Here is a 144179-nt window from a genome sequence, read left to right as displayed (position 1 = left end):
CGGTGCTGCTGTGTGAAAATCTACGCTTTTGTGGCCTTACCGACGGGGCGCTGATGATTTATAATAAAATATTCATAGAATTTTTCACTGTTGCACAAATAGCTAGTAAATCTCTTTTCTCCCACACGTCCTAGAATGCTAACGGCTTAGTGAAAACATCCTTTCGAGCTGCAAGCATTACAAATGCCATACCAACAATCTCACTCCAACGCTTGTGTACGCTTTGTTAAAGGAAGAATGGCTCGACGATATGCATTACAATGTCCACAAGAAAGAAAACCCCACGTGAAACCAGCGGGTGCATTTGTTGTGCGATCTGGCAATTCCTTTTTTTAAAACCGCTCTCTCTCTCTCTCACACACTATTCACCGATTTAACATTAAGAATCGAAGGGGTGTGGAAAAGCCCGCGTAAGAAAAGATTTTCCTCGCACAATAAAGAGTGCAAAAAGCGTAAAGAAAGCTTCAGCGTTTTTAAAACCTTGCGACGAATTTTTATACCCGAACACATGTAACACAATCTTGCTTTCTTCTCCGCAAGGGATGGTATTATTGATTCGGTTGAGAGGAAAACACAAATAAATTTGCAGCTTGCAGCACGAAGAAGCAAGCAATGGTAATTTTAAATCCTTTTCACATGTGGTTGTGACAGGCAAAAGCATTGAGCAATCAAGTAAGGAATTATTCTGTTAAAGAGAAAAACGTTTCAAGCAATTTACCCATTACTAAGTGTTTCCATTTCGTAACCATTAAAGTAAATTATTATCACGGCCCATACGATCAATCAATGCTGTGCTGGTTGCGTACGTACACAAGATGGACGGAATTTCATCACCAGCATCAATTGAAAAGCAATCATAATGTTGTGATACGAAAGATTGACACGGTACGATGAATTAATCGAACCATCTGCGAGTATGGTCCTCGAGCATCACCTGACAACAAGCTAAGAGCATAATTTTGTTCGACGTATCGTTGTGCCGTTCGAAATTAGTTTTTCCACGTGAAACCGATGGTGAAGAAAAAGCTTCGAAGCTAAACGAATGTGATATACAGTTGCTTTTTTTTTCTTCTTAAACACATCTTAACTTGAAAATTATGGCACAATTTTGTACCTCATTAAACTCCGATATCGGTCGTAAATGTGTTTTCATGTCCCTTCATTATGAGGATATACGACGGGTACAGATTCGATTGTGGGAAAATTTTGATTGGAAAAGCTTGATCAGTGAAAGCTCTGCTTTATCGGTTGAGATTAGATTTTGCTCGGGTTTGTACATAGAAAATGCTGGATTTTTAGAGATGATTACAAATATAATTTGAAATGATAAAGATTTCTACAAGAATAATATACTTTTCTATTTGGTTTATTGCAAAAATAGAATTGTTAAATTTGTTTTATTTATTGATCGTATAAACATTTTAGGTAATCGAATTATTTGCATTATTCCGATTTTTTAAATAGCGTAGATTGTTATCGGCGAAGTAAGCGATCATGGATGGAAAAAACTTTCTTTATTATTTAGCGATTTTGGTTTGTTGATGCTTTGATTGCGATATCACGGTTGCGAGTCACTACTGATTAGTGGTATAAAGTCCGTGCAAAAGCAAATATAATTGTATGATTTTTTTTATTTGATCATATTTTTTATGAGCTCGGGAGATTTCTATATTTGATAATTTCCCAAGTGTGCTTGAAGGCTTGGCTCCATGGCATCTCATTCAATCGAATTCGAATCATTATCTATTTCATTCGAATGATTTCTTGGCCTCCAGCGTATAGGACAGGTCGATTTCAAAGCATGTGGTTGTGGCCTCGGAAACCACTACATAGATCATCTTCTAAGATCTTGTGTGGAGAGGCTGCTCGACCTTGTTGGACGCATGCGAAAGTTGCCGGACATTGTTATACGGGACAACCTGTTTTTGTATTCCTGTTGCCGGACATTTTCTTTGCTAACGAAGTATTCGTGTGATCCCCGTCCCTTCCCTTCATCAACTTCTACCGTATGTCTGTCTTTTCCGTGTTGTAGGACTTGGCTTATATGAGCGATGATGTATGCATGGATGAATGAAAAGAGTGTGAATGAGTACGGTTTTTGAAGTGTCCCGTACAACACAAACCTAACGCTGTTGTACCGATCAAAGCACGTCACAGACAAATTAGCATGAAGAGACAAGGTAGCCAAACTTAGGGCATTAAGCTACTATACATCAGATCAGGATAAGGACTCTCATTTTGGACAGAACTGCTCTGATGAATTGAGTGATGATCGACAACGAAGCTTCTGACGAACACCCAGGACCCATCCCAGGTAAAATAGTCAACTATAAAAGTCACTTAATTAAACTAGACCATGTGACAAACCTTAGTGAAGATTACAAAGCAACAGCTACATCCTTATCATTTCATCGAGTGATTTTAATACGTATATGACAGAATGAGTAAAACTTTGTAATGCAATGAGCTCATTTGGAATCTTGAGCAGGCTTATCTAACGCGAATAAAAAACTGATGCTGGAGATCCGAGAAATGAAGGTAAAAATTTTGGCTTCCATTTTCTATAACTCAATCTAGATCATATGTTGATGAGATAGACAGCATTGGTTTGAGGCTCTCCTATGTAGCCGGAGGATCAATCAGGTAGCACAAAATTTCTGATTGAAGCTTTGCTTTCACCTATGCAATATCTCCTTTGCTTTATTTTCGATCGAAAATCAGCGTTAACAAGATGATTGATGCTGAGATACGCGCAAGCGTGCTGGCTGCCAACCGGTCAAGCTTTATGCTGCGAGACTTATGACGATGTCTACGAACAACCAACATGGCGATCCTATCAAAGTGGAGCAAATGGAACGCTCCAGGCTCCAGTAGGCTAGTCATGTAATAAGAATGGCCCAGAACGACCAAGCCCGTAAAGACCCCTTTTTAGGCCATCCATAAGGAGTAAAGGAGGTGTAACAGGCGAATTTAATTTGCGTTGAAGTGGCATCCAGAGAGGCCTAGATGTCAGATTGCCATTAGACGGCGCTAAACCGCGAGTGATTTCGATTTCTTATATATCTGATTTTATTTAACGTTTTACAGATTTTAAATCGATCTTGTTTGGTAGCTTTAGAATTTACAATTTTATTTCAATCAATAGTTTTATAAATAATTGCTCCTTGCTGTAAATAATTCATAAATATTTTTTCCTTAACTGGTATTAGAAACATTGCATGTTTCTAACCAAAAAGTTAAAGCTACATCATCAACAACAGCAAAACACAACTAAAAGGATGTCTGATTAAATCTTTATGTATATCAAAACGTGAAACATTAAAAAAATATTTGCCATTCTTCAATGAGAACCCTAGGACAAGAACAAATAAACGACCAACCTGTTCTTTCATGGTGCTTGTTTCACATGCATTTTTCCATCCGTCCTGTTACAGCCGGTCCGGAAATGAAACACGTACCGATAAAATGAGAAAATCAACTCGTACTCCCAGGCACGCCTCGTGCACTCGTGGGTGTTGTAATATTAAAGATCTGTCAGGAGCCTTTTATGGAGCAGTGTTAGCGCAAGGAGCTGCCAAGCGCAAGAAAAGACAAACGCCCTACCCGAAGAGAGAAGGAAAGATTGGTGTGCAATAAATGAAGCACGCCAAAAGAAAAGGATCTCGGCCAGATATTGGGCTGTTGGTTAGACACTCTTGGCACCGTTGGCTACCCGTGTCGACCGGAGCCAACCGGATGCGAGGGAAAAGAAAGAGATCGAAAAATTCGAAGGACAACGGTGATGGCGATGAACGAAAGGGGGCGGCCGTGAAATAGGAAAGATATATATCCGTGATAACATCGTTAACGTTTTGTGCGCTTTCAGTGCGCCATTATGTGGCAAACACAAAGACAGGAAGAATGGCAACTCCGGCCAACATAATGGCTCCTTTCATTGGCTCCCTTGGCACGGTGGCCGGGTTCTTTGTGTCGTCAGGGTGGTCTGAAAAGAAAAGGCCACAAGCAAATTGACAGCACTGCGGATAAGAGCCTCTCGGTGTGGATGTGGTTTCATTTTTAGCTAATGTCTCAACCTTTCTTTTTTTTCTGCGCTCGGTGCGCTAGAAGGTGCAGAGCAAAGTGTTGGCGAAGAAATGTTCTTTTTTTTTTAGTTTTTTTTTTACCGCTAGGAGGTTTTTAGTATTCTGCCGTGGCTTGGTTGAATATCTTTCGGTTGGAGAAAAGCTTTCTTTTTTCAGCCCCAGTGTAGCCAACATACCGTTGTGAGGTTGAGGTGGTACATACTGGAATGCTCTGTTATCATCGTTCACCAAGCAGCAGGAGTCGGTTAGAGCTAGTGAAGTCGTGTAGGGTTTATCAAGAAATGAAAGGTTTGTAGAAGGAAAATAATGATTTTAAGACAACTTGAACACCACTTTGAAAATCTGTTTCTAAAAATATTTTGATAATGTTTTCTGCGAAATCTGTTATATAGAATGAAATCTACTTAAACGTTTAAAATATTAATCTATCAATTCTTTTTGGCTTAACCACCTTCTAAGGTCATGCCGGCTATCGGATTAGCTTACTAGACTTGCCAATACCACGTAGTTGGATAGTCAGTCCTCACTACGGAGGGAAGAACGACGCCGCTGTCGCCAAACCCCCTTCAATTATCAATTCAATTCAATATTCAATTCGCCCTTCAATTATCGATTCATCAATTATTTTATTCAAATATTACGTTTGATTGCATACCATAATACTATATTTTTTATTGAATTAGTGAAGAAACCTACAAGTGCTACAACAGCTGTTTATCTGTGAAATTATTTTTATAATATATTGTTTCAGATGGAGATTTTGCACTTCTAAATCATTCTTGTTCCCCTCCTAAGCGGAAATTGTTTTGGGGCCTTTGGGTTAGCGGAGTATTGACGGATCAAGGTGTTGGGAGGCCCATGGCGGAAGGGATATTGGAGCCCAACACCGTGCAGCAGCGGGGCTTTATTAAAATCAGAAGTGCTGACCCAAAGGAGGTTGGAATCCGTGAGGCCCCATGATCGGTGGCCCCCCTACTCGACGAGGCCTCCCTTCGTCGACGAGTCCCCCTGGTCTGCGAGGCATTCCTCCCCTTTCAAGGTGGGGGCCCCACGCGACCGCTCAGTCGGCTTATAGGAAGATCCGCCTCTGTGTTCTTTTTTTTTTTGTAAAATATTCCAAAATTTGTGTGACACGAAGTCGTTGTTATGTCGTTAACAATAACCAGTCATACAAACGATGTAATGCAAAGTTTGTCGAATAATAGAATTACGAGGCTTTGATGATAAGCTTGCAGTGTAAACAGTAATAACAAAATGATAAATTTCCAATGGTGCATAGAAGTCTAGTAATTCTTTGCAAAGGGAACCTCTACATCTCGAATTCTTAGTTAATTGAAATGTTCGAGAATGTATTTGATTGCTGCAGGTCACCTGTTGGAGGCTCTGTTTCACATTATTCTTCTTGGACTCAACGATTTTTCAAGAATTGACGATGTCATTGAGATTGAATTCGCATTTGAGTAACTTAGTAAACTGCAATACCGCCAGAAAGTGCGTAAAAGATCAGTTTTGAAAATTTCACTCCTTCCCTTTAGTTGCTGCAATTCTTCAACGTTTACAGCAAAATAAATGGGTTCTAATAAATGGGTTTTTAATAGTTACATTTTGTATAAACAATATGAAGTATCTGATAATTCGTTCAGGGTTTCTTTGCATTAACTAAAAGGTATATGTCACTAAACTGGCATTCAATTGTTAATTTGCAAAGCACGTATTTAACAGATTAAAAACAGATTATTGCAATTTAGTTTATTTTGTACTATGCTAAAAAAAAATATTTAAAGGAAATGCCCGTAGTAACGCATCGTAGCTCTTGCGATATGTATGATAAGATATGCAACACAGCTATGAAGTATATAAATGTGAAATGTGAAAATGAAACGATCTACTCCCATCAAACGCTGGCCCTCAAACTTCTTTGCTATGAGAATTTTCACAATTTAGGCTATAATCTGCTTCCAAGTATTTATCAATTCACGATGAGAATCATACACATAAAAATAGGGAGCATCTCTTTCTCACCTTTTACTCTTCACAAGGGCCTATATAGTTTTCCAGTTTTAGTATTTGGTGCGAAGGTACTTAGAAACACATTTAACTTATCATTGTTGATGCGTTTGGAGGGATAAACGTATTACTAAATATTAAACCATAGTACATAGGTGATGTAAGGGAGGTTTGTTGTTGTTCTAGAGATTAGACGAAAACAACCGCTGTCTTTAAGTATTTTATTCTCCAAGAAAATATTTGGCCGAATCCTTTCCTGATCGTTTAATTATAGGTTATGTGTTCATTATCGTTGAAGGAAAATAATCGCTTCATTATGTTATGAAACCCATAATCAGTCCAACGAGACGCGTTTGCCTAAATACCATCCTTAAGTGGCACTGACACATCGCTCCCGTGCGATACAACTGCACATCAGTATGTAGAATTTCGCCAAGTTTGCCTAGCAATCGGTGCAAATTTTGCCAAACAAATCAACCGTCCCGAAAGTGTGCGCACCAGCTTTTTTTTCCCCGGATGTATGCGGCTGGGTAAGATAAATTACCGCGTGCGAAAAGTTTAGACATTCCAGTGCAGACACGAAACCCGAACCCGTAGCGCTTCCGCCGGCGCGAAAAGTGTTTCCCGTTTTGCTATGAGAAGTTTTACGCGAAATATGCGGAGGAAACGATGCATTCCGTTCGAGTTCATGGTAAAACAGAGGCACTTGTGTGAAGCGTCTTTTTCCGCAAAGCACTCTCTGGTGAACCGCGAGTTCCGAGTTTTCCCGGAGCTGACGGCGGAAAAATCAGTTCCTGGATGCGTAAGGGAGCACTGATATCGCAAATAATATTTCATGCCACGACAAGCATCGCTAGAGAACACTTGGCGCTTGTTTTCGGGTTCGGTAAGTTTCTAAAAGTAATGTTTGGAATTATTTTAACCGAGAAGACGCTGTTCATTACACTCCAATGAAGGAAGAAAAATAGCAACAATCGGATGTGTATTTCGTGTCGCTTTGCTTCAGACAGAGTAAATTACTGAGCAGATAATTCGACGTAAAGCAAACTCCTTCTTGATACCTGATGCAGCCACAAGCTGTTTCGAAATATTTATCATGCATTTGAAAGCGGCAATACTACCGAGTTCCGGGACCGGTGTGTGTTTTTATGAGTTTCTTGTCTAGCGTCCCCAGAAGACGATAATCGAGGAACGGTTCCGCAAAATAAGAAGGAGCTACAAAAAAGGCAGGAACATAACCATTTTACACACAAGCACGAAAAACTACCAAACCCAGTGGGGGGGATATCAATGGGTTCTATTGATAAACTGATCGGGAACCATAAAGCTGTTATCGTACACCGAACAAAACAAATAGGAGCATAAAATGGGAAACATTGCGCCTTTGTGCGCACGTTTGCAAGACCATTGATAGGGGTTTGGTTTGCGAGCGAACGCATGTTTGCTGTGCTTATCAATGAGAAAACTGAATTGTGAGCCCTGGTGGAGTTTGGTGTTTGAGTGCGTGTGTGCTCGGCTTTGCCTTGCCTTTCTTTTACGAACACTGGTTCCGATCGTGCCGTTTGTGTTGCATCCGGAAACATGGCGATGAATCGATAAAATTCTAAATGACAATAATAATCCATTACGCTGCAGTTATTATGACGATCGGCGGTAGGGTTGCGTCACCTGACAGACTGTGTTTGGCAGTGTCACACTGCTGAGGGATGTGTTTTAGGGAGGGCCTTTTTATGGGTTAAAGTGATGCGGTACTTTTTTCCCTATGGTAATGGTTGCTAATATTGTTAAAACTATAGAGATAAAGAAGAATGTATGGAATTGTTATTGGTGTCTACCAGCGTTGGCACTTTATCAGTAAAACAAAGTATCAGATACAATGATCGGTTTGGAATTCCAATCTGTTGGAAGGTACACAATCCGTGATGTTGCAAGAAGACCAAAGAAGAATTAGACAAAAACGGAGGCTCCAACTGTCAACGCCAGGTTTTAATCTTAAAAATGACTAGAAAGTTAGCGGATGGTCATCAAAATTAAGGGTGGCGTAGTGGAGGATTTTTTTTTTGCGTTACTAATGGTTATTATCGAGGGTTGATTGGTCGAGTAGAATTTAGTTTTAATTATCGTGGACACCTTCGAGATCATAGCCAGATGGCTTTAGAAAATACACCAATGAATGAAATTTTACTGGACATGATGTCTCATAGTATTTGTTGGAGCGATTGTGGAGGAATTGGAGAGGATAGTGAAGAATATGACAGTAAAATAGGTTTCCAAACAAGAATCAACAATTCGAATGTGTAGTAAAGGGCACTCCGAAGACAAAATGTAACGCAGAGTTAAAGTTGCAATAAGAGAAGTTACTTACTTACTTATCAGGCGCTACAACCGCTTTGCGGTCTTGGCCTGCTGCAAAAATCCGCTAAAACTCTCGCGGACCAGCGCCGTCTTCTGCCATTTTATTATCCCGATGTTTCTGGCGGAGGTCTGCCACGCCTCCTTTGTCAATGGGGACGACCCAAAAGGATTTTAAGGGCTGGGTCGTCCGGTGTCATTCTACTGACGTGACCAGACCACCGGAGCCTGTACTGTAGTGAGTTCATCTTATAGCTCGTCATGAAATATCTGAAATATTGTTTAAGAAAAAAAAAACCCGAGGCCGAAAACCTGTGATCTAACGATCAACAGTTTTGATTCAGTAGGGTCTTCAACGCAGCCTGGCGTCTCACATCCTTCGGGACCAGGCGTCCTAGAGCATTTCTAATGAGCTGGCCGGACGCATTACGTTGGGTTTGCACAACGAGGAGCGAACTAGCTGTATCTCAACCACCGGTGGGTTAAGGAATGAGCGGCACAAAGTAGCAAGACAGCCCAATAGTGCCCTATCTCGGGAGGAATAGCGAGGGATGGCAGCCGCAGCAATAATGATCGGTCGTGGCGACGATCTATATTACGTCACGAGGAGGCTACCATAACTGCTGTAACATTTGGTAAAAATAGTCACCCGCGTTGAAGTTCGTTTTAAGGGCCAGACCCCGTCCCCCACAATGCCTCGCAGCTCTACGTGGGGGAGAGGTGGGCTGCGCTCATCGTGAGTTTTTGACGGTAGAAATCTGGTATACGGGTTTTGCCCGTAAAAAAGTAGAGTTCCCATCGTCCTTCCCGTTTAGGGTCTCAAAGGGGCTTAATACGCAACCGTGTAGATTATATGATTTCTTCAAAATAGAAAATTGTGCACAAAGCGAAAAAAAAGAAACAGTGTGAAGTGTCAGTTTCAGGACCATGTTTAAATTTCTGGAGAAAATGAATTGACTGTCCTTAAAAAATGACTTGTTTAAAAATCGAAGGTGCTACTATACGATAAACCTCGTACATGACGCATCGTAAATGGTGCTATGAGGAACCTCGTCTGCCTTCAAAATGGCTTATTCATCTGGACTCCGTAGTCTTCTCCTTCAATATCTGCTAGGCCATGCTGAGTCTAGAGCTAATTTTGCCTTTGACTTGCCAAACTTCTTCTTCTTGGTTTAACGACCTCTAAGGTCACGCCGGCCATCGAATGGCTTACTACACTTGGTACCACGTAGTTGGATAGATGTTTCTCACTACGGGGAGACGATCCGGATATGGTTTGAATCACGGTCCTGCCGTTTGAAGCCTGGCGCCGCTGTCGCCTAAACCTCCGGGCCGCCCGTGCCGAGACTTGCCAAACTAATTACTCCCATTAAAGGACAAGCCTCTGCTAATATTGGACAGTCATTAAATCGTGAAGCTGAATTTCGCAAAAGAAAATCTAACGACAGGGGCACTCGCATCGAACTTTTGTTGGGACGTGAAAACTGGACAACCCGGAAGTTTTCGACACATCGACTCTCTTAATAAATAAGGCTTGTAACATAAGCCACTATTTGACCGGCATAATGAAGCCAAGAAGAGAGAAAGAGAGTGAAGAGATAATAGTGTACAATGGCGCTTTTTTAACAGCGATAAGTACACACTTAGATAAACTAGTATCACCAAGCTAAAGCTCTATCCCTTCGACGAGTAAAAGTGTCCTTTATTGTGTGGCGGCTTGTGTTTTCATCTCAAACGGTTGTTCCTTGCGCACCACGAATATCATGTTTCGGCAAGAACCATTTCCGGGTTTTGTAGCAGGTCGTTGTCGTCGGCGTCACTGATACAATAAAAATGGTTGACCGGAAATAAGACGATTCTTATCGTCCTGGCTATACTTACGCGATAGCGTGGTAAAATGAATAAAAGATTGGGGCTGATCTCGGGCTTTCTTATTGCAAATTTGATTTAAATATAGATATTTTTATTATTAATCTTTTCTTCTAAATAAATAAAAATGCGTTTTGTTAACATAACGAACATCAAAACTCCAAAACAACCACTAGCTCATTGTAAACTGATGAAAATTTCAACTTTTTGCGGTTATCAAATTATTCTAATTTAATTTCGCGTTTTTCGATGCCGTTTGCTCCGCGCTCCAAATGAAGTTAATGAACTTGAGTTGGTACCAAGGCAAGCAACGCACGCTCTTCGAACAGATTGGAAAAATGTTTTTTTAACGGATAATTGCTTCCACAGCTGAGGGCGAAACTGAAGAAGCGTCCTCGTCGGGATGGAATTAGTTTGAATTCAGCTGCAAATGAGCCATGATTGAATGGCTCACTTTATGCTTTTCCACCGCGCAGTGCCAAGTGTTTTCCTTCGCGCGTGTGTTATCTTTTCGCCAAATTTTACCTTTAGAATGTGTGAAAAGTTTTGCAACAAGAAAAAAAAATATAATCGGTAAAATAATCCAACCATCTTTGCGATGCTTACAAAGCCAGCATTCCCGATTCTGGAAAATCTAAAACGAGCTCCCATATTTTTTTTCTTATCCTGTTGGCTCTTTTGACCCGCTCCGTTGAGCCATAATACGGCTCTTTTCCCCGAAAAAAGGCTTCACTTTTGTCGAACTTTTCCGTCCCGAGAATTCATCCCTCGATCCGACGGAAAAGAAAAGACGATCCCGGAAAATTGCTTCATTATCGCTGATACCGTTTTTATGGCTCAATCTTCCGCTTGCTCTTGGGTGTCTGTGTGTGTGCGCGATGTCGTTTGTCTTGTCACTGTGCTGTGAGTCCTTTTTTGGGTTCTGGGGTTTTTCTTCCTCCGAAACAAGACGAGCGATAGAATGAGATTTTTTTGTTGTTGGTACCAAATCTTAAACGTCCGCCGTCCGTCCGACACAGCGGTTGGAAAACTTAATTAGGTACAAAAGAAGCTTATTATGATTTAATGCTTGTTTGTTCGTTTTGTGTTCTTTTCAACTGAATGAATGGCGCTGTGTGAGACCAGCTTACGATGATGGATGGTGGGCGGTAGGAGTTAGGTGGTGGTGATGATGTTCGCCTCCAAAAGCATAATAAAGCGTTGAATACAATTATTGTGATTGAAGTCACAACAATCACATTTATAGAGCCATTTGACAGCATGGTTGGGCAGTAATTTTTCTAAAGCAAAACAAATGCGCACAAAGAAGGTACACTTTTGTTGACAAACTCAAACTCCATCTTTCGTCACATTAACTTCAAGCTCCTTTTTTCGTTCTGTTTCTTCGTCGCCATTTACAAATCCATGCTGCTACTAATCGCTTATCTCTCCTTCTTATGCTTTTTTTTTGTGCAAACATTAGACGAGAGACGATGCGATAAGAGCCTGCCCAACATGCACTTCACTTTCGATACACTTCATTTGTTTCACTTTCCGCGACGAAGTTTAAGGGCTCGAACTCCAACCGTTCCCCGTTCATTTACTGAGACACAACTTCATCATCATCAGCATCATGCCCATCCCCTGTGCTCATGGCCCGAATGAAGTGATTACCGTTTGATTGTTCCACCGCACTGGTGTTGCTTGCCGATCAAACAGCATCGCGTGGCCCATTGAATGTTTTCGCACCAGATTTGGGAAAAAAGGCACCCCGAATTGCGCCTGTATATCCCTGAACGAACGGAGGGGCTTTCCCTCGTACTCGTGCTGAAGGGTGGCCTGTTTTTTCCTTTAGGGGTGGGATTTTGTCGCACGCCTGCGGGCGGGCGGGTGTGTCTGTATGTGGTCGTGGTGTGAACAACAACAATTTGCTCGGTTGATTTCCATCGGTAAACGGTTGCGGTGTTGATGTCATAGGGTGGTATCGTGGCGAAGTTGTAAGGAAAACTCGGAAGGGATGGTGAGCTATCGCTGTGGAAAATCGTGAGCTTAGATAAACGTACCGCACCACCGGTGTCATAATTTCTTATTTATTTTTCACTTCAGAATCGTTCCCCTTTTCTGTTGGTGCCTTTTATCATTACCAGTTTATTATTTTAGTGTGTGTTAGTGCACTGTGTTTACGATCAAAAATGGTCAAAATTTAATAAAGTACATTTCTAGTACTTTTAGTAGAATAATGTAATAAAGTACATTTCTTACTTTTTTCAATTTTTTTTTATACACGGTAAAGTATGTTACTGTTTATTTTCTTTTAAATTTAAATAAAAAGTGAACGATTGATCGTAGACCCCTGTAACAAATATTCATAATTAAAAAAGTAATAAACCAATTGAAAGGACGCTGCGCTTCGAACCTTAAAACAGTAATGAAAACTCAGATCCGAATCGTAAACGAGTTTTAAAACTCTTTACGATTCGACACTCTCTACTCGAAACTCTCCAGCCACTCACTCAAAGTGAGTTTTATGATAACGACTCCTAAAGAGTTGAAAAAATTATTTGCGATTCGAATCCCAAATGAATTGCTAAAACTCTTTGAGATTCAAATCCTACTGCCGACTAGCAATTCACTCAGAGTAAGCTGCTATTATAACGATCTTCAAAAGAGTTGAAAAACTCTTTGCGATTGAAATCACAAACGAGTTGTTAACCGTCTTTGTGAAGAGTTTATTCAATTATACATGAATCATTTAAGAACTCTTACTATAACTTTTGTAGCATATCTGATATTTAGAGTCCACATATTATGGTACAATTTAGAATAGATTTTGGATCTGCTCCACTAGTTGGATCTACAATAAGGATCGCATTAAGATTTACAATACCCATAGCTTATGGTGAAAAGAGTGTAAAATCAGCAATAGAATTTTTTGTGTTCCAACGAACGGTCTAGGTTATAGAATTTTATTCCAGAATAAAGTTGAAAATAGTGTAGCACTTCTTGATGGTCTATTGCATCTAATTAGAGCTTGCCACCTTTTCTGACTTTCTTGGAAGAAGATAACCAAATACCAAATAGTATTGCAGAAAAGCAGGAGGGTTCTAATGTCAGCAGAAACTTACATGGAAGCCAAGGCCTTATTGTCTGATGGTTTGATCGTTGTAAAACTTGCATTCGAACCAGTTGTGTCGTCGATAGAAGACATTAACTCCTTTCCTCAGAAGCGATTGATTGAAGAATCTTTTATCCTTATCCTGAAAAAGTCTCCTAAGAAAGCCATATCCTTGGCTGTCACTTATTTTTAAAACAGCAAAATATCCTTTGCCATAAACCAAATGATTGGTTTAAATTAACCCGTAACAAAGTGCTGAAATTTTTGAGGAATGTTTCTTGAATGTAGGAGAGTATAGAAAAAAAAAGAAATGTTTCTAGTTTTGACCAGTTCAAACAAATGTAAATGCCCACTGTCTACATCACCCTATTCAAGTGTTTCAATTTGTTGCTTTCGTCCCCTTTTTGGCGATAAGTGGGCTTATGGCCTCGGAAGGGAAAAGTATGCTACCGCTCAGAGCACATTTGAGGAAATTAATTTTTACCATAACGGCTTGCCGTGATTAACTTTTGTTTTAAGTCGGCAAAAATTTCAAATTTCGATCCGCCCCAGGTTTACAAAGCTGTGTAGTCAAATTGCCAAGGCAAACAAACATTACTATCGAGTCGTCACCTTTCTCCACAAGATTTGCTCAAGGTGCAGATGATTGTTAGGCTACTGTTCGTACCACACACTACTGCCGTGGACGTGATTTGAATGCCGGGGGTCCAACTGCTACAGGAGATGTAAAACCTTTTCTCAAACCCAATCCTTGCACAACCCGGTCCCAGTGGTTCCAGTCGTTAGCTGAGTTGCGCTTCCGTTATCATTTGGCGACCGGAAGTGGGCCAAAAATGGGCTCTTTCTTTCCATAGCTTTTCTTTCACCGTGCCGTTCCATCGCCATCACATTAAGAGTCAATTCACGCATCAAACCAGCGCGTACACCTGTCCAAAAGGGGCATGCTGGTGTGGTGTGGGTGCATAACTCGCACGTACGCAAACGGATAACAATGAGTGTTAATAAAAGAAAACTCTCACCCTCATCCCCCTCCGTTCCCACGCGATCGACCGGGGGTTAGCTTTTGATTGATTTTTTATATTTAAATTTGCTTTGTTATTTACATGCCCAGGGTGCGATAGGTACAGCATCATCAGCCGTGTAAGGATGCTGATGATGATGGGGTTGTTTGTGACGAAATATTGCTGCGATACGATGCACGGTTTGTTTCGGATGAACGCGGTATCCTTTTTTTCCTCCTATGAGCCCATGTATCACAAAGAGAACTTGTGCGAAAGGTTTCGGAAGGGTTATGACTTCGTTGCCACCTTTTTGACAACACCGATCACGTACACGACTGTAACAAAGCAAATGATGGTCATCCGGTGAAAAGTCGTCGTTGCCTTTATGCGAGTGAATGGAAAAACTGTCGACCGACTATTGTACGCACAACAATGCACCGAGAGAGAGAGAGAGAGAGAGAGAGCAACAATTGATGAAACGAAGCGGAGCTTTGATTTGACATTTTCGTTGTTCGATGCCATTTTTGGAATTGTGATACGTTCCTTGGCTTTTTGTTTGCAAGTTATTTGATTTGATGAGGATATTCGTTGTCGAAAAAGTGACTAAAAGTGGATAAAGTTCAAAGGAACTCTTGCTTCTAACGCTGAACTAGGACTAGTTTTGTTAGATTTGGAGGATAAGCTAATGAAGTCCAAAACAGTCAGAATCGGACCATACACGGTACATCTTCAGATGAAAGGGAACAAACTTTACTGGCACACCTGCACCCTAGTCTATTGTTGAAAGGATCTGAGTTTACCACCGTACAAATAAAGAAAGATGGCTGCTTGGGAGAAAGATGGCGCGAGTCCTAAAGGTCATGGCATTGGTTTCGAACAAACATGATCTTCAAGACGGGAAATTGAATTGAATTGCCAGAATAATAACAGTCAATATCGTAGAATGGGCCTAAGTTAGAATAGCAATTCTAGTTCTCACTACGTGGTTGAATAGCATTGGAAGAACTTCTTCTGAACCTGTGTAGTAATAGGACACGGGTACTAAAAGAGATTTTTGGTGCAGAAGCGCATTCTTGATACTCCAAATAATTATCCTGATAAAGTAAGCTACAAGTTAGGGCATTTTGGTGACAGGACCGATCGTCGAGCAATAGAGTAAAGCTGTCAGAGAAACGTGTTGTGCAGAACGTACTTACCACTGATCAATGAACATTGTTCTGGGTTACTAGGAGGAGTTGTGATTATTAACATGAGCATAAGAAGTTGTTACAGTTAATTACATTAACTAAATTACCAGTTATTAGGGATATATTACCTGTCTAGCCATCACCGTGACTTCTAGCCGTACAAATCGAATTAGAGCGACCCACACTAAGCAGTGGATCAGAAGACAATCGATCTTTGGCCTCAAAAGTAAAAAGAGGACTTGCCATTTAGGACCTTAACTTTGAACATTTTTTTTTTAAATGGTAAATGAACATAAGAAGTCGATGCAGTTAATTCTTTGGGATACATTGCCTTATTTGCTTGTCTAGCCATCGCCGTGAATTTCTCTCATGGATTAAATATGAAGAGCGATTGTCTTCTGCTGAAGAGCGACCCAGACTAAGATGATTAAAAGAAGACAATTGCTCTTTTGCCTCAAAAATGATAATGAAGCTTAAATTTGGTCATTCTTTTAAAATGGTAATTCTTGAAAACGTAAAAAATATTTAAAGTCGATTTTGAAACGCCTGGTGGTGTGATGAAGCATTGAAGAAAGCATTCCACCGAACGAAGGTTTGGTAGAATAGCTCAATAGCTCGAGGAACTGCTGGATATGCAGGTAAGCAAAGAAATAGATGATCAGTTAAAAGAAAAAGAGTCCTAGAAAAAAAGAATTTGCGTGACCAAGTGAATATATTCTACCAACTTATCTCTAATACTCATCCTAGTATTGCCGAATCGAAGAGAGAGGATTAGTGTATTGCAATCCAAGATATTCCAGACATATTAGTTTCTCCACCTGATTCGTCAGAGTTGACTGTTAACGGCAGCAAGGACAATGGGTAATGTTCCACACGAGTAATATCTTTAACAAACGCAGATAGAGATGTATAGTTTTGATTTACTTAAAACTGTCTTTATTGGTAGTGTATAACACTAAACACTGACAAGAGAGCCTCTGCAATGGGTAAAGCCGACCGATGGTGACGCATTCCAGTGCCACCCATTGGCGTTACTTAAAACGTACAAAAATCGCGTGAGTTAACTAAACATACATAATAATAATAATAAGTAACAATTTTGATTAACCTTTGGACTGCCCGATGGATGTGTCCATTGTGTTGGGTCCGTCATCGTGCGGTATGACTTAAAATTCACTGGGCTAGTAGTAGTAGTGTAGTAGTGCTATAAATAAATTGAGCAACTTAATATGGGGAGTTTTCTTTTTTTGTTTTTGTTTGCTGAAGAAGATAATAAAGAAAACAACGAAACGGAACCATCCCACTTTTATTAAATGACAAACAAAACCTTTAAACCCGTCGCCATCGTAAATGAACCACGTGCGTGTCGTGTTGCATTCGGTGTGGTACGCTTTTGGCTCTTCTCGCGCTCTGCAGGAGAAGCAAAATGCGGTCAACTATGTGAGTATTTGCTTTCACTCGTTGATATGGTTTTGTTCGTCTACAACTCTGTCCTTATCACAATGTACACAATCCGTTATCGTTCCGCTTTTAAAAGTGTTTGTATGTGTGCCTGTGTGTCTATGTGTGTCTTACGTTAACGTAAAAGGGCCTGGGGGAGAGGCTTGGATTGAATAAGGGTTCAGCCCCATTTGCAGTTTGCTGTTCGCGTTAGTCATTTACCACTGTTCCTCCGGTTGCAATTGTTTCTTGCCTTTTCTCTGTTTGCTCTCGTAAAGGGTTGCTTTTTTTTTTTGTTTTGTTTGTGAGATGTTTGGACAGTGAGCTGTTGTTTCTTATTTACTCTAACGATACATATACAGATAAACAGCATTTTCCACATGCTTTTCTTTTTTGTGCTTTTTTCTTCCTGTCTTACATATTAACACCATGTCCGGAGCATGGAGCTATTACTTCATTTTTACATGTGCCTTTTTGGCGCCAATGAGATGGATGCAATTGCTTGCCGGACTGATTCGTCAGCCGGGTTCTGGTTTAATCTGGTTTGAAAAATAAACACTACCATCAAGAAAGTCTTACCAGACAGACAACGATTGATTGTGCGAGTGTACGCGGGTGGAAAGTGGATTAAACCGAGAAAGGATCCAGATTGTGCCGATTTATATTTAATAAATAACTTCTCCCTTGTCTCCTTCTCGTACTGCATTATCTGGCAGACTTTCCCACTTGGCACTCACACACATATCCTGTGATGAGGAAGGACTTATTGGACAACAAAAAAAATCTCTATTTTAGCACAGGCGTTGATATGACATAATGCGCCTTCCCGGGTTGCGATATGTATCTCCTTAGAGGGAATTTGAGAGAATTTGCTACCGTCAATTAGCTAAACATTAGGCTCGGCGCTGTAGCGCAGTGGCGTAGGTCAGATGATGTTGCTCGACTGGATGGGCGAGGGCGGTGTCATCGGGGACGGTGGCGACGTCTTTGGCGGTTTAATGTAAGACAGTGGGAGGGCGGCATGGGGAGGCACGGCATACGCGGACGGCACGACGGACGACAGCAGATGTGGTCCGTACAGGTTCCAGAACGCTTTCTGGTGCAGATCGTAGGCGAAGTGGTAGGACGGGAAGATGCCGGGCGGCAGCCCGACCGGTGTCGTCAGCTGCGTTGGGCTGAAGGATGTCCGGCCGACCGGGGACTGTGATTGCGGTGCCGGTTCCTTTACCGAGGGTGGACCGTTTCCGTTCGCATGGTTCGCTCCGTTCGGTGTGGGAGATTTGACCAACGGTTTCGGTTTCCTTCGCGGCCGGTACTTGTAGTCGGGATGCTCTTTCATGTGGAGGGCTCTGAAATGCACAAGAGCGGAAGGAAAAGAGAGTGTTGATGTTAACAAAAATTGATATTCAATTCGAAAAAAAAAATAGTAAAATGTTGCAGCTGAAGTAGTTCAAGATAACAATGATTTGATGCCATTAGCATGCGTTTTGTATTAGCGTTTTTTTCTTGAAAATTAACAGGAAAGTTATCGAGCAGACACGGCTCAAACAAATGTTGACATTGAATCAACACGTTGAGAACGGAACCTTAGGGTAGGGTTCGGGTCACACGCCTTCAGCCCCTGTGGCAGCCGGTGAAGGTAATTTCGTAATCGATAATTTTATATGTTTACCCACCCTGTGATACGGGTTCGAATCGATTCGGAGAATTCGATGAACCACTAGCGGTGGCAAAAGAGTGAGCACCATTGTGTTGTGCTGTTTTCCATACACACGCACACACACACATTTGCTCGTGATAAGAAAGAATGTTTAATACCGACGAACCGAATTCCAAGAAAGGGATATATCCGGCTTTTTTCTTAAAAATAAGAATCATATTCAAACATTGCCGAAAGAGGCACAAAATAACAATACGAGTTATGTCTTCGACTCGATCGGTTCATTAGCGCTTGTCCTCCATTTTCTTAGAAGATTTTTCTTCCTTTTTGTGTATTGTGGTTCTACCAACCCCAAGAAGTCTTGACCTGAGCCAAAAGTGATGATTTCCTTGAGTTAAGACATTTATAGCTGCATATTCAGTCCAACGTATTCGAGAGTGATCCAGTCAGGAATTGATAATGCTTCTTTCGTGTTAGCTGCTGTTACCAACAAGACCACTGGCCTAAACCCAATAATTGTTTACTAAAGGGCCTTAAATACCGTCTTATTGTTATGTATTTTTTTTAGTTTAAGTTTGGCTTATTTGTTCTATTTTTCAACTTGGATTTACGAATTATTTTGTGCATCTGAAAATTAAGAAATTGAATAGTCCGTTGGTTCGCAATATTATTATTTTAATATTGCAAACGAATTTATGTCTTTCAGTTTCTGCAACTAGAATGCATGTGCATGTAGAGTTTTAAAAATAAAAATCATCATTGCTTATGGGTTTAAAAGGTAGTTTTCTGCATTTAAAAAATTAACAAATGAACGCTGCTGTAGACAACCACTACAAACGTCCCTCGTTCAACGTAAGCCAAGTGCAGTTTAAATTGTAATTTGTCGTATTTTATGATGATTTTATTTATTTATTTATTTTAGTATGACTGCTCTATGCCGTATTGTCAAGATTTTATTTTAAATTTGCTACTTTGCTGCTTTTTTATTTTAAATAATAATGCTGCACAAGGTGCAAATCTATTTCCTTGTGCTTGTAAGATCTATGGCCTCTCAGCAGAAATTTTTTGAACCGAGTTTTCGTCATTAAAACTAAAAGGCAAATGTGGTCCAATGGCACAAGAGTGTCCATACCAAACTGAAATCCTGAGGATTAATTATTCCAAAAACTGCCTCTAAATGACAGGATCGTAGTGAGGACTGTCTATCAAACTATGTGTTTTTGGCAAGTCTGGCAAGCCATTCGATGCCCGGCGTGACTTAGAAGGAAGTTTAGCCAAAATGAAGAAGAAGGCGTATAAATTAAAGTTAAGAAAATAAGGATAACTGGTCAAAACCTCTCTGAACTGAAGGACAGTTGTGGTGAAGAAAAAAAATTGGATTGCACCATTGTCACCGGAAACCTTAAATAGAACCTCTTTTCATATCAATGGGTGCAAGCCGTTTTGCGTTTAGTACTTCAAAAAGCTTTAAAATTATGAGGGAACAGTAATGAATGTTGTCAAAAGCTCGAAACGTTCTTGAATCGATTGAATCAGAGCGTAGCTCTGAATATGCTCTAAATAACAAACGTTTGACAGGACACATAAAAACAAATGTCAAAATACAACCTCACTAACTAGGTCGTCCCCACAAGCAATACCTTCTAAATAAAAGTGTCAAACAAATTACTGCTACTGTCGCCGGGAGGTCAATTCGACTATCTTTCGGAAACGTGTGTGCAACCCGGATAATCCCAACAAAAATAATCAAAAATAAATGATTGCTACTCCCGCACACCGATTCAATTGTTCGCTTCGTTTTATGTCAAACACCCACCCACCCACACACGCACGGAGTTGACGTTAGAAGCGACCAAATTGCTGGTGAGGTTTTATGAACAAGCGGCTAAAAACGGTAGTCATCACCGAATCGCGCGGTGACTACACGAACAACTTCGCGGATAACAATGCGTAACAATTGCGCTATTAATTGCGCACGGAATAAAAAGGCTGTGTACAAATAGAATGAAATAATACACACCCACAAACGTCCTGTATGCGTGCGTGTAGTTTCCCTTCTGAAAGGCATATAAAGAGTTGGAAGGCGATTCGTCGTCGAATTAAAAAAAAAAAAGGAGAAAAAAATCCTTCCGCCTACAATTTTGCCCACCCACGAGGACGTACAGCCTCGTGGAGGTTGGTGCGAAGGGATGCTACAAAGTGCGACGGATTATGACACGGTTTTGGATACACGCATGCAACCCCTTACCACTCGCCCCGTGCTGTTCCACCCATCCGTCAATTGGGGGCGGGGGTAAATTAATTTGATCCTGTTTTTCATTATTTCATCGAGCGTACCATTTGTTCGCTCATTATGCTACTTTTGTTACGCTTCGCCAACGATTGTTTCCTCTTTTTTTTTTGGGAGGTTTGTTCCCTGTTGTTCAACTCTTGGTGGATGTGATTTTTGATTGCCGTTTCGTACCCGGTTAACCGGAATAAGCAGAAGATAGGTATGGAGTGTGGGTTTCGTTCCGTTTTACACTCTTATTGGCAGACAATTTGACGTATTACTGCTGTAGAGGATGGTAGTAATAATGTTTTCGTTGGTTGATGCTGAATGGGTGTGTAACGTGCTATGTAAGGCGCACTCAGATTTATGATTCACTGCCGAAGTAAAGCAGATTTCAATATGGAGATTTTAATCCGTAAAATTGAGTTGAAATCCCATCGGCGAATAAAATCGTGCGGAGTAAATGTTATCTCTGTGCTGTGAAATCCCTTTTGTGGAAAAGATTTTGAGTGCTGTTCGACACGCCATACTAAAGTTGCTGGATCGCTGACCGGTAGTGGAACTGACAGTGATGCCAGTCCTTACACTGTAGGACCGAGGTTCAAATCCCATCCGGGTCGTTTCTCGCTAGTAAAAATCGACTATTGAACTGCGTGGAATCAATCAGTCTTGCAAGTCATTGGCTTGCAAGACTGCATTGGTCTGTCATTGGTCTTGCAAGATGGCCGACATAACCAAGCCCTGGACTATAAAAAACCCTAATTTTCTATGTCAGGATTCAAATATATCAGGATCTGTATCAGTAATAAAAAAAACCCCAATTTTCTATATTCTAGGTTGTGGATGTTCTATTTTAACATATGTTTTTAGGGTGATGACCTTGATCGTCATACATAATTGCGATTTTTTTTGTTGCGGCTTTAAAACTGTTAGAAGTTAACTCAAAACACTAGAACTTTGTGACTGTTTAGTAGAATGGTGTGTGTTTGATGCACGCTTTTTAACGGCTTAGAAGGTACTCGATCATCTTGAAGAAAGATGTATAAAATTCTCGAAAAAGTTGGACTTTTGACGTCTTTTAAAACTCCAACTAACTAAGGTCAAAAGTGAGTTTCGACAGCAACATAGATGTTGAGGCACGTTATCGTTACATTAGTCTTCGTACACTCGCTTACACATCTGCAACATCGACTCTGTCCAAAAGTGTGGAGTTTCTTTGAGCCGCGCTCGAGAGCAAGGATCTCAGGAGGATTTTCGGTTCCATATGCGCTTAAGATGATGAATTCTATTCTTGTGATTTATCCCAGGTTGTAAACTCGTTTTAGGTGGACACATCATATGGAGATATCCTAGATGTTTAAGTTACTTTGTTTGAAATTGAGATAAATCCATCAGATTCTTCTCTTTGCTCTTCGCGTAACGACCTGCTAGGTCATCCCGAATATAGTTGAATGTATTTTGAAAGTCAGTCCTCATTATGGGGGTACGGTCCAGAGCTCATGATCGATATCATGTATCAAGAAGTCTAGTAATCAATTCGATGGCCGGCGTTACCCCCGAGAGGTCGTTAAGTCAAGAACTATAAGATGATCGGTCGCCCTTTAATTAAATTATCAGCTGAGGTCCAAGATAATGTGTAAGAAATTATTATTACAACTAGTCCCGTGATGTCGAGATTTGTCCTCTCCATATTTCTTCATCTCACGAAATGTTTACGTACACAATGTCCTTATGCTCCATCCCGACCGTAGGACTGTAGCTTCCATTCTGGGAATATCCCGGATGTCCAAGGAAATATATCCTTTCCGGACAGGAAATGGTGCCCGTAATTAAGAGAATGAAACGACTTAATTACTTTCCGCAGCTCATCCTGTTGTCCACTAAATGACCACTAGAAGACACCTTCTCGGGGATAATTCTCAACTGCCCAGACATTTGCTGTTTGTTATTATTAATGGATGGAATTTGTCGCTTGAGAAATGAGTGACAATGTTGGCATACCATTTGCCAGATGCATCAGATGCGATGCAAAGCTTTCATTTTTGCTCTTGCTTTTATTAATCGATTCCGGTTTCTAATCATCGTCCACTGTTTGCTAAATTGTTTGAGCAATGTGATGCACAGCTGATGCATTGTGCGGCCCGTGTAGAAAGGATTCATTATTTGCCTCTGAGTAAGTGTTAACACACACCCATTGCGTGGCACTGACAAGGCCTTCAATCCTGATGCAATTCCGATGCATTTCATCGAATTGTTGACGTCAGTCGAATGCTGCCAGCAGACTAGGGACTGGACGGGACGGAATGCTAAGCTCTCACTGGCGTGCAGTTCAGGCTGCAAGCTGAAACAAATGAATCGTCGATAAAGGACGAAAATTACTGCCGTTTTTGTGTGTAGTGAGCAGCAGCAAGTGCCCCTACGTGGTAACTTCGTCTAGCGCTTGAATGAACGGTTGAATACGACACCACAACTTTTGCAACTTCAGATGCGTTTGTTTTGCTCTATTGTGTGTTATGGGGCGTGTGTGTGTGTATGGCTTAAATGTTCTCATCGGGGGTGGCTGTTGTTGTGTTTCAATTTTAAGCCCATTGTACTCGGTCTGACACCACCAGTGTGCTCTCCACCTCAAAAAGGCAAACAATCAAGTTGGCAACGAGCTGCTACCGAAACAGGGAACTATGCTTCTGTCCTGGCTTCAGCGTTCAGCAATTGGTGCCTCGTGCGAACGAGCGAGATTGTTGATACTTTGAGCCGTCGGGGCAGATGTGACGAGGCATGGTGTTTGCTGATTTCTTTCGGACGATACTGGGTCTTGATTACATTAACCTTAGGCAGGTTCGTCAAGCCGTATCATTCAAACATTGTGTCCACCAGCGGCTCGAAAAATGAATGAAAAGAATAATGAAGTGAGAGAGCAAAAGGCTGTGAGCGTGAAAGGACATTTTATTTAATTTTCCTCCCGCTTTTCTGTAACGATCATCGGGAAAAGAAAAACAGAAACAGATAAAAGACACTCACTGGCCACTAGAGCAAATAAACAATTCTTCTATTCTTATACATTCAGCCAGCCGTACACACGTGTGGCTTACATGGACGCGGATAAGCTGGTACGTTCTTGCCGCCAAGCAAACGCAAACACATCTGGAGTGTCCTTCCGAGCAGAACTGTCTCTTCTTCTGCAAGGGAACGCTTCTGCAAGACACTGAACTAGATGAAAACGGTAAAATAATACACTAAAATTTATTAGTTTCGGAGTTCATTTTTTTCTCGTCTCGCTCTCTGTTTGACTCTGCCATCGTTGTCTGCAACGTTTGACCATGTGAAAGGAAGTCCTTAAGATACTCCCTCCGTCTCACACACGCTATTATGATGGTGCTGTATCAAGTGGCAAGTAAATTACAATGCAGCCGAAAGCATTGAACATGGACGGGACACAAGGGAGAGAAGAACAATCTAGCAAAAGAATAGACCGCATGCTTGAGGAGAATATGGATTTGCCTTCAAGGACTCATGTTACACCGAACTAATTTAGAGCTCATGTTTTGCGCGCGCGCACATACACACACGCACACTCGAGATATTGAGGTTTAATGCGTTTTTGGTTGTGTTTCCTTTTTTGTTGTTACTGCGCATTGTCACTTTATGGTGGGATGGTTTGGTCCTAATGTTCTTTTTTTTTAATGAGTTTAAGAACAAGACACAACCATATCGCAGAAGATAAACCGTAGCTGCTTGAGGTGAAAGAGATAAAGCAAGATGGAGGCTAAGGACGTATAACTCACTTCAACCACACATTGAATAATATTTATCGCAACAATACTCAATCGGATAATATTATGATCAAGCCTTTATTGTTGATGGAACTCGGAATTCCTAACGCACGCTATTAAAGACTGTGAAAAACAAATTCCCTTCAGCTGCGTGCTGCTTCCACAACGCTAGCGAGGCAGATATTTTTGCAAATAATAGAGATGACATTTTGCGATACGGTTTGCCAGTTTTTCGGTGTCATATCTGATAAGGCGAGCGCGTTCGCCGGAATAGCTCACACCCCAGAAATAGCAAACTCTCGCACAACTTCCTCGTGTCACGCATGCAACCACGTGCAGAAGGTGCAAAGATTCCAACCAAAATAAGCGGGAAGATCGTAACGGAACTACGGATGTCAACCACAAGAGACGTAGTCACGCAACGTTCACCTTCGTCAACAGCACAAAATCCGCTTATCAGTCACACGTTGTTGGCAAAACGCGGTGTTGGTCGACCGTTTGCTGTTGATAGCTGCTTTACCACCGATGGTGGGGCGGGCGGGGGTGGGGTTTTTAGCTTTTTCCGGAGTGATTTGCAACGTTTCAGTTGCCGGGGTATGTTTGTTGTGGTATTTTTGTTTCGTGCAATTGCTTTTATTCGTTCAATGTGACGGTTTTTTTGAAATGTTTTGATGTTGGTTGAAATTAAAAATGGTTATTTTGAAATTCTCCAATAGACTACAATTGTAATTTTGTGTTATAATTTGTTGTCAGTTGTTCGTATAGCCTTTTTGAACAGTTTATAAATATTTCAGATGGATCAATTGCTTTGAAGGTTTCTTGGTCTGTCAACTGTCAACTTAAAACTGTAAAGCTGCTGATCAAATAACCAAATAGACGCGTAACCAGTTAATGATTGTAGAAAGATGCCTCAAAGACAATCATATTGCAAATATAACTACTGTTTACTGTTTTGTTTGAATTTCAGTCAGTTCTCGGCTAACGTAGAACTGAAGTCATACGGAGATGAGCCTTAACTTTTATACAAAAAAAGGAAAATTTCGGCTAAAGAGTAATATAGGCCCTCAAGTTGCACGCAGCAAACTCAAATGCAAGCTCCACAGTCGTTTGTGAACATGGCTGAATAGGACATATTGAAAATATTAAAACTATTGGTTTACAAAATCCAAAAAAAATCTTATTTTAACTAGTTTAAATAAAATTTTAGAAATTCAGTCAATTTTCTACTCAAATCATGTTTGAATATTTTTTTCTCCGTATATTGAGCCATTTATATAAAAAAACATGGCTCACTATAGAATTATTTCAATTACAGTATGAACTGTCTCGTTTAAATGATGAAATAAGTTAGTGAAATGTTTTTGATAAATAAGTCTTATACATAAGCTAGTTTTTTCGACACTTAACAATATTTTCAAATAACTTTCCTCCTTTTAATAATGATTTATTTAAATAATATTTTTATGTCCTACGCATAATGGTCACAATCTACCGTGATTTTTCACTCAAGCTTGCATGAGATGAATCACGTACAACTTGAGGGCCTTTATTACTCTTTAGCCAAAATTTCTACTCTAAACTATTTTTAAATATGTGTGAATCCTTCGATTTTTTAATGTTTTTAAATCTTTTTCTATTTCTAATGCAAATAAAAACTCGATCTCTTAAAACGAAGTGCAAGCATTGCGTCAGGCAGTGATCGAGATACGCGTGGTTTTCTGGCTCGTAGATTCCCACCAATGTTTAAATATTTGTCAACCTGTTTTTAAAACAGCAACAGAACTAGATTTCTTAATTATCCAGTGTTTTTGCTGAGGTTATCCAGTGTTTCTCAGGTCACAAAACAAGTGTCTTCATGTTTAAAACAATCCGCGATTTTGACAGAACGAACCATCCGAATAATTTGCGTCTTTTTATTGTTCAATCTAAAATCACATATTGTTTTAAACATCGAGACACTGGTTTCATGACCTGAGAAATACTGCAATAAACACAAATTAAAAATATAAATAGCCTATCAGCCCCTACATCGGTTTGGCTAATAAGCTATGATGCTCCATCGTTTTCAAAGCGCTAAGACAGTTACGGCTTCAAATTTAATTAAAAAAATTCACTGCAAACCGGTCAAAAACTTCCATAAGGCATCATTAATATTTCTAAACTCTAGTCATCTGTTCCTTCTCGACCCAAAATTAAAAATGTCATATGCTTGTACCTCTGTATGATTTTGATGAATTAATAAAACAGTCAACATAAGATCACTCAGCTTAAAAACTACCATCTTCTGACTGAGGTAAAAGGGTACAAAATTGGATCAATCCTTCCAACAGATGCAAAAGTGTCATTTGTCACGAGTGTGTCTTTACGGGTCCCCATGCACCGTTCAGTCAAACAGTAAGCAATCACATAAAAGCAACTTCAAATCCCTTCTTGACCATCCCATTCATCGCCCTCCCTCCGGTTTTTTTTTTTTTTGGTCACATTTTTGTCACTTCACATGCACAACAACAGCCGAATGCAAATTATTGGTTGTAAGGACAAGAAGAGTCCTTCAGGCAGGATGAAACTCAGCAGGATGTTTAGCTTTCCTAACAATCGAAACTGTCATCCGACGGGGGTTCGTCGTCGGTTGAAGTCGTAAATATTTAAAAAAAAAAGCGACAGCGTATGTCACGCGAGTCGAGATTTCCGTTGCCACTATCAGGTCTCGGTCTCGGTTTCGGTAGAATGTTAGCATAAATTGTTCCAGATTTTCGTGTTTTTTTTTATCTTCCCTCTCTTGCCTTGTTTGCTGTGCTTCACGCCGACAGACCGCTGTCGAAAGGATCGCCATCAACCCAAAAAAAAAAACCGAGCACACATGGTTTTATTATGCTGTTTGTTTTGGTGTTCTCATCGCCCAGAATACAACAGCCTCTCCGTTTTGAAGGATGTGCTTTTACTCCTCACAACCGATGCACTTTCACAGCAGCATCGATGTAGAAGGAGAAATTAGTCCCATTCTTGTGCCGCACTCTTTGAAGTAATTGTACTTTAGGGAGGGGAAGGGGGGGGGGGGTGTTTCCCTCCCAATCCAGATATTACATTTTGCTTCGATTAAAATGTTGTATCCACCAGCAAGCGATTGTTTCTGGCGTTTCTGTTTTTGCTTGGCCTGCGGTCTTCAAACCAGGCTTAACAAACAACATCTGGTTTCGATTGGCCAAATCCATCGCGCACAAGAGACGACGAGACGTGGGTTTTGTAATTTTTTTTTCCTGCTGTTGGTGGCTACAATCTGGCTTTGGGGGTGATGTGGAGCGTTCTAGATTTGAAAGACAAATCGTCAAACCAGCTGTGTACAGATTGTAATATTCTGGAACAGCTCTTGTGTTCCCATTTTTTCGCGACAAATGTACTATTGTATGAACTCATTTTTGCGTGACATTGAATCGTACCGGCGCTTTACGTAATGTTTAACCAGTAATGGGCTGTTGTACTTCACGTGCACAGCACATGAATACTGGGAATTATGAAATGGGAACTGTATCTTGCGGTTATAATTGATATTGGATCAAGTTTTTGTTCCTTCAAGGGCGATCTTTTTTTGATTTTCTTATATATTATTTATCAAATGAAAATAAATTTTGGTCTGGTTTGAAGAACTGAAGTTTACAAATTTACAAATACACAACCTTAATATTTTTTCATGTTTTGGGAATCAATGTAACTCATCGAAATAATTAACAAATTTGTGGTGGCTACAGAGCTTTTTTTTTCTTAATATTTAGCTAATGAAAAACAGTTCTTCAAGTGTCAGAAAAATGTTTAAATTGTACATAATTATCTAATAAATCGATTTCGTTTCAGCTATCGCAAGAAACTTTCAAGTTTTTTGAAGAAAATATATCATGTTCAACAGATCCCACGATTAATGTCTTACAAAGCCACATAAATCACGGCTGTAGCTTGCATATAAATTTAAAAGACGCTTCAAATAAAATAGTTTTTGATTTAGAATAACTCAGGTTTAATAGTGACGATGAAAACATTGAACTTGAATACAAGAAAACTATAAAATATGCTAATTTTTACATGTGAAAAACTACTTCAGCGAAAACAGAGCAGTTAATTGACGATAAGGAACATGGATTCAAAATTAGGGTTTATTTTCGATAGTGAACGTTGCACTGTTCTGGATTGTTTTCCCCATTCATAAATTACTCCAATGGGGACAAGGTTTCGCGGTTCCTTATTGCCCTTTTTGATTATTAGTAACCAATCAACCGGTGCAAACCAAATCGAAACTAAATTATCTTTATTGATCCATAATTTGGCGTCCGCAGTAATCTTCCTCCCAGCCAATAATCGTGGAAATTATTAAACTCCAAACTACAATGAAAGCATTACGACCTGTTACAGGCTTACGACAACGACTGCGGTATCAGCTTATTAGCAGGCTCACGGAAGCTTACCTCATGCAGAAGAGAGCTGACGAAAAAAAAAAAAAAGATCAATTGTGTCCCAAGGGCATTAAAATCATGTGTTAAAAATTGTAACAGCACGTTTATGATAAGCTCGCTGGAGCTGGATCGAAAGCCAAATTGGGAAGTTTAGCCGGCAGACCCTTATCACTCTCTAACTGTCTTCATACCTCTCACATACCAGCCCCGCATCGCCAATCTAATGCACAAAGGCAAAGGTACGTGTTGGGCAAACAACCGGCATGACTCAGGACGTGATGGTTTGCGCAATTTTTTGGTTCGATTTCTGTATTCAGGTACGAGTTATTTACGACTCGTCACCCCGGTTCCTTCCCTTGCGTATGGTTCAGCAATTCGCCTCCTCATGATGATACGTTCGATCGCCGACATGACCCGACGGAAATGCTTACCTTAACCGTTTGGCTTCGTCGATGAAGGGCCGCTTTTCGCCCTCGGTTAGCAGCTTCCATTGGGCGCCGAGATTTTTGGAAATCTCCGAATTGTGCATTTTGGGATTGTCCTGGGCCATTTTGCGCCGCTGACCGCGAGACCACACCATGAACGCGTTCATCGGCCGCTTGATGTGTTCGCTCGCAGGGCTGTGATTTTTCGACGTCGTCATGTCCATTGTGCTGGCAGGTTGTTGTGCTGGGGTGCTTTTTTTTTTTATTCAGTTTACTGTTTAAACACACCTTAAGATCCGGCTATTTGCTGGGTTATTCTCTTTCAAACACACACATACACACGAGGCGAAAGATAACGCCTTTTATTAAATTTGTTACAAAATCTCGAACACAAAGCTCAAAGCTCTCCGGTGAAGGTTTGCCCGGTGCTGTTATCGCGGGTCTCTCTTATCACGCGTGTTACTATCGTGTTTTAATTGTTTCTAGCAATGGCAATGAATGCAATTGATACGTCGATACACACCAAACGCTGAATCAATGAGGTGTCCCAGCTCTCACCTTACCGGCCCCTTAGATTCCGGAAGCTTCAGCACCCAACTCACACTTCATACACCACTGACGAGTGTCATACTTTTGGCCAAATAACATAAAAGCAACCGAAAATAAATACACTGTTTGGCGCTTGTTGCTGTAATCTCACGATAGTGTCATCCCACTAAAAACACGCAGCAGTTAAAACCGCGAAAGAAATTGGAACCCACCGACCCAAAACACACGCACACACACAAACACACACACACCCATTCACACTTTCACTTAGTAGCGACCGGCTAACACGCGATACGGGGCCAAAGGGCTGAACGACTCGCAACGGTGCAACACATCTCGTGCGGCTCAACAACCGCGGCGTACTGATTCCCGGGGCGAGATTCCGATGTTTTCACGCTGGGTTCTAAGCGCATAATGGTCCCTATCATAATCTGTTCCACTGTTGATATTTTGATAAAAAAAAAGGAAGACGAACGAACACACGACGGCCTTTGCTGGTGCGGTGCGCGGCTGTGCGGTTCTCCTCCTTGTGTGAGTATTATTTTCTGTTCTGGCTGTCGGCTTCACTCTCGCGCCAACATTTGCTTCGTGCGAGACGAAATGTGTTGAGTGTGCTTCTATACCATAACGCAGTAACAGCAGCAACAGTTCCGAAGGAGCATTAAAAAAAACATAGGAAAAAAAAAGAAAAGGAAGAAAATCTCACGCAGGTATCATAAAGCGCACAAACAGGATCGCTCTTAATGTGTGCTGACTGGCAAGCCTGGCAAAGTCAAAAAAGGCCAGCTCACGGCGTGAAATGCGTGAAAAACAGGGAAAGCAGATCGAACCGTCGTCCGCACTCTTCGGGCAGTTCGTCCTGGTGCAGTGGAGAACAGTGTACACGCACATGTTTGCACGGGAAAGCGAGAGCCTTCCGTTGAGTTCGGTTGGTTTTCCACGGCGTAGTGGGAGGGCAGGAAAAAAGGGGTGCAGGATATGCTCTCATAAATGATGCACGCTTGAAAGGGAGAGCTGTGCGGGAAAAGAAGAAGGAGAGACGATCTTGTAGGCGGACAGTTTTCGGTGAGCGACTGTTTTCTCTCGCCTGTTTTCATGGCAGCAATCGAAAAAAGGACGATTTTTAAGGATAAGAATTGTGTTGCGGTGTAGTGTAGCGAGTGGGAATGTTTCATGAATGAAGTGCTGGTGTAGAAGTAAATGATGTATGAATTATAGAATAATGTTAGTTTTGGTTCTTTGCTACATTGTTTCTCTTTGTGTGTGAGCCAAAGTCGAAAAATGCAACAACAGGCAAAATCTCAATGAATATTTTATAAAAAGATGAAATTTAAAAAAGAGGATTGAACAAAGTTAGCATTAGCAAAATGAGAAACAATCAACATGAAAATATTTGAAGGAAAACATGAAATGCTCTTCTTTAATAACTAAAGAAAGCTCTGCTTTATAATAAATTGTCTGTTTAATCATTATTGAAGAATCGACTAACATAATCTGGACTTAATACCAAATGAATAATTAATTTAATTATTGCTAATTTAGCCGATATTGACGGTATTTAAAAAAAATATTTTTAATTGTGTTTATTGATTGACTTTTTCCTTAAAAAAAGGTATTGTGTCTCCCCTGTTTTTGTAAATCCGAAATAATGTTTTTTTTTTAAATACTTTTTTTATTTCGTAAATACGCTTTCTTTTCAATTCAAGTGCACAAGGGCACGGGTGAGCTCGGTTATTTCTTAAAATTGCTTTTAGATCATAAAAGAAACACGGCTCAGTGCATCTTCCACCACAAGAAATTAATAGTTCTTGAAATTGATTTATTTATTCTTAATAAAATGAACTTGGTTCTTAACTGTAAAGACTAAGACAACTTTTAAGGGTGAATTTAGATCTATCACACACAGCGCTAGTGAACCAATCATTCAATCAGAAATTCAATTGATATGAATATGACGGTTAATTAAGTTTGAAACAGTTCAAAAATGTTTAAATTTTCATTTTCTTAAATTTGTATTTAAGCTATTTTTTACCTCAAATGTTTCAACTTTATCGTTTACTGTATTTACTCTTCTAACGATAAGAAAGGTAATTTGTTTGTTAACTTTTCATTTGTCTTATTTGAGTCACATTTTAGGTTAAACTGATATGGGCTCATATCGTTGAATCATTATTTTTTCTTTGTTTCATTTTTTATTCTCCTTTTTACGAGTTTTGTGTGCTCTTATTATAATCCCATTTTTTCCTTGGTTATTATTTTGAGCATAAATTGAATGTAGTTAAAGCCTGAACATTGAACTTTTACATTTACATCATTTTATTCCTTTTGTCCTGTTTTTAATGGTATTTCTTACTCAAAGATAGTCATTTATGTCGATTTGAGATGATTTCGGACAATTTTAAGATCGAAAAGGATGTTTTATACTGTTGATTAAGCAAACATTTTTACTTTTTCCAGGCCGCATTCCTGAAAATCGAATCTTATAGCTAGCTTTTTTACTCAAAACATTCTCACTTCATATAGTTCATTTAAAGTTGTTTAAGGTTTCTACTATCATTGTTTTTATTTATTTACAAAAAAAATCCTCCTGTTTTATGTTTTATTTTAATAATGATTTATTATTTTAAATTTTTTTTCATCCTCAATTTTTTTGTGATAATGTATCCACTGATACAGTAATTACAATTTTATTTGTGAACAAAGAATAAGCTTTCTGATTGTTAACGATATTTATTATTTAAAGTTTTCCATCTAAAGTAATTCAAATCATTTGTAGATTTAGATTCTACAACATTTAGAAAACAATCCATTGCAGCATGCAAGATGCAACATGCTCCACACAATAACATACAATTCCGCCACATAAACGGCCACTGGTGTTGGTGGTGGAACTCATCGCAAACATAAATATTGCTCTATGTGTGAAAATACGTTAAACAGACAGCACTCACACAGTTCGGAAGCCGAAGCACGCACATTCTGCTCAACACACCATCCATCCATTCAGCCAGAGCGAGAGAGAGAGAAAGAGACAGCGCACAAGCAGCCACTGGAACACGTGAAGTGGAAAATCTTCCCATTTATCCCATGCGCGAGAGTAAACGTTTGCTGTTGCTTTTCTTTTCATTTTTGGGTCTCGTTTTCTTTCGCGTACAGCCAGCGACAGCGACAAAAGCAAACCATCGTGGTCGTGTGTGTGTTTTTTTTTGCCTCCCGCTTTTTTTTTTTAAAGGAAAAATACACCCGAAGCGCACAGTCTTGCGCACAAAGCGACAAGCACGTGGAAAACAGACAATCACAAAGCATGCTCGGGGCAACGCGGGTGGGTAACGCGTAGCCATAGGTGGTGTGGACCTGGATTGGTTAGGTTAATGGTGCGGCTTTGGAGAAAACTCGTTAATATGGGTGAGGTTAGGTGAGCGTTCAGCGGAAATCGAAGATAATTACGTATGTAATTTTATTCGGACACGGATCTGTTTTCTAACCAAAGGCAATGACAAAAAGGCAATGCTGGCGTTGCAGCGTGCAAGGATTTGTTTAGGATTTGTTTATATCTTTATGGCCTCACTTTCACCATCGATCCTTCCTGTGCTGTTGCATATCCTGTCTGTTTGCTGAAGTAAATTGATAATAAATGGTTGCGTGTGGGTAGTTTTCTTTTTCACATTTTTCCACTTTTATCTGCTCTCTATCCAATACCACTCGGCGCGACAGAGAGACAAACACTCGCACACACAATTATTATTATTGTACGCTGGTACTGTTTATCAAAAAGTAAACGTTGGCAAGGTCCGAATCAGAACCAAAGTCTGTTTTCATGTTTTGTGTTATGCTTTTCTTGTCCTTCTTTGCTTTTACAACAAAATCCATCCCACGTTGGGTTTTTTGTTGTTGTTGCTTTATGTTAACTGTTTTCTTTTGCCACAACGTTCAATAGTGAGTAATGTTTTCCTTTCCCACACAACGCACGTACGGGGCACTTCAGTCGTGAAAGTGCGGCATGTTTTGTTGTGCTGTTGTGTACAAACAATCGATAAGTTAGCCTTATGCTTGCGGGAGTAGCACTGATCGTAAAAAAAAAGGTCATAAACCCGGTTGGAAAATGCATAAAAGAATCATGAAACATGACAAAATATCACATCGAGTTGTTCGAGCCGATATGCCAAGAAGGTTGTCTGAAGAAAGCGTACAGAACGACCAAACCGTCGAACAAAAGTGCCTCCACGGTACACCCAACACGAACAAAACGGCCATCATTGTGCAAAGACACAGTTGTGTTGGGGTCGAAGCTACCACGGGCGAAAGCGAAAGGGATGCGCGTGTGCGTGTGCAAGAGCGAGAAGCGAGAAAGAAAGGAAAATGACATCATTTTTCCATGCGCCGCATTGTCCCCACAAAGAGAGCAGCCAATAAGAAAAATTAGCGGGTGTGGTTTTCCGCCCTTTATGCTGCTGGTGGCGAGGTTCGCTCTCGCTGTGTGTTATGTTTTATATGGCGTAGGGTTGATGCCCGGGTGGGGAGGATTGGTGGGTGTTGAATGGAGGAGTGTGTGCCACCATCCGAGAATACAATGGTTGGCGGGAAAAACAGTACCGGTATCGGTACACGCACACAGTAAGGATGGAGCCCATGTCTTTACCAACACAAAGGATGCGCGCAGTGAACAATGTGGCTCCCACCATTTGCCACAAAACGGAGCGTGTTTTGCATTGCGCATTGTGGTAACGAGCGCAACACGTGGTTCCGGTTCTGGAGAGCGTCTGCACTACAGTGCAGACAGTTTACTCTCAAGTGGCCTAGAAATGTTGATGGTTGACCAAGTTGATAACAGAATTGACCTGTTTGGAAGTGTCTTACCATGAAATGAGCCATAGAGAATATCTTTTTTAAATGTTTATTGAAAGGTGTAAATTATAAATTGATCTCTTATAACCTTGTAGAAACGATGTGTCAAGCAAGATTAAAGTTACGTGGAGACATGAGATACACAAATTTCTTAGGTTTCTATGACACGCGAAAATTTGAAAACTATTGTACAAAAAACGAGTAGTTTAACGAATGAACCTAACACAGGAAAGGAATGTTGCGACTGGCGGAGTAAGGCGCTTATAAATAATTAAGAAAGGACGAATAAGACGAAAACAGTTAGGAACTTTGAATGGGAGCAAAGCATGGAGGAAGTTTCTATTTAATCAAACAAAATGGAATCGACAGAATTGGTTTAGTAGGTTGACTAACGATCCTCGGAAGGGTTAAGATTACGCAACTAAAAGCAAGAATCATGGTCGGCCTGGGGTGGAAATTGCGTACAATACAGGGTTTTCACTGGTTTTATTGACACATTCAGCGCTTTATAGAATCGTTCGAGCATACTATTGACTCGTTCGGCGCGCTATTGACGTCTTGCGATGATTGTATTGATTTGATCAGCGGTGCTATTGACAATCCTTGGTAGGCACACTTTTCTCCTGCTGTTCCTGAGATTCAGTAACGAGTTGCCACTTGCAAAATAACAATTTACCGGCGCTCCAATCGATAACACTTTTGTTTTGGCAGTATGTAAACATCCCGGGTAAAAAATTATATACATTGACAACAGGAGAAAATTGTGCCAACCAAGGGTTGTCAATAGCACTGCCGATCAAATCAATACAAACATCCGAAGACGTCAATAGCGTGCCGAACGAGTTAATAATATGCTCGAACGATACTATAAAGCGGGGAATGTGTCAATAAAACCGGTGAAAACCCTGTAAACTTGGTGAAAGACATTTGATCCATATGGACCGGAGCCGTTGTAGTCCAGAATGCTTGACAATAATCCAAACAAAAACCTGACTTGGCTTAAGCAACAGAGCGATTTCAAACACAAAGGATTGGAGAAGACACGACCGGCATGTTTAAAGACTCAACCAACGAAGCACACTTGACCAGGACCACCTAGTCCAGGACATAGGAATAGAGGCATGGACTATCAATGTAGCAGAACTCATCTACTACCTCAGGATCGTTGCCGTCTACTGATATTCCTTTTTCAAGTCGAGCTTTATTGTGATCCTCCGATGTCTTGAATGGCAGAGTCGCCTGTAATCGATCCTTAATCCACTTCTCTCGGCCTCTCGTTTTAGCCGGTTTTATTCCGTGCACACTGCGGACAATGCACGTCCAAAGATGTCAACGTCATCCGTGAGCAATGATGTATTGTTGAAAAGGAATCCTCTTAAATTTTTGTTAGATACAAATGAAGTCAAAAGACTCAAAGTCTTTATAAACTAAATGACAAACCAACCATTTCAATAAGCCTGTTTCAAGCGCATATAAAAATGGTAAATATTTGTGATAAAATCGTTTTTGGTATTACCCGAACAAACTAAGGCTGAGGCCTGTAATATCAGAGGGCCTAGTCTACAAACCGTCAGATCTTTCATTGTTCATCGGTATCTTTATTTGCTTCGTAAACTCTGTCGTTCTGATTTTCATTTGATACTTTCTATGACACGTTTATAAAATTATTTAGCAGCGATTATAATGCTTAGGTTAGCTGTGAGGACTTATAAACCTGACGACTTGGCAGTGAGGACTTGAGAAATATCTGTACATCAGGGTGACCCTGGTGATGGTGATGCGACAACGGCATCGGTCTTCATGCGGCAGGATCATGGTTCAAATCTCATTCGGACCGTCCCCTCGTAGTGAAGACCGACTATCCTCACTACGTAGTATCAGCAACTCTAGTAAGCCATTAGATGGCCAGTGTGACTTGGGTGGAAGTTCGTTAAGGCTAGAAGAAGAACTTGTCCATCTCGTTGATTTTTCTTGAATTTCTGAGACTTTATCGATACTTACTCTGAGCCATCAACCATAGACCATCAATGGTTTATCATTGCTTAGACCATGTATTTGAAGCTTATTACTAATGGCAAAATTATATGGACACACTAAGATACACTCTATCTCTTCCTTAATATATTGTTTTCTAGAATTTACTACAGTCCAGAAAAATTAGATTGCCACGACAATGTGGTCGTGTCAATACACAGTCGATTAACCAAGCTCTAAAGAGCCTTTTACATAAATGAGCTTAAAGAGGAACCTCCATTTAATCAAATGTTGATTATTAGGGCGTCCATGATCAAATCTATATTTAATGTAGTCTCAACATATATTATTTTAAGCAGAAAATGATAAAGAATTTGCTAGAATTTCAAATAGCTTCTCTCTGTCAATTTTTTATGGACTACAATTCAAATGTTTTGTTTACATAGACCGGCTCGAAGAAGCAGTGAGTCAATGCATCTTTTCAAGTAGTTCACAGTATCTTAGGTCAGTAAGGGAGTCAGTTATACATTAACTGCTTGCTTCATTTCCACCGGAAGCACATGGAAAACTTCAATCAACTCTATCATTCACGTTTTCCCCGTACAACGAAACGTCTGCACGGTTAGGCTGTACCAGACCAGAGAAAACTAATTCGTTGCACGCTTCTTCAATTGAAGTTCAACTTCCCGGCCCTGCAATCCTTTTACACACGGCAACCGAACTCATTTTCCCCTTTACTACATACACACACACACCAGTAACCGGTGTACGGTTTACGAAAATGAAGATACAGTTATGAATAATCAGAGACACTGTAAACAATAAACACAATCCCGTCATTATCGGAGACTAATCATCGCCCTACCGACCCGAATACAGCGAGTCAGGCTCTTCCTACTCGCAGCATCCCTTCCTTCTAGGGGTGGCGACTCCTGCCATGCGGGAACGATGTCAGGGTACAGTAGAACAGTACAATTGAAATACGCTTCGTGACCTTCGCTTTGCGTCGAAGAGTGTAGAGCCGAGCACGTGGACGATCGCAACGTGCCACACGCGTCGGGCCGGGCTCTTCAGCAATAAAGAATCCATAATCCGTACACACTGAAGGACAGATTATAAATGCCATAACAATAAGTTAGGCGCTTAGCCCTGAGGGGATCAGACCTTCCTGAGGGTGTGTTTGGTAGTTTGCTTCTTTTTTTTCTTTCTTCTCTCATCCCCCGAGAGGAAGGGATTCATTTGTGCCGTACTACTACGCCCCACATTCGGTGGGATCGCTATCATCTGCTGGCGATGGCTGTTGTGCAACATCGAAAATCCTGAAAATAAAGGGTTAACATTCGCCACTGATCGGAAACTTTGCACACGTTCGATGGTTGCCGTCGGAGCAATTTGTAAATTGAAATTCTATCCACCCATTTGGGCCATTGTGAGGTAGCATTGCAACACGATCCGTACTGACCGGTGGCGCTCAGGAACCGTTTCTGACAGTAACAATGACGGTGGGCCATCCTGGGACCAATAAAGTATTGGAAATTATGGCAAACCGTTGGTGTAAAACTTAAATTGATTGCATTATTGGTGGGAGAGGAATCGTTTTTAAGGGATAAATTATTCGACCGTATACCTTGGCTCGCTGTAAAGAAGTGATTAGTGCATGTAGCGAACATTCGAATCTTTGTTTTTTTTCTATTTATTTGTTTGATTTTTTGTTCATTAATTACTTTATAAATATTTTATTTATTCATTTGATTTTTTTTCCTATTTGCTAAAAACTATTCAAAGTCGCAAATGTTTTTAACCGTTTTAACATAGACGTGAGGCTTTTTAAACATTTTTCGTTGTATAATGTTCGATATAAATGTTTACCATGCCTTATTATTATGTTTATGTAATTTAAAAATCACCATCAGTGTTGACACTGCAGCATTGTACCGTCGTAATAAATTTTAAATAAATAAAACAAATACAGGGTGTTCGAGATAAATTTGACAGTTTCTGAGGGAATAGGAAAGGAATTTTTTTATCAAATTTATGTTAAATATTCAAAAAAAATTTTTTCTACAAAGTTTAACTTACCATGTTTGCCGCATTTTTTATTCGAAGTACCCCCCCTCCGCGTCGATGGCCGCCTGCACCCGCTTCCGGAACCGCGCGCAAGCCCGGACAACCATGTCTCTGGGGATGGCCGCAAACACGGCCTTTATTCTGACCACTAGCTCAGGGCAGGACGCCCTGTTGGTGTCCCGCTCAACTGTGCCCCACACAAAGTAATCCATAGGATTAAGGTCAGGGGAGCTGGGTGGCCAAACGTCGGTGCTGGTGTATCGGTCGAAATTGGCAGTGAGCCATTGGCGTGTTTTTACGGCCGTAAAACACATTTTTTACACTTGTTCGCACAACTTTTAGCAATCGAATGACATATCAATCATTTCGATACGTCAACTCAACCCTGAGATATAAACCCAAAGGCCAGGTGTCAAATTTAGCCCGCACACCCTGTAAATCAACCATGAAATTTTGAAAAAAACAATTGCCAATTTAATCCAATGTAATAATTATAACTCCCAAACAGCTTTTTCATGGGTTAACAATTTTATCAATTGTAGCTTTTTTATCGGACAATACGGTGAAGTGACGTCATTCTTAAGGATAGCTTTATTATCGTTTTTGTTAAAAATATTTTGAAAAATTTCCCATCGAAAAGGATAAATAATATGTGTTCTAGTAAACTTGTATGAGTAAGCAAGTATTCATTAGAAGGAAATATAACAAAAAGATCATAAAAGAAACAACAAACAACTATTCAAAGAGCGCTTCAAATACAGTAATAAATACGGATACGGAAAAAACTCCACTATCCAACGTTTAAAAGAGAGTAAATCATGGCTGAGAGGAATCCTTGGACGAAAAAAAAACCCCCCTCAATCCCACACCAGCATCGACCGTTGGTCATAACGTATTCAATGCCAACGAAAACGTGGTAAGAAATTTATTGTCCTTGTGTTTGGTGTTCTTCCGTTTTTTATGCTCTCCGCACGTGCCCCGGCAGGAAGTGGTGGGATGGGATGGGGGTCAGTGAAAACTGGGCGTAAAAAATTGATAAGCAGATAACAACTGCACAGAAGAACAAACCATCGCATCGGATTTCATCCTGGCGGAAGTGCTGGTGGGCTACCGTTTTTGCGAAGAAGGCCCGCTCGGACCATCGAGATCCGTCTTCGGTCGTGCCTTCTTTGTGTGCCGGTCTTGGCCTACCCATTCCACACCAAAACAAATGACGATATTGTCCTAAATGCTGTGTTTTGAAATTCTTTGATCCAACCTTTGTGTTTTTTTGTGGTGTGGTATTGAGCGAGGGAAAAATCGAATTGATTTTCCATTTCATGTGTTTTTTTTTTTTGTTGTTGCTGCTTTCCTCTGTATCTTTTGCGCTCTCCTAGCGAATGTTGCCCATGGCGACAGATATATTGAATTTCCTAGCGGACGCGTCACTTACAGTTTGGCTGGGGACAGTGGGTTCGGATACAAATTGCCCTTTAGACATCTCGCACCGAGAAACCTGTCGTCCGATAATCGGATGTTGGAAGGTTGGCCACTTTGTAGGGCTTTGGGTTCGATCAGGATGACGATAGCCGGGGTCCGGGTGAATAGAAAACGCCTTGTAGGACAGTGTGTTACATTTCAGATTGCTTTTGTAGTTAGTATGCAACGAAGATTATTTTTCAGAACTTTGGTAACACATGATAACAATATTTTAATATTTAGACATTTTCTTTTCAACACGGTAAAACAATTGCAAACCTTAAGAGTTAATTATTATAATAAAATATCGCTTAACGTTGAGTTTGTTCTTAACCCTTCCTTTGCAAGCTGTAGAGTTTTTTCTTCGACTTAAATATTAATCTGCTCAAGGACCTATGGACCTGTATTCCGATGCTCTATGGTGCTTCAAAGTACTAAGAGTAAAATCGGTTCTCCACGTCAATTTGAGCTGAATTTCCTTGTAATAGATAACTGTTGTGATATGATTATTATTGATGTTCAACATCGCTCTGGAACAGTGGTGGATTTAGCCTTTCGGATTTAGCCGTGCCTTCGGATGGTAATCCAGCAGCTCGCTTATCATCAGCTACCTACAGTTTCAACCAAAAGTTTGCGGCAAATGATGGTCGACAGACTTCCAGACTCCAAATTGGCTTTGGAACCACCTTCCAGAGATTGGCGATGGATCTGGAAAAAACGTCACCAACTACAGACTTTCATCCGATCAACACTCGATGCTGTATTTGCTGGTGCACAACAATGTACCACACGGACTGCTACTCGACAGGATGAATCGGACTCCTTCAGCCTGCTCAGTCTGCTCCCAGCCAGAGACTCTGGAGCACAAGTTTGCCCTGTGCTCCAGGGTGTATAGTGCTTGGAGCATGCTGATGCAGGCTATGGAAGCCATTGTTCCAAACCACAACCTCAACTTCCCTTCCCTCCTTTTACCTATTTTAAGTCACATAAGTAAGAGCATAAGTAAGAGGATTCCTGTCCTACGTTTGTTTGCAAACTACATCATCCACATTGTTGGAAACAACAACGCTGTGATTAATGAAAATATTCTTAAATGTTCTTTGTAAAACCTGTACATCGTCCCTACATGAACCCCATCTCTCTGTTATAAACTAGTTTTAAAGTTGTTTTAAATGATCGTTGAAAATAAATGTAAATAAAACAAAAAGATCGCATCTTGACCGTTAAAACTCCAATTCGGGGAGGAAAAGACTTAAAATAAATCGCATTCAAAAATATATTTACTTTAACAAAGTTTGGCCTTAATTAACTGTATTTTTGAACGATTTTAAGTAGCATTTAACATTTGCTGAGAAGAATATTCTCCGCCGGTGTTCGTTTCGTTACGGTATATGGAGGAAATTTGCATGGTAAAATTAAAGCATCATTTGTAGCTATCTCTTCTAGGTTTTTTTTTTATTGTTCAAAAACAAGTATTTCTATAGTAATGTTAAGTTATGTTTGTAATCGGCTTCGTATTTGTGTAGTACGATAGCGAAAACGGATCTCGTAAATATAAACGTTGTCCCAAGAAAAGTCACTTTAATGTTAAATAAACACTTTGTTGAGGTCTTTGTAAAAGATGTCTAGAGATAGAACGAAAAATGAGTAGAATTTTAATAAAACTTAAACACAAACACGCAATTGGAACTTTCAAATGTATTTTCACGACAGAAAGAAATTATTTTGTGATCCTCTTTTTTCAACTTAGATTTGCTAACTCTTAGCCTGGTGGTGGATTAACCTATGGATGGAACTGGCAATCGCCTGGGAGGACATCCTGATCGGACCAGCAATGACCGAGTTATCACCAATTTTCCACGGGAATGTTTTGGTTTCTCCGCAATAGCTAAGCGAGGGGGTGGTTGGAGCGGGTTGAGGTGTTCCACGAAAAGGTGCGCGGCTCAAAGACACATCCAACGGTATACCGGACGCCAGGATCGGACCAGGATTGAGCGAGTTATCACCGATTTTCCACGGGAATGTTTTGGTTTTTCCGCAATAACTAAGCGAGGGGGTGGTTGGAGCGGGTTGAGGTGTTCCACGAAAAGGTGCGCGGCTCAAAGACACATCCAACGGTATACCGGACGCCAGGATCGGACCAGGATTGAGCGAGTTATCACCGATTTTCCACGGGAATGTTTTGGTTTTTCCGCAATAACTAAGCGAGGGGGTGGTTGGAGCGGGTTGAGGTGTTCCACGGAAAGGTGCGCGGCTCAAAGACACATCCAACGGTATACCGGACGCCAGGATCGGACCAGGATTGAGGGAGTTATCGCCGATTTTCCACGGGAATGTTTTGGTTTTTCCGCAATAACTGGGTGAGGGGTTGGTAGGATCGGGTTGAAGTTTTCTACAAAAAGGTGCGCGGCTCAAAGACGCATCCAACGGTATACCGGATGCCAGGATCGGACCAGGATTGAGCGAGTTATCACCGATTTTCCACGGGAATGTTTTGGTTTTTCCGCAATAACTAAGCGAGGGGGTGGTTGGAGCGGGTTGAGGTGTTCCACGAAAAGGTGCGCGGCTCAAAGACACATCCAACGGTATACCGGACGCCAGGATCGGACCAGGATTGAGCGAGTTATCACCGATTTTCCACGGGAATGTTTTGGTTTTTCCGCAATAACTAAGCGAGGGGGTGGTTGGAGCGGGTTGAGGTGTTCCACGGAAAGGTGCGCGGCTCAAAGACACATCCAACGGTATACCGGACGCCAGGATCGGACCAGGATTGAGCGAGTTATCACCGATTTTCCACGGGAATGTTTTGGTTTTTCCGCAATAACTAAGCGAGGGGGTGGTTGGAGCGGGTTGAGGTGTTCCACGAAAAGGTGCGCGGCTCAAAGACACATCCAACGGTATACCGGACGCCAGGATCGGACCAGGATTGAGGGAGTTATCGCCGATTTTCCACGGGAATGTTTTGGTTTTTCCGCAATAACTAAGCGAGGGGGTGGTTGGATCGGGTTGAGGTGTTCCACGAAAAGGTGCGCGGCTCAAAGACACATCCAACGGTATACCGGACGCCAGGATCGGACCAGGATTGAGGGAGTTATCGCCGATTTTCCACGGGAATGTTTTGGTTTTTCCGCAATAACTGGGTGAGGGGGTGGTTGGAGCGGGTTGAGGTGTTCCACGGAAAGGTGCGCGGCTCAAAGACACATCCAACGGTATACCGGACGCCAGGATCGGACCAGGAATGGTCGAGTTATCGCCGATTTTCCACGGGAATGTTTTGGTTTTTCCGCAATAACTGGGCGGGAGGTGGAGGAATCGGGTTGAGGTGTTCGACAAAAAGTTGAGGGGCTCAAAGATGCATCCAACAGTATGCAGCATGCCAGGATCGGACCAGGATTGAGGGAGTTATCGCCGATTTTCCACGGGAATGTTTTGGTTTTTCCGCAATAACTAAGCGAGGGGGTGGTTGGAGCGGGTTGAGGTGTTCCACGAAAAGGTGCGCGGCTCAAAGACACATCCAACGGTATACCGGACGCCAGGATCGGACCAGGATTGAGGGAGTTATCGCCGATTTTCCACGGGAATGTTTTGGTTTTTCCGCAATAACTAAGCGAGGGGGTGGTTGGAGCGGGTTGAGGTGTTCCACGAAAAGGTGCGCGGCTCAAAGACACATCCAACGGTATACCGGACGCCAGGATCGGACCAGGATTGAGCGAGTTATCACCGATTTTCCACGGGAATGTTTTGGTTTTTCCGCAATAACTAAGCGAGGGGGTGGTTGGAGCGGGTTGAGGTGTTCCACGAAAAGGTGCGCGGCTCAAAGACACATCCAACGGTATACCGGACGCCAGGATCGGACCAGGATTGAGGGAGTTATCGCCGATTTTCCACGGGAATGTTTTGGTTTTTCCGCAATAACTGGGTGAGGGGGTGGTTGGAGCGGGTTGAGGTGTTCCACGGAAAGGTGCGCGGCTCAAAGACACATCCAACGGTATACCGGACGCCAGGATCGGACCAGGAATGGTCGAGTTATCGCCGATTTTCCACGGGAATGTTTTGGTTTTTCCGCAATAACTGGGCGGGAGGTGGAGGAATCGGGTTGAGGTGTTCGACAAAAAGTTGAGGGGCTCAAAGATGCATCCAACAGTATGCAGCATGCCAGGATCGGACCAGGATTGAGGGAGTTATCGCCGATTTTCCACGGGAATGTTTTGGTTTTTCCGCAATAACTAAGCGAGGGGGTGGTTGGATCGGGTTGAGGTGTTCCACGAAAAGGTGCGCGGCTCAAAGACACATCCAACGGTATACCGGACGCCAGGATCGGACCAGGATTGAGGGAGTTATCGCCGATTTTCCACGGGAATGTTTTGGTTTTTCCGCAATAACTAAGCGAGGGGGTGGTTGGAGCGGGTTGAGGTGTTCCACGAAAAGGTGCGCGGCTCAAAGACACATCCAACGGTATACCGGACGCCAGGATCGGACCAGGATTGAGCGAGTTATCACCGATTTTCCACGGGAATGTTTTGGTTTTTCCGCAATAACTAAGCGAGGGGGTGGTTGGAGCGGGTTGAGGTGTTCCACGAAAAGGTGCGCGGCTCAAAGACACATCCAACGGTATACCGGACGCCAGGATCGGACCAGGATTGAGGGAGTTATCGCCGATTTTCCACGGGAATGTTTTGGTTTTTCCGCAATAACTGGGTGAGGGGGTGGATGGATCGGTTTGAGGTGTTCTACAAAAAATTGCGTGGCCTAAAGACGCATCCAACGGTATACCGGATGCCAGGATCGGACCAGGATTGAGCGAGTTATCACCGATTTTCCACGGGAATGTTTTGGTTTTTCCGCAATAACTAAGCGAGGGGGTGGTTGGAGCGGGTTGAGGTGTTCCACAAAAAGGTGCGCGGCTCAAAGACACATCCAACGGTATACCGGACGCCAGAATCGGACCAGGATTGAGGGAGTTATCGCCGATTTTCCACGGGAATGTTTTGGTTTTTCCGCAATAACTAAGCGAGGGGGTGGTTGGATCGGGTTGAGGTGTTCCACGAAAAGGTGCGCGGCTCAAAGACACATCCAACGGTATACCGGACGCCAGGATCGGACCAGGATTGAGGGAGTTATCGCCGATTTTCCACGGGAATGTTTTGGTTTTTCCGCAATAACTAAGCGAGGGGGTGGTTGGATCGGGTTGAGGTGTTCCACGAAAAGGTGCGCGGCTCAAAGACACATCCAACGGTATACCGGACGCCAGGATCGGACCAGGATTGAGCGAGTTATCACCGATTTTCCACGGGAATGTTTTGGTTTTTCCGCAATAACTAAGCGAGGGGGTGGTTGGAGCGGGTTGAGGTGTTCCACGAAAAGGTGCGCGGCTCAAAGACACATCCAACGGTATACCGGACGCCAGGATCGGACCAGGATTGAGGGAGTTATCGCCGATTTTCCACGGGAATGTTTTGGTTTTTCCGCAATAACTGGGTGAGGGGTTGGTAGGATCGGGTTGAAGTTTTCTACAAAAAGGTGCGCGGCTCAAAGACGCATCCAACGGTATACCGGATGCCAGGATCGGACCAGGATTGAGCGAGTTATCACCGATTTTCCACGGGAATGTTTTGGTTTTTCCGCAATAACTAAGCGAGGGGGTGGTTGGAGCGGGTTGAGGTGTTCCACGAAAAGGTGCGCGGCTCAAAGACACATCCAACGGTATACCGGACGCCAGGATCGGACCAGGATTGAGCGAGTTATCACCGATTTTCCACGGGAATGTTTTGGTTTTTCCGCAATAACTAAGCGAGGGGGTGGTTGAAGCGGGTTGAGGTGTTCCACAAAAAGGTGCGCGGCTCAAAGACGCATCCAACGGTATACCGGACGCCAGAATCGGACCAGGATTGAGGGAGTTATCGCCGGTTTTCCACGGGAATGTTTTGGTTTTTCCGCAATAACTGGGTGAGGGGGTGGATGGATCGGGTTGAGGTGTTCTACAAAAAATTGCGTGGCCTAAAGACGCATCCAACGGTAGGTCATTCCTCCCGCTCGTACCAAAACTGGGCGAGTTATCGCCGATTTTCCACGGGAATGCTGCTGGCGGAATTTCCCGGTAGTTTTTGGAAAATCCCACGTAGTTCCCTAAAATATTGAAAACCACGTTGTCTAGGTCTTTTTAAAAGATATTTCAAGAAAGAAACAAAAATTAGGATAAAAAGCTTAAATTTCAAAGGCGCCCTTAAAATGTGCCGGGAAAAAAATTGTCATTTCGGAAAGAAAAATATTTTCGGGCCACTTTTAAAACTTCCATTTGCTACCTCCTCAGATTCATGCTCTCCTGTTACTCCTGGTCGAATTTTGCCGCATAAAAATTTCCGGATTTTTGTCAAAAATTTCCGGATTTTTGCCACAAAATCCGACCAGGAGTAACAAGAGAGCATGAATTCGAGGAGGTAGCCTGGGTCGGCCAAAAATTTCCAAAATCAGTTTTAAAATCCAAAGTCAGTTTTAAATTTGGGTTGGAAATTTTAAGTCTGAAATTCAACTAAAATTTTTGCCTCGGGATTTTAAAACTGATTTTGGATTTTAAGATTGGATTTTCGATTTTTCGGCCGACCTGAGCTACCTCCACGAAATCATGCTCTCCTGTTACTCCTGGTCGGATTTTTGTGGCAAAATCCGGAAATTTGTGGCAAAAATCCGGAAATTTTTATGCGGCAAAATCCGACCAGGAGTAACAGGAGAGCATGAATCCGAGGAGGTAGCAAATGGAAGTTTTAAAAGTGGCCCGAAAATATTTTTCTTTCCGAAATGACAATTTTTTTCCCGGCACATTTTAAGGGCGCCTTTGAAATTTAAGTTTTTTATCCTAATTTTTGTTTCTTTCTTGAAATATCTTTTAAAAAGACCTAGACAACGTGGTTTTCAATATTTTAGGGAACTACGTGGGATTTTCCAAAAACTACCGGAAAATTCTGCCAGCAGCATTCCCGTGGAAAATCGGCGAGAACTCCCTCATTCCTGGTCCGATTGGAATGCTCCGCATACTGTTGGATGCGTCTTTGCACCACCCAACTTTTTGTAGAACACCTCAACTCGATCCCTCCACCCCCTCACCCAGTTATTGCGGAAAAACCAAAACATTTCCGTGGAAAATCGGCGATAACTCGACCATTCCTGGTCCGATCCTGGCGCCCGGTATACCGTTGGATGCGTCTTTGAGCCCCTCAACTTTTTGTCGAACACCTCAACCCGATCCAACCACCCCCTCGCCCAGTTATTGCGGAAAAACCAAAACATTCCCATGGAAAACCGGTGATAACTCGGCCATTCTTGGTTCGATCCTGGCATGCGGCATATCGTTGGATGCGTCTTTGGCCGCGCACCTTTTTGTCGAACATCTCAACCTGATCCCTCCACCCCCTCACCTTGTTATTGCGGAAAAACCAAAACATTCCCGTGGAAAACCGGCGATAACTCCCTCATTCCTGGTCCGATCGGAATGCTCCGAATACCGTTGGATGCGTCTTTAAGCCACGCTCGCACTGTCATCCCGTGAAAAGTGGGTTTTCTGTGGTAAAAATTAGGTCCCTTGCGATATATCGCTCAGGTGTCGTTTGCTCCACATGTAGTCCTTTGAATCACATCGAACCACAGCCCAATCTTCCTCATTGCCCCTTTCCTTCTCCTCTTACTACCTGCACGTTTCGCTCGTACTTGTCCCTCACAGTTCGTTCCCTCACGTCGTTCTCCAGTAAGAAACAATGATGCTGTGTGGTGTTATGCATACATTTAGTTTCACATTACCTTCATTTTCTTTATAACCTTTCCTTATCATCCTTTCGTCCTAAACGAATAAAAAAATCCCTCTTAACTTTTATTTAATGTTTTGAGTAATTCTTTTAACCTAACAAACTTGGTTTCTGTAGATTTTTTTTTAAATTTCATAGCTTTTCTTTGATATTCCTTCTTCAAGTAATCGTGACACTAGAACGTTTACTTTAATGCCTCTTGAGCGCCAACTTGCCAGCTCAAGTTCCATTGTCAGGTGTGTATTTTGTTGAAATTGTTGATACAAACCCCGAACAAAGGTCCCAGAAAGATTTAGTGTGGTTTTTATTCTGCTCTCTTTTATTCCCACTCTTCAAAACCCTGACAGCAACAAAGCAAGCAAGAAAAAAAGGGTGTCACACCGAAACCGATCAACGGAAATCGAACAATTTTCTTCGGGGGAATCATGTTGCAATGTCTTACCGAAATCGAAATTCTATTAAGTCAAGCAGGATTAAAATAAATCACGAGCCCAACAATTTTGGCAAGGCGGAAAGGACACGCCCGGGCGTGAACAAGAACTCCCCTTTTTTTTTTATCTTCCCACACACTGTGGGACAAAACGATCCGTCCGGTCCGACGATGCGTGTGAGTATGTAGATTTAATCCGCTGCTCATGTTCATCGGTTGCGGGTTTTTCCTATTTTTCTCCAGTCCCGTCGAGCGGTTGCACTTGTGGAGCGGTTCCTTGTTTGGCCTCAGCCACACAAACGGTTGTCTAAACCACCACATCAAAAACCCACTGCTGAAGGGTTTTTGTGTTCGTTTGTGAGGCGAAACTGTTACCGGCTTACCGGCTCCTTCCACCATCGTCCTTCAACCGGCGTCCTTTCCACGAAGCAAGTGAAAGAAAATCACTGAGCTGGTTTGCTATTTTCCATCTCGATTTGCTCCCACCCCCACCCTCTACGATGAGTGAGGTGGGTGTGCAAGTGTGGAAGGTACGCTATAAAAAGGGAATAATAGAGAATAATGTCCATTATTCGAAAACAAATGGCTTCACTGTGTTATTCTGATAACAAAAACATTGTCCGCATCGTCGGAGACGTTCACCGTTTCGGGGGGTGTCATCGTAGTCATCGCATCGCTCCCAGTCGTTTGTTGAAGGTGTCATCGGGCCCCCTTCTTTTCCATGGTGCTGCTGCTGCCATTGCATACAAATCGACCGACCGGGCTTAGGAGCACACCTCCAGGGAAAAGGAAAAACCTTTTCTGCAGAGCTAACATTTATTCAGATTTTATTGCCATTGTCGGGGTTATTGCGACATCACCGTCACCGGTGGAGAAAAGCGCTAATTTGATGACACCTTGTGCGTGAGGAGGTGTCGCTCGTACGGAAATTCTGTTCTACCGTTGCTTTTGAGAGGCAAACCCGTGCTAGAAGTGCTAGAAAAACAGGAAGAAATCATTGTTATTCAATCAGAAAATGCATGCGTCTTTTCTGGTGAGTATAATTGGGAACCTCGGACGGAATAGTCCGAACGTGTGTGGCTCGATTGACCGGAAAAAGATGTCGCAAACGTATGAAACGCGAGATTTCTAATTTTTGGAACGTCTAGAGGACAGCGGTCAGCAAGTTGGTGTGATGAAAGTGTTATATAAAAGGTGAAACAGCCCTAGGCCTAGAGTGAGTCAAATTGTCCTTAGCACCAGTTGACGACCAGGTAGATTTGCCGACCACTGGTCTAGAAGGACTCCGGCTGGTCCACATAAAAGATGTCAGCGGAAAAGGCAGCTGTGGCACAAAGGTCTTCTTCTCCACTTCCAACCATTGCCAAACACGAGCCAAATTTCCGCCCTGTTTAGCTTACGTGCGTATGCATCGCGTCACGCAATTCGCTGCCGATCGACAATTTGCCAATTGAGCGGAGAGTTTTTTTAAAAGGAAGATTTATGCGTTTCCACCGCAGAAACGCACTTACGCCTACTTACCACGATACGATAGAAAGCTGTCTTTCTACACGGAAGGTGTTGCAATGTTCAATTGGTCCATACAAAATAGGAAATTCTATTCGGCCACAAAGGAAAATTATGCCCACCAGACGGTGACGAGAAGTTAGCTGCTAATGAATAAACGTTGCTTTCCACGCGTGCAACGACGGGTGCCTAATCATGCCGGCGGGTCGGGTTTTTCGGTACCGTGTGTCGTAAAGGAATCGTTTCTTGGAGTGTGATTCGATTCGGTTGCAGGCAAGGAAGCTTTGCACGGTCATTACGCACAATCAGGGTGGCTGCTTACGGGTGAGAGATGTCGGTGTCGGTGCTTTGTGTCGCTAATTTGATTCCCAATTTGCATACTTCGGCAAGCCACGTGGAAGTGTTGAAGTTGATGTGTGGTTTTATTATTATCATTTCAAAGGAGTTTATTTGGAAGGAAGGAAGAATGAGTTCGTGTGCGTAAAATAATATATTTTTTAAGTATTTCTTTTTGCCGAAAAATATGGAATTTGAAAGCTGAACTATATTTTTGAGTTATGTGGGGATTCATAACGCATTAAAATTATGTGGGGATTCATAACAAATGCGCGTAAACTAATCGTTTCCTTCAATCAAGTTTAGTTTTTTCTAACAGAACATTAATAACGGAACCATAAACTGTGGTTTTAAAAAAATGTCCCAAAATTGCATACTTTTTGGTACAAAACCATCATTCACTGATCAGAAAACAGGAAGTCATGCAAATTGCATACAACGCAGGCTGACAACCAAACAAACCTGTATGGAAGGTTTTACGTTCTCACGTATAGATGGCGCTGTTACGTTAAAATCGAAACATCGGTTATATAGGAATAAGGAGAATAGGGTGAGGTAAATTAACATTCTATTTTATAAATGTTTAATACCAAGGAAACAATTGAAATAAAGTAACAAAAAAAGCATCCACACAAATGTGTAATATTGAGTATAAAGAGGTAACTTAATTCGCTCAATAAAGTTCAAAGGAAACCGATAAAACGTTTGAACTTAGACACGCCTTAAATTTGTTCCGAAAAGTTATCGTTCGTTTTATTCAACTGTAACTTACTTATTTGTTTTGGATTTATTCCTAAAACTATCATTCATGTGTGATCGATTTGTGTTAATTTATTTATTTCCCCCCCTCCCTCGCAATTCATGAACATTTTATCAATCCGAACTATCTGTTTGAACTACCAAATCACGTCACAGAGCTTCCCAGTCGTACCTTATCATCTTCCTGACTTTGCCCTATTTAAGCTATGAATAAATGAATGTTTGAAGATGTGTCTAACTCCTGCTCGCAGCTGACTGCTGACTTTGTTCTGTTGTGATTCGTACAATAAGATGTGTGCTGTCCAGCGGAACAGTATGACTGTGTGTTAGGGACGTTTAAAATGATTTATATACCAGCGCAGGCGGTTGGTCATTCTTACACTTTATTTATAGCCACATTTACTCATTAGTATCGTTTGAAGCCTTGGACAATCCACGCCCTCCCAATGTTCCCCAAACCCAATTCACTCTATTGCACCTGTGTGTTGCTACATTGTGAGTGTGCGTCTACTGGCAAATAAATAAAAACTTGAGCATCGGACTCACACAGATCCCCCCCCCCCCATCCCCCTTCCCTTCCACGACTACTTCATTTGAAACAAACTCCCATTCCGTGTGTACGTAAAATCGACTTCGTATACTTCGTTGAGACGGTCCGCCCCATTCGCCGCTTAGTAGTCCCGATCAACCATCAGCTCGGAGTTGGGTCAAAAGATGACGGTCAACGGTCGCCGGTATTCACCGGCAGAACCTCCAACACCACTTCCTCCACCACTCGCACCAGAGCTCCCTCCACCATTGGCAGCCGCTTGACTGGCAGCCATGGCTGCGGCAGAATACTGGTAAAGCCCACTGGCCGCCACACCACCCGGACCGGCACCACCGCCAAGCAGACTAGCGCCATAGCTGTGACTGTGTAGCGGTGAACCTTCGAGCGGTTCCACGATCTGAGGCTTAATGTCGGGCGTAACGTCACTCAGCTGGGGCGTTGATTCTCGCTCGTCAATTACGCTACCGCTGCCTCCGCCACCTCCGGCACCGTTCTGCAGTTGATGCTGATGATGCAGCGGATGGTGTAGATGCGATGACTGCTGATGCTGCTGATGTTGCTGCTGCTGCTGCTGCTGCTGTTGGTGCTGCTGTTGCTGCTGCTGATGGTGTTGATGTTGTTGGTGTTGCTGCTGGCTACTGCTACTGCTGCTGCCACTGCTACTGAGCTGCTGCTGTGCGGTGGATCCATAGATCTTGGAAATGTCAAACGCATAGTTGGCTGCGGCCTGGGCCCGATCCTGGTACATCTTCGAGTCGAAGTAGGCCTTCGTCAGGACGGACGTGGGGTCGAGATAGGCGCTGTACGGGTTGGTTTGGGATTTGGTCGTGTCGTAGAGCGCTCCGGCAGCGGCGGTGTTGAGGTATGCGCTGCGATCGAGAGCAAACTTCGAGACGTCCATCTGGGATGCGATCGATGACTGAAACGATAAGGGAATGGGTACATCGTATTAATGTTTGCTTTGAAGGACAAATGGTTGAAGATTTATTTTCTTATTCAATAAATAGATAATGGTAATCCTTCGGTTGGAAGGTATTGGAGAGCTAACTGGCGGCAAATCAATTAATTGATTAACACTTTGATATTAAATTCAGATCAGATATAATGTTCGTTTCATGCAAAACGGCAGTATGTCCTTTTCAGATATTTATGTCAAATACATTAAACTTCCTTACTTCAGAAGGTAGTTAGTTCATTAAACTACTCATTTGTATTCGTGGAGCTGATTATATGCATCCAGCAGTGGTGTTCTTAAAAGTAGCGAATCAGTTCCAAATGTTTGCGACTCGATTTGCTATCTAAAGGATACCTAGGAATGTCTGTGGTATGGAATTGGACCCATTTTACTTGGAGGAATCATGCGGCTCATCTTACAAGCGTGAATGGAAGTGGACTTTTCAGAATGGTCTTTGATGCCCCCACTTATTCGTCGCTTTCTTAATTTTCCTCTTACTCTTGGCTAGAGTTGTGCGTTCCGGAACGAACCTGGCAGGTTCGTTCCGTTCCTTAAAAGAAACTATCGGATCGGATCGTGGCTCTTAGCTTCATTATCTAATTTTGTACGGTGACAGGAGTTCTTGTCACAGGTTTGCAGAGGGTTTGGGGATATTTTTGTGACATAATAAAATATTCTTCGTTCAAAGTTGTATTGCATGGTATCTTTTTCACCTTCTTGGGTTCAAGACCAACTGAGGACACACCAACTGATGTCTTACTAGGCTTATTGATACCACAAATTTGGATAGTTAGGCCTTGCCACGAAGACCGGTTCGGATGGAATTTGATCCTCGGAAGAACAACGCCGCACATAGTTTCTGAACACCTTTGTAAACAAAAAGATGTTGGTCCAGGAGATCTCCCAAAATATTAAAGCTTGATCTGCAGTCAGACCCGTTAAGATCAGTGAGAAATGGAAGGCTTACTCCATTGAAAAGTTAAAATTTCATGTTGATTCACTCAAATTTCGTTCATCACAATGGCTGATTACATTTGGAACAAGTCATCAAAGCCAAACACCAAGTGGTGACGTATAGTTTCATATATTAATCATACATTCATCGACTTATCAAAACTGTAACAAGAATGAAAGTTTTCGACCACAAGTCAGTCAAAACAGACTGTGCATCCCACTCTGTTTTAGATAAAATTGCTGCGAAACACTTCTCATGCATAAACGATTGTCCGATTTTCTTGTCTCTCGGTTCATTCTCTTCCAAGTTCATCGATGCTTTGCCCTGCTTTATTGGCCTGTTGTATCATCTCAGCTTTACGATCGTAACACCACAGATCGCCACCTATAAAACACCTAAACTGCTCTTATTTCCGGGCTTATTTGGATAGCAAAACGCTTTTGATCGGTTAGCGAGATTTGTGAGCGATGAGCACTGAATGGCGTTATAAAAACGGATGCTATGTGATCCACCACACGATCAGCAGCAAATGCAAATCCCCATGAGCTGTTGTCTTTGCCATAGAAGAGTAGAATGGTTTATAGCGCTTTTACTACACTGTGTGTCCAATTATGTGTTGAGGGAAGCTTATGCTTTTGTACCAAACACACGAAGCTTATAGCTTAGCCTGGTGCGATTACAGTAGGGTGGCAGAGCTCATGCCCAATGGCAATAAAGTTGTAAAGGAATAAAATAGTCTTACTGCTTATAAATGGCATCAGTCCGGCCAGAGTATTGTAGATCTTGAACGATCATATGCGGATAGTTAAAGGTGTAAAGGTTTATACGAACAATAAGATAAAATATACAAAGATTTTTAGTATTCATGTGTAAAATATTAAACAAAACTATCTTTAACAAACATTCAAAAATGTTAAAAAACCCTCTTTGGTACAAGCAAAACCGAAAGTGATGCGATCTCCCAACGGGGGAGCGAATCAAGCGTTCTTTCCAGCTGACGCACCGCAGACTTACAACAACCGAAATACACAGACGACGAACCGGTGAAATGAAAAATTCGATAATCTCTCTCAACAACAACAAGAAGCTAAAATATGATTCCCCTGGCAGAATGAGCTTCCTCGCAAACGCTTGTGGCGTCGATCACGCCGCATGCCACTGTCGGTGTCGATCGGTTCGACGCGCTTGTTTTTGGCGGCGCAGCGGTTTTTTTTCTTTCTACAATACTTATAAAATATCATACCCACACACACACAGCACACAAACTGGAAGCTAACCATTGCAGAAAATAAAAATAAAACGCCCCACGACGATTGCCGCCTGCAGCTGTTTTAATATTCAAATTAGTTCCTCGGAATGGTCGGGTGTGGTTGGCGGCAAAAAATGGTGGCTAAGCGAATGTTAGTGGATATGTGCCACCGCTGGGTTTTATCTTATCTTGGCGATATCTTGCTTGCCTGCTGACTTGTGTGATCGCATCGGGCGGGACACTAAGTGTGAAGCAAAGACACGCATGTGTCATACATTTAATATATTAGCATGCTTTCGTTGAAGATGGGCTGGATTTATCAAGATTTTATTGTTTTGTCTTTAATGGACGAGGATGATTACTTGTAATAATTCTAAAACTTTATTTGAAACTTTTTTTTCGTTATTGACATTGTTCAAGGTCCTCTAAAGGACTGATCATTCAATAAAAAATTAGAATACAAAGTTTTTATTGTCTCTGAACCTTATGCAGATTTGATTGATGCATAAATAAGCAACTCTTTCACTTCAAAACATATTTTTAAGAAAAAGGAATTTAGGACAATAATGTGTTCAGCCGTAATACTATAATGTAGAAAAATAAGGAGTTTGGTAGTGCATTTAACAAGTCGGGTTTGAACGATTCCTAATAAAATGATTCTATGTCGTACTAATACATTCAACCGTCTAGCATCGCTTAAAAAATTTAACTAAACTACCTGTAATAAAATTAATATTACCAGAACTGACAATACGGCATTGGACCGTCATAATCAATTGTAAATAAAATAAATAAAATTACCAGAACTGTCGAAGGATTTAAATATTCTTAGTTATTATCATAGATATTCGCTTATGAAATTAATAGTCAAAAATGTGTTCACCAAAGACTTGTTCTTAATACGAAAATTATTCCTGACCAGGGCCCGTATTGGTCAGGCCGTTCTATCGGGATAATGATATTATTCCTGAGTGTTTCTGTAGTTGGGACTAGTGATTGTTGAGTCACAAATGACTTGATCACAATTGACTTTAAATTATACAGCTTTTTTTTTCATTTCGAAGAAAATGACGATTTAGGGTCAAATTAAGACCAGTCTACAATTTGGCAGGACACACAAAAGAACACGAAACTGTGATGGTTCTTGTCATCTTCTTTTGTGAGACTCCTAAGGTTCCTAAGGTGAGATCTAAGGTTCAAATCATCCGTTAAAACGTTGGAATTGTTCTGAATACGATAGATATTGTCGTGTAAAACCTGTCGTTCATGTATTGGACAACATTTTCCATATGACAACCACTCGATGAGCAGTGAACGACCTTCGTCATAAATATCCTTTGAGCTGTGAACAAGTCGTCGATCGACGATACTTTCAAAGCTGGGCTCTCGAAAGATCATCAAAATTTTTGGACAAACCTCTATCAAGTTCTATTGGAAGATGGAAAGTTTTAGCAAGAATTGAAAATATTTTTAAATATGCAAAATTTATAACAGTTTTGACCGAGGGCAGTGAAGTATCGGACGGAAAGGTGAGGCCTTATTTGTGTGGAAAACTTATTGCTATAATATCAATATAATATCAATAATATCATAACAATCGAACAAACAAACGAACTCTTGTTTTGTGGGTTAAGACCATGAAAGTAATTTCAAAGCAATGGTCTTGGCGTACAACGTTTGGCCTCGGAATTACGGAGACAGCCAAGAGCATAGATGGAAATGGTCTGGATCGTTCGTAATTCTATTCCAGTTCCTGACTCGAGAAAAACAGGAACCAAACTCACTACTACCTTTTTATTCTACAATCGAGATCGAGAAGGATCAAATAGTTTTACTACGACTAACTACACATGTTAGACTATTTCTACTTAATATTTCGAGAGAATAAAAATCCTACCCGAAACATGCACCATACTAACTCTTGTTTAAAATGGCACACAACAAGAACTAAGCGAACAGAGTACGATTAGACGCATAATTTGTCCCAGGGATAAAGATGTAAAGAGCGGATCCCTTGCCTCTTACGACTTCCCATTTACGTCGTAGAACAATAACACTGTCGGAGGTCATTTTAAAACTGCATCCCCAAAGTGCACCTTCGATGACGATGAGATCCGGCCCCGAAAAAAGTGTGTCCCGTCTCGTGTCATAAGGCAAAACATCAACTGCAGAAGAACATTCGGAGCAAAGCAACAAGACTGGAGGCTGGACGGCGTTGTGAAGACTGTGGGTTTATGAATTTAAATAACAAGTAAAATAATAAATAACTTCAAATAAATAACCCGTAATGAATACGCCGTTACTGTTGCGCTTCTCGACGTTCCACCCACCAATTTGAGCGTCACAAGCCAAGCGTCTTGTCTGCTTGTTCCTCCCAATGTGTCTGTTTCCTTTGCGTACATATTTTTTAACATACTGTTTTGTTGTAGTCTTTTTTTTCATCACCTTGCCACATTCGCGAACGTGATCGAGCGTGAACGAGACGCTCGTTAAGCGGCCATTGTTTGAGTGTCATCTTTTGTCAGTGCATTCTTTCGTTTGACTTCATTTCTTAAGGCTTCGTTTCCGCTGGGTTTCGGCACAGCTTTGGGGTGTTTGTCATTTTGTGCTGTTTGTTCTTTTGTCCTGTGTTTTGTTTCCTTTCATTTTTATTTTTGTAATTTTATCGGGGTTAAATTTTTGTTTTTCTTTTTTTTCAAATTTATGCGTTTTTTCTTTGTTTTACAAGTTTTCCAAACATAGCGCTTGATTTATCGTTGGATTTTATCCTACTCATGGTTTACTATAGTTTCTTATTTTCTTTCAAATTAAATGAATTTCATCCAAAACATACAATTTAAACACATTATAAATTTCAAATTTCATTTAAAAAAAAACTATTCCATTCTCATTCCAAGTAAACAACAAGTAACAAACACCATTTTCATCCTCCTTTTTCTCACCCTATTCAATCACCATAATAAGCATGAAAGAATGTCTTAATTTGACGTTGACCTGCGCCAAAATTCCATTCAAGAGGAAAAGTTGCAGAAATAATCATGCCACCCTGTCCGACACCACCGCCCGTTTCCGTTTCCATTTTCGTACGCCTGTTAATGGACAATAATTAGACGGCTTATGGGGCGTTTTAGTCATTTCGGTCAGCTTCCGGCCTTGCCGGGCCTTTGTGTTTGATTGAAAACACGAACAACGCTATTTGTTCGGAACGGACTTTTGACTTTTTCCTCATGCGAGCGCTCGCTTTTATGCGAGAACGCTGGGGAGAGAATTGTAAGATGTGAATGTTTTCCTCCTTCCGTATGTTCTGGTTCTGATACAAGCACCCTAAGCACGAGAGTGCCTCATTGGGTGCGTTCCCACAGCACCCTTGCAGCGTCAAACAAATGGCAGATGTTTGCTGTGTGCGGAATATGTTCGCTAAGCAGTGAAAAAAGAAGCCAAAGGTTAGGTGCGCATGTCCTTGGGGCACACTCGGAGACTGTAATTTTCTTGCCCTTCATTCAGGAGATGTGTGGCTTTGTGTTTACTTTTTGTAAATTAAACACCTTATCTTGTGGTTCCTTTAAGCCCGAAAACCTATAATCAAATCAAAACAAACTGCAGTATTGTGGCAAGGGTGACAAAACGACTCTGCCTGGTAATTGTTTGCTGTGTGGTTGTTTTCTATTTAATGCTGTGAAACATTAACAAGAAGGAATAATCCAAGAAAATGTTGGAGTAGAAAATCAGAAAATCTAATCTTTGATTCACACAACACATAAAGTGATGGCAGAGCATGTGGAACGAGGACGAACTCTGGAGGTTCCTATATAGGCAACGCCGGCTCCAAGGTTTTTGGCTGTAGCAACGGATACCACGACATTGACTACATACTCTGATCATCTGTGGAATTCGATGCGACAAGACCCGGACTCTTAGCAGCCGTTCGGGCGTCAGGAAGATCCCCGGCGGAATGTCTGGATTCGATGTTACAGCAATTTTACAAGGTTATTGTTGCTTTCAACTCTATACATCAAGGTGACTAAAGACAAAATTAGTTCTCTGAACCAATGAAATAGGTTTGGGAGACGTGAAGTTGTGACTGACGGCTTTACTGTTGGTGGAATCCGTGAGTTCGATACTACTGTAGCTTCACAAAGTTTTAGTGGCATTTGGACTCGTGTGTTCTGCCGATGGTGGGGCCGCCAGTCATAACATCAAAACGCAGGCAACAAAATGGAGTTTAGGACACCACAGAGTATCAGCAATAAAGAAGTTTATCTTGGAAGCCAGTTGCCAGTATCGTCGGCAAGATGCTCAAAAAAGGTGCTAACCTTCTTGAACCAGAGAGGACAACAACATCAGAACCATACTTGGCAGCAACAACATCCAGCGTGGAGCTTTCCCGGGATAAGGTGTACTTAAACAGAGGGAGATGTCATACGAAGCGCGGGGCTAGAGAACGATATCCGTTGCACGATTCTCTACCGGTCTCTTCAATTTCTTGGCTTCGCCGATGGCATTGACATCGTGGGCAAGACGATAGCGAAGGTGTGTGAGGCGTACACCCGACTGACAAAACGAATACCTGCTTGCCGGAGGCTCTGATCGCGATAGAGACCGAGTGGGAAGCAGCGTGTTAGTCGACGGAGACAACTTCGTCGTAGTAGAGGAGTTCCGCTATTTTGGGACTGTCGTAACTTCGGATAACTATGTCAGCAGCGAAATCCGCAGACGCATTGTTCAGGGGAATCGTGCCTACTACGGCCTTCACCGTCTGCTGACATCCAGAAGACTTCGAGACCGCATGAAATGTGAGATATATCGCACGCTGATTCACCCTGTGGTCCTATATGGCCACGAGTCTTGGACCATCCGAGCAGAGGATGCAAACGCTCTTGGCGTGTTTGAGCGTCGCATCCTCCGGACCATCTTTGGCGGTGTGTTCGAGCATGGAGTGTGGAGAAGAAGGATGATCCACGAGCATACTGAGCTATACGGAGAACCCGACATCCTGACGGTAGCAAAGACCGGCAGGATACGATGGCTGGGGCATGTTATAAGGATAAAAGGACTCATGCCCCGCCAAGAAGGTTCGTCACGAGGCGTCGGGGTGCACAGCGAGTTCGTTGGCTGGATCAGGTGAAGGGTGACCTGTCGGAGATCGGGACACTACACGGATGGGAAGCTGCAGCCAGGGATCGAGTTTTCTGGAAATCTATGGTTGACCGAGCCATGTCACCATGACGAGTTCTTTAAATCTGCAGACCAACATGAGTGAGAGAAACTGAGGGAGAAGGAAATGTCTACCTTTCATATAGCACATACGTTATGTTAGAGCTACGAAGCTACATATAAGATGAAATTTTAAGGAATATGGCCTGGCCAACACGGTGAAATGCAAAAAAATATAAAATTACAAAACATGAGGAAAGTAAAAAGTTATTATGCAAACATAGAAAAAAATGTTGACTGCTACAAAATACATTAATTCAACTAAAATAACCTTTCGCGATGCAAAAAACCACAGTAAAACAAACAAAAATCCACAAAAAATCAAATCCAAGGAAAAACAAATACCACAGCAAACACCAAGCAACGTGTGAATAGAATGGATAATGATACAGTAGGAAAGAGCAATGTGTTAAAAACATAATTATATCTTGCACCTACCAACCGGCTAACATGGCAATGGAGGCATACACCTCCTTAACCTCAACAGTACTGCTTACAGTTACCCTGACAGGTTAAATAAATGGGCACAGATTGAAACATTGCCTGCAGAGAAAATTATTCGGTACGTTGGGTAATTACTCGAACACAGGAGCAAACTCCGTGGAGGAGAAAACGCTGCAAGACAAGCTAACAAGCTGAGAAATTTCCAAAAAGCCATACAGAGCCCACATTAAGCACACAAACGACCTCGGAAACTGACCAACCAACCACGGCCAGCGAATAAGGTGATGATGAACAACTTTTTGCTTCTTCCAGCTAATGGTATATTATTAAAAGAAATGATGCGATAAATATAATATTTTCAACCTTCTCCTCAACACTTGGCCACCGAGGGGCGTTTGGGGTCTCGTTCATAATTGTGTCTGCACGTTGTGGCGAGCTTTATCAAGTACCACTGCCAGGGCATGAGTTTGTATGTTTGTTTAGAATTCCTCGCTATTGTTCGATTGGATGGGTGCTGATTTTCTTGGTCCGGTTTTTGATTCGCAGCAGAATGACTGACGAAATGTTATCTCTTATCTGTAATCATACCGATTTAAGGATGAGAAACGATCGAGCTGAATGCACATTAAAAGGCCCGAGCTCATTGTGGGAAGCCAATGTTTGATGATACTTCCTTTGTGCACTTGCACTTCGCAACCAGTTCACAATCATTCTGCTTACATTGTTGAACTTGGTGTTGTAATGTTGGCTTCGTTCGTTCGCTGTTGGAGAATGATAGCTCCTTGAAGTTTTCACTTTCGCGTCTCGTTTGCACTTGTTTTGAATGAAGTTCAACGAACATACAATCGATTCTTGGATTATGTGGGACAAAATAGCTGAATCTGAGCTGGGAAAGTAAGAAATTTATTGTTATTTTGCTGCTTTTTGTTTAAAGCGACATAGTTTGAGTTTCGGTGTTGAACTTCACTCTCTACCAAAAAAATAGAATTCTAAAATAACATGCTCCAAACCGCCGAAGAAAAGTCTTCGGACACCGATTACCATTCGCGTTTAATAAGAGACTTTAAGATTGTCACAATAGGGTAAGATTATCTGCAGCCTTGTGCCTAGTAGTGGGAATTACGTTCCGAAGCTTTTGAATTCGTTTCGTTCCTTCAATAGAACGATCGAAACCTGGTTCAAATAAAATCTCAAAGGACATCTTTCGTCCCAACATCATGTATGTTTGTTTGTTCCAACTCATGTTTGTTTTTCGTTGAAGTAAATTCAAAGAATCTAATAGGTTCGTTTCGTTCTTTTTGGCAAAAGGGACTAGCTGAAATGCTTTCCGAAATAATGAACCTTTTTATAGCAATTCTTGTGTCTAAACCTAGAAGTTCGACAATGAAATAACGTTTCGTTTTGGCTCAAGAAGCAATATGCAAGTGGTGACAGGGTTTCGATCTAAACAATCAAATTGTTCTTTCACCTAGCGAAATATTTCAAACAATTATTTGAATACTGCAAGCCCATTGTGGAACTTTTGCAATCACGCAATGCAATTATGCATGCACTGAGGGAAAATTGGCATCGTGGCTGTGGAATTTGGCAATCAATTATGGTTAAAGAAGCAGTAATTAGGGCAACTTTTGCAACTAGTTTTTGCGTTAAGCCTGTTTAAATTTTAATTACGGTGATGATGATACGGTGTACTAATGTAAACAAGCTTCTGAAGATAATTTTTCATTTTGCTGGTACAACAGAGGAGAAAGAAACGCTCAGTATAAATTTTACTATTTTTTAAATTTATTTCAAGTATAAAGGCTTGCGCCGTATCGTGAACACCTCAGGTATCGATTGTTTTTTTAAATTAGATTAACAGGACATTTCCTCCCTAATTTTTTGCCTCATCCCGGACATAAACTGTTGAATAAAAATTCCATTATATGATTGAATTTTTTCCTAATTTGGATATAAAAATTCTTTTAGTTATACAACCTGGCCATTCTTCAGAGAATTTAAAGAAAACACAGTTTCCATTATGTGATTTGTAAAGTTGCCCAAGAAGCACTTAATATTCTACGAATTATACAAAAAATTCAGCTGAGTGATTCAAAAGTGCCATTATATGGATCGCCCGGGGGTGTAGGCGACAGCGGCGCCGGTCTCAAAAGGCAGGACCGGGGTTCAAGGACGGACTGACTGATCCAACTACGTGGTATCGGCAAGTCTAGCAAGCCATTTCGATGGCCGGCATGACCTTTAAAGGTCGTTAAGCCAAGAAGAAGATTATATGGATCGAAACCCAGCCTTTACAGGGTGTTGTTATACGATATAATGTTTCCTGACTTTAGAGTTTTTGGAGCATCCTTTAGGAAATTTCCAATAATCATACCTAAATGACATTCTACTGAATTGTCCTTCTTTCTACGTGTTTTTTTTTTAAATATTTCTAACCATTTCGTTGCATTAAACTTTCAACAACAATTTCAACATTCGTGTAAAATAAATAGTATGTTTGGAACTAGTACACACATTATGTCAACTCAATTGGGAGAGTAATGATTTTGGTTGATCCAATGAGAATATTTAATTAATCGGGTCCTATAATGCTGCTGTTATTGAAAAGTTTATTACAGTACCTTTTAACTCTTCTCAATTTTTCAGCTTTATATCGTCAATATTAATAAGAATACATTTCGTATAAATACCGAGAAGGCGCTATGATCAATAATTCCAATTCAAATGTCTTAATGACAAATAATTAAATATCAATACAAAATACAGGGCGTTCGGGATAATTTTGACGGTTACATTTTTGTTTATAACTCGTGATCGAGTTGGCATAGGAAAACAAGCAATACGTCATTCGACAGCTAAAAGTGTACGGAACAAGCAGCGAAAACATCCCGTGATAAAAAAATGCCAAAAAAGAGTATTAAACATGTTAAATTCAAAATGATTTCGTAACATCGCGTGTTTAAAATGTTATATTTGTTACTACGCAAAGGAATTCTTGCAATACTTCTTATTACTATATTTTACCATGCTATGCTTCCTTGCCAAAAAAGGAACTCAGTCAAGAAAACCAAAAAAATCTCAACGATTTGAGATGCTTTTTCAACCACACAAGAATAGCTCAAAAATGCGTTCGACAATATTGTTCATAAGAAAACACAAAAGTTCTCACGACATTCCTACCATGCTGCACAAAGCCAACACCTGATCTCGTGCAATCCCACTCTACCGATTGCCCGGACTCAATCATTTTACACCAATTGAACCAAACGAATCGGCGCAGCAAATCATCTGCATCATGATCGGCACTTCTCGCTGGGAAAGCCATGTTCGAACTTCTCATTAGCTGGAAAAAGGCTAAACAGCCGCTTCATCGGGTCGGAATTCGGCACAAACAAGCGCTCATCGCGGACGCTCACGCTCATTGGAAGGTCGAATCGATTCCGAGGATGGAATTTTCCACCCCATTTGCTATGGCCGTCCAATTTCTCGCCGACTTTTCGCTGCGGCCTTAAAAACATCTTCATCTCGAACGGATGAAAATCGATTTACGGTACGAGTGAACGGTAACCGGGATCATTGAAACTGATCCAATTTCTTAACCGTCCGTCCGATCGTCGGACGAGGATGCCGAAGAAGCTGGAAGAATGATTAGGATAATTTAGTAGAGCACTGGTGGTTCAAAGCTTCCTAAACCGTTCTAAGTCGATATGGTGAAATCATTAATGCCACACATTTTTCCCATGCTCTAGCCGTAACCATCTCGCGATGGGTGCGATGATGTGTGCTTGTTTAGACAATGGGGAAAATAGCGGAAAATTGATAGAACAACAATTCAGTTCCGTTCATATCTTTGTAGAGTTTTTTTTTTTTGTTTTTTTGTAGAGAGTCATATCCCATCAGTAGAAAAGTTTCTCACGATTTCCACGGTCGAACGGTTCATTTTCCAGTATATGAAAAAAAAAATCATACTGAAGGAGAAAGTAAACACTTGAAAACAATGACAGATCGAGGAAAAAATCATGGGCGCATGATTTGAAATATCAACAAACCACTTGGAAGGTGCGCCTAGACCTTCATTTGCTAGTAAAAATGACCGTCCCGTAGGGTGTCGCTGTCAATATCTAAACATTGACAATTGTAAGAAAAGCAAACACTACACCACACCACATTTGCGTACAATTATGGGGCGTAGTTGAGTCGTCGGTGTAATTACACACACACACACACACCTACCGAACCCTTCACACCAAAACACAGTACACTTACTTTTGCTAACCCTGTTACCAAACACTGTTTAAGTTGCACAATAAAATAATACACAAAAAAACCCGCACGGGGAACGGTTTCAGCAACGGCTTGAACAAACGGTGACAATTTTGCTCACCCTCTTTGAAAAGGGAAATTTTGTTTTACTTCCGTACCATACCAATTCTAGAAGGAGGAAAAAAAACTGTTTGTTTGTTTAGATGACTACCAACGCGATGTTGTGAGTGAGATTTGAAGCCTTTTTTTGTTTACTCACATGTGAGCGTGAACAGTTTTCGGTGATTGTGAATTTGGAAATTCTAAATTTAAAATTTTTAAAATTTTTGAGACATGTTTGCCACTCTTGATTTGGGCGGTAAATAATTATGCTTAAAATTACCGAATTTTTCAATATCTGATTAAATTAAGGACACGACACAAGCCTACGATTGATAATGCAAACGTTAATTTCTAAGCAGTTTAAAACTAAATTTAAATTAATAGAAAAGAAAGTCTGGCATGATGACATTCTCAGTTTTAGACACTCGTGTTTTACACTGATGTTTTAGTGTCCTGAAACTAAACAACAAGGAAAAATGTTTTGCAAGTCATACAAAATCATCCAATAAATTGTTAGAAGTGCATGAAGTACATGGAAATGAAATATGAAACATTGTTTCATGAATTTCAGCAAACCCAACTCGTTTCGAATGTCTTAAATGAATCGTGCAAATAGTCAGTTTGACGGTATAGTCAAATCCTCCTAAAAATCATAAAATCAGTCTTCTATAATCTTGTTTTTATTCCGTACATCCAGCTGAATGTTGTTCAGGATATCTGATTTTCGAAAAAATATTCGATATCAATTCGATATCAAATATATCGATTCGATATCCATCGAAAAATATATCGATTTTCGATATCAATTCTTAATACGCTCAACAAATCATTTATGGAAAACGAAAATATTGCAACAAAATCAAATGAAAGATCAATTCTATTAAGTCCGAAGCTATGTTATTTACTTGATTTACTAGCAGACGTAAAATACTCTACGAGAATTTACAATTGAATGTTGCTACTATGAGCACAGAAGAGGATCTAACAGCGGGTAAAGTGGGTGGCGTCCTAGGACCCCAACAGTTGTCTAGTGTAAGGGGTCTTATGAAAAAGAACCTTCTATTAGCAGCATCGTAGGAGGAGCCTTGTACTAGAATTCTCAGGAATTTGAGACATCCCTCATTTCCAGGTCACACGATAACACATCTTCCCAGGACCTCTAAAAGCCTCACTTCTCCATCGCTCTACCAGGTCAGACACTTTTGATTGAGTATGAGCCCCTGAATTAATTCCGTCTAGGGCTTCAAGTGGATTGATCCAAGTGAATTTCTAAATTAAGCCCGAAGCACAAACTTCTTTTGCACAAATAGTTAACTAAATCTATCAAAACCTATGAAACGTCAGTTTGGAACTCTTGCGGTTAACTATACTGCATTAAAGTACAACATTTCATTTACATTAATGAACAACTTCGCTTGAAATTGGTGGCCTTGTTCGAGGGAATGCAATTATTTTAATTTCCAAGTTTAAACACGTCTTAAAGCGAAAATTGAAAAAAAAACTTCCCTTGCAATAAGTTTTGATGTAAAGATGAGGATTAATTCGAAGCTAACATTTTTAAACTGTAGTTACTGCAGTTGTCTCCTCCAAAAACCGCGAAGTTAATGATATTTTTTGCTTATGATATTGTTTTATGTAAATTTTCCCAAAGTTTTGAACTTTGGGAAAACTGAAACTTAACTGTTTTTGTTAAGAAAATGGGATTTTATAACCTGTTTTACATCCCATACGCCCCTCGTAGATTTGTTCCTGAAACAGCTAAATAATTTCACAGACAAAATATGACATAGTTGGATGAATGAATCTATTTTAAATCAAAGATCAAACATTTTTAAAATGCAACATTTGATCAGATTATTTTTGTAATAATAATTATTATTATTGTGACTATCCAGCTATGAGCCGTCAAATAGGAGTAAAATTAAATAAAAAAAAAAACACTAAAGGAGGATCATTGTTTGAATATCAAAAACAATAATGAGATTGACGTGTAATTTTTGACACCATCCCGATCGTTAAATGTAGCAATCAACCTCCAATCCATCAATCCGTTCCCTAAATCGTATTTAATCATTAAACCACCACCGCTTAAAACAATCATCCCAAAACGGTTTAACGCCGTTTACCGATCTTCTGCTACCGTGTTGAACACACAACCACACGCTACAAACTCTTGCACCTTCCAAGCACGAAACGAAAGCAAAAAGATTGACATGAAAATCATCCCCGTAAACCGTAACCCGTCGATCATGCATACCCCGAAAAGCTACGGCAAATCGATCGAAATAAATGAAAATAACTACCGACCGACAGCCGATAATTCCTATAATTTGATCGGTCATAGTGGAAACCGTCGAATTATCACTTAAACAACTACCGAGGGCCTCAGCTTTACAAGTGGAAGAAAAAAAAATCCTCCGATTAAGTCTCCACACGAGAAGATGAGCCATCGACGCAACGATCAAGATGAGGAGAAAGAGAGGGAGAGAAACCCATTGAAGAAGCAAACACAAGCGTGAAAGTCTCGTAAGCAGAGTGTGTGTGTGTAAGCATGTGGATAAAGGGACAGAAAGACACAAGGAAGGTAAAGGAAGCAAAACGAAACAACCCCTAAAGTGTTAAATCATCAAATTAATCTTGTAATCATTTTAAACACAGCGTTATGCTTCCACTCGCAATCGGGGATCGGTCCGTCGCTTCATAGACAACTTCATCAACGGGCCCGCACATGTTCTTTGCCCGTAACTTGGATTGCTGGCCACAGGTATCATCGGCAGTTGAGCTTAACCGTGGATGAGGAAACTTGTTTACGGTTTGTTAAACGCTTCCAGAAAACCCAGGAAGGTACGGCCGAAAACCTTAACTCGTCAAGCCATAAAACTGGTGCAAAGTAGAATGATCGAGTCCGGATCAGCAAAAGGGTAGCTGCTGACTGTAGACGAAATCTTGCTCATAATCGGCCCCAATTATAGATGATTTCACAGTCAAAATGTTTCTATCCCGAGAAGTCTTCTGGAGCACCGGTATTTCTTTATGCTCTTTTTCCTCAGTTTGTGTTAACCATCTGCTGCTGCTGTTTTTTGGTGGAAAAAAACGTGCCCAGAAATTAAATGCTACTTCTACAATGTCACTGTTTTGCCTTTCTTTCCCACTGTGCTTTTCCTGTACCAGGAAGGTCTCCAGATGCAATTAACTTAATTAACTCCGTCGCTACGATGGCAGCTGACACTCGCTCAGTGTATGCCTCCCACGAAATCACAGACCCACCAACAAATAACGGCCATTTCCTGTTCCACTTCCCATCAGTGGCAAACTGCTGGAGATGGCGAATGAAGAAGATGATGATGATGGTGTAAGGAAGCCATCAGCATGACAAACAACTAATCAAGTGAGTGACAAATTTCTCAATCAAGGTTGCTACCGTGCGAGACATGGCACCTTCTGCGGTCACGAAGGTGACATCCGGGGGTTAGGCGGGAAGATCCCACATAACACACCACAAGTGCTGAAGAAGAGACGGGATTCACTTCTCGAGGAAACAAGGTAATAACGATTCAATCCTAGCAGGAGTGGCACTTGGAACATAAGACACTCGAGTCAGCAACAATGTTGAAGTGAAGCTGTGAAGCTGTGTGTCTTTGGTTCGATTAAACGTTCCTCAATGACACACTGGAAACAAACGAAATTATGTCAAACGATTGTCTGATTGTTTTGATGAGTATTTCTGGGAAGGATTGCTTAAATTTGGATGCATCTCGGACAAACATTGGACAACTGTAACTGCCGTTTTAAAAAGAATTGTCCCGATTATACTTTTTATAAAGCCTGATCGCAATCTTGAACGTTGAGGTGGTACAAACCTGCACATCGGACACATATCTTCATCATAATTGAAACTCACCTGTGTCGTGGGTGGACTGGCTTGTGACAAATGGCTTCCTAAATGGTAGGGAGCGCCCGGTGCAAAGTAGCTTGGCGTAATGCCTGGTCGGCGCGATCAGGGAAGAAAGCAAACGTTGATGTGCGGGGATGAGAACACGTCGTCATGTATTTGTGGCTGCTGTTATTGTATATTTGTTATTGTGGCTGCAATGGCGCTACTTACCGGCGCGTAATGCATCCACGGGCACCGACGGGTACGTCATCGGGTACGGGTATCCGTCGCGTCGGATCGGTTTTGGCTTCCGGCGTGGACGATATTTGTAGTCTGGATGTTCCTTCATGTGCATCGCCCGCAGACGCTTTGCTTCGTCGATGAAGGGTCGCTTTTCGTCTTCGGTTAGTAGCTTCCATTCGGCACCTGTGGCGAGACGAAGTGTAAAACTTACTTTAAAGTGTCTTTGCAAAGACTTACTGTACTGCTCACTGAGACCCCAGACAAGGAACTAAAATGTTACTGATGATACAGGTGAAAATTGACGACTTTATTCTCTAAATCGATAGGATGCTGTCGTGTGAACTGTGCTATGGAACACTTTTTCAATCACTTTGTTGATCTATTCCTGAATTTAGATTTATTATCCAGTTTACTGTCTACACTCGAATGAAAATGGCACCATGCGGCCCCATTCTCAAAGTCTTTTTAGGTTGCCCGTAAGGACTCGGGAGGCGTGAAAATTAAGAAATGGGGAAGGAATAGATCAGTGGTGGGTTTCACTGTGCGATAACTGAGCGACAGCGAGCTGACAAGGGATCCAGAACACACAAAGAGCCTCCCCCGAACATCAGATTCAATTCCGCTCAGGGCCTCTATCCTCAAGACTATATTATTGGTAGAAGACGGTGCTAGATGCGACAGTGTAAGCGATATTAAGAACTTGTACAGAATAAATAGAACTTGACCGCCTTGATTGGTACATTAGTTCCTAAGTGGTCCTCTGGGGTCTTGGCTCTATGACGTAGTGAAAGAAATTTCTGAAAATGTATGCCGTACAATGAATAATCAATGTTCCAAAAGTGATAACAGTTTGATAAATACTTCTGGAAACTGAACAACATTTGATCATTTTTCCGGATTCCAAAAATGTTATAAAATTCTGATGTATATAATCATACTGATTTATAAACTCATAAGGTCAAAGAGGTTGAAAATGTATTGAAAAATTCGTAAATTATTTGAGTTAGCCGATTGCATTACAATCACATTGATTGGTATTGATTGCAATGATTAATTTTACTTTATCCATGCATTCGAAATGGAGGGATCAGATTGGATAGCAATCTGTTGAAGCAGAATAACTGAACTGCCATTCAAATGCGCCACTGCTTAGCTCTTGATTGGTTTCACATTAATTTTACAAACTAGAAACGCAAACTTTACAATAATGTGTAAACAGTGCAATAAAAAAACACACACACGCTTACTCGTACACCGACTGGCCCTTAAACAATTTAACCTTACCCGTGGTTCAAACGCATTGTTACAATCCGATCGACGGCATATGATTCCAGTGCAAATAAAGGCACATCCAGACAATCAGGCATCAACGACTCAGTGGGACGCCTGGTATAACATCGGTTCGCCCGCTATCGAATTGTAAACAAATCACACCATTGTTTTCGAACCACCCCGTTTCGCTAGGCGAAAGATGAGAATCATTCCGGAAATTGAACGCTCGAGAATGAGTGTCCTTTCCCAACCCATCAACGGGAAGGGAGGATAGGCCCGATTACACGTCATGCCAGCAAAACTACAAATATTTGCTCACATCCTTAACAACAATGACGCTGCACCATTTTGTCCCACCGGGTTTTGCATCACCCCATCGTGTACCACCCTCTTGGTTCAGTATTTTCCGACGCGTTTCCCCCCTCATCGGTGGCTCTGGCCAAGGGTTCAATAATTCCGTGAACCCGTGGAGGTGAAGTGGTTCGCATCCGTCAGTCTCAGCTCAGCTACGGCAAGGAACTACAGCGTCCAACGCAACTGATACGAACAACTGATTGTGCAATCGGGCGTGCAGTGGAGTGTTCGTTTGGGAAAACATCATTCCACTACTAGACACGGTTAACACGCACCACTGGGCGACTGCACTACAATCAATGAACGACTGGAGTTTGTTTTAACGCAGCTTCAAACATTTTGCTCAATCCGTTGCAATGTTCACGAAAAGTTGTTTTACATGCAGTGCATTGGAAAGGGTTTTGGGGAAGCAGTTGTTGCGTCCAGGACACAGTTCAGGTAGTGTGAAAATAAGATCCAGATGCAATGTGTGCCATTTTCTGTAGTCGTAAAATATTTTTGGTGCTTGTTAGTCGAACAAAAGCAAGCGGCGGAAGAAAGTTTTGTGGTGCAGTTTAATCGGTTTACAAAATAATTCACTACAAGTCACAACGATGAGCGGATGTGAAGCATGTGAAAAGCGATTTACGGAATTTTTTCGTTTATTTATAGAGGGTTTGAGTTGATGAGACCACATTTTCCTCTTTACTGTGTGGCAAGAAGTGGTTTATACTAATTTTACGCAACAGAAGCTGCAGAGTGGAGGACTGGATTTTTCTAGGAGGAGTGTGTAAGGCGGGTTTGACCTAATCGAAGGCGGGATAGGACTCGTTGATGGTGGTTGGATTCGGTATCTTCCCATGAAGCGGTGTTGTGCTTGATGGGGAGGAGTATGGAGGTCTACGAGCTGAACGTGAGGGTCTTTGGAGGTACCGTGTTGCTGTGTGGTCAGAACACTGACGAAGATGACGTTCGATCGATCGGTCTGTAACCCTTCGTCGGTGGTTAGTTGTGGCGTGATGGCTATTGCTTGATATTGAACTGAAAGTATGTTTTTGGTTGATTGTTTTGATTAAAAAGTCATCATATTAGAAAAACAATACTCATACCAAGATCCAAACCCAATCAGTATAGTTTTGTCAAGCAATTAACGTTTAAGATTTGTTATTAGTTCCGTAGCTATATCTTCATTACGTTATTGAAGGAGCAGTACGGCCAGTAATGACAGGTCGAGGCCTCTCGAGATTTTAAAGCCCAAGATGGAGAGAGCCAACCCTCTCCAATAAAAAAAAATTATATTCAGAGACAGCGCAAAAAGAAATTGCATTTGAAGTGTATTAAACTAATGAACAATATATTTTGCCATATTTATTAATACTTCACAAGCATTCTTAGTATTCAGAATAGGTTTATATGAACCATAGATGAATCACATGAACTTTCAACATAAACCCGACGAAGTTATGTTTGATGAAACGTGTTATTCTTCCTAACAATGAGTTTTTTGTCGCTGATCTTCTTACCTTATTAACAGATTCTGTTTGGACAATTCGGTGAAAGTCGTTATTCTTAATATAAATAAGTTTAGTGCTGGGTATTCAAAATCGAACACTTCGAATTCAGCCATTCTCTTTGCATTTCAATGCATTTATTGATTTCTTAGAATTGTAAAATATCATCAAAAGTATGCAGTGGGCTTCTTCTACTTCTCTTCTACACGGTGATGTGAAAAAAGAATTGAAATAGCTCTTTTCTATGAAAATAATGGGAAGCAAACGAAGAAAGTCTTCATATCGCGCTGGGCATTCAAAGTCGGACACTTTGATTTACTAGAAATTTTCGTGTGATATGAACAAATTAAGCGAAGATCAAGCTAGAACGCATCACTTCTTTCAGTCGCGACTTAGTGATTGGTAGAACAAGTTCGTTTCAACAATGTCGAAGCAAACAACTGTTGAAGTTGGAAAATTTTAAATTTCTAACATGGAAAAGGGTAGAAGTGTTAGAGAAATCAGTGAAATATTAGCAAACATACAGTCCACGACATACTAAAAAAGATACAAAAATGAGGTTAGAATTGCTAATAAAACACCAAACAATGAATCAAAACGCAAAATTAATGATAGAGACGGACGACACATTATTCGACAAATTCGAAACAATCCCTTCCTGACCTCAGTTGAATTAAAAAACAACATCAGAAATATCCGTAATATTGATGTAGATTCTTCAACAGTTCGGCGTTATATAAGAAAACAAAATTTGTTGGGAAGGGTTGCAATAAAAACAAAACCAGTCATATCGGAAAAGAATAGAGTGCTTCGGCTCGAGTTTGCCAAAAAGTATATGGACAAAGATATAGAATTTTGGTCGATGGTAATCAGATCTAACCCGTTTCAAACCTAAGTTTTCATTGTATTTTGTATGTTATTATTGTTTTCGGTAGGTTCTATTCACGGGCGAGACAAAAATTTTTTTTTTTTTTTTTTTTTTTTTTTTTTATTCATAAAGGACGGCCAGGCCGTATTGCTTACAATAAACTTAAAATTAGTATACTCCTTTCCTCTTTGCTGGGAGACATTTCCTTCTCCGAGCTGTGAAAGGGCACCATATCCCGGGTGTGCTCGGTTGTTCCGTTGCGTAAGTTCCGTCATCCAAAGCCAAAGTCGTGTTCCTAGCGAGGATCTTATCGTGTGAGGGTAACTTATCCCGGGGTATGTCAGGCGTTTCCATGCTCGTGGTCCAGGTGGTAGCGGGGGTCTTGATCGTTTTCCATTTCGAAGATTCCTGATTGTGTCCAATCTTGAAGTCTTCCTCTCCCTTTCGCTGGGATGTCCATCCATAGCATTGGCCGCTGCAACTGCTTCCATATGGTACCCAACCCTTCACGCATCGTACTCATTCATACATTCATTCATCCATCCATTCATCCATCATCATTCATACAAGCGAGGTACAACATATATAAGACAGACAAACAGTGGGAGTAGTGGGGGGGAAGGGGATCACACTAATAATCCGTTAGCACGGCAGAAGAGAAAGATTACTCTCAGGTAGACCTCGTCGCAGCCTCCCAGCAGGTCCCGAATTGGAGTATCCGGCAACTTTCCAATGCCCCGGACTGCGTCTAACAAGGCGGGTCGAGCAGCCTCGTATTCCACACAAGACCATAGAAGATGATCTATGTCATGGTATCCGAGGCCGCAGCCACATACTTTGGAGTCGACCTGTCCTATACGCTGGAGATGCGCGCCCAAAGCGAAATGGTTAGACCTAAGCCTAGACATCATTCGAATGAACGCACGATCACCTGAGATGCCGTGGAACCAAGGCTTCAAGGACACTTGGGGAGTGATCGAATAATGAAACCTCCCGAGCTCATCGGTGTCCCACAAACTCTGCCACCGAGCCATGCAGAGAGACTGTGGGGCACGCATGTACTCGTGAGGTAAGATAAGCCTGTCGAAAAAGGACCCTTCCGAAGCACCCTTTTTGGCCAATTGGTCTGCCTTTTCATTGCCGAAGATTCCGCAATGTGCAGGCAGCCAAACAAGAGATATCCGGAATGATTTCTCAAACAATGAGCTTAAGACCTTTAATATTTCTTTTACGAAGTAGTCCGGGCTCTTAATAGCCTTCACAGATTTTAATGCTTCGACAGCGCTTAAACTGTCGGAGAATATAAAATATTCGTCTGGAGGACAAGCACTTATTATTAACAAGGCGTAAAAGATTGCGGCGAGCTCCGCTACATATATCGAGCATGGCTGGCGTAGTTGGAAATATGCCTCGGATACAATGTTATATACGCCAAAACCGATGCCCTGCTCTGATGAGGATCCGTCAGTATAAAAATGGTTGCTGTTACAATGGCCATACTTTTCCACAAAAATGCTGGGAATTGCTGTCCTGCGAAGACTATCGGGGATAGACTTGGTTTGTTCTCTCAACGAGGTGTCTACTCTAAACCGGGAACTGCAGGACCCTGGTAAGCTGGCACGATTTGAATTAGCTTGAGTGCTAGGGTGTACCTGTAAGGAAGTAAAATCATGAAAGGTTTTCATGATTTTACATTTAGAACCTATCTCATGCAGTGTTCGAAAGTTCTCGATTATCAATGGGTTTGATACTGTAGAGCGTACGAGAAGGCGAAGCGACAGTAGCTCAAAACGGAGCGGAAGCGGCATCACTCCACACATCACTTCGAGCGACATCGTGTGGGTTGATTTCATACAACCCAATGCGATTCTAAGACAACGGTACTGGATACGTTCAAGACGGATCAAATGCGACTTGGATGCCCAATGGAAGCATATGCATCCATATTCCAAGACGGACAGTATCGTTGGGCGAGACAAAAATTAACCTTTACGGATCTGATGGTCGCCGCTACGTGTGGAGAAAAACTGGTGAATAATTAAGTGGCATTTTTACCATTACATCAGTAAAACACGGTGGAGGTTCCGTCATCCTATGGGGTTGTATGACATCAAAAAGAGTTGGCAAATTACATGTTATATGTGGAATCATGGATGCTACTGATTACATCGAAATTCTTAAGGCAAATGTTTAGCCAAGTGTTGAACAATTGGGTATTGCAGATGATTATATGTTCTATCAGGACAATGATCCGAAGCATAAGGCATGGACGACACGAATGTGGTTGTTGTACAACCCCATCAGCGTTAACAACTCCTCCACAGTCACCAGACCTAAATATAATCGAGCATGTTTGGTACCAACTAAAAAACAATGTTGTAAAACGCAAACCTTTCAATTTAAAAAAGGTTGGTGTAAATAGTAAACGAAGAATGGCATAAAATCGATTCATATTTTTATTTGAAATTGGCCCAAAGTATGCCGAAAAGATTGCAGGCTGTAACAGATGCTCATGGAAAGGCTACCAATTATAATATTAGCTATTTTCAAATACATTTTAAGGTGTCCGACTTTGAATGCCCAGCGAGGTATGAAGATTTTTCTTATTTGAACTGCACTATTTTCGTAGAAAAGAGCTTTTTCCATCCTTTTTTCACATCACCGTGTAGAAGAGAAGTAGAAGAAGCCCACTGCAGACTTTTGATGATGTTTTACAATTCTAAGAAACCAATAAATGCATTGAAATGCAGAGAGAACGGCTGAATTTGAAGTGTCCGATGTTGAAAACCCAGCACTGTATAACAGATTTTGTTTGAAATAGTGTTCAAGTTTGGACAATAATTCTTCTGCATACAAAAAGTTGTACAGAACATACATTTGCTAGCAATACAGATTTTGTAACGATTTTTCAAATTTTAAGGATCCATGAAGGTTTCAACTATCATCTTAAGTTTTCTGGTTTGTTTAGTCTCCCGTCATTCTAATTTATGGTTAATGGTTAATACAATCTGTACTGATTATAATCCATCTTCTAATGGAAATCACAACAACAGCCCTATTTTCTAATTAAACTAGCCTTCAGTTTACTTTAACTAGCCTTCTAAAAAGTGTCTTATTGGTTTCTGGATACATCGATATCAATATTACGAATCAGTTTTTTTTAAAAAAGGATCCGAAAACACTATCTGATTCAAGCAATTATCTCTGGATCTTGACTAGGAAAATGTCTAGGAAAATTAATTTTACACGTACGACTCCGAATTCAAGAAAGTCAACAATTTTTTTTTTGAATTGATGGAGCTTTAAAACTACTTAATTACAAATCATAACATGCCGTTCGATGCTGCTTTCAACACTAATGCTAATTGCCATTGTAGCTTCTCCCTTATGACCGAAAATGTTTCCAACCATTTCCCTCTGGAATGGAGCTACTAAATGGAGTCCATTAGTTTCAGGTAGAGGCCCATATCCATTTCGCTGAATAATGTTCTTTGCTTTAGATATTTATTCGAAAGAATAAAATTAAAATTTTCCTAATAAGTCTACAGTCGACATACACAAATGACACATAAAATATTTTGTTTAAACAACATTGATCAGTGTTTTTGTTTTCATCAGCAAACATTCTATCATGAAGCATTTTCTCATCATCAAGTAGTGCTCTAGAACTTAATTATGCAAATCAAATACAAAACCACCGAGAGACGAGGCGTGTTGGCAGAGTTCAATATGGTGGTTTGTTAGTTTTCGAGAGCACTTTTCAATTTGTATAATGTTACTTGAGTTTTCCTGTCCCACCTGCCTGCACCAAGCATCCATCGAATCATCGAGTCACCATTAGTTTTGCAGTGATTACAAACTACATCATAGCGAGCTCGCGATATTATAATCCAACAGTCAGGCTGTCAGTTACCACGTGCCGTACGATTGTATTGTGCGGTTTGGAAATGTGCCGGTTTAGGTAGGCATGATCACAATTAATTAATACAATCAACCTGGTTGTCGACGTGTGGACGTGAATGTGATTCGCTTTCGATTTTGTTAATGCGGAAAGCGCACACACAAATTCATCCACCATCGTTACCATCGTTCGCTACATTTACATTCACTCTGACGCCCTTCTACGTGTGTCATCCTTGAGAGGAAAACCGAGGGAGAGAGAGAGAGGGATAGTCCTTGAGTAATGTATCCTTCACGCCAAGAGCTCGAAAGCGTCCATGCCTGACTCAGACGGTTGGCAGAGTGCCTAACAATGGCGAATTTCCACCTGAAAGGAGCACTTTTCAATCACATTCATGGCGCCGTACGCCTTCCCGCCATTCGTTTCGGCTCTACTGCTACAAATCCTGCTGTGTCTTGACACATTCCCGCTTCCTGGTTGTGGCATGAAATGGGAGTTTCAATCTAATCGGAGTACGAAGGAGCGTATTCACCTCCTTTCACCCGGTGAAGGAGAGAAAGGTGAAATCTTCTCCAGCCAGTTCCGTCACAACCGGATGAAGAAATAATCTCGGATATCCTTGCACACTTCCTCTAATTTCCTCCTGTGAATGTATTGTCTTCGGTAGCTACATCTCTTTCTTTCATTCCTTCGCTCTTGTTAAATGGAAAATTTAGCCGGAAAAGCGTACGCCATGCATTGCTGTAAAATTCACCAGTTAAAGCAAAAATGCCATGTTCTGGGTAAAGACAAGCGAAGGAAAGGTAGCTTACATTAAGAGTACTTGTGTACTTGTGTCTGGTACAATGGTTCTGCTTCGATCTTGGTACGGATTTTACTGAGCGGACGGCAAGCTCGCTCCAGTATTCCAGTACAATACGTGCACACAATACGTGGCAACACATGTTTCTATGGCCGATCTAAACCGACGAGGAAAACTCCGAAACACGGCACAATGGCCATAGCTCGGCAACCATTTCGTGACTGTTTTTCATCTTCGCCACCTCCACCCGCACTCCCCGGGAAAATCTTGGTCGGTGCATCGTAGTGGAAGTTTTCCAGCTGAAAATTCACTTCCGCTCGGATGAAAACAATGGCCATTTTGCACTGCCGGTACCACTACTACTATCCCGGCACTGTCGTCTGTTGTGCTCCATCCTCGAATGCAATGCTGCCGTTTCGGAAAATGGAACCATCACAACGTGTTTTCAACGTAGCGCATCCTGCCAGGGATCCTACTTAATGCCCGCTACCGAGCTGCCCACCTTTCCCATTGTCAGGAAGCTGATGCACCGAAGGGCATTCTCATAATACGTACGCGGCCAGTTGCTGTTGCAAAAAACCGATGGCAACACGTACAATGGGCAACTCGCACAATCGGCACAACAACTGTGCTGTGCTGTGTACAATAATGGTTGAATAATGTTTTAAAATTCGTAACAATGGCGCTGCATCCTTGCATTCTGGCAGTGGTATGTGTGTATGTAGGTATGTAACATGCATTGTACCTTTTGTATCCATCGGTGGACATGTTTTGCGCAAAAATTGGAGGCACCATGAGGCACCTCGAAAGCTCGAAGTGATGTAGAACTAGTTTCCTGTTTGCTGGTAAATGGGGAAAGCATGGGATGGTTTAATTCTTCTTAAAGTAGAAACTGTACATTCCTTTTTTTGATTATAATGTAAATGTAAATCATGTAAATAGTATGGCGTGTATGAAACAGGGTTGACGACACTCTTTTAAAGCCCTTAACATTTTGATCTTTAAAATTATTCTTTATCAAATTGTACAACATTTTATATTTTTTATATTTTTAAAAGCTGGTAAAGCAGCTTAAAAATATTATACTAATAGCAATATGGCAGGGCCGTTTTTGAAGAATAAAAAAAAACCTCCGATAACGATGAACTTTTATTTGAAGTTGAATCTTCTGATGATTCTTGTTGCTCAATACTTCTTTATTTCGATATCCTTTGACGTGTTAATGATATTTTTGTCGATGCAAATTAAGTCTACAATTGTTTAATAATGTAAGTAAGCAGTAATATAAACGAATAAATAGCAAAGAATGATATGAAATCCAGGAGAAAATATTACACAAAACGGACACGGTGTTCTTTCAACCACTGCAGGAGGACTGGATATCGAAGCTCATCTGGACAGTCGTTGCGAGCTCCAGACTATTCAGTATGGGATGCCAGAAATAATTTAGCTTTTAGCTTACTTTAGCTTAGTTTTCATTCCCGCGTTAGGAGTCTAAAGATGAAGAATAAGTCTATTACTTAAAGCTGTAGGAGTTAGAAGCAATATAACGAATTCTTTTTAATCACAGAAGTTTGTACTATTTTTTGTAGATGCATCTGTATCTTTCACCTCTTCTTGATGAGCAGACACAGGTGTCTTTCATGAGAGGTCTCTTAAAAGACAGCATTTATTGTCCTGCATTACTAACTTCAAATAACTGGTACGTGCCCACCAAATCGCATCGGACACGGGCAATGCTAGCAATCAGGCGGGACTCTTTTGGCACTTCTATGTGTAGAAAAACTAATGCTGTTTGTGATGTGGTATTCGATATACGCAGCAAGAGAGTATGTGCCTCTATAACCCTATGTGTCTCTATAAAGAATCAAAATCTTTAACAATCACAAGATACCCAAGAATATTATGCCCCAATTTTATGCCAATAAAATGTATTAAAAACTTGGCAAACATCACGGCAACAACTAATTTTTAAAGCTACCTCATGAAGTTAAGGTAACACGAAAACTTGATCCAATTCACCAGTCCTGTTGGACAACATTTTCTCCGCATTTTTCTGTTCTTTACATATTGAAAACATACTATTTTTAGGCGAAAATGAAAGGGATATTCTCTACTTAAAATCCTTTTTTTTTACGGTCACGTCCTTTACAAAACCAAAACAATCGATACCGATCGAAACCAAGGTTTAGAAAACACCACAATCGCAAACGGGGCGCCACGTTCCCATGAACGAACGGCGCTCATATTGCACGCTCTGTTAAGTTTCGCCACGTCATCAAATACCGATTGCGTCGGGCTGCCCGTGACATGTTGCCAAACAGTTGCCCCGTCAACCAGTTTCGCTCTCTGTCGAAGCGCATCGAAGCACACACCCATCAGTGCAATCGAACCCTGGGACGTACCCAACCTAGGCGGTCGAAACGAGATAATAAATTCAAACCCAACTAATCCAAATTATCATATTTCTTTGGTGGTGAGTTTGTTCCTTTTTTTTCCCTAAAGCGGAAGCCAAGTACCGCTTGCACACGGTACACGGCGCCGTAGCGTGGAAGACAATTCCTATCTGCGAGCGACAACGTCCGGACAACCCGACGGCTACCGGCACGTGACTCAGATTAACCCTCTTCTCAACACATCATTTAATCGAAATCGGTTTTAATTGAATGATAATATAAATTGAATTCACCGAAAGTGTACACGTTCACGATCACCGTCCGTCCAGGCCAGGGATAGAAACAAAACGCTACCGCACGCATCCTTCGCTCGGTTGTCAAATCTGTGCGAGAAGCAACAAGCCCAACAGAATGCTGCGTAAAGAAACGTGAGTGTGCAAGAACCTCCGCATCGGGTAAGGGTTAAGGATTTTAAATTTGTAAATTGACCTTCAAGCAAGCGGCAACTGCTTGTACCGCGGCGAGAAAGCAGGGAGATTTAAGTGTTAGAAGCGCGAGATGGAACATCGCGAACATGACATTTGCGGCGTAATGTCACGTGCCGCTGTCACTCCTTCCGGCAGTTTAAGCTTACGCTCTTGGGAGGGTAAGGGGAGGAGGGAGGGAGGGAGGTTGTTTGAGACGAGACTGGGTTTGGATGACGCGATAACCTGTCACGACGTTCGTTTGTCGTTCGCAATGGAGAGAAAAAGGAGGTTTGAAGCGAACTGTGCAATTTTCTAAATTGAAGTCAACTCATGTCACTGGAATGGTTTCAGAAGGGATTTGCTCCAGAACAGTGGTTTCTGTCGGGAGAGCATTTCAAATCATTCTAAAACGAAACGAAACACTCCGTGTGCAACTGGTGCAATGAACACCCAGCAATTAAAGTAAAACGTTCGGTTTTTTTTTACATCCTGAGTGCAACAGGATGTAAGTATCCAGATCTGGTCAGGGCACATGGTTCAGGATGTTCCAATTTTATGAGAAAAAATATTAATTACTTACATGGTGCAAGTAAAACCTTTCTGTTGTGTTTATTATTAATCCGAGTCTGAATGAATATTTCACTTGCTCAGAAGAATGTATGACAGAGAGATAAAGCGTGTAGTTTTCTATCAGTTCTTGTGCTGAGATGGTATAGTATATACAATAGCCAGTTCTAGACCTACAAATATCTATAAGGATATTGTTTTTCTTTCTTTCGTAAATTTACATTCTACATAAATTCTGCAAAGGGTTCGGACAGGTGACTTTATGGACATTTAAAGTACAACCATAGCTATGTTTAATACAGCGGAAGAAATTGATAGGACCGATTGACTTTGCTATAAGTCTAGAAGAAGCTAATTTAAGCTTGAGATTATTAAGCCTAAGCACAGACTACCCTGATATTGCAAGTCCATCGAAGATCTCCAGTAATATAAAGAACAGAGGCTAACAGTTGGAATTAAGATGTTGTAAGAGCAGGATCAGCTATAACCGAAGACCATCAATAATATATCATCCTCTCCAAGATAAACTAGGAATGTTCCATGAATGTCTGGACACAGCTCAAATGTAGATAGTTTACATGTACTACAGAACAATATTTTTCACACTTCAAAACAAACGCTTCAATAATAATTGAATTGAATTTTTTTTTTCAATGCTTTCTGATAACCAATAGATTTATCTTTTTACTAGCTATTAGGGAGCTGCGCGCTAATAGAGGTCTCAGAGACTACAAGCCTCAATAAGTAAACGAACAAACAATTCTTCGTGTGAATTTTCGATTTCAGATAAATCATTTGAAAGTTTAATATTTAAAAACAGCTAGAACATCGCCACGTTATCTCAAAAATTCGGTAACACTTTACTATTTGGTTAGATATTGCCAACCTGAATAATTTTGATGACAGCAACGTAAAGCAACTGATCAACTTCCTCTTCTTGGTTGAACGAAATTGCCCGCTATCGAATGGCTTACAAGACTTATTGATAACACGTGGTAGGATAGTTCTCACTATAGGAGACAAGTCCGAATGGGATTTTTCCAGTCCTACCGTATCAAAAACGGAGCCGCTATCGATTGAAATCGATTCCTGAAATCAGTTCAAATTTTTAAGGTAATGCATCACCTGGATATGTTGCCTCATAATTAACTAAATAAATATTCAGCAAGGATAATAACTTATAAAACAAAAACACTAACCATTATTTTAACAATAACCTCAAATAAACCAATACACATCAACAGGAACAAAGTTGAAATAAGTTTTCACTTAAAGCATTAGTATTGGAGAACCAAGAATCCATTTCACTTTAACCATCAATACACCACGGTTGACAGCACAAAATTGTAAGCCATTCGTCACTAGTTCCAATTTCTAACTCAACGTTACTGCACAAACAAGTATTCTGAGTATTCGCTGGAGAGTTTAAAAATAACAACCAAAAAAAAAAAAAGCGATACGAATGCCTTTTATTGACACTTTTTTTGCCACTGGTATTCCATTCATTTCGAGTCCAGCACTGTGTTTAGCAAACATAAATCTTTCGTCAGTTTATTTGCATACCTATTCGACTCTTTCCAGTGTACACACACACACACACACACACACACACACACACACACACAGCGAAAGCATAAATTGAACATCAGAACAAACATTCACTGTGAATGGAAATAAATTGTTACTGGAGTTTGGCTACAAAAAAAAAAGCGAAAGAAAAGCGAACTGCTTGCTGTAACTTTTTCCCCATTCTTGCCATTCAAATATCTCATGCCGCTTTTCAAATCCACAATCCTATTGTGACGGTATGTGAAAGTGAAAGGAGAATCAACCATATCGACCAAAATTCCGAAAAACCTACCACCACCGCAAAATGCTCCCGCCGCTCGTTACTTACTTTTGCGCTAACGCAATAGACTCCCGACCCAGACGTTACGGGACGTCAAACCTGCCGAACCTGCAGCACTGTACTTGTTGGGATGTTTCGATAAGATTTCAATCACCACCAGTGTCTCGCAACCACCTTGCCGAGGGGTGCCGTGCCAGGTTTCCGGACGGGTGTCACCCAGAAAGGAATTACTGACGCACAACATGCGACATGTGACATTAGATCGGATAAGAGCGGTTTTGTAAAGCGGAAAACGTTGACCAACGCTACTTCTGCCCACCAAAATGGGATTTGTTTTGTCCCTTGTTGGGGGCGTTGGGGGGTTGGTTTTCCAGCAAACTTCGAGGGTTCTTTTTTTCGGATGTGGGACATTTTCATTGTTCAACACATTTCATAAACTACGACACAGAACTTGTTAGAGCTTTCCCCGTTCCGTGGGAATCGAAAATGGGGTAAAAGAGATCCCTTTTGTGCAAAATTGTTTCCTCTTGGCACGCAACGGCGGCAAGCACGAGAGTGTCTGTACATGAAGCGGGACAAAATTGGTTAAATAGAAGCCATAATCGATAATTGAGTGGCCATTCTTTGTGCGGAACAGCCGAAGATGGTATCGCAAACAGTTCCATTGCGTTTCGCAAAACACAGACGCGCGGGTTCTGTGTGTTCTGCATCGGAAGCAACAATAAGCTGGCCAGCCTTGATTATTGTTTGTGAAGAAGAAAACCTATCACTAGCGGCACTACCAGCTACTCGTACTCGAGTGCACGAATCGATTGACCTAATCACACCAGCATTAGTTTTTGTGACACACCACTACTGCCCTCGGTAAAAGTTCTTCAGTGTCGTTGGTCCTTGAATTTCTGTTTGCCTCGTCCTAAGTGGAGGAAGCGCTGGTGAAGGACGCGTGCACTAGGACATGCTGGAAGATTGTCAGCGTGTTAAGCAGCTGTCACTTGTTGACTGACACAAGCAATCACATTCTGCTTGGTAAATGGAATTGTTCAAGATAGTGCGTAGAAAGCGAGGTTATGTTTTTGCTTCTACCCGTTCTTTTATTTAAATAAACCGCAATATGCCCCACGAACGACTGGATATTTGTATTATAAAAGAAAATGGTTATAAAAGAACTTATCACAATATGCTCTGGAGGAATGTGTTGCTTCACGGTATAAATTATGCATTAAAAAAGCGACGAAAATGTTATGATTTTTCATACACTTATGCTACCATGTGGTGGTCGATTCACCGCCCAGTAATTAATGTATACTATTTGACTGCATAATGTCAAAATATGAGAGCTTTATCATTTAATTTACAGTACCAAGGACGAGAACAATAAAAGCTATCCCGAGGCCCGTGAAAAGTCGTCCGTTTTGTTGCATTTCCTGTCGACCGAATACGATCGGACAAATATCTAGATTCTGGCCTTTCTGGAGAAGTGAAAATTTATAGAGTGGGAACCTGGTTCTGGACCATCCGACCATTTTAATTTTTTAATTTTTTCTATTTTTTCCAGGAATGGCATTGACCAATGTGATTTGTAGTACAAGATGCCTTCCAACAGTTGCCACATTATTTACTCGAGTGTGCGCTGGAAAAAATAAGCGCTGGTGGCGATTGTGGGGGATCCCAAGCAGCCAGCTTAGGCGTACCCCGGTACCGTCCGATCGTAATTTTATAGATCAATTTGAAGAAGAAATTCATTCTTCCACGGTCAACGTAAGGCATGAATCGATGACAATTTTAACAGAAAACGGTATCAGTGCCGGCAAAAAGTGGCAAGATGACGAGGTAAAGATAGTTTTTTTTTTTCTTCTCAACTCTTATCCATAAATGTTCTTTGTAAAACCTGTACGTCGTCCTTACATGTATCCCACTTTTCTTTCGTAAACTAGTTTTTAAGGAAATTTTAATTTAAATTTAAGATTAAAGAATGTTTTCTTTAATCTTAAATTAAATCGTCATAAACAATAACAAAACTAAGCACAAAAACATACACAAATTGAATAATTTAATAGATTTGAATGAGGTAAAGGATTAACTCAGATGTCCCTAGGGTCCTCTCAAAAAATATAGATTAATTCTACAATCGCGAAATCTAAACTTATTGTTTTTTTTTTATCTTAACACAAACATTTTTTAATTTCATGGAGTTATGAAGATGCTGCTTTTAGGATTAAAGTCCATCATTCGGAAAGAAAGTCCTATCAGAATAAATACTGCTATCTCTAAAAATGTCTAAAAAGGTCTAGCTTTTCAAAGCTTTGAAAGCTTTCAGCTTCAAAAAATTTCTCAGGAAATAAACATCTTATCTTAATGATTTAAAAATCCTATTTCTTTATTTCTTTGTTAATCAATACAAATTTCATAAAATAAAATCCTCTTCGACAAATATACAGTTGATGTTTTTGGTCCACTAACATGCTTCCTCCTCGTACAGTCTGCCTTCAGCACAACATCCACGCAGATTCGCGAGCAAATCGGGGATTAAAACTCTCAAACGCCATTTCCTCTCTAACTCCAGTACCTCTTCGAACATCTCCATCAATGCTCGGTGGTTTTCGTTTCCCTGATCAATCGGTGCACGTATGAGAAATATTTTCCAATAGTTATCCACCGGATGCATCTGCCAACAGTATCGCTCGCTGAGTTCGGTAGTGCAGCCGGCACAGAAACTATTGTAGCTTGAGTGAAACCACTGTAGACACTCGTCGTGAAACAGAAACCCACAGTGACTCGCCCACGCCCAATGGTGGACAATTCCTTCGCAAAGTTTGCAGCAGACGTACATCTTTCTTTCACTGTTTTGGGGTGTGTGCTACAGAAATCCTCTGCATGAGTCAATGATGCACTGTACACACATTTGCAGACTGCTCTGATTGAAGAAACTATGCGATTTGATTTATACTAAATTTATCTCCTTTTCTCTCACATTTCACTGCCAAATTTACAGGTTGTTAGTGTTGTTTCTTATTCCCAACGTTGAACGATTATTTCACTCTACCATCAGCGTTCCGCTTTGTGCCCTTCGCTTTCGTTGGTTTCTTTGCCATGTGTCCACACCTGAGGCATTTCCCATTCACGACCAAATGTTGAATCGTGCGTAGCTCCTGTTGCACCTTACCGATTGCTTCCATCAGTTGACAAATTTCCTTCCTTCTCTGACTCTGCATTGCATCGTAGTTAAGGTAGATGCGCCGTAGTCCACCCTCCGAAATTATGTTGGACGGGCGCCAATGTATGCTACACTTTGGCAGTTGTTTGTCGCCTTGTTTCGTGCAAGGTGTGATTGGATTGTTGGTAAACTTCCTGATGCAGGATTCGTGATACAGGTGGCCACATCTCGTCGCGACTACACCATCGATCAACATGTGATTGCAAATGGTGCAAATGGGCAGCATGTTTCGGGATGGCTGTGCACAGTTCGGTTGGGCTAAAAAACGGCTGACCCAATCGTTTGCTTCAGGTTGCTGTGATTAGTCGATTTTTCAAGCGAAAATCAGAGACTGGAGAAACAAAAATCTATTTTTCCCATCGGTGTTTAATTATTAATTTTTTCTTCAGTATGTCCATTTTTGATCACATACTCCTGATTTGAGTGTTGGGCAATGTTTTCCCAATTTGAACTGAACTCTTGATGCCACTTAGCACTGTTGGAAGCACCAGCTCTTGTGGCCTTTATCCGATAGACTACGATTGAGCACTAAAACTAAACGTTTGCTGGTGACTTTGCTGCGGACTGGCTTAATGAGCTGATCCTTTGGATAATTTCGATCCCGCATAATAGCCCATAAATACGGTAAAACAGTATTACGACACATGACTAGTTTATGTCTTCTTGGCTTCCTCAGAAAAGCTTAATATTCATCCTTACATCTTTGATGAATATTTATGCACAAAGACATTCCGTCCCAATCGAGATCTAGCATAAGAAAATAGGGAAACGTCTTGATAGGTCTTCATCGCATATCAAAAATCAAACAACAAGGATTTACTACTTTCTTGTAGCCTTGAAGTAGTATCTAGTAGCCAAATATTTAACCCAAAATTTGCTGTAGACCACAGTAGGAAACCATTTTGACAAATCAAGTTTTGTCATTAGATTGTCTCTTAAGTACAATATAATATCTCAGATCGCTAATGACGCTAATGAAATAGCTAGCAACCGACAACAGAACATAGTCCCTGAGTAGATTAAGGACTTGGCTTTCAAGTTAACAGAAGTTTACGCAAGAAATTAGAAGTTTTCGCACAAAATATTTCGTACCCCAAATTGTTCAACTCTAAATTGAAATGAAATTTGAAAATTTGAATGCCAACAGCGTATTTAATCCTATTGCTTACCGAGTCGCTTGGAGATTTCCGAGTTGTGCATTTTCGGGTTGTCCTGAGCAATTTTCCTTCGCTGTAACCGCGACCACACCATGAACGCGTTCATCGGCCGCTTAATGTGCTCCTCAGCCGGCTTCTTCAACATCGCCTGACCGAGCAGGCTGTGGAGGGACGTTGCGGTCGGAAATCAGCAGGAACGGAAAAGGGATCGATCCGTTATAACGCGATAAGGGTAAAGCCTACGCACAGGCGAGGGCAGAGCCAACCAATACTTACCCATTGCCGGCCGCACCGTTCAGCAGTCCGCCAACGTTCTGGTGCAGGTTGGTCGTCTGCGAGTTGTGCAGTGCGTTCACGGACGAGGCATGCAAATTTTGCGTGTGTAGTCCGAGCGAATTGAGTGCGTGCGATGATTGATTCGAGAGGGCCTGCGAGGTCGGTATGGACAGTGAGTGGGACAGCGATAAGCCCGGTATCGATAGCGACGGTATTCGATCCATCATCCTGCCGTAGATCCGCTGGATCCGGTCGAGCGATGATGGGGAAGGATTGATTTGATAGGCCCGGCTGCCCGGCTGCTGTGCGTCCTTGGGAACCGAAGCAATCAGCGGTGCGTCTTCACGGTACGGTGCCGATTGTGCTCTGCAATGGTAGTTACAATGTCGATTTTAGTGGAAATGCCGACCAAGTCGCGATAATGCGTGCGGTTAAATGTAGCATAAATGTTGCCGGATTCGTTGGACTGTTGATTTGTTTGCTAGATGACATGATTGACATGTGTTGGTTAGTGTTATTGAACGTTTAAAATGTCGCATAAACACGCCGTGACTGAACCATCTTTTCCTCGCAAACAGTCGGGGACTTAGATAATTAGCATATTAAAGATTATTGGCAGTTGAACAAATTGGCACTAGATAGAGGTATCTCTGGGATGTGACGTTATATTAAAGCAGGATCCTCATTTTTCCTTCAAGGTTCATGAATTTGGAGGAAAAAATATATTTAAGGATCTTCGTAATTTCTTTTTCGTATATCAGATTTAAGAGCAAATATTTAGAATTATTCACCAGATTGATTTCCGGGATTCTTGATTCTTATCAAGACTAAAACTTCTCGTCGTTATCGTATATAAATTGTTGTGTAATTTTGCAAAAGATTCCAGTGCACGATCGCTCAATACGAATGATTAAGAAATAAATGGTATTGAGTCTTAAGGGTATAATTTTTAAAGCTCCAAAAATTCAAACAACCCAAGAAGTAATCCAGGAGTTTTCCATCATCACACCGTAACCAGTCATATACCTCTCTGCGGGCATGGAGCTTGATCAATACCATTTAAACTCCACGGAACGTTAAATGATTCCACCACAAAAGCAGAAATTAAACAATTATTCCACAACTCAAAAGCTAATCAGGCTCTCAAGCGGTACAGGACCATTATGGAATGATGATCGCCACAGTGAACGATCAAAAACGCTCAAGTAGGACTTGATTACTTATCCCCGTTCTGTTTCTATTTTCCTCATCTTCTTTATCACACGACCACAGGGAAATGAAAACGACAAACGGCAAAACGGATTGCAGAGCACCCACGAACGCCCTCTCGGTCTGGGGAAGAACGCACGGTGTAAAATATCCAATTTATGGATGAAAATCTTGATGCCTTTTACTTGATGTTCCGCCGGACACGACGCACACGCTTTGAAAGTGATATGCTTGTTTATATCAGCGTCATCTTGCACGCACGCAGCGAGGTGCTTGGGCGTGCATGGGCGAAGCGTTGGTATTGGAATCATGATTAACTTTAACATCCAATCAAACTCCCCAACGGCAGCATCACTCCGGCTAGTGTGGCCACGTACGATCACGACGATGACGACGGGGTTTGAAGGGAGGTTATGTAGATGAAAATAAAATTCAAGTAGCTATAAAACCGGTGGGACACCCCGTCGAGTAGTTGGTCAATGGGTGTGTGTGTGTGTGAGTGTCTTGGCAGGATGGACGGATGCGGTCATTTGCCCTGTTTCGGGTTTGCTACCGGTGATGCCACTGATGTGCGAATTTCGAGTAACAGAGACAGTAGCTAGCTGGTGTCAAATATCAAATCATTCCTATGCTAGCAAAACGAGTTTTACAGACTTGACTAGTTACTCATTTCTGGTTGATTAAGTAAAGCGATTGAATTGAAAATTAAGTACATAAATTGATAAACAACAATAAATTACAAGTAACTCTACTCTCAAAGTTCATCCATTTTTCATCGATCCCTCGGATTCAGTTTGTTCGACCAAAAAACATCTTCAGAATCCTCAAATCAATGACGCCAAAATGTCTGACCGAAAAACTCCGAACACACACACACACACACACATACAAACTCTTCGGCAACTTCGACACTCTAAGCGACCACCGAAGAATGCTCCAAAACGTCGAAAAAACAATCTGTTCGCCCAGCAAGGGTCATTGCAGGAATGCAGACATCCGCACCCAACACACATTCTCAACCTCCACGACGTCCAACACCTTCCAAAAAAATTTAGTTTGGAACTGGCAAACCGGAGACCGAACAGCGGACGTTCGCTGGCCCGATCAAACGAATTCCTGAGTGACAGATTTAAGCACCACTTCACGACGGGAGGTGCACGCGGCACATTCGGTACGTCCGGAATCTCGTTTAGCCACACAGTCCTCTTCCTTTCCGGCCATTTCCATACGGCCGGTATCGGTACATGGGACGAACTTAACGTGCCATTGTTGCGATACGAGTGTTTTCAGTTCGATCTTTATTGGTTGGATTGCTTTCAAAACTATTCGGAAGGAGAATAGAACGTTGCTTGTTATACGTAATGGGAAAATAATTATTAAACGCTAAAGAGCTGACTTGCTAAGTCTACTTAGTGAGTGGTTGAGGTACAGTTTAAGCAAAAGAAGATGTTCACCCGGGAGTCACACTAACCACACCTCACAACACCATAAAGGATTAAACATTCTTCGAAATTAGGCGCGAAAAAAAGACGATGTTGATGGGACCGCTTAACCTCAGCGCATCGTTTTCCGATAAGCTTATGTGTTTCTGTTTTCTGGTTAGAATTTTAAAGTTTCCTTTTTTCCTCATTCTTTTCCCATCCAAAGCTCCCCAAAACAAGTTGCCAATAGCCATCATTAATAAAAAGTTAATTATTATTTATGGAAGATTTTGATTCGGTTTATTACGGTGCTCGGCATTATGACGATTCCTCTTACGCGAGAATCAACCCCGTGCGGCATTATGATATTGTTTCGTGCTTTCGAAGCAAGGAAAACCGGGCAGCTGGTGTTGTTTGGTGATTGTTGCATATTAATGACGTTCCCTTTTCACACCTTACATTACGCTATCCGATTGAAAGACAACAAGAATGAGAGAGTTAAATATTTGGAACATTTCATCAGCTATTTAAAGTTGTCCACTCGTAACGTCTTTAGAGTGGTGATGCAATAATTGTTTTAATTGGAATTCAAAAAAACATAACCTCAACCTTAAAATACCCCTTTCGTACTACTTTTCTTTTCTACTCCGAGTGCTGATCAGTAGAGAATTCGTTTAATCCTGCCTGCCTTGCGAAGAAACGCTCAGCGGGAGCCTCACACTCAAAACAATGTGCCGGAAAGTAGCAATTTAAATTTGAATATTAATGAAAGCCAGCATCGTCCACGGAACAGCCAAGCAGACAACAGACAAACACGCAACGCCCAACCTCAACTTCCAATTCGATCCGCTTCATTCCACCCGACGGCATGAACTTTGCCACGTTCACGCGTGAAGCCGGCAGCCGCAGCATGACGGTGATGATCATGCGGTGATCGCGCTATTCTTCATCAACGGCAGCAGCCAACCACCAACCCAACCAACGCACCAGCTAACCGAACGGAAGCGGCCAGGATGCTGCCGCGCACGGTGTCACTAAAAATAAAACATTCCTCACCCGCCATGGGTGCAATAAAATTAAATACTAAAATTAATCATTGGCTGATTATAAATTCATAAGATTTGTTTCGGAACGAGCTGGAATCATCATCATCTTCATCATCATCGGGCGGTGGTGCGGTGCCGGATCGCCGTACCGTACCGCATTTTACACGCGGTCTCTCTGTGTCCGTCTGGTGGTTGGCTGTATGCTAATTTTTGGGCAGCCTCCTCCAGCGCGAGAAGAAAGGCGAATGGAATTTCTAACACATTGTCTGTATTGTCTTAAGTGTCGGTGATGGTTCGCGCCCTTCGGGTCGATGGTGATTAGATGGTTAGCACGAGCTACACGGCTGCCGGTTCGTTTAGCTTGGTATAAAAGCTCGGTTTTTGTGACGATTTCTTGAGGATTTAAAGTGTATATAAGGAAACGAACGATTGGAAATAAACATTTTAATTTCATTCATTCATAAAATTTTGTAAAATAATTTTTATAACTACTACAATATGAGTACCGTAGTGTTCAAGAACAATATTTTATTTAGATGAATCAATAGGATATGGTTTACTAGACAACAGTGCCAACAGATTGACTAGACACGATAGTGAAGTATTAGATAAAACTTCTTTTATCCGACGGAATTCACAATGTGCAAAGTAATAGCTTAGTAATGGATGCCACTGATTCGGCCACGGAGCTCTGACAAATCGGAGTGAGAAACCGGCTTTTGTGTGTTATTATAGTGAATTTAGTTATATTTTTTTTAAAGAACAATTCTATTATCAAGTTGACAATTTGGTGAAGTCCTGCCATACTTTATGATAATTAAAAATAATGAATTTTTTTATCAAGCAATACAACCAGAAAATTATGTAGGAACAAAAAAATATATTAGCATCATAAGACTAATAAGACCTCCTCAAATTTAATTGCCAATGCAGAAGAAGAGGAAGTATTTAAGTTGTTGACGTTAGCATTGGTCCGTTGATGAGGTGACAGCGGTGCATGTCTTCACACGGTAGGGCTGGGTTTCAAATCCCATCCGGATCGCCTCCCTGACTATCGGCAAGTCTAGTAAGCCATTAGATGTCCGGCAAGACCTAGCAGAGATTTGTACGCCAATAATATGTCGGAGTTGGTGTTACTCATAAAGAGTATAAAACATTTGAGGGGTTCTTGATGCTTGGAAATTTGCCGGACTTGCATGAATCCGTTCTGCAGTAGATAACGCTATTTGAGCCAAGAAAGGATCTTCAAAGCGCAAGTGTTTTTATTCTACCTCATGATAGACTTAGGTGATTACGATTAGATGACTAAGAGAGATTTTTTTGGTCACCATTATGTATAGTAACATGTTCCAAATTATACCAGGCATCTTATGACTTTCAGTTCCTGTCTTGTTAGAGACCCAACGCAGCATGATTATTAAGGAATCCTAAACTTCGTTTCTACCTTCGATACAATCTCTTTGTAATATCATTATCATTGTCTGTAACATTTTAGGAATATTTTTACCTTGTCGCTTCATCACTTCATCGTTTATTGTTTAGGTATTCATTCTAATGAATATCCATTTGAGGAATCAAAACCCCAAGCTCTCTGGAGCACTGAGTCAATCTTGCTGTACATTGTTTGGAAATAATGTTTGCTATTTAGCAATATGACCTGCCCAACACCGTAATACACATTTTATGTCTTGTTCGTATGTCCATACGACATACCGTCATCCATCCTTAACTTCTAACCTATTTAATGCTGAAACAAATCTTGAAGCTATTTCATTGCTCAAATGACCGGTTCTTCAGATTCGTTTCTAGTTAATACAAGTATTGATCTCTTGATTATATTCTATTGAAAAACAGGGTAATAATCTCTACTATTACAGCTACTATTTACCACAAATAACCCCGAACACCTTCCCACAGTGACAGGGAAGAAAGTTGAAGTTCTGATTAATTAAAATCAACCCTTTTACCGCCATTTTCCGCATCATAAGCGACATCTCCACCGGCAAAGCCACTCCACTCGAAACGGTGCATCCCGACACGGGTGGTAATAACTCCCAACCACCAGCTAACCCTCTACCCCCCCCCCCCTCCCACCTGGGGGCGGTTCCTTCCCAACACAAAGCAACACACAAAAAGGGCTGAGAGAAAACAACTTGACGCGCGCACTCAACTTGTTGGGGCCCGATCCCGCAAATGATCGTTAATTATTTGCCCCATTATTCGCACTTCAAACCTTCAAACCATCGACCGAGGGAGGGCGCACTAATGATGCAAATGGCAAATAAATTTGCAACCCAGTGCTTTGCTCGGACCCGGTGGGATGATGGTAAAGTGGAGGGGTGCGCCGAGCCCTGCACGAGTGCCCATTAAGTGGTGGAAGACGTTTAAAAAATTAATTAATTTTATCATAATTAATTTTCACACCATCTCACAAACATCGCCAGCCTATGGAACGAGGCGCTTGTGGACTGTCGCCGCAACATTTCCGCGGTTGAATGATGGAAGTTGGCAGAATTGTAAGGCAATACGGTTTGCGCAAAAGGGACATTTTATGCACTTTGTGTACAACCATTAGCAACATTTCGTGGCTGTGCTTTTATCTTTGGTGAACTTTTGGATTGATAATGATCATTTCAGAACAAATTTTAGGATGTAGAAATAATTAAACTAGAATGATAATATTTTTAAAAAATTTGTTACTATAAGTAATAAACAAAAATAAGAAATATGTACTCAAAACAATGATTTAATAAAAAAAATTAAATATTCGTACGTCCATATATTTATTGGAATAATCATCAATACGTCATTGCAGTGATAATAAATAAATGTGATTATCTAATAGACAAACAACCTTAATAACGTTAGAAATACCTAGATTTTTACGCATGCAACTCTACCGTGACTAGTCGAAATGACTTGTGGTTACCAAGTAAATGACTTTTATGATCTGACGAACATTTTCAGATTTCTTGAAGGTTTGTATAATTATCTTAATAAACATTTGATTGGTTGTTTGTTATACCAGCATTAAAACCCCATCAAATAGAAAAAAATTATAGTTTATCCTGTTGTGTTGAAGCCTCGAAGATCCATCACCAATCACCCAGCGAGCAAATTCATGCTTCTCACTAAAGTGATAAGTATTTGCTCTCTATAGTGAGAAGGGGGTTTTTTTTTCGCATTTACAAGCAAAGGGGTTAAAGCAGCCTTGTTTCTCATAAAATTGTTAAACTATACTTTATTTCTTGTAATATTACACATTATCTTACAGTTAAATGGCAAGGAATACTTCCGTCGATGGTATATAATTTGTGAGAATTTCGTATTGAAATACACTGTTCATCGTTCCACAAACCGCCACCACAAAATGGCTGCTTAAACTTAAACTTAATATCAATATTAGATTAGATTTTTATTTTTTTTAATTCATGGAAATAAATTTCCTATTGAATGTGTAAATGCCATGCATAAACATCGGCATAATTGTTTAACTATGAAAAATAAATCTCCTTCAAAGCTCTGAAACCAATCAAAATGACTCATCCGGTAGTTCTGGTGTTAAGACGTTGAAGTTTTTAAGCTAACTTTCTCTATGCAGTTATATACTTTAAAATGTATCAAAGTTCCTTAAAAATGTATAAAAAACCCTTAAAACTTGCAAGAACTCTTTCGTTTGTAATATCACTCAACAATTCGTCATTATGTTTGTGTTGGTTAGAAAAAAGGAACATATAAATTGATCGAGATACTAACATAAATGTTAAGCACATTCTTGAGCAATTTTTTGAGTGGAATTTGCTTTTGATTGTGCTTTTTTTAAAACACGCCTAGCTTTATCTTTACAAAACCACCTAAAATCCTAAAAAGCATCAAAAATATCGTCCAACACCCAAACGAACAAAAGCGTTTCAACAAACCCACCCAGCTGCTCTCGCACAATGTACGTACAAACAAACTACACGCTTCAGTTTTATCACTTTCGATTACAATCGCAATCGCGTTTGCTGTTGCCAGTGTGTCTAGATCAACCGATCCACCGAGCCGTGCATCCTGGAGAACAAAAATTCCATCTCCAAAAACCCAAACCCTAACCAAGCTGGCCTGTTGCTGTGTATGTTAAATGATTGTTGAAATGCCGGTGTAAAAATGATTAATGTACGTGTATTCCACTAGCCCCGTCACGTCTTGCTCTGTTTCTTTTGTTCCACCCAAAAGGAAGAAAGCCAACCAGAAATGAACGAAAAAAAAAAAACATCGGTAAAACGTTTTGTACCGAGCGCACTTACAGACCATGGGTTCAACCGTTCGACACACGGTCGACGAGAGCCGGTAACCGAACTATCCGTCGTGCTGTGCTTAAGTTTTGTTTCTTCATTTTTGATTTTATTTTAGCTTTGTCAGGGATCGTGGCGTGTAAATTGGTATGTGGAGGTGTATGGCGGTTTGGGGTGGTTTGGGAGGCTGGGCAGCCGTTAACGAAAGTGTTTGTTTTCGTTTTGTTCGACTGGTCCAGCCCTCAAGTTAGTTTGAAACGGATCTCGTAAACCATGTCGAGCGAGCAATGTTCCTTTTGGTGCTTTGTTTCTGTTTCCATGGGGTTATTCTTCTCTTATTGTTTTGTGTGTGTGATGAACTTTGATCCAGAGGTGCAATGGGGCATTTCGTATGATTTAAAATGTATTAATGAAAAAGCACAGTCTATGAATTGTGTTATGAATTTAATATCTTCCCAAAGATATTTATCATTTATTGCTTTTGCTTAACAAAAATGCAAAATAAACCCTTTTTAACAGTAATATTCAAGAAACTTGATGCCCATATTCATCTGCAAGTGTTACATTTAATTCCCAACCAATCTATAGCAATAAGCGAGCACAAGCCTTTTTCCTCCGAAGGCGGACAAAACGAACAGTAAGCGATTGCTATTTCATCTCGCGCCACGACACACGTGAGCGTGAAAACAGAAATCAAGGAGTCGCTAGCTCTGCCTTTGTATTATGCCACCCTTCCACCCGCAGCATCCACTATTCGAAGCCCCCTTCGAAGCCCCCTTCGAAGCCCCTTTTCCTAATCATTTATAAAAGAGCGAGAAATAGTCGCAAGTTTCAAAAGAATGCTGATATTCATACAGCAATAACAAAAAACAAAACTCATCCACACAAATGAGCTGCGACGTGGCGGGTGTGGTTAGCAGAGAAGAAGGTGAAAGGAAGCATGAGAATAATAAAAAGAAACAGTGGGCTCAAAATAAGCATAGCGTGGCAGAAGGAATGCAATGCAAATGATTGGAAAAGAGACAAAGGGGTTAAATGATTTTATTATAAAAATTCCAAAATATTATAGATATTTTGAAGAAATTGATAAAACCCTGTTAAGGTACTAAAACTTATTTTTGAAGTGGATTAAAAACCAGCCACGCTTGCTTACCCTCCTTCCAAACACTTATCAATCCATCCTCAGGACACAGGAGATGCCGATAGGCACGATGAATGGAGAAAAACTGACAGATCGAATCGAGCCGAATTGGACAAGGTTGTTAAAGGTGGCCCGAGCGGGTCGGAAAGAGCGCGGAGCATGGTGAAACCCCCCGGCGGAAAGGGTGAAACCTTTATTGCATCAATCATAACACCTTTTGCTGGGCTTTGCGCACCCGGCTGCAACAAGCTTGGTTTCTCTCTCTCTCTTTCCCTCTGTCTTCACACAGAAGGATTCAAACAAGTCCGGCACGTTGTTAGTGAAGATTAGACATTTGTACACCTTCCCCCCCGCCACGATGACTCTCTTCCCGTTTCCTTCTTCCACACCTTTTCACCTGGACGACCATATAACTATGCCTTTTCCACCACCCACCCCCCCCCCACCCCACCTTTTCAGTCCCTTTCGGAGCACGAATGGTGGCCATTACACCCACGGGGCCACGGGCTGACACTGATCGAGCTTGTCATTGTACGTGGCAGGCTTATTGATGATAAAATCATCAAAGTTGACCGACAGCCGTTGGGTCTCTCTGTTCTTTCCAAACCATTTTTTCTTCCTCGGTCGCTGTTGTTGCCTCTCCTTTTGCTTGGGGTTTTTTTTTTGTATTAGCCCCCCTCAACCTCTCCAAGTCTTTGTCGGTCGGTGAGTAATGTGTCAATTAAGGTTATATTTAGGCGAGCAACGCGGGCGAACGAACGGGAATGAATGGGCGCGCGCTGCGCACTCGAAAATGCGACCACATCGAACGAACGACACCACGATCTTGCGAATATACACGTTTTGTTGATGTCGCCCATCGGTCCTGATGAATCCAGTGTCCATTCGAGTAGAGTTTAAGTTTTTTCGCTTTCGGTTAGCTATTGTACTTGCTCGAGTTGAATTGTGATTCGTACGTTTGCTGTTTGTTTGGCTGCAGTGCCCAGCGGATAGGAGAACCGCTCCGATCGGCCAATTGGGGCTTGGGGGTTGAATAGTCGCATTAGCAAAAAGGATCCCCAATAATCGTCAATACATCGCTCTGTGGCGCATTCTTTTATGGTGAATGACCAGCTATGGGATTTGCTTCGTGCGGTAAGTGAGGTTATGCGATTAGGAACTTCGAAGGTTTATCCTTGTGCACTATCAAGCTAACAAGCTTTGGAGAGATGGCGATCGTAGCGATTAGATTGAGACATTAATGATGATTGTGATCGTGCTTAGGGTTTCTCGTTAGTGAATGAAAGCTTCAAAAGCTGGATAGTTTATAACGACTGGCTGTATGCAACGATACTGAGTTAGTTTTTTAGCAAATAATGTAACGTATACTGTACAAAGCCTTTTGTCTGCATATGAAACTTGACGGTGATAGCAGTCGATTTGGAGCAGCAATGGATCAACCCATCAATTGACCAGGTTGGCAGATTTTTAAGATACATCCACGAACCAAGATGTTAGATACAATGGGGCATTCGCAGGGTTATCGTTTTCTAAGTCGATCTAGTTTGGACACGTTGGACAGCTCAGTTTCAATAATTACGGACTCATACTATTTAAAAATATAAAAATTGCACACCAGTATGGATCAGACGATCACCTGAAACAGTTTAAAAAATTAAGCAGAAGCCTAATTTCTTCAATTCTTCTAAGTTCATATCAGTTGAAGTATATAAAAACGTGTTTGTTTCACTTTTTTTAACTTTTAAAGTATAATGCTTCCAACATTATAATAAGATTTAGCGGCCCTACAGATGTCAGCTTTCGATGACTATAAAAAGATGAGTCTTTAAGCTATAGTCTCAGTGTTTGCTAAATTATAGTAAAATTTTCCGAACGGATTTTGTTAGGGATATATTGAGACGACCTCTGCTTTTTATGAGGGGGTATGAGGCTTATTTAAACGTTGATGAAAGCCTCAAATATCTCACTTACTCAGAAAAGGAACAGTTTTTGTGTTCTTCTATAGGTGTATAGTGTGATAACCATAGCGTTTGATCGAGATATGATTGCTTCATGTGGACGAATTCACTTACTACCTAGCATTAGATTCAGTCGCCATATACTCGTTGGAAAACTTTCGCAGCAAACAGAATCGCTTAAAGGAGTACACTGGAGACACGTTCCTGGCACGGAAAATCCTGCTAATTTGGCATCAAAAGGAGGTGACCCAGCAGATTTCATGGAACAGTACTCGCTATGATCGTCGGTGCCTAATTGGTTGTTGCAACATGATGTATATCGGAAAACTGCAATTTGCCATTCAAGATAACGAAAATAGAATGTAGTTTTTATCTTGTACAGGACTACGTACATTGCACCAATAAACCAAAAAGATCTTCTTCCGAGAAACGTTCTATTGAACGTTTTTAACGCCTATTTTTCTGTACAATTTCTATCTAATACCCGTTTCTTCGATAATTTTCAAACATCCTCTGAGTATTTCATATCTCTACACTTATTAACTTCTCTTGATATTGCTCAATTTTGTCAAAACTATTTAAAGTTCCAAACACCCTGCTACAGGTACTCCTAAAAATTCACCCTCTAGCACAACAAGTGTTGCGCAACAAGAATTTATTCAGCTACACGTCAAATTCGGGCGGAAACAATGAAATTCCTCAAGCCGAAACAGAAATTCCACCGACAACGGCAGCACAAAAACAAAACAATGCCAACCCAATCCCATCGGGACACTATTCGTTGCTATTGCTTCGACAATTCATCCATTTTCATTAAATCTCTGCCTCAATACATCGGGAGGGAAGGAAAAAACACATCGGCAATAATGAGGGCGAGGGCGATTCTCGAGTTGGAAAACGAGCGAGCTGCAAAAAAACCTCGAAGACCTCTTCCCTGCAACGTGGCGCCGTGTGTTCCCGTCCCCATGTCACAGGTTGACAGGTTGTCCAACAGGGAAGGCTTTCCACTTGGCACGGGCACTGGTGGATCGGTCTTCTTTTTTTTTTGTGTGTGTGCCCGAGCATTGTCGCCATTGTTGTGTTGCCCGTGTGCCGTCGCCAGCCTTCCGACTGAATGGCTGTTGTTTTGTGTTCCATTGGAAAATTGAAATGAAATAATGAACTGAATCCTAATGAAAAGCCAATGCTGCAATGGGTGGATGAGAAGGGGTTGAAGTGGGACGGGGGAATCGGGGGGGGGAGGAAGGGGTTTGGAAACCCTTACGGTGGTTGTGATGCAGGTTTCGGTTTCCCTGGCGTCGGCTAACGACTGGCAATGCTCTTCCGTCGGTGCTTGTTACCCAGCTCCGGTGTTCCCGTCGGATGCTGGCCACCCCACCCCCGGGATTGTTGGTACGATTATTATGTGGCACCGTGTGTTTTATGCGTCCCAGACAGGATGGCATTGGCGGCTCACTGAATGGTTCGTTTTGTTCATCACTTTTTTGGCTTTTATTTCACCTACTCGGGGGAACACGTAATGCTTGGGCGATACTGTTTGGAGTTGAATTGTGTGTTTGCTCTCGACAATATTGTTTTTTTTATGGATGAACTTTTTTTTTATTTTTACGTGCAATTGAGAGTAATTTTAACCGAGCATGGAAAAATGTTTCGATCGTTTCGAAAAGGGATTGTTACTCAGATGGGCTATGCTACAACAATTCAGTTTGTAACTTAATTTACTCTTAATGACATTTTCTTGGAGGAATATAATTTAAGATACATTAGTTGAAAGGTGACGATTTAATCTTACTATAAATTATTGACACGCTTGCTAAACTGAAATATTACCTTTCTTATACAAATTTTGATAAGGTAAATCTAATGACAAGTCTAAACGCCAAAGCGTTTTGTGTTAGAATTTAAGCTCAAATAAATTGAATTTTCGACGCATTTTTGATAGAATAACCCATGCTATTGTTTCATGCATATTTTCCGATTTTCGGTTCATATTCCACAGCTTTAAATCTTAACCTTTTAAGCAAGATTGCTTAGGATTTCGCACAAAATCCAATAATCAAGAGTTTTGCTTTCGAAAGCAAAGATTGCAATCGTTAGAACATCGACCGGATCAGCCTGACGAACAGTATATTGCTGACTGGTCAGATCATTCTTGGAGCACTGTTCAGTTGTCTGGTTGTCCATTGCGCAAGTCTCACATCGAACGCACCAGGGTTTACTGTTCGAAATTGTTTTTAGTGAGCCATCCATGAGACAAGGTGCCAGCTACTTGATCTGCAGTTGCTGGAGGACTCTCCTTGTCGGTTATATCGATACTCCCGCGTTGCTTTGATCCATCCCGATATATGTCCTCTCTATGGTACTTCGTAACCGACTCCTCCTATTGATTCCTACTCGTCGTAGATCGACAGATCACAAAGACTCGTCGAATGAAAATTCGTGTTCCTGAGATGTGGACTAACGTGTTACTCCAAATTAAAGTTTACGTCATACATCAACATTAAAGTTTATTTTAACACGTTCGGTACCTAGGATTATTTGGTCGATTGTTTCTCACGAAAATTAAACCTGAAAATGCATCTCATCCGCACCATATAGGCTTCTAATCGCGTGTAAAAGAGAGCAAATATTCATATGAAATTGACTCTCCAAAGGTGCGAGTATCACCCTAATTCGTGTGATATGGTATCGAACGTGTTGAATTATTTAATTTACGTTTAAATAAACTATTTCTGCGCTTAATCCTATGAAGAACAGCACTTGCCCTTTCGGAAAATAGCACATTTGAACTTGATAAGTAAACTATTTCTGTACTGTCTTCTTTACATCTGCTCCACACAAATAGTTTTTTTGACAAAAAGAACTAATGCTCAATTCAAAAGATCTGAAGAAAGCATTTGACACAGTTTGGCACCAGGGTCTGATATGCAAACTACTTAGTTCCTAATAAAACTTCCCTGTCAAATCAATTTGAATGATACATTATTTTCTTAATAATCGCACATGTTTAATCTCTTTAAACTCAAACTTTTCTGAACCACTTACTTCGTTAGCTGGAGTACCGCAAAGAAAGCGTTTTATCTCCGATTTTATTTGATATCAAAACAGCTGACGCTCCCAAAATGAAATCAACTAAGCCTTTGCTGATGATTTTGCCATTTGTTCTTCGGCCAGACGCTCTAATACTGTTATTAATCATTTAAATCAAGGCATAGCTAAATATGCTACATACCTAAAAAACATGGAAGCTTAAGATAAACGATAGCAAAACAGAGGCTACACATTTTCAAGATTTACTAGCGCTACTAAATCGTACATTAGAAATTAATAACACGAATATTGCTTGGAGAAATAATGTAAAATTCAAAAGACACATTGAAAACAAATTGAACTCCGGTGAAAAGGTACAAAAATCCATTTATTGCTTTGATAAACAGAAAGTCCAATTTATGTTTAAGAATCAAAATATTATTATATAAAACTGTCGTAAGGTCAGTCGTAAGGCCCAGAGTGGTCAATTGACAAGCTCCAAGTGTAACAAAACAATTGTTTAAAACACATATTGAATTTAACTCCTTGGCATAGAATAAGGGACATGCACACAAGACCAAAATTACCGAATATCACCGAATATATCTCCAACACTCTCACTTCATACAGAGAAAAATGCACTGGTAGCCCTTTAAGAATATAACATAGGCTTTATTTATGGTGCAAGAGGAGTTATTTATACGAATATAAAACTATTTTAAGGTACGATAACAAATAAGAGTTTACGTTAGTTACAGTTTAATTTGGCTAGTTTAAAAAATCCTGAGTTTTTTGTCATTTTTTTCCTACGATAAATCTCTTTATTTTGTTGATCCAACGTTTTTTCTCCAAATAATTTCAATGAAAAGCAGTTAAATAATTATTTTGTTTAGGTTAATAACGTAAAAGCCGGAAACAATATGAATTTTTAAAATGTGAAATAGCATACAAATGTAATGTAAATAAATGAATGGATGCATAATTCAAAGATAATGGGCAATAAAGCGTTGTATAAAGCAAGTTATAATATAATTAAAAGAATTTTATTGAAAAACATAACACTGCGTTTAACATCGAAATGAACCTTCCTTAACCCTAAGGCGTCGGTCAATTGGCTACAAAGTAGTTGCTTATAAGAGCCCACAGACACTTTAGGTACTCGCATTGGCCCCATTGTAAGCTAATGATTTATCGCTTTCATGTATGATTGAAATAAGTCAGCTTATCCACTCCGATAGACAAAGCTTTGCTTCACCCAACCGTTGTCCCTCAACTTCACAATACACAACGAGCATAAAAGAAATGCAGCCCCATTCACCAGCAAAACACAACGCTGGGGAAAAACTGGAAAGCATCTTTTCACGTACAATTTATAGCTTTAATTAGTAACTTCTCAACTTGACTCTCCCTAGCTGCCCACCCACACTCGCCCATCTCGTGTCTCGTGCCACGTCGGTTACCACCCCTAAATAATAATGCGTCATAATGCTCCACTCAATGCGACATAATCTTTTCAGCAAACACAAACAAACCTTCACCACAAGGTCCTTCGTTTGCTTCCCATTCCTGGCGCTCTCCCCGAGCTTGACATCCGGCCCGAAAAAAAAAAAAGAACTGCCAGCTGCCGAGTATCGTTTTCGAATAGAGAACGCGTTTTCCCGAACAAGCTCCCCCACTTTGCTTGGTGCGATTTGCTCAAGAAGCGGTGGCATTTTTCCTTAGACAGTTCCCCACTTTTGTGTCACTTTATGGGTGGAGGCAAAAAAAAAAAAACAGAGAAGCTTGGGAAGGGTGGAGAAAAGCCGAAGCGAAAAAGACGAAATATTATTACATTCATCATAGCAAAACGCACCAGCGCTGGCGAGGGGGGGGGGGGGGGCAGGCTTGGAGTTTTCCAAATGATAACCAGTACATATCGGTGGTGGCGGTGGTGGAACGATAATTGGAGAATTATGGTATCATAAGCGTCGTTTTCCGTCAGCCTTTCCCGGCCTTCTTGTCGCCAAACGTATCATCTTGGCTCAAGAATTGGTGGCCACTTGGAACGATGGTCTACTGCGAGTGCTTCGCTCCACTCGCTTTTTGTTCCCATTTGTGTCGGTACCTTTCATTGCAATTCCCAACCATGGACGGAGAAAGACGAAATGTTACGAAAAATGCTCAATGTCACCGAAGAAAAGAGCTGCGGCCGCAAACGAGTGACGACGGTAAGAGTTTTATTTAATGATGTTTGTCGAGTGCGAGATTCCGACTTTCGGCGAGGTTTTATCGCTTCATTGAAGCGTTATGAAAGCGAAACTGTGGATTTTGTTGCTACGTTCTATGCGATGTTTCCCCGTTCTATTTAAATTGCTTCTTTTATTTTGTTCTTTTATTGTATTTTTAACATTATTTAATGATTACATGGAAGCTTGCAAATGGACATTTTTCAAGTGTGATGTTGGTTTCGTCTTTATTTCTAGGTTTTCCGCATTCAAACTTATTGTAGTGTAGAGTGAGATAGATGAATAGAAAATATTTTCTCTCTCAGAAATGGTAACAAATTCTTTTTCGAAGCAGGAAAAGAACCAGAATTTGATGAGAATCTGTAAGGCGACAGCAGCGCCGGTCTTCATACGGAAGGACCGGAGTTCAAATCTCATCCGGACCATTTCCTCGTAGTAAAGACTGACTATCAGACTACGTAAGAGGTCGTTAAGCCAAGAAAAAGAAGAGAAATTAAACGTTATATATCAAATGCATTATTTCAAAATAGCCTCGACGAGAAAAACTATAGAAAATAATTGACGAATTAAATAAGCAAAAACAGTTACTGAGAATTTTTTTGTACCAAACAATCAGGAAGAAAAGACAAGCAAATTTACAACTCTCTCCTAATGTATTTGATCGTGAAAACGAAAACTGAAACAATCTATCAGAATAAGCAAAAATGTAATACAAAAATAAAAATATAAAAGAAGTAAATAATGGATTCAGGAAAAGAATAAATAAAAATGTGATAATACTCTACATCCATTTAAAAAACGATGGTAAAAATTCCTAGACCACTTATCAACTTCAAGTGATTGATTCATTGTGTAGAACTTTCCTTTACCGAGCGTTACATCACCATTACCGTAACGGAGCGTAGTAACGCACCGTTCCATTGTAGCCGTCACTTTACTATCATCAATTCTAAAACCACAAAAAATGGCTACACTTTTCCCCAGCCACAATGCCAAGGGAAGGGATTCTTTTAACCGGAAAGATATTTTTATACTTTGTTCCTCAAAAAGACCCATTCTGTGTGAGCGAACACAATTAGCGAAAGGACACGGTGACCGCAGAATTGAATAAGTTTTACTTTCATTACGCTAGACGGAACGAGGAATAAAAGTCCTAGAGAGGACATTCTAGGGGTGACCTTAGAAATTAGACGTACGTTCTGAATTGAATAATACTGTTGTCGCGCGTTTTGGCACAATCGTCACACAACTCTGACGGCCATCTTGCGATCTCATTCTTCTGGGCACGTTTTTGACCAACTTTTTCGGTGCACAGTGGTACCGACGATGGTTATTAAGACACGTGCACGACACGTTGGCCCACTTGCCCGAAAACTGCCCCACTCCCTCATTGGTCATCGAGACCTCTACTCCCACAAGCAGGGTTTCGATGGTTAATCCTCGACGAACTTCACTTTGCACGCAAGTTCCGTTCAAGTTATAAAGGTACGCTGTAAAACCGAACCCAACTGGTAGAAGGTAGATCTCTCTAGGGGCGAAAAGGGAGTGTGAACAACTTATGGACAGCACACACAGACACAGTGACACACACACTCATTTGATAATATGACTCAAATGTTTAACATATTTATTATGCTCATGCTTCCCTAATCTTCCCTTCTCGTCGCGTATTTCTTCCTTTTTTTTTTGTATATTTTTAGGACATCGTCGTACCGTTTGTACGAGCGCCACTCCTGGCTCGGGGAAACATACGGTTCCGATTAAATAATTTGCTTCCCTTGAAAAACCCACCACGAGGGCGACTGCGGTGTGCTACGTTTGCTTCGGACGGGTGTGTTCTCTTGCTGTGTGCGTACGAGGTGCAAGGAATCAGATTTTGCCGACGGCTATTTGCTGTTTGGTGACTCTCCAGTCAGACAGTGTTTCTCTCCCAACGGTGTTGTTGGGATTCGATTTGTGTTTATGACAAGGAACTTTTTCAGTGAAGAATGTGTGAAGAATTGCTGATAGGATTTGACATGTGAATTTGACGAGGGATGGAACTTTAATAACTTATTCTTGTTGAAGTTCAATACAATCAGCAACGATGCAACAAGATGTCGAATTCGGATAGATATTTCAGGTTTATTTTTAAGATAACATTTTTCGCAGTTTGCAAACAGTTATTTACTCTACTTAATGTTTTTCAGACTTTAATTCCAAAAGCATTACACACATTGACTGTTGTGAGTAGTTCCCATTTTGTTAAGGATTTAATCAAGTGAAGAGAGTAGCAGTTCTAGCAATAATAGTAGAAGAAAGAGAAGTAGCAGTGGTGGTAGTTAGTTTTATATATTATGACAATGAATACATTGTACGAGACAGGATACTAAGTAGAAATAAATGAATAATATGAGTGAGAAATAAAAGATTATTCAAAAACTCTGACAGGGTTAAATTCTATGAATATAACCTCTTGAAATCGATCTTTTCAAAATATGCTATCCACAACATAATTGACTGCTGATTGTTTTTAAAATTTATACTATTCGAGTGAATATAACATCTTAGCTTTATTATGATGCGATGATGATGATAAGATTTCTCTCTCTCTCTCTCTCTCTCTCTCTCTCCCTTCTTGGGTTAGCCAACGGTCCGGATGGGACATGATTTCCAGTACTGATGTGCGAAGAGCGGCGCCGTTGTCGTCTCGGCCACCGTACAGCTCCATGTTTATGTTTTACAGGATGGTTTTGAATGCTTTTGTGAACATAATTTAAAATTTTCTTGCTACAATATTTGGCGAAAGGGATCTGCTATAATCTGCCCGTTTTAATTTGTTTATTGTTAAGTTGTTTAGTAGGTGTTTGTTGGGTGTTAGTTTCTTGACAATAATTCGTGTGAATACAGGACAAGATTATAGACATGGAGTTTCATATTTTCTGTGGATCTTCTTCTTGGCTTAACGACCTTCTAGGTCAAGGCTTGCCAATACCACATAGTTGAACAGTCAGTCCTCACTACGGAAGGACGGTTGGAATGAGATTTGAATCCTGGCCTGGTCCTCCCGTATGAAGATCGGCGCCGTTCACGCCCCTTCTCACGATATTTTCCTGTTTTTCTGTAACAAATCGTTCATTTCTTCAGCAATTTCATATTTAAAGGTATAGAATGAAATAAGGATTAAGCGTTTATTATTTTTATATTAGCTTGTTTGTCATTTTATTTATGTTGGTACGTTGCTGCTTTCCTGATTCTTCTGGTATAATGCACTTATTCTCCTTATTTCGATTAGCTGCTAGTTCATGCCATGCCTCTGTCTTTTCTACAATAACTTTGTTTTTATTGTATGTTTTTACATCACTTATCTATCTAAAACTTGTTTTATCTTTGTATTAGGAATATTCCAGTGGTAGAAGCGATAGTGGCGTCAGTCTTCAGACGACAGGATTTTGATTCAAATGCCATCCGAGACGACTACCTATCCAACTACATTGTTATCAATAAAGTCTAGTAAATCATCAAAGTACCGGCATGACCTCGGAGGTCGTTAAGCCAAGAAGAAGACCTATGTATTTAGTCCGCATTAAAATTCTGTAATTTGTAATTGCATTTATGGCTTATTTGGTGAGAGTTGTAATTACTGTAAAACTAGCCTTGTCTTAGTTTGCAAGCAAATGTTACTTGGATTATTTAAATGGGTTTTGATTTGTTGATTTTAAGCATGAATATTCCTAAATCAGTTTTTTTACACTTGTCTCATAGCATGAAACAAGAAAATTTATATTTATTAAATCTTCCCTTTAAGAACTGGCATATCTTATATCATCAAAGGCAGAAGGAGAAGATTAAGATTAAGAAGAAGAAAAAAGTGAAATGAATAAGAGCAGAATCTTTACAATAAACATATTTTTTACATAAATAAAAACAGGATCACAGGACTATCGATTATATCAAGGTTACAATAAGTATCAGTGGCCGCTAAAAAAAAAATTAATAAATAAATTAAAATATTACGAAGAGTGTACTAATGAAAGTGTTTCCGAATAGGAAAACTTGTAACGCTCGCTGCATAGCTCTTGATTGATCAAGTTACATCTTCAAGTACCCATCAACGTACAAATGTGTATCAATTACTCTCAGCATACAGCCTCTCTGTTTCACTGTTTCAAAACTATTGACATTTGTCATGTTATTTTTATTCCGCCCCGTTTAAGAACCTCCTAACCCCCCCCCCCCTCCCCTCCAGACAAAGGAGAAAACAGCTAAATTATACAAAGTAAAGATATCCACGAAATTAATTCCCTCCCGAGGCGTCTGCAACTACGGCCCAAGATAATGCAATCACGCACGCACCATTCACATTCGGTTTGAAGAAGACTTACTGTTTATTATTCTTTCATCAGCATTGTGGTACGCTTTTGAGTCACGTCTTTGAAGAAATCGCTTTGCTTTTTCACGACGTCTTCTGCCGCTATTTAAATAGCCCCTACCGTCAAGACTCATCTCCAACGCGTCCCACAAACTTCCCTGTAGCAATGAGCGCGTGCTGACGAAACATTCGACATCTTGGGTCTTTTGGGTGGGGGGGATAAAAACACACAAACCGATACACAGCTCCATTGAAATCACTCACTCACGGCTCACGACGGATCAACTTCATCAACACTCGAGTGTCAACTTTTGAAAATGGAATCAAAAGCTATCATCAAGCCACGGTCAAACAAGCGCCACAGTTGGGGCCCGTACTGTGTGTGTGTGTGTGTGTGCGTCGGTGCTGTTGAAATTGTACAAACACTAGAGAAGAAATCGGTTTTCGGGATCTCTGGTGCTGTTGTTGTACAACTCAAGAGGAAATGGGAAGGATTTCCCATGCAATGAGCTGGGTTCGCTATCACTTCATCATGATCGAGGTTTTGTTGTGCGGTTTTCAACAGCTCGAGCTAGAGATTAAGCCAGACGTGCGAGACTTTGACAGATGAAAATCGGTGCAACTAGGATAAATATTGTTCGGTAGGCGAACGTAAAGCACTTGAAGGCTTTTTCTTGATGCTTTATCTTTTATTGCAAACGAAAACGCATTGAGTTGTCAGATATTGAGATGATTTCTTTGTAAAAAATAGGGAAAATCAGCTTATATTTAAAACACTGCTGTAGTTAGTAACAAAATATATAATTACAGCCCATGAACACACCTGCAATTTAGCATAACAATATTTCATTATCACTGCAGCTCTAATTGATAACAAAAATATGTACAAAATACTTTGTTTGCATAATTTTATTTGCATAAATGTATAAAAATACACTCAACCTTCCAGATACAATGTAAATCGCAACCATTTTGCTGTTGTTTGGTGGGTGTAATAATGTTTACATTCTTCGTTATCACACGCCAAGGAGAGAATAAGAATTGGCTTATGATTCGATATTTGAACACTGACTTAAAGCTTTAAAAACATTCTTAAATATTATGACCTTTTGGGATATGTATTTTAATAAATTTGTTGATGTGAATGGCCTTTTGCACATGCATGTTTATGCTTATTTTATTGTCACAGTCAACCGTCACCGAGCAACCAAAAATGACAACTGCATTACTTACTGCTCAAATCAAATGTGTGTATTGGTAAACATTTTTCATACATCATACTCACACTGGCAGCTTTGGCAGCACAAACAATCACATAAGAAATCAATATTCTTTAGCAATAGCGCACTGTTCACTTTTCAACTTTTCTTTATTTTAAACAATTTGTCACGAAATCTTTTCTTAATTATTGTTTCCTTTTTTTATCACACACACACACCACCACCATTTAACGTATCACGTGATCGCTTTTTCTTAAATTCGTTGCTAAGAATCAACTCGTTCTACAACACCTGCTTACACACCAGCATTTAGATGATTGTGAATCACAATAGAGATGCACACACTCACACACATACACTCTCACGACGCGTCATCCACACCCTCACGCCCAATCGTAACACATCTGGGTCACTATTGTTTATTGCCGATAGTATTCCATCACCTGTGAGCCGTCTCTGTGTGCATTATTCTGAGGGAATCAATCGATTTGTCACCTCACCCCCGGATTGCGAAACCGATCGTTGTTGTGCTCCTGTTCAAAGGAAGTAAAGCACCAACAACACACAACGACAGCAACAACAACAACAACAAAACAGACCAGAAGTTCGAACAAAAAAGACAATCAGCAACTGATCTCCGTTTTAACAGCGAACTCGTCACCCGCGTCCGTGCACGGTAGCCCGAAAGTTGCGATAAGGATTGTTGCGACCCCGTTTGGTGCCTGAAGCTTTGGATGGAGCCAACCACGGTCAGGGACTCCCGGAGACCGAGCGAACGCCCTAGCGAACCGAGCCCAACGACCCTGCAACGAAGTTGTTACGAGCCGTGGGGCGTTTTTTTTTTGCGCCTTTTTTGTTCCTTCCACTCACGAGACTTCGATTGCCGAGTTTGGTTGGGGCTTTTCTGGAGGGGTTTTAAGGGATGGAAGGGAAGGAAGGAAGCAGGTGGGAGATGCCCAGCTGCCGTTGAAATGAGATGGAACGAACTGAGCGAACTATGAAACCTGTTTTATTCCCTCAACACTTAACCAAACGCTCCACGGACGATGGGCGACAGAAACTGAACTCAGTGCGCGTTAGCCGTGTGCGACAGGTGAGAGAAGCCATCGTTGGACGAAGCTGGACAGGGAGAATGGGGTAGGGGAAAGGGTGGGAGGACAGAGCATAGTTCGTGAACGCGTGCGCTCATGCAATGGGCACCCTTCCAAGGATTCCTCCAGGATACGAGCCACGGTCAGTCGGTCGCCGTCGGTAGCGCATGTGCTGTTGTGGACGAGAAAAGCTGCGTGCTGCATTGTTTCACACGCTACGATTGGCTTTCCCGGCAAGGAAGGTTTCGTTCAGTTTCCAATCCCCCCACAAACGCGCGGCCCGTCAACAACGCAGAAGGGCGTTGCGTCTTTTTGGCTGCGTCGAGAAGAGCAGGAGAACGCGACGAACGCGCGTGAAAGAGAGCGTGTAAAGGAGAGCAACTATACGGTAAAATGCTCTAGAAAGAAAGAGCACACCACACACCCATCAGTGTGAAGCTTTCTTGAGCCGCACATTCCAGCTGCAAAGTAGGGGAAAAAATTGTTAAACCAAACAGCACAGCGGCAACAGCGCAATTTTGGAGCATGAAGTTTTAACGACAAAAACGGCATTCCGAGTCGAAGCTACGGATTGGAAAGTTTTTAAGGGCTGGTGGTGGATGTGGCAATTCTAGTAACAGAATTAAAGGATTACACTTTCTGCATCACACGCCAACTTCAAGGGTAGGTGGATGTCTTTTTTTTTTTGTGGCACTCCAGATGACACGCCAATCAATAATGCTTCATTATGGTTCGCATGTTCGAGGTCGATTTAGTTGGCAATTTTAGCGAAATTTAATAGAAATTGATAGACAACATTAACCATTTTTGGAGCATTTGTAGTCTGCTTTTTAACGATTAAATTTAATCTTGCTCGTCTGCTCCAATAATTGAGGTAGAATGTTTCTCTTTCGTATAAGAATCAACTAAAATGCTTGGAGTCTTATGTATTGTGTTTCTTGTAGGCTATTTTTCGAATCATTTTGGGCCATACTATGGTTTGAGGAAATTTTTTCACTTAAAACACCTGTCGTGAATCATATAAGTCCTCTGATATTTATCCTCGGACTTCATCTAAAAGGGGCGGCACGCTCTAGGCTGTGTTCGAGAGCAAATACTCAGAAGGATCTTTGGCCCCTTGTGAGTGGAAGATCAATGGAGAAGCCCGCTTGAGCTGTACGGTGATCTTCCGCTGGGCTAGTCATGTCATGAGAATTGCACCGGACGACCCAAGCCATAAAAAAATGTTGGTTGCCTTCCCCAAGGACAGACATTGAACTAAAGTGAAATAATGGATTGGTGCTAGACCGTGAGCGTTATCGAGGATTGTTACAGTAGAATAACGCTGTGAAGAAGTTGTAGATCCTAATAAGTAACAAAATAAGATGTTTTTTTCTTATATTTTTAGCTGTTTATGATATTTTCGGGAAAAAGTTTTCTCACGTTGTCTATTTTATATATAATATTGTACAATGTTCTAGCTGAAAATCGTTTCGAATTTTATGAAATCTTCTTCATCTTTCTTGGCTTAACGACATTGATGGACTAGACTTGCCGATACCACGAGATTGGATAGTCAATCCTCATTACAAGGGGACGGTTTGGATCCCGGATCCCGGATGGAATTTGAACCCTGGTCCTGTCGTTTGAAGACTGGTGACATTGCCGCCTCCCCACTGGATCGCCCTTCATGCTACTCTGTTTTCTTGTACATGGAAATACTCCAGGAATATGTCTGATATCAGAATATGAATTTCTTATTTTCTTATACTTTAATGAAAGTTGGTAATTATCTGATCTTTTAAATCACAATTTTAATTTGTACAACATTTCTTAACCTTACTTCGTAATTGTAATTCATATAATTGAAACCGTGATGCTTCATTCATATTTAACAATTAACAATTTGTAATTGCTTTATTCCCACATTCAGTATTCACTAATAAATCCTATGCAATAACAGCAAAAAAGCATCGTCAATGTTTACCAATTTTTCAAGCTGTCATTAAGCCTTTACACCGTACAATGCAATACCCGCCAAAGAATGAAAACGACCCCCTGCACGATACTACCACGTGCGCGAAAAAAGGGTTGGAAAATTGATGCACTTAAGGGTTGACTTTCCTATGTAAAGAATAATACGTCCACAATACACACAAGCTCAATATCGACAAACCGTCGCGCATAACCGCCACACAACCATGGTTCGTATGCAAATGTGGATGGTTAATTGTGGTACACGTCGCACGTACGTACCAGCCGAACGATTTAGATGAGGGAATAATAGAAATAATTTCAACAAAGCTGATAATAGAAGAAACGAATAACAAAAAAACTCTCCAAATGCAAGTGACAGACATTTATTCACGTGTAAAAAAATAAAAAACAGGGGAACCAAACGATATAATGACAAAAAAGGAAGAATTAAAAGGATGAGCTTAAGGACGCACAAACACACAGGTAAATGGTTGATGTTGAAGTTGGTCCATTAATAAATTTAAACTGCGTCTTGCTGTGATTCCCAACAAACTAAAGATACATGTACTCCGTCGAATTAGAATCTTTTTTTTTTGTCGTCTCTGCTTAGAAAAACAATCTTTTCTTTTAACACTATAATGCTTCGTCTCTTTTACTTTTGTGTAAAGTAAAAAAGCACTGTTTTATTCTTTCCTTTCTTCCATTCTCAGTTTATTGTATCACCGGGCGTACCAGCCCAAGACCAAGCGCAGACAGCAGACAACGGCTACCAAAGGCAAAAGAAAGCATCCCCCTCCTTTCATGCTCCCCAGCCCAGTTCACATAAAAAGCAATATGAGCACTTTCATCCAGCACGGCTAGCGAATAAAACGATAAAATGATGTGCTTTGTGCGCGCTGTAGAACCACCTCTGCTACACCACTATCTGCTTCCTGTACTGTACCGTCGTAGAACGTGCCCGCTCGGTACACTTGTTTGTGTGTCGCTCAACACACACACACAAGCATACACGCATACAAACACAAAAACTGACGACACCCTCGTGAAGACCCTTTGGCTTTTTGAGTGCAAAATCTCTTTCAAGCCTCCGTAAGGTTTTTTTTTTTCGTGGATCTTCCACCCACCCCATTCGGGGGTGTGTGTATGTGTGCGCGGCGCTTTGTTGTCTATTATCAGCCAAGCACTCGACTACTGCACAATGGCGAAAGAAACTTTTTCGACTTTTCACTACAAAAATCACTTTTTAGACGTTTGGATGGACTTTTTCATTTGGTGGTATGGTGGTTTTGTGTTGCTGTTTTACTTTATTTGTTATCTTTGTAGAGAGAGAATGCAGAACAATGTGTGAAAGAAGAATATAATAATGAAAGAGATAATAAACATATAGCAAATAGCGCAATGTCTTTAAAATAATAAAAAATGTATTGTAACAAGAGGTGTCTTATTAAACATGGAAAAAAATATGAAAAAAATTAAGATTTGACCATAAAGCATGAAACGATAACATAAACAAAAGGAAGCAGCAAATCGCCACGTTGAAAAATAGTGAACGTTAATAACAAATTGTAAAATGTTGTTAAAATGATAATTCGCAAATGAATTTAGAGCTGCAAAAGAGAAAAAGTTGAAAATACGGTGGTAAACCGTAATAATATAATTTAAATTTAAAAAGAAAAAGAGCAAATGTTACAAACTAATAATGCTAACGATTCTATAGATTATATTTTAAATAAAAAGGGTTTATGTCAGAATATATCGATTTTACTGCGAAAGACGCAGTTACAAAAATTTTAAAATAATGTAGCCGAAGTATGCCCAACGATTAAACATTCACAAGACGCCCATTTTTCCAACCAGAATCCGTTCGTTCCAACATTTGCTGCCTTCAATGGTTCTAAACACCCACAAACGTTCACTGTGTTGCTGGAACGCAAGAACAAGAAATCAAAAAAGCACAATACAAAAATTGAAAACAGCCAACAACTTGAATGGCACAACCGCAAACAACACCCGGCTTGTTTCAGCTGTTATTGTGCTGTAATGACGACGATGTCTCGAGTTTTTCCACCCATATTTTGTAACACGGGAACCCACTTTCCGGCACCCATTCAACGGGGTTGGCAAAAACACAGCCTGGGAAAGCATACACACGCGCATGCCGTTTCACAAAAACTCGATGTTTTTAATTAATTAATTATTCATACACCACTTCAAACAAGCAGTTGGATGGCTTTTTGAAAGGGAATGTTTTATCGCCGAGCCGAAATGTCAACTTGCGAGAGAGTGCCGTCCCTATCGAGCGACCGCACCACCGTGCACTGTGAACAGGGGTGCGAACATTTGCTGAAACCACGTACAAGTGACCACCGTGCTTCGGAAGTTACGGCCCGAGGGAAAGGATGGTCCTGGCAAATGGATGGAAATTTCTTTCCATGGTGGTAATTAATTAAAAGCCAGCAGTAAGCATGGTACGGCTGAAGGAAAGCGATTACCCGGCTGGATCTATGGCGACAGTTTGGATTTCCTGTGGCTGCGCGATACACGGAACACAATTAATGTTCTTTAAGTCGTTTGCAATCATTTTTGTTTCGAATAAAGCATTAATAATGCGTGTACAAATGATGGTTCATGGATGTTTCTCTAGGGTTCATTTTTTTCTTGATGTTTTCTTTAGCGTATCTTGACATTTTCAAAAGAAAAGATTGATGATTTGTTCGAATAAGACAGTTATAAACAATTAATTAACATCCAAGCGTTGTGCCTATTTTTGTAGTCATTTTCTTACCGTCTTTGAAATGTCCTGCAAAAGCGTAAAAACCGTTGTATGGCACAGTGAGAGCGTCGCCAGTGTTTCGATACAAACGAATAATAGTCAGCAAAGTCAGAGCCAAAACTAAGACCAAGCCTCTAATCAAAGAGGTAAGAACTCAACATTGAAATCAATCATGAAATCACTATTTTACTTGCTAGGCTGTGCTGTTCTAAATGTCGTTGTTTCTCCGCAATAAAATCACCCCTAGAAAAATCTTATAGGAAAATTTTCATTCAGAAGAAAAATCTAACAAGTAAATGCATGATTTCTGAGGGTTTCTGATGCATGTGGCACAGTCTTCTTGAAAAAGTTTGTACATGTTTAGAACGTCAGAATCAAAATACGGGTATCAAACTCAATGGATGGTCGTATTATACCTAAAATAAAATGCAAAATATTACAAATGTATTTGATTTAATCTGAAAAAGAGGCTTTCTTTTCATGGCACCAAAACCGCCAAGGACTAATACGATAAAACTCACTTATAAATGTAAGTTATGGAGCATCTCACAATGTGGTCTCCAAGAATATTTGAGAGACAAAAAAACTGTTAAATTTTTCAAAAGACATCAGCTTATACTCTGAAATTTGACTATTGCTTTGTAACTAATAGATGGATTGATATTTAGATTGGCTATAGAAAGAGGCGAATGAAAAAAAAACCTGGTAAAGAACAACAACAACTTTGATAAACATCAGGTTTCAGCTCCATGATAATACTCTGTAACTAAGTCAGCATCCATCTCGCACATTCACTGATTTGTGACAAATCTTTGGCTTCTTGACTTAATCATCTTCCAAGTCACACAGGCCATCGAATGCCTAACTAGACGAGTTATTGAACCCTCTTAGTAGATGTATAGTCAGTCGTTACTTCGAAGAAACGGTCTTGTAAAGACCCAACGCCCGGCCCTGTGACAGGCATTCACGTCTTTAGCCATAAACACCGCCTGTAGATCCCGCAACGTCAAAATAGATCTAAGCCATCTAAATATTGTCATTGTTATTTCAAGGCATTTTTAAGCTCCCCAAAGCAAAGACTCAGTTTCGTACATTAATATACCGACATCAACAATGAAAATCATGGGAATCCCTTACTGCTTCCCTTAATGAAAGGCATACTTGCTTAATAATATCAAAATTATTGAGTAAAATCCTTAAAAATTCAAGAAAACCCATCTAAAACAATATTGTCAACTGCGAACTATTTGAGAGAGTTTCATGAACATTGCAATAATTTCAATAACTCAGTTCCTGTTTCAACTGCGTAAGACTACGACATGTCATATTTAAAGAGTCGGTTGGAGTTGGAGTTACTTTTCGCTTAACGACCTTCTATGAGGTCGCGCCGGCCATCGAATGAATGGCTTGCTAGAATTGCAGATACCACTTAGTTGTATAGTCAGTCCTAACTACGGGGGAATGGTCCGGATGAGATTTGAATTCCGGTCCTGCCATGTCCTCCGGTCCTCGAGAGCTGCAGTTGATTTTAAAAATGTTTTAAAGGAATTCTTCTGAATTTCCTGTAGCATTACAAGCTCAAGATGTCTTGGTTTTAAAATTCTGTTTTCCTGGTAATTGAGTAGTCAGTTTTTCAACCTGGAGTATCCCTACAGCATTTGCCAAACAAACATTCTTTTCTTACATTGCATACACATACAGCGCAAAAGCTTCTTAAGGTTAAATTACAATTATCAACCAATAGCATAGTATCGTGATTGTCATCGTATGCTGATGGGTGGTTGATTATATTCTACGTTCGAAAACAGAAAACATAATATACTTTCGCTGCTCTCGCCTCGCTAATACACTCACAAAACCATGTGCTGACCTTAATAGACTCAGCACAGCGCAGTTGAAAGAAGCAGTGTGACTACTGTGTTTTTTCTCCCAGCATTACGGCACGCATTCCCTACTGGATGCCCCTTACGACCGGTAAAAGGTGGAAAATCAAATCGATAAAAGCCAATTTATCGATAGTATCGGTATCGCGGCATTTGGCCAACGGCTACCGAACAGAAGTTCTCCGTTCCCATTTTCTTCGTTTCGCATTGTTCGATCGGCGTCTTGTTTTGTGCTTGCTAGTGTGTTTTTTTTTCTATATCCACACTCTTAAACACGTTGTTCGTACCTCTGGTAGATTATTCTCCGTCTCACTATTTTGCGCAACAATCAACCCAAACAACAACTGCAATATCATTCAAACCCATGGGTTTGGGGATGGCCAGATAAAGGTCCCGATAGGCGAAACAATGGAAACTCAATTAAAACTATTTCCCACCTACGGACAACCGGCGCAACAATGACGTTCCCGAAGGGTAATCGGCTTCCGTTTGCGCTGGGATAGGCGAGTAGCGTTGGAGTACGTTGGAAATTGCGGCCAGCAGCAGTAGCAGTAACCTTCTTTTCTCTGCCGACAGGTCCAGATGGTAAATCATGGTAAAAAAGCAGCAGTAGGTCGGATCATGTGTCAGCAACTACGTTACATTGGCGTTTTCGTTAAGTGTGTCGAATGGATCAAAGTTTGCAGATATAAGGTGTTAGAAGTCTCACTTGCTTGGCTAGCTTACGATTTAAATATCGTATAATGTCTACAACTTTTATTTTAAAGGATTTTCCAATTTGAGACACTCTTGAAATCCACCATTTTTAAGCTAGAGCTTCTCTCATTTGACTCCAAATTTCTTCCGTTTTCAAGCGCAAGCTGCATGTGGGCTTCCGAAAATCGATTGTGCCATTGTTGTGTGACCCCCACGCAAAAGGGCTTTTTTTGCTGCTGCTGTTGTTGTATCGAATCAAGAAAAAGAAAATGCTACCTTTTTCCCCCGATGAAGTGTGTGTCTGTGTGTGTGTGTGTGCGTGAGAGAGTATAAAGAAAGAAAAGAACTCGCCTTCTGTGCAGACAGTAGCTACTGTTGCGTGGCATTGTGGATTCTTTTGGTGGAATTCATTTCCCATTTTACCATCCTCCTTCTATCACCACATGTCTTTCTTTCTCTCTCTGACTCAGCCATATTCGATGTTTGATGTCCTGTGCTCGGTGTACGGCCACATGTACAAGTGGATGTTTTTCGCAAGGTCATCGTATTCGTTGTGCGCACCAGATGAAATGCTAAATTAATGGAATTCAGGCCGCAAACGCACATCCGGAGGTAACAAAAATGGACGTTTGGTTACATCGAAAAGAAGATTGAAACTTTCGACAACAATGAGGGCAGCGCGATACGCATAAATCGTACTTTTTGAGGCAAACTTCGATGAAATTCTAGCATAAAACTGAGATCTTATGTGAAGCTAAAGTTAAAAAATGAAAACTCCCCCCTCGTCACATCGTCATAACTATGAAAAATATTTACTTTTACTCTAAATCTTACTTCAAAAACGTACCAAAAGGAAGATCTTCTTGGAAGGTTGCTACCACTACTAGCCAGCACACCTGTAAAAACAAAACCCTCGCACCTTTGTTTGCATTTTACCTGAACGGAAACCCCTTGAAGGAACACACCTGACCGCTAAGTGCGATCGTTCCCCTGCACGGCGACAGTCTGTCTGGGGCGTCTGTCTTCCGATCAGCAGCACTGTGCTCGAACACGACGAAAGAAAAGCTTTCCGTTTTGCTGATCGGCCGACACTTTACAAAATGAATGATCCTCTTGCTCATTTGCATGATCGGCTTTCTTAAGGATCAAGCACTATCTCCCGTGCGATGGCGTGCGAGTGGAAACGAGAACACACTTTAGGCGTTTTTAACAGCATTCTGGATAAGGATCTGTAGGAGGATCATGCAGAAATGTTGATCACCAAAAAAAAAAAAAAAAGATTTCCCTTTTGTCTAAGACAGTGTCTAAGTTTTGTAAGTAAATAACAATACGGACTTGAAACTTTTGATGACAGTCAGACAATTTCAGGATCAATATAGTTTCGGTAGGAATGAAAGGTATTTTTGAAGGATTAAAATAGTTCTGAAACGTCTTTAGATATCTTTAGGCCATAAAGAAAAGTGAAATATTATCAAACAGTAGTGCAAACATGGTCAAACATTTCAAACTATTTTTCAAAATTTCAAGTGCATTTTTCATCTCAAAGCCAATTGTTGTTTATGTTACTCACTTGTACCACTAGCGCAGCGAAATGCAGTTTTCGAACGCCAGAAAGCTTTATTAAACGATCAACAACAATACACAACACCCGCCAGAAACGGATCGACCGTCCAGGGCAAAAGGAAAATAGTTAGGTAATGAGTTAACAACATTTTTAATCCGTTGCCTCGGGGACATTCGACCTAATCCTCGGCCTCTTCAGCTTTCGTTCCAGATGGTCCATCTGGGCGAAAACACCCCTGCTTGCTTGGTGCAGAATCGTGCCAATGAAAAGCAACAAAATTCCCAAGCACACAAAGCGAACTAATAATCCCTCGTCCAAAACTAAAGGATTACAAGTGATAAATAATGAAGGCAAAATAAAAACCAACAAAAACCCCAAATCAGTGCAAATCGTGCGAAGCCTCAGGGTCTTACCAGCCAAACTTATCGTTTTGTTGAAAAGAGAGAGACACACACACACACAGCACAATGGCGAAAGGATTATGGGGAGCGGTTTTTCGAGAGTACAGTCGCACACAGACAGACACGCTTGCTAGGACAATCGTTAGCAGTGAAAGGAATCGAAAGCTTTCTATCTGCCGCGTCACAATAGGATCAGCGAGTGCCTGGAAAGCAGCATAATAATAGTAGAATGGCAAATGAAAATAAAGAAAAGCCTTATGGGTGTAGAAAGCGAACGAGAGGTTAAATATAATAGTATCCACAGCCGCACACACAGAGTAAATAATCACCCGAGTGCTGTAAATGGGAAAAAAATGAAAATGACACAAGCAATGAGTTGTATGAAGCAAGCAAAATAAAAAAACGCATAACCCATCATACAAAAAAAACCGACCAGTTGACAATGATGAATTGAACGAAAATAACACTCCAATACCGTCACCATTTTTTGAACTGGCCATGAATGTGGGTAAATTAAAGCAACGTTCCAACAAGGTACATGATTAAAAACAAATAAGTCCAATACGGGATCGTAGAATAATAAACCGAAACTGTGTTCCATGAAAAACGTTCCCAGGGTGTTGAGATCGGACTGTCAGCACTTGATCCGAGAAAGAAATGTAGACGATTAGCTAGCTGTAATCGCTACTAAGCTTCGCAACGTAGTCGTGCTGATGGCTTTTGCTTGATGTCGTTTTAGACATGCGTGCAACATGCGAAGGACAGATGAATGTAATGAGCTTTCGTAACGTTTTTATTTTTAAATCAAACGTTTCAACAGTCGCTGCTGATGTGTCTGGACAGGCAAGCCTTTGAGTTTTATGTAGCACCAAAATTTGATTAAGAAATAAATTTAAGACAACTTAAGATCTTTTTACCACATCATACATTAGTTGATTATCCTGACTCGAATGCCCACACAGCAATCACTTGATAGCTTAAATATAAATGCTTCGGATCTTTCTGAGCCTAAGCGACTAGTTGTTTCCTTGTCTTGGAAATAGACTAACCGGATAGGCTTTCTGATGAATTCGACACTGCTGAGGTCAGTAGCGAGCCTATCCGAACGAACGAAGTGCCAACCAGTGCAAACATATATTTTTTCAAGAAGCGCAATCCACTTACTGGGGTAAGAGTTCATCATCACTTTTTACGGTATGCGAAGCAGTGTACTGAGATAGAGTGAGTGAGACATGTCTTCTTGACGTAACGATTTCTGACCTCAAGCTGGCCATCGAATAGCTTCCTAGACTCTCTAGACTCCTTATGGGATTTGAACCCCAGCACCTGCCGTGTGAAGACCAGCGCCACTACCACCGAACCGCCACTGTGAGTGAGTGATTAAAATCTTTCCAAAAAATGAATTTAAAAAATTCTTCCTAACACATAGACTGGTTACTACTCTTTTGTGATTCGAATTTAAAAGAGTTTTAACACCTTTTTCAGGGTATTGTTATAATTAAACTCACTCTAAAGCAATTAATAGTCGCCTGAGAGGTTCGAATCCTAAAGATTTTGATTACTCTTTTGTGATTCGACTAGCAAAGAGTTTTAACAACTTTTGTACCACTTACCAGGCGCTACAGCCGCTTCGCAGTCTTGATCTGCTGCAGAAATCCTTTGAACCGCTTGTGGCCCAGCACCGTCGTCTGCCAGTCTTTTCTGGTGGAGGCATCAACGCCATAACACCATCTAAATGCTACCACGCCACATCCGTCCAATGTGGACGACCTAAAAATACTTTACGGGCTGGGTAGTCTGGCGTCATTTTAATGACACGAACATTAGAGCCTGACGAGTCATCTAATGCGCTGTACGATAGTGAGCACATCGTACAGCTCGTAGAGCTCACCATTGTACTGGCTCCCTCCATTGTCCTTCAACACATACGGCACCAAAAATCCATCTGAGCATCTTCCTCTCGAATTCGGGAGGGTTTCGCCAGGTTTAGTTAGAATCCATGAGTCAGAGGCGTATATGAGTACTGGGACTATAAAAGTTCTAAGCAAGCCCAGTCCCAGCAGATGTTTTGAGTAAAACAATTTCCTCAGACAGTTGAAAGACCAGTTTGCTGTTAGCCTGCAAAGAGTTAGTCTTTTGAGAGATTTATAATTAAACTTACGTTAAAAAAAATTTAAAAATAAAAATTTCGTTGCTAACCGCCTGAAGAAACTGCATTTAGAAAAATGCACTTTGTCCGATACAAAGATTATTTCGTAATTAATATAATACACACTTTATACAACCCACAGGAAATGTTCAAGGTAGGTTAGCGTACAATGAAACCCATTACAGTCCTGCACAGGTGCATACTGCCCCGATTCACTTTTAATACAAATGTTTCTCCAAAAAGCCTCCGAACCAGCCCGATCCAGCCATTGATTAATCGTATTTACACCCCATCATGCGTGATATTGCTCCTTTAATTAATGCATACCACAGCCACCAAACGTCAGACAAAAAAGCCCTAGCGACGAACCATCTGTGCCGAGTCGGTGCATTCGGATGTATTTTCACGATCGCACACGCATGACATCGCATCGTTTACAACTGCACTGCCTTCACAGATAATCATAATGACAATACACACCCGTACCCGAACAACACGGTATCAATAAAAAAAAAAACCAGACGAAATGCATCAAAGCAAACCACACCGCCAAAGAATTCCTTTGGCAATAGGCATTTGTATCAACACACAAAAGAGCACACACAGAGTGAGAGCTTTGCTGCAGGAAAGGCTTTGTGGCTTTCTTTGAAACTGTTTTTTATTCAAATCACACATTCGTACGCATTGTGCAAAGGCAATGAATGGTCGAAACCGAGGGGTTAAAGGAGAAGCAGAGAGATTCCTTCTACTTCGTTGTGTTTGCTTGCTTCAAGCTTAATTGCGACCCAATCTAGTGCCAATAAGGAACGCCGGCAAATGATGAGACCATGTTTGCCCGCCCGCGCTTGAAACGATTCGTTCCGCAAACGTAAACTGTCCGCGTGTGAATAGACGATCAAATGAACACGAGTGAAGTGAAAAAAAAAGGTGCTTTTATTTAGGACTGCTTTATGGTTTAGTGGAGCACTTTTCTAGTAGAATATGGAACCGGAAAAGCGAAAGGAAGGAGGGTTTACGATCGCTAATAGCGAACGTGATCATCGGGCCGGCAAAGGGATATATAAGGAGATGTAAGGGTATGAGATTCCGATCGGATGCTTCCTAGAAAATGGTTGGAAGTAATCGTTTAAGGATATGCAATAAATTGTAATCACAAAACACTACTCTTGCGTTAAGGAAAAGACTTTCTTCTCATTCTTAGGAATCAGCACGTTACACTCACGTAATAATTAGACTAAAATACGACTAAACTGTCCCAAATATTTTGAACAATAGTCAATAGTCAAGAATAGTTCATACACGAATGAGCCATCTCAACACTGTTCTTTTCTGCAATCGGTAACAGCGGTCTAGCCGTATTGCTGTCTAAATAATGAAAATTACAGAAATGTAGATTGAAGAAAGTATCAAATTCTAATATTACATGAGCTACAAACAAAATGTCCTCCAAAATATAACACCGGCTTTGCAAAATAGAAGCTAAAAATCTAGTCAAACATACTAATAAGAAAGACATATAGAGCACGAATACAGAGGACTTACTGATGGGGGTGGGTACCGGAAAGTGGAACTTAAGATATGAAAACCAAACAGTTTAGCAAAGTTATAGAACGATTTTAACACACGAAGCGATGGATTGTTTTGACCGTACGTGGTGACACGAGTTGGTGAAGAGATACTGAGCAACAGTTATTAAGACAACAGCAACACAAGATTAACACTAGAACTACCGCAATTTTATCGCGTGCAACTCTACCGCAACCCTGCATCACTGATCCACAACCGGGCATGCCTGGGATAAGGCAAACAACAGCGAGGAAATGCCTTGTGATATTTTTGTAAATTTTTATTTGTTTATAACGTAGTCATCACAAGCGGTGTTGAAAATACGGCGCAAGCCGTCATAATTTAAATAAAATTTTAAAAACTTTACCCTTTGGTGGTTGCCAAAGAATAATTTTTATGATCGGGCTAACATTTTCATAATTTTTTTTCGAGTTTTTTAATCGCTTGCCTTCAGGCTTAATACACATTTGATTGGTTGTTTCTTACACCAGCATTGAAAACCCATAAAATAAAACAAGTCAACAGTTGATCCTGTTGTGTTGCAACTTCGAAGTTTCAAATTGTTCATTGCCAAATGATCAAAGCTTCAGCCTTATTGCTTATAAAATTATTACCTTAATTACATAAAGCAGAATTTATATTGTCTTGTAGTTATACTGCAAGGAATAGGTCTATCAGTTACATATAATCACCTTTTTGTAAGAATTTTGCATTGTAATACGTTGTTCATCGTTCCACAAACCACCAGTCAAAATGACAGTACAAGATAAAACTGCCCGTGACGTAACTGAATATCAATATAGAATTAGATTTTTAATTTTTTTTAATTTAGTACAAATGAACATCCTATCAAATGTGTAAAAGTTATGCATAATCATTGACGGAATCGTTTAACTATAAACTTAATACTGGATATATTTTAAAGGTATGAAACCAACCAAAGTGACTGGTCCGGTAGTTACAGTGTTAAAAACTTAATTAAGGAAGCTAACCATACTGAAGAATGCAATTTGCAGTAAAGCATTATTGAACAAAGTATAGAATTTTTATTTTCTACCGATCTTGTTTGATCGCTCTAGTTTATAACGATATATAAATAAAATAATTTATGATTAGAATTGATACCCTGCGAAACAATTTTTAGCAATGTTTGCGCAAATTTTTATTATCATAAATCAAATTTACGGAGTAATAAAACGCCTTTTTGTGAGTCTTAAATGATTGGTCTTAATTTATTTGCCTACTTATGTCATTTAAATTTTTATTAAAACAACAAAAAGAGGATCTTGATCTTGATTGTTTTAGTTTTGACATTTGCTTATGGTACAACGAAAACTAAGTTTGAAAATTGGGTTTCTTGTCAACGAAAACCCGATCACGTAAGTTACAATTTTATTATTCTTTCCAATACTTAAGGTGGCATAGAATAAATATTGGAATATGAACAATTTGTATTTATTTTGTGATCTTTATCTTAGTTTCCTATTATCTTCTTGTTTGGTCCAACTAACTTGAAAAGCTAAGACTTTTATTACCCCTGTAGCCGTGTGGCTAGTCCTGCATACAGTACCATTGTGCTTAGAAAAATCCGAGAAGAACACCAACAAAAAAGAACATCATGTGCCACATTTCATCGCTTCCATCTCTCTCGCTTTTATGTAACAAATCTTAATCTTCAGCTACGATACGATTGTCATTTGCAGTCGATTGCATGTCAACCGGTACACCGATTCCAAAGAAAATGCACACGCACCGACCGTCCGACTCTCGTAAAGGTTCCAAAACCGACACGATCACTTTCGAGATGGTCGATTGCAATTTTTGTTCCTTTTGTTACCATTGCCAGGCTCAACGGTGACATCCTGCAGGCTCTTCTTTTCGATTACCCTCCCAGTGTTGAGTTTGAGAACATTTCCTACAAAAACCATTTGGTAACAACAGAACCGAAGGCGTGCAGTGTGCTTTTTGCTCTACATTTTCGGCTCATCGTCGGTAGGGTAAGGAAAGAACTTTCGCAACACACTAGGAAGGTTAGGCAAAGGTTTTGCAAAGAAAGCAAAAAAGGGGTGATCTGAATCGGAGCACCATTTGGTGTACATTAGATATGAATTTTAATTTCCACCAATCCACCAGGCAAACGTTTTTTCGCGTCAAGATGCGTGAGAAAGGTTTGATTAATCGATCCCGCATCGATTCGCAGGGCATGGGGAGGAGAGGAGTTTTTTCTTTCATGTTATTGTAAAGTTAACGAACTTTCTATTGTCGGTGAAAGCGTAACATTGTTGAGGTAAAGGTGATCAATAATTCATATTAATATTTATATGAATTCGCTTGTAAAAGATCGATCCCGTTCCCTTTAAAGCTTCCGTTGCATGCCGGCGAAATTCATAGTCGAGAAGAATTTATTCTTAATGCAAAAATTAAAATATTAAAGCCTGCCTGTTCATGTGAACCTTGGAGGAATGCAATTATAAACAAAATAGGGATCCGTTCCATGCAATTGCACCACTGGGCGGAACGAAAGACACCGGGCAGGCATAGAAGGAGACAATCTTCAGATTTAAAGATTAGATATTCTTTCGCTCAATTGTCCCGGCTGACAATCCCAGGCCGAAATAAGCAATCGATTGTCCGGTCCGTGACTGATTGACATGCTCTCATGGTCCCCATTCGATCGATTCCTTTCTAGGTTTACTAGCGAAGATCCTCCAACAATCGAAACAAAAGCGCGGGACAATCCGGCACAATCGAACACGGGCAAGCGGTCCTCCTGGCCTTGTGGCCACGCATAATGAAAGCCAAAGCCAAAGGAACCTAAGGACACCCAATAATGGCTAATCTCTCAAGGCGAAAACAGTGTCACCGGCACATAGGGCCAAATCGAGAATGTCAAAGCAAGCTGAAGCGACTATCAAAAGGAACACGCACCCGTGACCGTGATGACGATTGTCCCGGACGACGGCGTCCCTGGTTGGTAAAGACAATTTCATACTTCATCAGTATTCTATCACCAATTTTGTCCACTTTGGCCTTTTCTTTTCTCTTCCGAGTTGTCATTTGTGTCTTCTTTTATGATGGGATTTTGAGGTTTCCGTTGCATCTTGAGTCGACAATCGAAGGATAGAAAAAAAACCGGGAATAGAAACGAGAGAATTTCCTAATCCACCCTCTGTCATTTTTGTGCACTCCAACATTAAGCACGCGATTGTACACGAACGAAAGTCCTTAAGAATTCGATTCTGATGAAGCAGAGATGAAACGATTGTCGCAAAATTAACCAGAAAACTGCTCTGGAGAATAGAACACAAAAAAACGTAACTATTTTTATTCCCTTGTATCAGCTCTGATGAACAAACAATGTACAAAGAAAGGTGTGTTTTGTTTCTCGAATTTCATCAGCATGGATTAGTTGAAAGACGAGCGCACCAGAAGCTAGGAACAAGCGAGATGTTTGCAAGCTTTCTCATGAGTTCTCTTATGTAAGTTATTTTTTCGGTTTGCAGTACTGGATCAATTTCTCGATGCTATCTTTATAATTCCTACAAGAAATCATAATGCTTTCTGCTTTGTTTAAAGAAACTGTGTACAAATGAAGCAAACAGAAGAAATGCAGCCGTCGCCGATGTAATTCGAGCCGCGATTTGACACCTCCGGAAAATAGGAAAGAATGGTCCCTTGTTTGATCCGAAAAGTCTGTGTTGCTTTGTGCAGAAGTTGTTATGGTGTCAAATATCATGCTTTTTGAGAGCGAGAGACCTCTGTTCTCTTGTACTTTTCACCTTAACAGTTTTTCTCACTTTTCTTGATCTATCATATAAAACTCTTACAAAAGATTAACAAATAATATTTTTTCTTTGATTAAAGTTTTCTTATCAATATTATCTTCTTTTTTTTTGTTATTTCAAACTTTTTCACCTCTAGGATCTTTGGAAAAAATTGGAACCATTCAAATTCTAAGTACTTGATCGCAGTGGCGGTTCAACTTATGGGCGGAATTGGCAGTCGCCAGGGACCTCATCGGCTAAGAGGGCCTCAGCTGACAGATGACCTCATCCGGACAGGGGCCTCGCCGACCAGGGAAACCTCAAGACTCAGACTCAGAATGGTTAACCGAACTCTACTACAAGCTTCACAAACTCCTGCGATTCTGAATGCACGATATATCGCACACTGATACGTCCGGTAGTCCGGTACGAGTTCTGGTCTCTGCTGACGGAAGACTTTTTAATGCACTCGCCATTTTTGTGTGGCGGGTCCTAAGCAGCTCCTAAGGACTATCTTTGGCTGTGTGTGCGAATGGAGAAGAAGAATGAACCACGAGTTCGGCGAGGCTGTATCATGACACTTGATGAGAATGCCGGACTCATGCCTCACCAGGCAAGTGCTAGTCAGCGACCCATTGGACACGAGGAGTAGAGGTGTACAGTTTGCCCGATAGTTGTAACCTGTTGGAGATCGCATGCATCCGTGGGTGGAGGACGGTCATATCTGCCATATCTGCGCAACGTGCTTAATTCTGAACAGCCCAAGAAGCTTTTTCTTCTTCTTTTAGATCAGACGTATTATCGTAATGAGGTTTGAATCTCCAATGAGCATCAGTATTTTGATATAATTATTGACGAAAATTATTCTTCTTCTAGGCTAAGCAGCTACTAGAGACTACTAGAGGTCAGACCGACCATCGAATGGAAAACCTCTTTTTCTGGACTTAACGACCTCTTAGGTGAAGTCTGCCATTGAATGGCACATAAAAAGCACCTACATTTTATCAGCAAGTGATAAAACGTAGGTGCGTTTTTGAAATTTGGGATTTGAGGTTAAAACTATTATAAGCAACAAAAGAATTTAATCTGAAGGTGGAATTGATTTGCCATCCTTTAGTATGGGTAAAAAAAGTTCCTTCTCTATGAACAAATTCACATTTTTGCTTTAAAAAATACAAAATCTAAAGCATTATTCACCGATTGTCAATCGATCGATTAGCTACAGTCTTTTAACTACGAGCTAACAGTGTAATCAGATTAAGCTATCCTAAAACTTTTGCACTACTCTATCGATTCACCTTTACCAATCATCCGCAACGTGTAAGTGTTTCGATTTGCATGGAAAATAACATTTAAATTGAGCTGTAACATGATTGAACCCGAATAGAAAAGGGGGAAAAAGTAGATTTTTTTTTTCTATAAGGGACCAAATTCAAATTCGTTCACTACAGTCCATTATTAACCGTTGCTACTTGCAACGATTCGCTTAAGAAATAGGGCAGCATAATAAATTCGCCACCGTACATGTGTTATGTTCGCGTAAAAGGCGTAAAACTACATCCTTTTCTTCAGTGCGTAAACTATTGCATCCTTCCTTCAGCTGTTGCTTTACCATCGCTCGTATAGATAAAAGAAATCGAAGGATGAACCAAGCTTGCCATATGCAAATCGAATCAGTTAATTTCATTTGCGTATCAATTGGCTCGCTGCGATTGAGAACCGCTTTTGTTCGCATCGTTTCGCATATCGATCGATACATCTGTTCGGGTCGATCTCGGAAAAAAGGGAAAACCCAGTGGGAAAGTCAATCGTTCGCAGACCGTGGAGTTTATGCGCTTTTGTTAGCGTTGTTTTCGCTTCTCGTATGGTATGTTTTATTGGACCAGATTTAAGTAGAGCTCATGTTTTGCTGCGTGCTGTGTGCTTCAGCCCAGGGGTGTAAACCTTAGGCCTCATAAATGGTGGCCTGAAGACGGTAACACTAGGCAACGCAGAGCCTCATTTAAAACTACACGCCGGATAACACCAGCGCCCAGATGGCTCCGATGGCTGTAAGACAGACAGAAAAGTGAATCGATCCCAGCACTCACACAACCGGTTACGATCTATAGTGTCGTAAAAGTGCTAACACGCGCATATTTTCTGCGCACTTTAGCGCCCAACAATCGTCTTCCTGTATCGATTTCATTACACCTTTGAGTTGAGAACAATCGAGCGGCAGAGCTGTAACAGCCGCGCCTGTTCTGTAAACCAGCCCTGGCAGCCCTGGATAAACTTACCGCCAAAACCAGAACGAACGATGATGGGAAAAGAAAAAAACCAGTTTATAGCATCAATTGAACAGCATGCTAAGACAGGCGCACGAGAACGTTGAAGGCTTAACCTTCTGGAGCATGTAAATCCATGTAAATGCGTTCTGGAGCGTTTTAGTGCAGGAAAGGCAGCACATCGTTGATCGATTTTTGCACCGTTCGAAGAGCGATCTCCGTCCGTTATACGTGATCTACGCTGCGATGTGAACCACCGTAAGCATGTTTAAAGAAAATGCAAGTTCAAGTGAAAAATTTAATCGTTTTATTGCGTTACTTTAACACGAGCTTCATGGGTGTTGGGAGATAAACATGTTTATGATAAAGCATGATAGTATGCAATGTGTGTTGGAAGCAATGGAGCTTTGCTAAGCTTGAGCTATGACTAAAGTATGTTTAATACGGCAATAAACGGTCATCTATTTATAGTAGAATATAAGATCGTTCATGTTCTAGACTGGTTGGGAACGTTTATAAGCAAGCTGCTAGGTTCCATAACAGATTCTGTTCTTAAATTTGCTGTTATCTAACTTCAGTCCTACACATGTCTTTCTAGTAATGCTCACAATAATAATATTAAACCACAGAAGATATATTCTTTTACACTACATTTGCTACTCTTCGTGGCATCATAAGTACTCGAATGCAATGAATAATCATATTGAAATATGAAGCTACATGTCATAACGGTTGGCTCACTAGACTTGCTGATAACCACGTAGTAGGAGTTCTCACTACGGGGGAAAAGTCTGGATGGTATTTGAACCCCAGTCCTGTCGTATGACGACCGGCGCCGTTCTAGCCTACAAAACAAAGCCGTTCTAGCCTACAAACAAATTTTAAATAAATAGATAAATAAATAAATAAATAAATAAATAAATAGTCTACACAGCGGTCGCTTATGGTCCCGGCGTGGTACAAGGGCTCTAATAAAACGGGCCCGCGTAAGCCACGTACTAGGATAAGGACCTCGTACGTGTTAGGGGCCTCCCCAAAAGAAAAAGAGATCCTCCCCAACATCCAAACAGAAAAAGAGAGAATATCATATGGGCCCTAAAATCCAAAGCCACCTAGGGCATGCAAAGATCTTGATCCGCCACTGAATCTACTTCTAGTCTGTTCCATCTGATGTACCTGTATATTTTTGTAGAGGTATAGAAGACCTTAAAGTATTTAACTGTCAAGGTTGTCCTGTTAAGTCGACTCAATTAAGGAATCACAATACGACCATGACGTTCTACTGATATAAATTTAAAACAAACGGATAGAACAATTGGAGTGTAAATATTAGCGAATCCTTAATTTACGTTCTTTACTAGACAAAAAATTCTTCTGAACACATACAGGAGAGACGTAGATCATTTGTCTAAGCGATTTGCAGTACCCTTATGTCATGACAGCATACTACGTTCTGGAAGGAATTTTAACAGATAGTCTCCGAAATCGGACCGGAGAACAAATCCTATCCGGGCCGTTCCCCCGTAGTGAGGACCAACTATCCTTCAACGTGGTAAGAAATCTCCAAAATCTGTGATTTAAAAGAGTGACAGTGAAGTAAAAACGGAGCTGCTGATTTGTTTCATTTTCTAGTTAGATAACTAACGCCAGTTTTAACAATACTCGAGAATATATTCTAGACAGCGTTCAGAATCACAATATCTCGGCAATCACTTTCTGACGTCTTGGTCATCAAATAGTTATTATCCAGGCAATAATCACGAGGCATCGATTAATTATATTACAGCCCAGTATCAGATTTAGGTCCACTAGTACGATGTCATTAACGACTTGATCCTCGACTCACGACAGTAGACAACTCAGCTCTGCAATTTTCAGGGAGACTTACAAAATATAGGTACTGTATGTTGATCTAGTTGGGATGCTTTTAAAGAATTCAAGCAAAGCGATTATGTCCTTAGATACAAAAGGATCTGTAAATAAATAAAATTGCTGTATGCTTCAATATCTTTAGTAGAAATATCAAAAATAATCAATGAAACGTTATTGTCGGCTAATTTCTTTCTTTCATCCAACAAATAAAAACGCAATTGCTGGTAGAAAGTAGAATTCCTTCTTGTTCAACCAATACAAGCTAGTTCTGTTTTGATTTCATGAATGGGACGCGATCTTTAAAAACTACTCGTCGGATGGTGATGCTTTATCGAAACCATCACACCAGGAATACATGGCTTTTTACACAGGACACACAGAAAGGAGCTCCTTTTTTCACATTCTCCTGAAAGGACTATTTCAACACCTAGCGTAGCATTTTTCTAAGGGGTGTCTTTTTTATTTATTCAATGAAACTGTGCGCAACAAAGACGCCGCACGGTCTAGGAGAGGAAATAAAATAAAAGAAAATACCTTTCATCCCATCACTATGATATATGATATTCGTATTTTCCATTGAGCGATATTTCGGAAACATATGGTTACGGCGATCATTGAAGAGTCGGGATCGAAACACCCAAAACGGGAAGAAAAAAAACGATACAGCGCAGGGCACATGACAAGCAGGAATGGAAGGTGTAAACCCGGGGACCTTTTAAAAAGAAGGTAAATAGCTTCCTGTCGCGTTGGCGTTGGTCGATAGGGGATATGGGCTAGCCGCTAACACGGCCCATGGTATTCATCAATGAATGCATTCCTTTCGTTGGTCAGTTTACTCTTTTTTTTCCTTTCATACCTCAGTTGTTTCCTAGTACGAAGAGAGTAACGAACAACTTCACACTTTGCTCGATGCCGTAACGCAACGGGAAAAACATATTGGTAAGAAATTAAAACAACAATAAGGTAGGTAGGTTGCATCTCCCAGTTTAGAAACCTTTTTCTCTGCCTCTGGGATGCTTGGGAAGGTGGGAAACTCGATGCGCCAAATGACACTGCCAAAAAAGCAACCTTTTTCAAATGGATTTCTGGTCCCATTCACAACTCGGACTCATGGAAACTTGTTCGTCATTGCCCACCAACCCCGTCGATGAATGGTTGTGGTGATGTGGTTCATCAAAAACGAAGAAAAAAAAAACCTTTCGGTCAATTTGCCCACTAATGGACGATACGCCCGGCCCGTACCTGCACGATGTGATATCCCTTGGGAATCGACAGATTTCCTAAGAGAGGGTAACGATTTGCAGACCAAAAGAAAAGGTCATGGCTATGGGCCCTTTTTAATTTGCATGGTACGGCATGGAGTTATCGGTCAAGCTCTGGCTACTGATGCAGACAGATTTCCTTTTCATGCTTTGGTTCAATCATTTTTCAACTGAGTTTTTTTTTCTATTCTATTGAAAAACTGCTTCGTAATCACAACGATAAGGATTCTAATGTACAATTTCTAAAGCGAAATCCGCGCAAAACACACGCTACTAGAAATACATTAGCATTCAATCAGATCTTATCTGTTTCTCAATCTCTTCTCGTCGATTCTATGCACGACTGTAGATTTGCCGGAAAAAAGAAGGATCATGTCGCCAAGATAGAATGACGATAATTCCTTGCACAATTCCAGCTTCCCTTCCTACGAAAAAATGGTTCGACAAGACAGAGTATTTCCTGCTTTACACCTGCACGAGCTGAAGACGGCATCTACCTTTCCCTTCTTTGCATTTTTACAGCACCGCTATAAGAATGCTACTACACATCGAGGTGGCCAAACATAATCAACAAATCCACTTCAGCTCAAGGATTCGATACAAATTGGAGAAGGGATGGATGAAGAAAGGAAAATAAGTCCATCTCCAACAGTATTGATAATAGTGCTTCAAATAGAAACCATATTAAACGTGCTGGATGGTCCACTTCAAGAACCACACTTGGGCGAAAGGTCGGAGGAGTAGTGTTTGAGAACAGGGAAACTCAAGACGCACAAGGACGCACGCACACGGGATAGATAATTCGATCACCAGTCGAAGTCAGCCGGTGGATCATCTTTTTGCCATGGAAATGCCAATTTTTTTCTTCCACCCTCCAGCCCATGCTTACTGGGACGGTTCGTTTCCCTGCCGGTTGACCATTCAACATTTCTGATGCGTGAAATAGTCAACGGACGTATTCTATTTGTCGTCTTTGCTATTCTTTTCCAATCTCGTTGCTTAAATGCTTCCTGCTGTGTGTGCGTGGTGTGGTTTGATTGCTTTTTTGGCAATCTTTGTCATACTTCTGTAAAAGGATATTGTAACGTCACTGATAGTTCTCAGTAATAGCTCATAAAGTGGTGTCCATCATGCAGAAAAAATGATGATAATCGCTATCGGATATGTTGGTACTAATTTCGTAGGCCAAATACAGAACAAAATTAGCACAGCAATTCAACAAACAGGCCTATTTCATCCACTTGAGGTTGGAATCCTACGATATTAAGCAGTTTAGCTAATATATTCGATTGGTCCTCCTCGGCAAAGTCCACCAGTCGCACGCAAAGTTGATTTCTTACGGTACCTTTGTTTGGATTCTTTGGATTCCTTGGAGTACCACGTATTTTCTGACATGTACTATTGAGTTTCCAGAATTCCAGAGTTGCAGAAATTAGTCAATAAACTTGAGAATATTATCTGAACTTTTCTACTTACCTACAGTGGCGACTACAGTCGACAGTGGCGTCTGTCTTCGCAAGCCAATGTGCCATCAACAGGTGTAGTGTGCCTTTTGATGGCCCTAGAGACCCGGATATTTGTATCCCGTAGATTGCTAAAAAAAGAAGAAGAATCTTTCATTTATTATCAAGTTTGACCTCTTGGTACTAAGAATTTTTAACGCCTGGTAAATTTTAATGATCTAAATTTAGATTTTTTGGGGTTTTGCAATAAAAACCGAGAGATATTGAACTAACTTGACAGTTGGACATCACCGTACAGAGCATTTTTTAACGTCTGGAACTTTACAAGTTTATTGTAGACCAACTTTAGATCGTTGCAGACTCAGCCAGACCATTACAATTATTTATTTAAAATAATCTCATGAACAGAATTGTGAATTTCGGATGGACGTTGCAAATAATTACCATTTCGTTTGGTGGATTAATACGGAAGAGAGTGAATTTATTATTCGCGCCGGTATTTATAATATTTGGTTGAGTGCCTCTGGCACTCACTGTTTGAAGCGTGGGGAAACTTAACGAAACCGATCGTCCTGTCGGTATCCTGGTCGCTGTCACTGGCGTTGTGTAAACATACTCCACCCCATGACAGAATGTCATAACAAATTGGTATCGAACGCGTACACTTTTCGTTATGGGTTTGTAAAGATGATCGCCTTGGATCGTGGGTTGCGTTACACCAAAGCAAACCGTGTCAATGCTGCCTGGACAGCCTGAGCTTTACGCCAAAGTTAAGCTGTATGGTAAAGCGCATTGTGTTTCAGCCGTGATGTCATCTGTGTGTGTCGCACTTGCGGGTTCACTTTGCGCAGCTGGCCTCGATGCAGTGGCAAATAAGTCGAAAGCTTTCGGAAGTTCATTTTGCGCAGCTGGCTCGTTGCAGTGGAAAATGATCCTACAGCGTTTGGAGCTCCATTTTGCTCAGCTGCAATCGATGCAGTGGAAAATGTTCCGCTAGTGTCCGATGTGTGTATTAGTGTGTGGTGTTGTGCGACAGCAAAGCTTGTAGCAGCAGTGGTCAGGGCGTCTTCCAGCTGCCGGCTCTTTAACTCATTCCAAAGCTGCTCCTCCTTGGTGAGGCGTATTTCCACCAGACTGTAATCTCGGACCAGTCTTCCAAAAAACCGCTCGTGTCGTTCCACGATGGTCAGTAAAATCGTCCTTCTTGACGCCAGGGTCGATGTTTGAACGGACATTTTGTGACGCGTTTTGTTGAGCGTGAACGAGAGTCCAAATGTAATCACTGCCGGAGACGCGCGCGGGAACAATTCGTTTGGGTAGCGTTGAAATCACGAGAATTCACAAAACAAAATAACCAGGGATTCGCATTATCCTGGTCACGGCACCATAATGTTCTTTCGCGGATTTAATTTCGGATAAGTTTTGTTTGTCGCAGCTAATAGTTACCGGTTGATTCGCTTTTGAAAATGGAGAGAGCGCAAAAAGCCTTTTCGCCCCCTATTTATTGTCTTTTGAGGAACAGTTGGTTCCCTTGCCATCACCACAACAACAATCTTTTGTGTGCCGCAATCCGCTCCTCCGACAAGTCGACTGTCGGAGGATTTACAAAAAAAGTACAACAATGTTCCAACAGAACCCCAAAAGTCAAACAAACGATGTCTATTATCTGAAATCAAGAAGGATATGCTTGAGGAGGGAGTGGTCGTTTCAAAGAATCATCAAACATTTAGAAAACTTTAGGATTCTTTTTTCTGTCCCATCAGCCTGTAAGATCTACTTCTTTCAACTGTATTCGTATTAAATGTCTTTGTGCTATGAATGGGAGAGGAAGGATTCCTTTCAAGCATAGTCCCGTTCGACTGACTAGCCTGACTCGTTCCAACCACACGCCTTCGGAAACTTAACCTCAAGAAGTTTCCCGCAGCACAACCGCCACCCAAACCACCCAAAACCCGTACAATGCATGAAATATTTGCTCAAATAAATTTGCATTATCGATTCGCATGTGACAAAATATTATAAACTGCCTTTATGCACTCCGGAATCATCACAATCCGGTCCCGTGTACCGACCAGATTCAGATGCCTTCCCATGCACGAAGGAACTGGCTTTGTCGTGCGAAGGTGCGAGAACCGCGTACAGTGAAAGCGCGAATTGCTGGCAAATTTATGACCGTCCGTATAATGCAGCACGATGCAGTTCGCTGGAGCACACACACACTCATGAATCCCTTTTTGCGTTCGAGACCACCTGGATCCAATTATTTATCCGTTTGCAATTTTTCCCTGATTATCGACCACTTCGAGGGCGGCCGAATGTTGGTGTGGTTGGTACTCCTTCAGCCACAAAGCGGATTCCTCCTTGGAGCGCAAACGAAGTGAATCCGTTTGTTACCACCAGGCATGGCAGAGGTGCTGGTGCCAGTGTGGAAGGCGTACACGACGCAAAATATTTGTTTTTCATACACTGCAAAGTGAGCATAATTCGTTTTATTTATGTTGGATGTTATGATTTGTGGCGGCTGAACTTGTTGACCGTTCGGGGCACGGTATTATTATTTTATTTCCACTAGCAGCACAGGATCTTATTGATTACGTACGTATGCAGCGATATGGCCATTGGTGGGATGGTTGATTACGCTTAACAATGCTTGTGAACGGTGAAACCTAATTTACTTATCAAGTGCTTGCAGGAAGAAGGAACGCATTTATAATCGTATCGATTATGCCACGAGCATAAAAGATATCGAATCGAAGAGCGTTTGTACAAATTTTTTTCTGCAGTAAGGAGTTACAAGCAAGAACCATCAGGAAAACCAGGATGTAATGCAAAAACAGAGAAAGGATTGAGTCAAAAATTCCACCAGAAATCTCACATTTAATTCATTTCGTTGGACCATTTCTAAAAGATGCATTTACGTGTTCCTCAAGAAATGAGCTGTTTTTCTATGCTGAATGAACTGTACTGATTTGAAGACATGTCCTGCCACGCTCTGCGTCATTGGAACGCGATGGAATACTTCACTCGTTGCATTTTACTCGGTCGCGAGCCTTTTAGCGATCGCAACTTCATTGCTAACTGGCTCAACTTCCACATTGACTCTCCTGAACTGCTAAACTCAATTCAGCTATAGGTCCTTGCTCCACGACTGCTCCGTTCGCGGGATTTGATCGCCATAGGGAACCACCGTACGCGTTTTAACGGTTGGGATCCACCATATGTGATGTATCGTCAATTCAACTCTGTTTGTAGTCTGTTTGAGCCCGGCATACCCCGCACAGAGTTCATCAACCGCCTCCGTAATCTCCGCAACCAATCTTTAGCCACCAAGCTAATCTTTAGCATTCTAGCTAAATATTAGCTTAGTACTACTATATTCGAGGGGGTCTAGAGCTTCATCGAAAGAATAAATGAATTTAAATGAAATGAAATCACAATAATCTGAAAATTTTGTATTGTCGAATTCTATTTGTTGACTTACATTCTGCTTTGATGTCACTTGCGTTTATAATCCTTGGGATTTCTGTAACTTTCATCAATTTACTTGTCAGCGGCTCTTCCAACTGTTTTATACTATTGTGTAAAATTGTTCAATCTATAAAATTATCTTTGACAGTTTATGTACTTTGTTATCATAATTAAGTAACATAATTTTGTTTAATCTTGTTTAAAGCTTCTTGTAATTAAATTTGTTTTACTTATCTGGTTGGTTTTGTCAATCTGTTCATGATCAATCGAACATGTCAACCGAAAAATAATTTCATTTTCAGAAAGGAAAGCCTGTTGCCAACATGCAAAAGTATCAATTTCCTTGGAACGTTCGCTTTCGTTCGTAATTAGAATAACAATCGCCAAATCGCCTCGCGCTTCGCATCCCATGCCAATTCTTTCCATCGTTAGCAGCAGCAGCCCTGGGTGCCCTGGTGTTTAGATTGTTTCTTTGATTTCACATAAATCTTTCATTTGCATGTCATTGACCGAAACGATGTGCATAGAAGAAGCTGGCAAACTAGGTTAGTTAGAACGAACCCGAAGCGTCACTGATCGTTCCACTTTGTGCCATTGTTTTGCAGATTTTTGGATCAGCCTTCAAAGATGTAACCCTTCCGTATCCCTATTTTGGCGGCTTTAATCGCAAGACCACCGCGTAACGTGTTCGCGGTGTCAAGACGATTTCTCATCTCTAGCGAAAAAAAAGGGATCGCTCGTACCCTTCACACTGGCCGGTGCTGTATCTTTTACACCAGGCTCCTTGCAAAGAAGCTGGAAGGGAGCTCCCCTTGGTCCTTAGCTCGGTGTAAGTTCACTTTCGCGCAAGAGTATTTGCCTTTTCATGCTGAATTTCCACCGTCTTGTGAGTGACCTTATTTCGGATGATCCCGGCTTCTTTTGCTAGTCCGGGAACGGATTCGCGCCAAAAAGGGAACAGATGGAAGAGAAACGATTTTGATTAAAATTTATTAAGATGTAAACCACGGCCGCCAATCCGTTTTTGCATCGAGGTGTGTTAGCCAACTGTCCCAGGACCGGCATGGTTGCGTTGCATTAGCATACAAAAGCGTTTTATTGCTGCTGGTTTTCACTTTTCCGGTGCACCGAAGAAACGTTGTTGGGTTGTCTGTATGTGTGTGTATCGTTGTGGTTTAACGGATTTTAGGAAACTTTATTTTGCTCTAATTCTTGCTCTCTCTGTGTGTGAATCTTACAAAAGCGCACAGCATTTCTCCGCTTGTGTCTATGCGTCTTTACATAACACGCCCTTTTTAGTGATGGGTTTTTTTTCTTTTTGGGAAATTAATTTACGAGTGATTGTGTCACCCATTAGGTTCAGCTGACGTAGGTTCGGTTTTCCAAGGAAGCTTATGTTAAGCAATGGTGCAGATGAAGGTGAATTATAATTGGCAGCGAAATGACGTGAGTGTGTGTGATTGGAAAATAAAGAAAAATCGTTAAGCATCATGCTAGGCTAGGACAGGCTGGTAAAGGCTTGCACCAAATAAAAAAGGTTTAAAATCCATGCAGCTTTTAATAATAATGAAAGAAAGGGAAACATGAGGACGTAGAGCAAGTGAATAAAAATAATTCAACAATAAATCCTGCTTTTTCCGTTACATGGATTTAGGTGAATTTTAGGACAAAGGTGCGAAGTTGTAAGCCGTTATAATTGATTTTATCTCTTTACTGAATACACAAAATTCATAAAAATTATTATCTTTGATACGATGCATTTTACATGCATGCATTATTAAAGGTACATGCAAAAAACCTTAAAAAGCAAAAGAGCCACATGCCCCAATAACTTCAATAACAAATGTCTGAAAAAGCTGCCAATTAAAGCAATCATTTACTTAAATTTTATGTTCAATTGCTGATTTAAACTCGGTTATTTTCCCAACAAGTGGAAACAGTCAAAAATTAGCAATCCCCAAACCAGGTAAAAATAGATCTTTACCAAACGGTTAAGAATCAATTAGCCTGCTCATTTGCATCGGAAAGATATTTGAGAAAATGCTTGCAAAAAGAATTCACCTTCATACCGAGACCCATAATATAATATCTATTTCTCAGTTTGGCTTTCTATCATCTCGCTCAACAACGTACCGACTACATCGTCTGACCAAATCCATAAAGTACAATAGATTAACTAAAAAATCAACTGCAAGGGTACTTTTTGATAGTGAAAAAGTCTTTGATTCCATCTGGCATAAAGGCCTTTTATTCAAACTTATTTAACTCGTTTATACAATAACTATCATCAAATTAATACATTCATTCCTAACTAACAGGGTACACAGTGTCCATATTTCAAAAATAAGCTCAGAAAAATTCACACCTGTAGCCGGAGTGCCGCTGTGCTGTTCAATATCTTCATTTCAGACATTCCCGACATGAAAAATTGCACACACTACTTATAAGCAGACGACTTTGCTTTAACCACCACATCGAAAAATGCAAAATAAATCATCAAAACTCTAATCAAAGGATTAAAAGTATTGCCGCAAACTTTTTGGAAATTGGAAATTTCCTAATAGAAATTAAAAATTTATGAATCTAAAACTCGAAATCTGTGTCACCGCAGGCTACCTAGCCAAGACCTAACATTAAACATTGTCACAATACTTTGGCACAATAAAGTAAAAAAAGCAGATAAATTTATTCAAATATTGTATCCATTCTTGAACAGAAAATCCAAACTTGATTTAAAAAACAAATTATTGATTTACTACTGCTTTAGAAGAAAACCTATGCTTGCCCGCTATGGAGTAAAATAGCTAAAATTCATTTAAAAAGCCTTCGTACCACAAAACAAAGCATTTAAAATGATTCTCAATGTACGCGTATGGTCCAGAACATCCACAATCCACAACATTACTAACACGCTGCTATGACAATATACAAAAAGAAACTTGAATTCAATTACAAAAACAATTCCACAGCAACACACGTCCTGTAATCTACGCACTGGTTAGGAATTTTTTTTCCTTTTCTATTTTTTGGTGATAGTCCTCAATCATTATAATTTTAGTTTTAAGATTACTAGTTCATAGGAGAAGTTTAAGATCTTTTACATTAATTGTGGGTTTTTGTGTCATTTTTCCGTTATGTTTACATAATCAAATTATACCAAAAAAATCAACTAGCTACACCATACGAGACGAAACACAAGGCAATGAGGAGAGTTATTGTTATACGGACCCATAAAAAGAATGTACAAGCAGTCTAATGTTGACAATAAGGCACTGGACCGTAATAATTAAATGTAAATAAATAAGCAGTCTAATGTAACACATAAATTCCAAAATAAACTCCATTATTACTTACTAAAGGGTTCGCCCGAAAGTATAAGCACGATTTCGAAATGACGTTTCTAACGTCATTTAGGTTTCTGGAGGAGTCCAGCTTAGAAGATGCACCAAAAAGTGACCGAAATCTTGGACCTGTCGATCAACAGTTGGACCGGGAAATAGCAAAAGCGTTCAAGCAAAGCAAAGGAAAGTTCCATTCGCGATGTGGCCCAAAAACTTGTAAGTAACATCCAACGTGGTAAGGTAAGATTGAATTTGATAACGTATAACAAACAAAAGAAACCGAATCGGAGCACAAAGCAGACCGCATGCGTTAAATAGCGTACGTAAATTTTGACTACAAAACTCTTCCGGGGAGTCATTTCTATACCGTGCGTGAAAGCCAGGATGTCGAAGAAGCCGACAAATCTATACTTCTCGAAAAATTCGGACGACGGAGACGATGAGGACCGATACTTACATCTGGGAGAGTGTTTGAATCGACGTTGGCTGCCGGATTGGCCGGATATGGCCTCTGTTCACTATGCCAAAGATACGATCGCATGGTATGAAGAGCATGAGGTACGGTACGTGCCGAAAGAAATGAATCCCCCGAACTGCCCTTAAACCAGAAAGATTGAGTTATTTTGGGGCTACCACTAACCAAGACACACTTGAGAAAGCATTTTAAAGCTGCGGAGAATATCGACAGTTTTCAAAAAGACTAGAAGAAAGTGTCGAAAATAGTTCAGGAGCAGGTCTGTGCTGATCCTGATGAGAGGCTTCAGATCAAAAGAGCGATCATTAGCATACGATTGAATCTTAAAAAAAAAATGAATAATAGTCCAGAACACAGCCCAACAACAAAACAAGTAACAAGTAACAAAATTATTTCAAAAAACAAGTAACAAAATTATTTCCATTCTAAGCTGGGATGTCTGTCCTGAGTTAAATAAACATTCCAATTAATATCATGCGAAAATGTGCCATTTTCAAAAAAATGTATAATGAATTACCACAAAAAAATTTACAATTCGAATAGATTTATATAAATTACACCATAAAAAAATTCTGAAAGCGAATGAAAATGTGTAAAAATGTTGCAGCAATTCACACCCATATCAAATTTTTACACATTTTGCCTATTATTGTTTCCGGAAGGCATGTTGCAAATGTCGATTATGACATGATTTTAAATGTCCTTTTACTACCCTAACCAATTTATTTCATTTTCGTAGAATTGGCTCACTTTTATACCCTTGCGTTTTTTTTACATTAGAACATAAAAAAATGATTTGCCTCTATTACTCACACACACACACACACACATTTAGCGAAAATGCAAAGGGAAACCATTTGTGGCATATGCTAATTCTGCACAGTCGCTCACACAAAAGAACACATAGGTGCTGCTCGTTCGTTGGAAATACAATATTAGCACACCACCATTAGACATTGAACCAAGTAAGTTTGCAGTTTCGGTCAAAATGATATCAACCGCCGGGGTTTTTGGTGTAACCCCTTGCTGGCTGAGGCGAAAACTTGGTTCAGCTCATTTTTTTCCATTTCCTTTTTGGGCGAAGAATAACGCGCAAAGAGTTTAAAATTTTGGGCGTTTACCGATTTTATGGTACTCGATAAATTATCACCGATTATGACGCTGAGAAAGTGGTGCACGATTTTGGCAACCCATACATGATTCCCATTAGCACGTAATAGAGTTATCAATCCCGGTGGGCTGGTCACGATACGCTGGAAAACCCATCGTATGGGATCATTTATCAGTGCAATGATCGTGCGTTGAGATTTGCGATTTTGGAAAAGACGTTATATTGTCCGTAACGGGTGCAAAGTAACATTAATTACATTTGAACTTTTAGGCTTTACAATTGCTTTAAAATGTTCGATTGAACCCTTTATGGTGCTACGCCACATATCTAGGCCACATAAAAAGAGGTGTTCTATCGAATTCATAGCTGCATTGTTGAGCAATCGAATTTCGGGGCGTTTCCGCAAAATTGTGCAAAGAGATTTGCTGCAAATGTGATTGTGGGTTAAAATCTAATCGATATTTCAATTCTCCTTTACGTGGTGATGGGTTTAGTGGGGAATAAACTGAACGGGACTTGAAATCGAATATGAATTGTATTGAATAACTCAGAACTTCTTTTTCCAGAATTATTCACGCTTTCATTTGCAGTATTTCTTTTAATAACGCCAAAAATATGTGTAGCTAAATAATTCGGTTATAGACACTCTTAATCGACTTTAAGAATTCAGGAAGAGTAAAAACAGATAAAAATCTTTTGAGATAGTTATTATCACAAAAAACTCTATCGAAAAGATAGAAATAAGATAATTTCTCCTCATAACAATTGAGTATTTAACAAGGATCCCGTTTCACCAGTGTATTCCTGATTTGTCTCGAGCGCAAATGTCGCAAAAAGACATTTCAATAGCCGTGAGAGTGGCCACCGGTCGTCTGAGATTCTGAGGGTTATTGCTGCTATCAAAAGGAAAATCCAGTACGTTCAATAAAGAAAACGGCGAAGGAACACGGGATCAGTGACTTCACGACAAGGAAGATATTAAAGGAAGATTACGGGGCGAAAAAAAGGAAAGGGAAGAAAACTCACATGATTACCAACCGCATCTAGGAGCTGCGAGTCGATCGATGCAAGAAAATCTCAAGATTTTCTCCTAATCCTGAGATCCTGAAGCGAAAAAATCTGGTACTTCTGTTCACCGACTCTCGTCGGTTTACCATGTTTACCGTCGATTCGGTATCAAATTCCAAAATTAACCGATGTATTAGTCCTCTTCCGGTAAAAGTCGTGGCCATTCTTGTGCTTGTCACAAGAATGTCTATCGTACCATGCATCCAGCTAGCGTTATGATGTTTGAATTGGTCAAAGATCAGTACGGTCCGAAGCCAAACGTTGTGTTTCAACCAGAAGGAACCCTATGGAACATCAGGAACATCCTCCTTTCTGGACGAAGGATATGTGTTCTCCGATTTTAATCCG

General features: G+C 40.7%; 2 protein-coding genes across 2 annotated transcripts; both read right to left on the bottom strand.

Moving 5' to 3' along the window:
• Positions 1–17910: 17910 nt before the first annotated feature.
• On the bottom strand, positions 17911–29831 carry LOC126568483 (transcription factor Sox-2-like). The gene is made up of 2 exons (XM_050224968.1): positions 29608–29831; positions 17911–18381 (listed from the first exon to the last, which is right to left on the bottom strand). Exons 1-2 carry the CDS (start codon positions 29823–29825, stop codon positions 17958–17960), a joined length of 642 nt encoding a protein of 213 aa, XP_050080925.1. The 5' UTR covers positions 29826–29831; the 3' UTR covers positions 17911–17957.
• A 22116-nt stretch (positions 29832–51947) lies between these two features.
• LOC126568127 (transcription factor Sox-1) lies at positions 51948–109768 on the bottom strand. Its single transcript, XM_050224544.1, has 6 exons — positions 109716–109768; positions 87784–88149; positions 87520–87668; positions 69159–69353; positions 68955–69037; positions 51948–52790 (listed from the first exon to the last, which is right to left on the bottom strand). Exons 1-6 carry the CDS (start codon positions 109718–109720, stop codon positions 52029–52031), a joined length of 1560 nt encoding a protein of 519 aa, XP_050080501.1. The 5' UTR covers positions 109721–109768; the 3' UTR covers positions 51948–52028.
• Positions 109769–144179: the final 34411 nt, after the last annotated feature.

Source organism: Anopheles maculipalpis, chromosome 2RL, assembly GCF_943734695.1.
Source record: "Anopheles maculipalpis chromosome 2RL, idAnoMacuDA_375_x, whole genome shotgun sequence".
Lineage (NCBI taxonomy): Eukaryota > Metazoa > Arthropoda > Insecta > Diptera > Culicidae > Anopheles > Anopheles maculipalpis.
This window is presented reverse-complemented; position numbering and strand designations above follow the sequence as displayed.

Coding starts and splice junctions, on each gene's coding strand:
- LOC126568483 (XM_050224968.1), bottom strand. CDS start 29,825: ATGGACATGACGACGTCGAAAAATCACAGCCCTGCGAGCGAACACATC. Junction 18,382..29,607: donor GACGAAGCCAAACGGTTAAG/GTAAGCATTTCC, acceptor TGTGCATTTCAG/AGCCCTCCACATGAAAGAGC.
- LOC126568127 (XM_050224544.1), bottom strand. Junction 87,669..87,783: donor AACGGTGCGGCCGGCAATGG/GTAAGTATTGGT, acceptor GTCCCTCCACAG/CCTGCTCGGTCAGGCGATGT. Junction 69,354..87,519: donor GGAAATCTCCAAGCGACTCG/GTAAGCAATAGG, acceptor GTCTCGCCACAG/GTGCCGAATGGAAGCTACTA.